Genomic DNA, 144,179 nt, shown 5'->3' with positions numbered 1-144,179 from the left:
GTTGGTAATTCAAATGTTCCCCTTCTACGTGTTCTTGAACGAAAAACCAGTCAAGAGCATATTCATCATTACAATATAAAGCATCTTCAGTATATTCCCGTAAACACTTCCTATTTGGAACTCTGTCAGTTAACACTATGAAGTGAATTTGGGGATCCCATAGCAGTTTCAAATGATTTGGATGTGATTGCATGCCATTTTTGCCCCATTGTTGAACAGCAAGATGTCTAATAGAAAATTGGTATTCACTTGTCTTGATATTGACTGCTATGTTAATACTCTTGGCCCAAAACAACAGGGCAATGGAATGGAATATTGCAAGGGTCGCTCGTTAATGTCTGGCTATGGTCTTGACAGCTGGTTTGCTCAGCTGTTTCGCTCTTCACTACCTTTGGCTAGAAAATATATTGTACCGGCTGCGACAGATTTCGCATCCTCTACACTATACGATTGGAGCTCTGGCAAGGATTAAAAAAAAAGTGCTTCGGAAAATCATATGTCCAGTGCGCGAACACTTGGCGAGAAATTAAAACAAGATGGAAAAGGTTTAAAAAGGTCAAGAAACAGTACATCACTCATCAGTCTCCACTCAGGTCGGAAACGAAAGACATCATCCCTCTTGTCAAAGAAAAGAAGGAAAAAGCCGATACGTACTGTAAACAGAAGGCCAAGGAAGAGAATTGTCAGATCGAAACTAGATTTCCTCTCTTAAGATGTCCTACTTGTCGCATAAGGATTCTCAACTTTCAATCACCACCTCATTGAAACTATTCAATACTGAAAATGTTGACTTGAGTGGCAAGCATGGATACTATGAACAATTTTATCCTCAACAACCCCTCTCCGATAATATCCACTTTCAAATTTATTCCAATGAAGACTACTTTATGAACATGTGTTCAACATTTATAGATTTACAAATGGAAGTCCGGAAATCCGATAATACAATGCCTGTTCGAGCCGATGGGATATCCTAAGAAAATTGTATACTCCTTAATTTATTTCGTCAAATTAGTGTCTACATCAACGGCACACTGGTTAGCACAAGCAACAATCTCTCAAACTATGCAAGCTATATGCAATTCATGTTGATGACACCCAAGTCATACAAGGAATTGAGAGGCGCCTCCAATGGATATGAATATATTTCTAATACTGATAGTACAGATGCACTTAAAAACGCTACAACAAGTGAATTACATCTAGTTGGAAAAATATATCATGAAATATTTAATATACCCCAATGGCTGCCGCCCAATATTAAAGTGGATATAAAATTGACGCTTGCACCATCCAATTTCATATTGAGAAAAGAACTTGCTGCCAATCCCGATGTAAGTCTCTCCCTCACCTCAGCAATACTTCATGTGCGCAAACAACAGGTTATGAGTTCTGTTGCTTTGGCCGTGGAAAAACTGAGAGCCAATGGAAATAATATTAAGCTGCTTGTTCCTCACACAATCACCAATCGATGTCATATTGCCATGGTCTCACGCACCTCCACCAATTCATGCTTATTCAATGGCGAAATCCTCTCAAAACTTGCATTGGCATTTCGGATAAGCGCCGATACAATAGAATCATGGACTAAATGCCAACATAAATTCTAGATGTTTGTGCATTAATATCAAGTGCGCACAGTAAATGGAATCCCACTCTAAAATCTATCTTTTGATAAATACTATAGAACATTGTATGAGTTGACCATGCAAACCCTAGATCATGATTCGCAACTATTTGAAAATGGTGTAACCGAAGAAATGTCTGCTATAACACATGGTATCATTGTATTGGATTTGTCTGGCACACAGGATATGAGTATAGTACGTATGGGGAGTGTACGTTTAGAGTGTACATTTGCCGACCCATTGGCTGAGAGTATTGCACTAATCTCACTAAATCAATATGAAACCTATTGGGAAATCACTCCCAAAGGCAGTGCTCTACTAGACTTGGTGCCATGAACACCAGTCACATAGTAAATGTATTTAATATGGACCCCTATATGTCCCAGTACAAATCTTATTGTCTACCCTCAGACTATCTTGGAAAAATTCAAAGTGCGAACAATACCTTGATGACTGTTAATAGCAGTCCATCGACTGTGCTGACGGGTCATTGGCTGTGCATCTTTCAAACAATGAAGACGATTGAATTTTTTGATCCTCTTGGTCTACCCTATACATTCTACATACCTCACATCAGCAACTATATTGAGAGCAGTGGAAAACTATTATTCAAAATTGAAAGAGGGTGCAGGATCTAACGACTAAAAGCTGTGGCTTCCATGCACTACTATATTTTGTGTTCCGATGCCGTGGCTATACTTACAAGCAGTTTCTCCACATTTATGGTGAAAATCCACGTCTGAACGACTTTCTAGTGGAAAATATACTTACAAGTGTATTTAATATTGATTTCAGTGCCCTAAGAGTAAAGTGCTTAAAAAATGTTTGTGGATTTGTTTATTAATAAAATGTATATATACAACAACTTCTTCAAATTTTCACTTTAGATTTCTTCATCGGTGTATAGGCAACTGTCATGAACCACTGATGCTGGTAAATCATTTGGATTCACTGTATATTCATCTTGATTGACGGCAAAGTCAGGGTCACATTTTCTGCAGTACAATGTAACTTCACTCTTGTCATATCTCTTTGCATAGTCAATGATACTATTTGCATTCATATTATGAAATTCACGAGTTTCAATCTGTCTATTTGAAGCAATATCACATACAGTGTTTTCAAGTGGTGAATCACATTCGATAACTGCCAAATAAAAATCACTTGGTTTATAGTCATAGTAGGCAGTGTCGTCACAGCGATGACGTAGAAACCAGATTGTCTTGTTACCCCAACAGTTGAATTGTAGACCAGAATCCTCTTCCCAGAATAATTTAAGTCCACGACGATACCAATAGCGTAGAAATAAACTAAAATCACGTTTAGGACTCTTTCCAATCATAGCGGGGTAAGTGTTCTCCCACTGATCACATTTATCATGGTGACAATTGGAGCACAGGTGCCCTCTAGGGTGAGAGTCACACACCTCCTCAAGATATGAATTACATCCTTTAATTTGTACTGCATAGCCCCAATATAATTTGCAAGGATTACATAATTTACACTTTTCAATATAGTCAGCAATAATTGTACAATTCTCAAATTGAGTCAAACTGCCAAGCTTGTACATGCACAATCGACATATATAGAACATTTTTTTTGGTTTCCGATGTCAACTCTCTCACAGCTAAAACGAAACTGATCGTCTTCGCTCGATAAATTCAAAGTGGAGGAAGGGGGAGAGGAGTAACTCTGTGACGTTACCTCTTTCGAAGGAGGAGCCATCTACATTGAATCCACTGTCAATGTTTTCAAAAGCATATTCACAATATGATCTTGCTTTGTTTCAATAATTACATCAATAAATTGACTATATGTATTGGAATCGCATTTCAAAAGTTTCATACAATAGTCCAATGGGGGAGAATCACTTTTCAATATAATTTCAAGTGTTTCCCGAGAGAACATCCTACGTTGCAGCGATAAATCGAGAAAATCATTTTCCAAAATCAAATGTTTTTCCATAAACACTAGATTTGATCTAATTCTCTCTTTCTCAAGTTTATTCATTTTTAAGTCATTTCACTCTGACTGCTGACTCTAGACTAACCCAGATTCATTAGTCCTAACCAGAAAAGAAAGGGAATATTTTCGATTTCGAAACAATTTTATTGAATAATTATAACAACAATAATACTAAGCATGTACAGTTAGTGATAGTGTTTATTGTCTTTGATATGTTTCACTAAAGCGCTTAAAGCACGTTGAAGTCTATTCACATGTGCTATATCAACTTTTGCAGTGAAACATAATTGATCTTCCATTTTAAATTTGGTCAAGGATATCACATATCTTGCATATACTGCATCCCATTCCAGACAAAGCCGTGATCCTTTCGTAATTTCCACCGCAATGTTTGGTGCTCTTGTATTATTACCATCAACTCCACTATCAACTTCTAAGAGGGTAAACATTCCACTCGACATCAACACAAATATATATCCAAATGAGTAAAGTCAAAACTGTTCTTCTCACTCCTTTGAATTCTATTCACAGACTAATAAAACTATAGCAAAAATCATTTCCTTATATTCCCTCCGGCGCTAAGATGTATCCGACTCGCTGACTTGCTGAGAAGAAAACACATGATTTAACTGTTTCCTGAAAACACGTAACATTTGCCTCGAGCAACAACAACAACATGAAGGAAGTGTCATTGACCTGTCCCCATTAGACTCAATAATCCATCGAAGTGAGAAAGTTCCTTTTTTTCCCTTCTCACTGACAAAAACTATAAAACATACATAAATGTGAGAAAGTTGCTGTTTTTTCATTCTCACTGACAAAAACCATAAAAACATCCATAAAAGTGAGAAAGTTCCTGTTTTTCAAATTCTCAATGACATAAACCATTAAAACATCCATAAATTACTGTTGACATCCATGAAAACATTAAATAAATTGACCTACACACATAACCATCCATAGAAACATCCATAAAAGTGACAAAATTCCTGTTTTTTCATTCTCACTGAAAACAAACAGACATAAATTATGTAAAAAAAAGTTATAGGTGGCAGCAGGGGTGAGTGATCGGAGTTATAGGGTCATCTCTACTGGTCGAAGTGAAAATCGATGTCATTGTAGGCTACTCTACATACAATTTACACTTTACTGAAGTCGAGCATATGTTGAGAAATATGAACTACAATTCCAGCTTTTTCTAAAATTAGGAATATGAGCTTCTGATCTAGCTGTTCCCCCAGTATTTTTTTTTTGTTTTAATTGCGTTGTACGTAATTCAGTAACAACCAGGCGTGTTCCATTACAAAGTTTGTTTCTCACAACTCTATTTTTAAAAACAATAAAAACGTTAGCGTAAAGAGCGAGGCGTTGAGGAGGGGGCAGTCCCTTTCATATACGCTTTTAATGTCACTCCTTACTTTCAGTTAAAAAAAATTGTTTTTTTTTATTTTTGAACGTTTTTGAATTAATGCAGGTTTTGATTTTGGCTCACCGTACATGAATAAATAAAAAAAATGCATATTAATTTTACCTTTATTTGGTTAAATGGCTTTCTCGAAAGTGATTTAATTTTATTTACGAACGTTTATATTAGTAATAAAAGTACGTAACTAACGAATTAACATACGTAACGAATTTCTATATTCATATATTTTTAATAAGTATATTAAGGGGTTCGCCCCCTAGTCAATACCTCGCTCTTTACACTAAAGTTCAGATTTTGTTCCAATTCTTTAAAAATAACCCCTTAACCACAAAGGCCGTTAATTAGAATAAATAGCTCTTATGTAAGTACTAAAAAAATCTTTTGCTTAAAGAGCGAGGTATTGAATAGGGGGCTAACCCAATCATTTACGTAATAATTTCTGTTCGTTTGAAGTTTTGATGTGACTCCTTACTTTCAGTTGAAAAACTTGTCTTTAAAATTTAATTTCTGATCGTTTTATAAAATAATCCTGGGAAATCCGGCGCCCCCTTCATAGCAATGACCCTTCCCCATGAAAACCTCCTCCATGGAAAGATCCTCCCAAATAACCACCGACACACCCCTCACTACCAGAAACCTCCCCCCCTGAAAACGTCTGTAAACTTCCCAATAACCAATACTATAGCTTATGTAAACATTGGGTAAAGTTCATAACTTTCAGCCCTCCATTCAGGGACTTTGAGGGATTAAGTTATCCTAAAAGACATTGTTATTATATTTTCGACCATGCTGAGCAAAATTCTATCTAAAAATTTTGATCCGGTGACTTTGGGAAAAAATCGAGCGTGGGAGGGGGCCTAGTTCCCCTCAATTTTTTGGTAACTTAAAGAGAGCACTAGAACTCTTAATTTCCGTTTGAATGAGCCCTCCCACGATATTCTAGGACCACTGGGTCGATACGATCAACCCTGGGGAAAAAAAACAACAAAAAAACAAATAAACACGCAACCGTTATCTTTCTTCTGTCAGAAAACACAACATTTCGAAGTTTTGCAGATAGGAGCTTGAAACCTCTACAGTAGGGTTCTCCGATACGCTGAATCTGATCATGTGATTTTCACATGTTCTATAACTTTTAGGGGATGTTTCCTCCTTTTTTCGAAAATCAAGCAAATTTTCTCAGGCGAGTAACTTTTGATGGGTGGGACTAAACTTGATGAAACTTATATATTTGAAATCAGCACTACAATTTGGTTCTTTTGATGTATCTATTGGTATCAAAATTCCGTTTTTTAGAGTTTCGGTTACTATTGAGCCGGGTCGCTCCTTACAGTTCGTTACTACGAACTGTTTGATAGAAATCAAATTTTGTTAGTGGCACAAATTCAAAAAAAGTAACTGAAATTTCTAGTTAACTTGAATCTTTTATCCTGATATAGTCAATTAAATTAATGAAATTTCTGAATAAGCCTACCATTTCTGTTGACATTGTCAAATCCAACTTTGGTATGTTTCAACCGATGTTCCGACAAACTCGACGAAATAACAGTAGCAAATCCTGCATCTAGAGTAACATCTTCGACGGGGTCACAGTAGGTCGAGTTGCAAACACAGACAAACGAGTTATAGCCGTAATATCGAGGAATACAAGGTTCTGCAAAAGTATATTTTTCAAAGATTGTTTGTGCCATACAACAAGACTACAAAATAATATGAAATGGCAAAAAAAGCAGAGAAGCGGAACTAACTAAAACAACAATTTATGGGAGGAGCATTAAGTCACTCCCATCCCCTAACCGTAAAAGTTCTAAAGCCTATTGCATCACTTCCTTTTTATTGAAAACTATACATATTTTGAACAGTGTGCTTTAGTTATGTTACCATGAATGTCCGAAATCCAGTTAACAATATTCACCGGTGAAGGTCCGAAATGCCTTTTTTTTTGTTGGATTTAGTCAGCATTGCCAGACAACTTTTTCAGTTTAATGAAGGTATGATGATGACACGTTAGGTTAGGTTGGGTTAGGTTGTTCTAAGTTAAATTAGGTTTTTAACCCATTTGATCCTGTAAGCTCAGCCAGAGACGACCCAGCTTTGAATGGGTACCTTTAGAACACGGGAAGCGTCGGATGATTTGCCCCCCAACCACACATTGCACACCCGGCCAAAGGCATCGAATCAGGAGATCGGTCCCTGTGCAACGCAGACCATTGGTCAGCTTGCGAAACAGTTTTTAAGTTTAATTAACCTAACTTTATCTTTTACTACCATAGCTTGTGTAAGACTGAAAAAGCTGACTCGCAAAGCTAATTGGATCAAAGCAGAGATAAAAGAATTTCGGACATTCATGGTAAAAGTTTCACAAAGTAGTGATAAAGAATAAAAATGGAACACTATAATCAAGATAACTGGAAAAACTAATGAAATTAAAATGGATGTCTAATATATAATAATATTAACTCTTGGATAACTCAACACTTCAATATTTCATTTAACTTTGTTATTTTTTTCATTGTTATAAATATAAGAAAAACGCGTATAATGTTTTTCCTTTTCGGTAAAGCGTAAATAACACAACAGGCTTTAGAACTTTTATGGCTAGGTAAGAGGGAAGCGGTAGTAGCCAAACTCTTATTTGATGTAATTTTTGTTCAGTTTAAGATTGGCTTGAATATTCAATCCAATTTTTACTTGTTTTAAGATTTATTTATTCATCTATACCAACATCTGTTATTTTTATGTCTGACATGATCATGTATCTGAATTCCTGTTTGTTTTGGGTTTCATTTATTCTTTAATGATAGTGTCTGGTCATTTTGAATTGGAATTATTATAGGAATTTCTTTCTGCTTATTTTAATTCTAATATTGCTCTTTACTTTTCTTTGTAAAATTTCTGTCAAAGTTATTATTGGTTAATATAATGAAAATTTCTCCGACTTTAACCTCTTAGGCTTAAGAATTAAATATCTGATTCTAAATTATTAGTTCTAAATAGCATGTTTTGACTTATTTCAATGTCCCCACAATTTTCTCTAAAAGTTTCAAATAAATGTCAATAACCGCTCCTGATATTTCGAAGACACCCTTTTTGACGACCGGGATACTTATAGAAACTTATCGTCAAGTACAACATCCCCTGAACATTCTCTGAAAGTGTCAACTTAAAGCCCTTAATTGTGTTGCGCAAACCATTTTAACAAGCTGAATGTACAAAGTATCTGTTGATTTAGTTCAATATCCCCTGAAGGTTTTAAATAAATACAATTATCTGATCCTGAGATATTGCAGCTGCAATATCTCACAATATCTTAAAACACAGAAGTGTTATTAAACATCCTCTTCAATATTCTCTGAAAGTTTCGACTTGACATCCTTTCCTAATTGCTCTTGAAATATTGAAGAAGTGCAGTTTTTGGTAGCCTGAACGCCAGTAGTGTCTTCAGTCTTTGTTTAACATCCCCCTTAGCACTCCATAAAAGCTTAAAGTTAATAACCTTAGCCATTGTGAGATACTGCAGATAATCCCTTTTAACCAACTGAATTCACTAGGCCATTTTAACGAACAGGATGCAGATAAATTCTTCTGGTATACTTCAGTAGTTCTAGTTGTTATAGTTGAAGTTGCAGTAGTATTTGCAGTAACAATAAGAGTAGTAATAGCGGTACTAATAGTAGTTGTCACAGTCGCATGTAGCACCCACTTCAGTCACGAGTGGTCGCATTTGTAGTCACAAGTTGTCGCGCTCACAGTCATCAAAGGATACGAGCCTGAGAAAATGTGCCTAATTACCCAAAAATATATTTATTGTTTTCTGTGTACTTTTCATATTCCCTTAATTTTCATGAAATTCATTTTAGAAATAAAGTTTCTGAGATTCCTGTTTTACTGAATTTAAAATATTGCGGAATTCTTTGATTTTTTTTAAAATTATCATCTGAATGATCCTTTAAATAATTCACATTCGACATTCAGGGGACATTAAATAATGCCCCCTGAAGAGGAAAACACCCCGTAGAAGTCAAAGAATCACACTTAACGAAAATCACATGATCAGATTCAGCGTATCAAAGCACCCTACTGTACCTGTTTCAAACTCCTATCTGTAAAAATGTGGATTTTTTTTTGCCTAAAGAAAGATTATGGATTCGTGCTTATTTGTTTGTTTTTCCCAGGGGTGATCGTATCGAACCTGTGGTCCTTGAAATTCGGGATACTGCTCATTCGAACGGGAATTAAAAGTTATAGTGTTATGTTTAATTGTCCAAAAGACTGGAGGGCAACTAGGTCCCCTCCCACTGCTCTTTTTTTCTAAAATCATCCAATCAAAATTTTAAGATAGGCATTTGGTTCTGCATAGTTGAAAGGCCCAGTTACTATACCTTTGGAGATAACAAATACCCCCATATCTTTTGGGGAAAGGTCTTCATGTTATTAAGTTTGCGCCTTGTTTATTTAAATGTGCATTAGCCCGCTCAAAAATAGTTATCCCATTAAGTGTTACTGGATATTTATCATTTAAACAATTAAAATCTACTATAGGAAAATTTGGACTCCCATTAACTGCATAATCGTCCAAGAGTGTCTTAGTAGCATTATCTTGCTAAGGCTTGTGAGCTGCCGAAAGAAATGCATTTTTGAAGCACTGAAGCCCTGTATCGAAACGAAATCGCTGTACACCTTGACACCCCTTTAAATCTTCATTATATTCTGCCCCCACAACCCCACTCCCGCGGCCTCCCCTTAAAATAAAGTTCTTTTTAAATTTACCCACATTAATATCCAAACTCCCAATAAATAAAACCACCGACCCACTACCCACCTCAGTATAGTGATCCAATTTTGTTATATTATCAACCCATTCCATAAAAACTTTCCATAGAGGGTGTTTTTATGGAATGGGTTGATAATATAACAAAATTGGATCACTATACTGAGGTGGGTAGTGGGTCGGTGGTTTTATTTATTGGGAGTTTGGATATTAATGTGGGTAAATTTAAATAGAACTTTATTTTAAGGGGAGGCCGCGGGAGTGGGGTTGTGGGGGCAGAATATAATGAAGATTTAAAGGGGTGTAAAGGTGTAAAGCGATTTCGTTTCGATACAGGGCTTCAATGCTTCAAATATGCATTTCTTGTGGCAGCTCACAAGCCTCTGCAAGATAATGCTACTAAAACACTCTTGGACGATTATGCAGTTAATGGGAGTCCAAATTTCCCTATAGTAGATTTTAATTGTTTAAATGATCAATATCCAGTAACACTTAATGGGATAACTATTTTTCAGCGGGCTAATGCACATTTAAAGATTGGTGTTACTGTTTTACAATATGAAACAGAGTTTGAGGGGGGTGAGCGCAAAAATGGGGTTATATTTCCAGTGAGTGCTCCGTCCATTGAATCATTGGAACATTGGGTTTGGCTTCTTTACAAGCCAGCCAGTGATCCCGATTCAATTGGAAATTTTTTTTCCAATACCAAACATTAGTCGGGTCCTGGGGGAGGGTAAATGGAACCAACGGGGGGAATGCCATTATTGTCCAACATGCCTTTCTAGATTCCGGTCAGAAATTAAGCTAATCAATCATATAAGGCATTGCAAGCGTCACGGATTTCAATCTGTGCGAACGGTTAGCGGTGACAGGGCTATCTAGAGATTCAAGAACTTTCAAAATTCACTCCAACAAAGTGACAAGGTGGCCTTTGCGAAGCCACTCTCATAGATGTGTATGATCCATTGAATTCAAATCTTGTTAAAAAACATGAGGTCATTGCAGTCTCTTATGCTCACGCACAAAGAGACTCGTGTAATTCCATGCAATTGGTAGAGGTAGTTGAGAGACTGAGTGGTGAGGATTGTATGTTCTCAGCTGTGACAGAAATCATTAAAACAGCAAATAAATCGATATCACGGCTGCGAAATACGTTCTATCCAATGACTGTATCACCAGAGGACGAGTTGGCCATTAAAACTGAAAAAATATGTTGGGTTTGTAAGGGGGAATTTATTGAGGGTAATGGGAAAGATGGAAAGGGAAAAGGGGGTAAACAGATGGTCCGTGACCACGACCATTTTTGCAACCCGATTGTATTGGGATTGAACAATTTTCGTAGAGTGGCCCATCAATCGTTTAATTTAAACGTTAGTCAACAATTGTTTCTACATGTTTATATACACAATTCCAGCTATGACCTGAAATTTATTGTACTGGCGTTGGCACGATTGCAACGTGGTGGATTTGTAGATGGCGCATGGGTAGATGATTCTTTTTCTTAGAATATCATACCCAAATCGTCTGAAAAGCTGCTGCTCTTAGAATTCAAATGGCAAATAATAGATAATAATAAATTGTGCATGAATAAGATCCGTTTTTTAGACTGCTTTAACTTCTTCCCCAAATCCCTAAGAAAACTCTTTGAATTACAGAAAAGCGTCGATTTTAATACTTTTCCCCTCCTTAAGAAGCACCTCCTTAAACAGCACTTTCTAGACGGTGAAATGTATAATTTATTAATGTGTAAGGGCATATATCCGTATGACTACTACAACTCCACCGCGAGGCTTCCTGAAGAACAATTGCCGCCCATCGCCTCATTCTACGATTCACTTTACGAGCGTCAATGCACCACTGTCGACTATGAATTTGCCAAGAGGTTTTGGGGTAAGAAAGGGTGTAAAATGGGTGGGATTATTGTATATTGGACCTGGAAAGTGATGTATTGACGTTGCTGGATGTTGTGTGTAAGAACACGGATAAAATCTATGGTGAATTTGGGTTGGATTTAGGTTATTATTTTTCCACTCCTCATTTGGTGATGGATTTAATTCTTAAAATCAGCAAAGACGAAATGGACTTGATCACCGACGTGGATCAGCATCTATTTGCAGAGAGATCAATGAGGGGAGGGTATGTTTTTCATGATGATCGTATCCTTGAAACTGATCCAACTGGACAAGACACCGGTGTAAAGTCAGATGCAGTTTTCTTGGATATGAAATCCCTTTATCCGCCGGGAATGTCTTACCACTCTTTGCCGTGTGGTAATTATAAATGGCTTAACGATCCTCGTGCTTAAAATTTCCCCGACATTGCCAATGTTGAGGAGAATGGACCACAAGGATGGTTTCTTTAAATCAATGGTGAAAAGCCGATGGAGCATCATGACTCAGTGAAGGATTTTGTTTCCCCGTGCATAAAAACAGCAGTGACTAGGGACTCTTTGAGTCCATACAATATTTCTAAGGTAGAGGATGATGGTGTACACTGGAAACCTTCAAAACAAAAACTTATCGCCGACCTTCATCCGAAAGAGAATATCGTTGTGCATCACGTTCTTTTGCGGTGGATGGTAGCCAACGATTTCAACGTCACAAGGATAAATAGAGCCCTCCTATTTAACCAGAAACCCTATTTGAAAACGTTTATTGACACTTCTGTTGGTAAACGTTCCGAAGCGAAAAAGAAGGTTGAAAAGAAAATCTTTAAACTCATTTTGAACTCAGCTTTCGGTAAAATGTGTGAGAGTGAACGTAATCGAAGTCGTTGTGACGTTGTGACTGACCCAAAAGAATGTGCTCGAATCGTTGCCGATCCCAACCTCACATCATTCACCATTATACACTCGAATATGTTCCTCTTGAATAGAAAAAAAAGAAATGTAATTCTAAATAAAAATATTGCAGGTGGCAGCGCAATAACCAAAATATCAAAAAAAATCAAGTTGTCATTCTTTTGCGATGTGTGTAGGCGCCAATGGCCGGGGAGAGAGAAGTTCAAGTATATTACGGGGATACCGATTCACTTCTGCTAAAAGTTAGAACCGCGAATTTATTAAAAGATTTCGAAAAAGACGCGCACATTAGCTCTCGAATGGACTTCACCAATTGGGACGAGTCCATTTACCCGGAGCTAGTGAAGCGCCAGGCCCCAAATCAGTTATTAATGTTAAAATCAGAGACAGGAAGTGACTTGATCTCCAGTGGTGTGCCTGCAGGTCGGAAGGTTTACTGTCTGCAAACACACAATGAGGTAATCAAAAAAGTCTGCAAGGGGTTGCCTAGACACTAAATGAATCTGAATTTTGAAATGAGTGTTTATAGAAACTGCGTGGAAAATAGTACAGTTCCAAGGGCGAAAGTCATGGGGTGGGGAACCCTTTTAATTGTGATAAGTGCTTTTTAGTGTCTTGTTATTGAATAAATAAAAAAAATTGTTTTAAATTTTATTATATGACAGTGCCTTTTACATGTTTTTATATATGTGTGTGTGTGTGTATTAATAAATCGTGTAATATTTTTGTAGTGATGTTTTTATTCTGTAAATAAAAAACATGTATCATTCTTAAAAAATGTTCTTCTTCTTCTCGAATCTGATTAGGGAAATTGCTATTATTATTTATTCAAGGGAACGATGCAATCTACAGTCAGTTGTGTTTTGACATCGATGCAAGTGGGGACTATGTATCAATTTAAAACTCTATTTACATCATTTCTTTGCGGACCATCAATGTCCGGCAAAACGAGACTTTTAAAAAAAATAATTCAAAATCGTGATAAACTGTTTTTTGAAAATCCAACAAAAATTTACTATTGCTACAGTGTTTGGCAAATATCCTATGATAGAATAAAACTATTGCCCCGGACACGAAATTCATACATGGACTTGACATTTTCAACAGTATTGAATCAAACTCTTGGTGGATTATTGACGATCTGGCTGAGTTCATTGAAGAATGGTCTCAGGAGATGATACAATTGTTCACTGTCCGATCTCATCATCAACGGATCTCCGTAACCTTAGTTCTAAACAATCTCTTTCAGCAGAGCAAGTGTATGAGAACACTTGCTTTGAATTGCACCTACTATATCATCTACAGAGTCGTTCGTGTTTCCCGTTCCCTCATAACCCTAAACAGACAGGTGTATCCAGGTGAACCCAAATTCCTACTCTCGGCCTACAATCAGGCTACCAACAAACCCTACAGATATATTCTATTGGACCTGAATCAGAACACACCCGAGGATCTGCGTGTAGTCACCGATATTTTTGATAATGAAATTACTGTATATCTGCCGGTGAATAGTAAAAAAAGGTCGTTAGTTGCAATCATGACACTGAAGAAACTACATGATCATCGACATTTATTCACCGTCCTAGGTAATTCAAAACCACGACTTAGGAAGGCCATACTCAAACATGGTGTCGACAGAGAATTCATTAATCTTGTATCTGAACTTTGTTTAAATCTAACTGAAGGCAATGTTCAACTTCCAGAAGGTGTTAAGCAACAGATAAAGCAACATCGTTCCCTTGTACGCTCCCTAGCATCAGCGGCAAGCAAAAATAAAGGAAACGATTTCTTCAAGCGGGTGGTAACTTCTTTACACTTTTACTGCCAATAATTGCAGGACTTGTAAACAGTTTTTTCTAGAGAGAGAATGGCCAAACCCTATAAATTGACTCCAATTGAACTCACCCTTTCTACAAAGGATCATTTCGAGGACAATATCAATAAATTCATTAACAATGAGACAATTGCCGACGATGAAAAATTAATTCTGCTTCAAAATGCACTTCGCCGAGTCGACAAACACAAACCCTATAGTGAGAGACCACTCAAAGTAAATGTCATTGATCACAATAAGGAAATGACTCCATCATCATCATCAACAACAATAATACCAAAAAAAAGATTTGTCTAAAGTTATGACAAGTGTTGCAGATCTAATGCCATATTCCTATCGTGAACACTGTAAAAGACTCTTGACATATCTCAATGACAGTGAACATGTTCAAATTGACGCTAATGGGAATCAAGTTGTAATCCATGGCAAGACCTAAATTCTACTTGATTTATTATCAGATTTGGTCACGAATCGTAAAAGACTTGTATCATTTGACAGTCATCTGCATACATTTTTAAACTCATCAAGCTTTCCCAAAAGCTTTATTGCCAATAAACTTGTTTTAAAACGATTAAAGGAATTTAGTCAAATATCAAAAGATATTTTTAAAACATTTTCGGAAAATACTAGCACGCCAAGTGGAAATAATTTCACAAGAGTTATGAGTGGAGTCAAGCGAAGACGTCTTAATATCACTGCATCTCCCTCACCATCACCTGTTAGTATGCAAATGGGCAGTAGACAATTCACTACGTGTTTACGTTCAAAATGGTTAAAGCATTGAAATATGTTTATGAGAATATTGGTGCAGTGGGAAGCTTAAGTTCACCCACCTCACTTGCTCAAGTCACTGGAATTGAAAAGAATCAGGTGGCAGAGTATCTACAGAATGAATCAAGTTACACTCTACATCGTAATCGTAGAGTTCGTGGTAATCACTATCGAAAAACTAAAGCCTTTTTCCCATTACAAATACTACAAGCAAATCTTTTGACTCTGGATGAGATTCAACGGCGTCACAATCACCCATACAAGTACATTCTACTTGCAATCAGTGTTTTTAGTCGCTATGCATATGCCATTCCACTGCGGTCAAAGAGCGGCGATGAAGTTGCTAAAGCTCTTGAAATCATCTTTGAACAGGATTGCTATAAGAAGATTCAAACGGATCGGGGTAGTGAATTTATCAATCCCCATGTAAAGAAGGCTCTACTGAAATATAATACAATGCTCTATCATCGTCATAGTCCAATAAAGGCAGCATTGGCCGAACGGCTGATAAGAACTATTCGACTTTTAATTTCTAGATATTGCACTTTGAGAAATACTGCTGCTTTTATTCATGATTTGGATAAAATCATGTTGATTTATAATCAACGTCCACATCGATCCCTGTTCAACTCAACCCCAACAGAAGTTCATCATGATGTCAATACATTTGACACTTTTCTTAAACAATATTCAAATGGTGGTGGTCGTGGTAATGAGATGAAAAAGAAGAAATTCAATGTTGGTGATACTGTTCAAATCAATCGAACTACTAATGTTTTTGAAAAGGGTAATTACTTATGGTCCTCTGAACTTTTTAAAGTCTCCAAACTCTTATACACTACACCCATAACTTATCGTCTACGTGACATGAAAAATGATGAGATTCTTGGCTGCTTTTATGATTATGAATTACAAAAAGTTAAAAACACCGGAATCTATCAGATTGAAAAGATATTAAAGATTCGTACTCAAAGGGGCATGTAACAGTTGCTTGTTCGTTGGCTTGGATGTAACTCTGATTTTGATTCCTGGATATCCGCCGAGGACATACACAATGCCCAATGATTTTTATGTAACATTTATGTCCAATGTCTCCAAGCCTCTCTACAATGATTTGAATAAAACAAGTGATTTTTGGACGAAATTCTCCCCCACCATCAAATTTGATGATGGAAAGTATGAAGTGGCTCTTGTCGACTGCATTCTCAAAAATACCTATGATATCATGAGAAAGGATCGTGTGTACGAGATAAAAGTTATACCATTCGATTGGTCACTCTTTGTCGAGTATGAATGGGTTGAAGCATTTAAATCTAGTGAATATCGCCATGTTACAATGAGATATAAAGAATATGGTACCATGACGGCTTTGCCTCGTACAGTCAATAGAAAAATCTCATCTCGTAGTAATGCTACATTTAATTTTGATTATTCAGTAGAACACGGTAGTATCTACATTACCTTATCCGTTGACACTAAAATAATTTATCTCAACGATAATCTGGGAACTTTTATTGGCTATCAAAATACTATAATTAATAGGAAAAACGCTAGCACTCTTAGCGGGATGGATCACGTTAGTTTGCTGATTATCCACCTGGTCTCGCCTCGGACTCTTGGATATTTCTTTATGCGTCCTTTGTGGAAACATCGAGAGTTGGTAATTCAATTGTCTCCCCCCTACGTGTTCTTGAACAAAAAACAACCCTTGAACATGTTCATCACTATAATATAAAGCATCTTCAGTATGTTTCTGTAAACACTTCGTATTTGGAACTCTTTCAGTTAACACCAAGAAGTGAATTAGGAGATCCTCTAGCAATAACAAAAGGTCTGGCCATGATTACATGTCATTTTCAACCCATTCAGCAACAATAAAATGGCTAATAGAAAAATATATTTGTATGTCCTGATATTGATTGCTATGTTACTGCTCTCCCACCACGACAATTGGGTCATGGAATGGACTATTATAAAGGCCGTTCGTCAATGTCGGGCTATGGTCTTGGCAGATGGTTTGCTAAGCTGTTTCGCTCTGCAATACCGCTGGCTAAAAAATATATTGCGCCGGTTGCCGCAAATTTTGCATCCTCTACTGTACACGATTGGGGGATGGTACGTATTTTATAGAAAGCGTTTCACAATATATCAGTCTCAGCTCACGATCCCTTGGCGAGCGATTGAAATTACATAAAATTGGAAAAGGTTTGTAAAAGAGGAAGAATATCTCATCCTTCATCAGTCTCTACTCAGGTAAGAAGCGACAGACACCATCATCATCACTCTTGTCAAAGAAAAGTAAGAATAAGAAAAAGAAACCAAGAAGAAAAATTTTTAGATCCAAAAAGGATTTCTTTTCCTAGATGGCATATCTACCCCACAAGGAGTCTCATCCCACTGTCACAACATCTCTAAATCTTTTCAATGCAGAATGTGTGGATGTGAGTGTAAAACACGGGTACTATGAACAATTCTATCCACAGCAACCCCTATCTGAAAACATTCATTTTCAAATTTATTCCAATGAAGACTACTTCATAGATTCATCATCCACATTTATCGATTTAAAAGTTGTGGTGAGGAAAAAGTCTGACAATTCACCTCCCTCCAACGTCGATGGACTGTCCTATGAAAATGGTATACTACACAATTTATTTAAACAAATATGTGTCTACATAAATGGAACATTGGTGAGCACTAGCAACAATTTATCGAACAATCTATAACATACAATTTATGTTGATGACTCCAATGGCCTATAAGAAATTGAGAGGTCTGCCAATTGGATATGACTATAGATCAAATATTGATACTGATGGTGAACTCACTTCGGCAGTGAGCAAGGAGTATCATTTAGTTGGTAGATTCAATCATGAAATATTCAATATATCCCAATGGATGCCCCCCAATGTTAAATTGACATAAAGTAACAACTTGCTCCGTCCAATTTCATCTTAAAAAAACACTTGATGCAACACCCTGCTAATGTCATTCTCATCTCGGCAATACTTCATGTGCGAAAACAATAGGTTATGAATACTGTTGCCTTGGCAATTGAAAAACTAAGAGCCTCTGGAAATAATATCAAACTGCTCGTTCCTCACACAATTGCCAATCAACGTCATATTGCCACTTGTTCATGTACCTACACCGATTCTTCATTTATCAATGGTGAAATTCCTTCAAAACTTGCCTTGGCTTTTATAAAAAATGTCTGTGCCATAGGATCGTGGACAAGCTCGCCACATGAATTTGAATTATTTGGAATTTCCTCTCTTTTATGTAAAGTAAATGGAAGTCCTCTCTACAATATATCCTTTGATAAATCCTATAGAACCCTATATGAATTGACAATGCAATCCCTAGATCAAGATTCTCAACTATATGAAATTGGTATTACCGATTCAATTTTCGCAAAAAGTCATGGTATCATAGTTTTGGACTTGTCTGGTACTCAAGATATGAGTATTGTCAGAACGGGTACTGTACGTTTAGAGTGTACCTTTGACAAACCCATGACAGAGAGTGTAACATTAATCTCACTCAATCAACTTGAAACCTATTGAGAAATTACCCCCGACAGTAGTGTTCTATTAGACTTGGCACCATGAACACCAGTCAAATAATCAATGTATTTAACATGGATCTTTTTATGTCCAAATACAAATCCTATTGTATACCCTCAAATTTCCTTGATTATATTCATACTGTTAACAAAACCATTATCATTGTTAATAGTAGTCCATCGACTGTGTAGACGGGTCATTGGCTATGCAACTATCAAACAGCAAAGAATATAGAATTTTTTGATCCTCTTGGTCTACCATATGTATTCTACACACCTCAAATCAAAAACTATCTTGAAACATGTTGGAAGACATTTATTCAAATTCAGATGCGAGTATAAAATTTATCGACAAAAATTTGTGATATTCATGCATTGCTATATTTAATTTTTCGATGTCGTGCCTATATTTTTGGTGAATTCCTCAACACATATGTACACAGTCCACGTTTGAATGACTTTCTAGTAGAAAATACCTTCTCAGACCTGTACAGTATTGATTTCAGTGCCCTAAGAATAAAGTGTTTTAAAAATGTATATGAATTTGTTTACTAATAAAATATATATGCACTATAATAAAAGTCTTTTGTATTCATTTGTTTAGATTTCTTCTTCTTCTTCATAGTCATTTAGATTGTCATCATCATCGTCGTCGTTATCGACAACGATTAGTGGTGGTAAATTATTGGGATTCAACTTTTATTGATCCTGGCGTGCAAAGTCAGGGTCACAGTTTCCCCGATATAATGTAACTTCATTTTTATTAAATCTTCTTGTGAAGTCAATGATACTATTACGATTCATATTGAAAAATGAATCTGATTTCTATCTGATTATTTGAAGTAATGTCGCACACAATATTCTCATATGAAGAATCACTTTCTGTCACAGCCAAATAAAAATCACTAGGTTTATAATCATTAGTAGCATTGTCCTCACAACGATGACACAGGAACCATACTCTCTTCATTTTTTTTACAATTGAAGCGTGCTCCAAATTCTTTTTTCCCAATACAATTTAAATCCACGACGATACCAATCCCGTAGAAATAAACTAAAGTCACGTTTAGGGTTTTTTCCAATCATACCAGGGTAAGTATTTTCCCACTGGTTACACTTATCATAATGGCAATTGGAGCACAGATACCCATTAGGATGAGAGTCACAAGTCTCTTCAAGACAAGTATTACAGTCCTTAATTTGTACAGCATATCCTTTATGCAATTTACACGGATTGCATAGTCTACACTTTTCATTATAGTCATCAACCGTAGTACAGTTCTCACATGATGACCAGCTGCCCAATGTATATAAACATAGTGAACATGTATGATACATTTTTTCGATGTTGTCCGTCTCACTGCCAAAAACAAACTGACTCAAAATCAATAAAAAAAAAAATGTCTTCTAGGAGGAGGAGGATGAGGAGTAATCGCGTATCGTCACAAAAACTTATATCCTACAATTTTAAAGAATGAATTTCTAGGTAGTGGTGAAAAGCAGAATCACAATGTCATTTTGTTTTGTTTCAATTAATTTATCAATAAATTGAGTAAAGGCATTTGATTCACAACGCATAACCTTCATACAATAGTCCAAAGATGGAAAATCAGTTCCCGTTATGCCGTTAAGCATATCTAGCGAAAATATATTCCGTTGAAGAGATAATTCCAAAAAGTCATCATCTAACACTAAACATTTTTCCAATTTGACTAGATTCCGTAAGATCTTCTGTTTCTCAAATCCAATCATTCTCGTTCTTGATACTCCCACTACCGACTATATACTAAAATAACAATTGCATGTTTCTACTTTGTGCACAATATCAATATTTTTTGGTCACCTCCCACCATCATAGAGAGAGAAAGTGGAGTAAACTATCATCTAGAGTGTCTAATAAAAAAAAGCATTATAAAAAAACATTTTTATTGACAGAAATGTAATAAAAGAACATATTTTCACTCTCTTAGCGTTAGGTGAGTCGATCCGATTTCCCTCAATGTGCTTCATAATAGCATTCAATCTATGCTGTAGTCGTGATAAATACATTATATTCACTTTTGCCGCAAGGCATAATTGTTCATCTGACTTAAATTTACTCAATGATATAACGTATCTGCCAAACATCTCATCCTACTTACATATTAGTCGACAGTCCCTTCCAATTACGGCTACTAAGTTGGGAGCCGTTGTCTTCACAACCCAACTGTCATCTCCTTTGAGCTGTTATAGTGTGCAACGGCTCATTTTCACAATATTTGAAAGTTTATTTTTCCAATTTGAAGTAATAAAAACTAATCAAATTCAACTTATTGACTGAGATACTAACTCGCTATCGGACTTTTTATATCCACGCTCAATGTCAGAGTAAAAGCGTCAAATCCTATAATCATGCTACAATGAAGAATAATGTCTAACATTAAAACATCCATAACAGCCTGAAAAACTATTAAAAACCATATATCCATACAAAAAAAACCATTAAATAAAACACCAACCACATAACAATACCATGGAAAAAAAACCATCAATGCATGACAACAGTCATGAATTTTAACAGGAAACATGGAATTTAATATCAAAAGCACTGTTTCGTTAACGACACAAATTTTCATGGTAGGCTGATTCTAGTTAGAACATAAAAAACCAACCACAGATATGACTTTTTAGACGTGGTGATTTTTTTTATGATACATGTTAATGACTGCCCCCGTTGTATGGTATGGGTACTACCCCCGTCGGAATTGTTATAGCTACACTACTTACTGGGAAGTGTGCACACGTTTTTCGGTAAGGGGAAACATTTTCTGCCGGGGCGGGGTCCACGGGGATTATTTTCCATGGGAAGGGACGTTTCCGGGGGTGAACTTTTCAGGGGAAATTGTGTACTGCAGGAATATGGCAGAACAGCTATACAAAATTCTTCTTATATATCTTGCTTTCTCGTTGCCGACTCAATTTTACGCGTGGAGATGTTAAGGGTATTTGTCTGGGGTAAATTCCTACTGAGATTGAATTGTCTAGAGGATATTTCCGTGGGGAAGGAGGATTTATTTCGTAAAGGTAGAGCCATATTTGCTGGCATTATTCGAAAAAAGATCAGAAATTAAAGAATAACCAAGCTTTTTCAACTGAAAGTAAGGACCAATATTAAAAGTTAAAACAAGTGGAAACTATTACGTATATGAGGGGGTTGCCCCCTCCTCAACACCTAGCTCTTTACGCTAAAGTTTGAATTTTGTCCCAATTCTTTCAGAACGACTCCTGAAACACAAGAGTCGTTTTATTAAAACAATAAGAAGCTTCTTTGAAAGTATTAAAAAACTTTAGTGTGAAGAGCGAGGTCTTGAGAAGAGGGCAACTCCCCTGATATACATAATAATTTCTGTTCGTTTTAAATTTTAGTAAAAATCCTTACTTTCAGTTGAAAAAAACTCGTCTTTTTAATTTAATTAGATGAAGAAATGAATCCTAAAAGGGACAGTTATTAAAATGAAAGTTCAGATAAAACATAAAACAAACATAAATTACCAAACATATGACCGGGCCATATCCCTCTGAGCCTTTTAAAGGCCAAAGCGTTATTTGTGGTCTTCTAGAATCTATTTGTATTTTGAGTTATTTGTATTCTTCTTTTAATAAATAAAATAAAGCTGAATCAATAAGATGAAAACAAACGAAATGAAAGGGTTTCGTTTTACCGTGAAATGAAAAATGAAAACCTAAAGAGTTTTGCAAATACGATGGATGAAACAAATTTCTCCCGTGTAATAGAAGAAAAGTGTCCAAATACAGCAGTGGACCTCTTCAGTGAGATAGCGACGAATGTAACGAATGAAACGTTTCCCTTGTGAAGAATAAATCCTAATAGAAATTTTCCTATAAAACCATGGATAACAAAAGCTATTCTAGTTTCAAAAAAGCAGAAAAACCAACTTTATGTGAATTATTTAAAGGCTGATTCAGATGATAATTTTAAAAAAATCAAAAAATTCCGCAATATTCCAAATTCAGTAAAATAGAAATCTCAGAAACTTTATTTCTAAAATGAATTTCATGAAAATTAAGGGAATATGAAAAATACATGGAAAACAATAAATAAATTTTTGGGTAATGTTCATAGTAAGGAGGATTTGAGAACCATGGAGAATACAGGAGGTCGTCTTATTGATTCTCAACACAGAACCGAATTTCTGTGTGATTAGTTTGCAAATGAAGCAAAAAGGCTTTACGATCAAGCGCGGGCTAACCTACGCACATCAGGAAGTTTTGGATCTGTCTTTGAAAGGCAGCCAGCAAGTGAGAATTCTTTTGAGTTTACAAAATATTCGGAACGAGAAGTGGCACGATTCCTGGATACAATGAAGTCAAGCTCTAGCGGAATGGATGAGTTTTCGCTTACCTGTCTTGAAGCAGTTCATCAACAATTCTCTGGATCTTGGATTCTTCCCGGAAGCACTAAAGATTAAAAGACCCGTTCCTCTTCATAAAGGAGGAAAAAAAGATGACCCATCGAATCGAATATCTATCTCTATTCTCCCATTTTTCTCTAAGTTATATTAGGAAGTGGTACATGCCCAGTTAAGGCATTATATTGAAAAGAATAACATCCTAATGGAAACCCAATTTGGGTTCAGAAAAGGGCTATTTACGGATATGGCAGTTCTGAAATTGATTTTTTTTTTTTTTTAATAATAAGGGTTTATTCATCAACCAAAAATAACAAAATCCAGAAGCTAAGCTTGTAAAGGAGATCACTACCCCAACTACCCCAACAAGGCCTAAAAAAAAAAGAACAAAAAAAAATAATGATGAAAAAAAAACAAAAACAAACCTATCACATAAAATAACTAATAAGCGACTATAACATCCCTACTCAATAAAATCTCTTCAATTCTCAATGTTCAACATATTAATCCTTGTCCTTCTCAATCCATCAACCAAACACAAAAATCAAAAAAACAAAAACATTAGCAAACTAAAGGCAAAATGATTGATTGGATTAGTGATGCATTTGAAGCTGGTCTTACACCCGCAGCTATGATTTCTGACATGAAAAAAGTGTTAAATACGGTGAACCAATCAGAGCTTACCCAGCTCTTGACTCGATTAGGGTGAAGTATTCGAGCCTAGAGTGGTTTTCGTCATTTCTACACAATCGGTAACAGATAGTTCAGAACGGACCATTTTTATTTCAACAAATAAAATAGAGTGCGGGGTCCAACGAGGGTCAATCCTGAGACCCCTCCTTTTCGTCATTTTTATTGATCGAGTGAAGCATTACCTGTCAGAGGCTGGTGTCATCCTGTTTGCATATGACACTTTGCTCTTTCTGGCAGCGCCTTCACTTGATGTTTTGTGTAATGAAATTCATAGGGCAGTTTCTGAACTTCCGATTTTTTCTCAACAAAATCTGTTAACCCTAAACTTTCTAAAACTATTTTCATGATATTTTCTAGAATTCCGTCAAGTGCTGAAAATGATCATGTTCCAGTTCGAGGAAATGTGAAAAAAAAAGAGTAGCAACAACGAAGAATTTGGGGTTTTTAATTGATGAAAACCTGTCGTGGATAAACCATTCAAGTACGATAGCTGAGAAATTAGGCAGAGGTCTTGGGGTGATGCAAAGAATTAAAGTCACAAAAAAAATTCTAAAAAGGATTTATTTTTCTATATTTTCTCCATATATTAGCTACGGATGTTCTATATGGGCAAGCAATTTTGTAACGTGTTCCAAAAAAATACAAAAACTTGAGAATAGAGCTGTAAAATTAATATCGGAATTTTATTATTCTGATGAGGTTCCTGCTCATGAGCATTTTAAACAGAATAAGTTATTGGATGTATCCCAAATTCGTGATTACCAAGTTGTGATTTTCTTGTTATAAATATTTGAATAAGCTGCTCACCGCTACTTTTGAAAATCTGTTTACTTTAAGTAGAGACAGTCATGATCATAATAGAAGAAAAGCTGATAACTTAACTCATGAGTTTAGGAGCACCACTCGGGCATCTTTTGTGATTTACCATTATGGTCCCCATGTTTGGAATATGTTGCCCGAGCGTGTGAAAAATACCCCTAGTCTTCCAACTTTCAAGTCACGGGTGAAGAAGTTCCATTTATCTCGTGGGTGAATTTGATGTGAAGACCACTCCAGGTTGTCATTCTATTCAAGATATGCCTCCGATTTTCTTTGCTGCTAATTTTCTTCATTTTCTATCTTCTTCTTGTCTTTTCCTCTTTTTGTTTATTCCTTTCTTCCTTCATCAGTTGAGTTTCTTGTGTGTCGATTAGCTCGGTATGAATGTGGTTTTAATTAGCACAGAGTGATAACCTGGCTTGCCTTTCCACTTCTATTGCCTTTGTTGGTAGGAGAATAGTTTTGTATTCTTTTTTAATAAATGTATATTACATATCTCTTATGTTTCATAGCATTAACAAAAACACAACAAAAAATATATAATCAAAAGACTAATTAAGATTACAAATGAGAGGGAGGCTAGGTTCCCTATCTCTCAAACTAATGAGTATCTTTTGTGCTGTTGTCGAAAACGATGCGAATTTTCAGAAAAAAAAATCACCATCGTAATCAAAATTAGTAGAGATTAGTAATGAAAGAACACTAATGTTCATCATAAAACAATCTTACTTCCCTGAGGTATCATTAAGTTTTATTTTCGAATGCTACAAATCTAAAATATAAAATGTTTAAAGTCTATTTGACTTGATTATTCGTATTAATTTCTGTTTGATTTATGATTTATTTATTCGTACGTAGCAGTATTCGTTATTTTTGTTTAATTTTGTGATTATTGATTCCAATTTCTGTTCATTTTGGCTCTTATTTATTTACTAACAAAAAATTCTGCTCGTTTGAAGTTTCGATAATCATATGAATTTATTTCTACACGTCATAAGCTCTTTATATTTATGGGTCTTTTCTTTTCCTTGAAAAAAAAAGTATTTTTTAATTAATTTTCTAATTTAATTAGTTTTCTTATTACTGGTTAAAGTTAGAAATAATCGTGAAGTTCTTTTAGTTTTTCTGTTTATGAATAAAAATTTTGATTTGTAATTTAAATTTTGGAGAATATTCCAAAATTTTAATTTCTTCTTTTTCAAGAAGATTCTACCAAAATTTTGATCCAACGGTAATTTTGCGAAATAAACTTTCTATAATAGGTTAGGCTAATCATATAATTTGAGTGGATTGGAGAGAGCTTTATTGTTCATATGGATGGGAAATCTGCTCCTTTATTGGTCTTCCATAGGATTGTAGTCTTATATTTAAAAAAGTTTTCTTTTTTTAAAGGGTGTCACAAATCAACACAACCACATTCGATTCCTGAATTTGTTGCCTTGACAGAGACTTCCTTAGTCTTGAAATATTTACTGTGATGTCTAAACGGCCGAGGGAAATAACTGAGCTGATCAAGAGTATTACGAGTCCTAGCTTTCAGAAATAAAAATTCTGGTCCATTTCCGGGACCGAATTTATACCGAGCATTCAACTAAGATTTTCCCGTGTTTTTAGGACAGGAATAAGGTATATATTTCAAAAAGTGCTAACTCGTGTTTTATAAGGAACAAGCTAATATCAACAATAACAACTTTAGGCGGATAAAAGTGACTTTGACAACACAGATATTAAAACATAACATATCTTAGTCTTTGAGGCTTTTGCTAGGGCGCAAATGGGCTTACCCTGAATACTTCATACAAACATGAACTATTTTCTTAAACGGCAAATGTATCCGATGGTTTTTTTTTCAAATGCATCCTAGAGATTCCGAGATGGCTATTTGTTGTCGTAGTAACTTCCAAAAGGGCTCATTCGATTGAAAATTGCATAGGCTAGTGCTCTTTTTAATAGTCAAAGTAATTGGAGGGTAACGACCCCCCTCCCCCAGCACCCGTCATTTCCCCAAACACATCTAAGTAAATTTTAAGATAGCCATTTTGTTGACCGTAGTTGAAGATTCTGGAAATTAGGTCTTTGAGGATGACATAAGTAGAAAGGCCCCTATTGATCCCACCCCTCACCCCTGCTGCCACCTACAACTTTTTTTTAACACCAAATATGGGCATAGAGTCCCTAGGGAGAACACGTGGTTAATGGGGTCAATGACCTAAATTTCCAAGGGTGTTGTTGTTTTGGGCAAGTGCATGCTCGAGGCGAATGTTATGAGTTTCCAGGAATTTGGAACACCTGTGCTGTCGACCTCAATTCCCCTTTCGTGAATCAATAATTCCCCTTAGAAACCACAAATTAATTCCCCTTTCTTGACGGTTCAATCAACCAATGACATCATCTGTCCGACCTTAAAAATTTTCGCCTAGAAACGATTCTCCAGGAATAGATCCAAGTCATTAATGTCTTTGCCTCGGAAACAGTTCTACTGGTCGAACTCCAAAAGATATTAATAACCAAACGCCATGGAAACAATTCTCAAAGAAACATCTTAGAGATGAATTGTTTTAGTGCGGGAATCAAGTTTCTAATTAATTTGTAATGTGACAGCGCAGAGATGCCAAAAACAAAAGGAACACGCTGAAATTACGTTTAGGGATTATTTGGGCGAAACCGTTTTATACATTTTATTGAATTATTTCGGCGAAACAGTTAGAGACATTTTAAAGATGATTTTAGAAGATGTTTTAGAAGAGGTTTTTGAGTGTGGTCGTTATAATACACAAGTTGTATTTGAACAGTGTTGTGAGGTCCCCTACCACAACCCCAAAGGGTTTCGATCCTCCTACCCGAACCCCGAAGGAAGCCACCGGTCCTCAAAGGTTCTCCGGATTCCCAAAGGGCCCCCGGCGCCCCAAAGGCTCCTGAGCCACCATTTTAATACTTTTTTAAGGCTTTATTATATCTTTTCAGAACAAATTATTATTTTAGGGAATTATTTCGGCGAAACAGTTAGAAACATTTTAAAAGATGATTTTTGAACAGATTTTAGAAGAGGATTTGAGGGTGAAACTCTGAGGTCGTTATAATACACAAGTTCCATTTGAACAGTGTCGTTAGGTCCTCTACCCCAACCCCAAAGGGTTCCGATCCCCCACCCCAACCCCGAAGGAAGCGCCCGGTCCTCAAAGGTCCCCCCAAGCTCCCAAAGGACCACCCCGCCCACAAGGGTCCCACAGACCCTCAAAGGCTTTCCCCGAGCCCCGTCTTTCGTTGATGAGTGTTGTCTGAAACTTATGATTTGGGATATGTAAATTACTATTTTGGACTTTTCTGAGCTAGATTTCATATTCTTTCGTTGGTGTGTGTTGTCTGACACCTATGATTTGGGATGGATGGTTTGCAATTTTTGACTTTTCTGAGCTGGATTTCTGAGCCGTTCATAGGTATGTGCTGTCAGAAAATTATGATTTGGGATGTGTAGTTTGCAAGTTGGACTTTTCAGAGCTATGATTCTTAGTCCCTCATAGGTGTTTGTTGTCTGAAGCCTATAGTTTGGGATGAGTAGTTTGTTATTTCAGGCTTTTCATAGCCAGATTTCTTAGTATTTCGTAGGTGTGTGTTATCTGAAACTTATGATTTGGGGTATATAAATTACTATTTCGGGCTTATCTGAGCCAGATTTCTTAGTCTTTCGTAGGTGTGTGTTGTCTGAAACCTATGATTTGGGATGTGTGGGTTGCTATTTTTTGACTTTTCTGAGCTGGATTTCATAGTCTTTCGTTGGTTTGTGTTGTCTGAAACCTATGATTTGGGACGGGTAATTTGTTATTTTTGACTTTTCTGAGCTAGGTGTCTTAGCCTTTCATATGTGTGTGCTGTCAAAAAATTATGATTTGGGATTTGTAGTTTGCTTTTTGGACTTTTCAGAGCTAGGATTATTAGTCCCTCATAGGTGTTTGTTGTCTGAAGCCTATAGTTTGGGATGAGGAATTTGCTATTTCAGGCATTTCATAGCCAGATTTCTTAGTATTTCGTAGGTGTGTGTTGTCTGAAACCTATGATTTGGATTGTGTGGGTTGCTATTTTTTGACTTTTCATAGCCAGATTTCTTAGTCTTTCGTAGGTGTGTGTTGTCTGAAACCTATAATTTGGAATGTGTGGATTGCTAGTTTTTGACTTTTCTGAGCTGGATTTCATAGCCTTTCGTAGGGATGTGTTGACTGAAAAATTTGTTTCTGGATGAGGTGTTTGCTTATTGGACTTGTCACAACTTGATTTCTTAGACGTTAATAGGTGACTGCTGTCTGACACCTATAATTTGGGATTGTTAATTTGCTATATTTTAATTTTCTGAGCTCGGTTTCATATCTTTTCATAGGTGTGTGTCGTCAGAAAATTATGCTTTGGGAATGTTTGGTTTGCTATTTCAGGCTTTTCTTGGCTAAAGTTTCCTAGTATTTCCTAGGTAAATGGTGTCTGAAATCAATAGTTTGGAATGAATAGTTTTCTATTTCAGGATTTTATCAACTAGGTTTTTTAGCCATTTATAGGTGTGTGTTGACTGAAACTTATGATTTGGGATATGTAATTTGCTATTTCCGACTTTTCATAACCAGATTTCTTAGTCTTTCGTAGGTGTGTGGTGTCTGAAACCTATGATTTGGGACGTTTGGGTTGCTATTTTTTGACTTTTCTGAGCTGGATTTATTAGCCTTTCGTAGGTGTGTCTTGTCTGAAACCTATGATTTGGGATGGTTAATTTGCTATTTTTGACTTTTCTGAGCAAGATTTCTTAGCCTTTCATAGGTGTGTGCTTTCAGAAAATTATGATTTGGGAGGTGTAGTTTGCTTTTTGGACTTTTCAGAGCTAGGATTCTTAGTCACGCATAGGTGTTTGTTGTCTGAAACTTCGAGTTTGGGATGAGTAGTTGGCTATTTCAGACTTTTCTGAGCTAAGGTTTCTTAGTATTTCGTAGGTGAATGTTGTCTGAAACTTTTGATTTGGGATATGTAAATTACTATTTCGGGCTTTTCTGAGTTGGATTTCTTAGTCTTTCATAGGTGTGTGGTGTCTGAAACCTATGATTTGGGATGAGTGGTTTGCTTTTTTGACTTTTCTGAGCTGAATTTCTTACCCTTTCGTAGGTGTGTGGTGACTGAAAACTATAATTTGGGATTTGTAGTTTGCTATTTTTGACTTTTCTGAGCTAGGTTTCTTAGCCTTTCATAGGTATGTGTTGTCAGAAAATTATGATTTGGGATGTGTAGTTTGCTATTTGAGGCTTTTCTGAGCTAAGGTTTTCTAGTATTTCGTAGGTAAATGTTGTCTGAAACCACTAGTTTGGGAATGATTAGTTTGCTATTTTTGACCTTTCTGAGCTAGGTTTCTTATTCTATAGTTGGTGTGTGTTGACTGAAACCCATGATTTGTGATATGTAGTTTTCTATTTTTTAATTTGATGAGATTTATTTATTAACATTTAATATTTCTTTGTTGACTGAAACCTATGATTGGGATGAGTGGTTTGCTATTTTTGACTTTTCTGAGCTAGATTTCTTAGCCTTTCGTAGGTATGTGTTGTCAGAAAATTAAGATTTTGGATGTGTAGTTTGCTATTTGGACTTTTCAGAGCTATGATTCTTAGTCCATCATAGGCGTTTGTTGTCTGAAAATTCTAGTTTGGGATGAGTAGTATGCTATTTCAGGCTTTTCTGAGCTAAGGTTTCTTAGTCTTTCATAGGTGAATGTTGTCTGAAACCTATGTTTTGGGATATGTAAATTACTATTTCGGGCATTTCTAAGCTTGATTTCTTAGTCTATCGTTGGTGTGTGTTGTCTGAAACCTATGATTTGGGATGGATGGATTGCTACTCTTGACTCTTCTGAGTTGAATTTCTTAGCCTTTCATAGGTTATTGGTATCTGAAACAAATAGTGTGGGGTGACTAGTTTGCTATTTTTGACTTTTCTGAGATAGGTTTCATAGTCATTCATAGATGATTTTTGTCTGAAACGTATGATTGGGATATATAAATTAATATTTTGGGCATTTCTGAGATGGATTTCTTAGTCTTTCATAGGTATGAGTTGTCTGAAACCTATGATTTGGGATGTGTGGGTTGCTATTTTTTGACTTTTCCAAGCTGGATTGATTAGACGCTCATAGGTGAGTGTGGTCTGAAACATCTAATTAGGGATTGTTAATTCTCCAGTTTTAGATTTCATTAGATATTTTTCTTAGCCTTTCAGAGATATATGTTGTCAACAAATTGTGCCTTGCGATGTAGGATTTGATATTCGGACTTTTAAGAACTAGGATTCTTAGTCCATCTTAGTTGTTTGTTGTCTGAAACCAATAGTTTGGGATGATTAGTTTGCTATTTCAGGCTTTTCTGAGCTAGATTTCGTAGCCTTTCATTGGTGTGTGCTTTTAGAAAATTATGATTTTGGATATGTAAATTACTATTTCGGGCTGTTCTGAGTTGGATACTTCTAAATTTTTCCGTAGAAGATAGGAAAAGTTATACTATGATTGTGATTATTTTCCATGAAGATAAAAAGTTTCACTTTAATTCTAAATTTTCTTAAATTCAATTCCTACCTTTCTCAAAGAGATGAAAAAAATTAAAGTTCTGTTCCAAATATTTTCCCGGAAGAAGAAAAGTTCAACTTCGATTCTGAATTTTCTCAATGAAAATAAAATAAGTTACTGATCAAATCTATTTTCCCAAAATAATATAAAAATTTCCACCTCAGTTCAGATTTTTTTTGTCAAAGAGATGAAGAAATTTAAAGTTCTGTTCCAAATTTTTCATAGAAGATAGGAAAAGTTATACTTTGATCGTGAAGTTTAGAAGTGTCCAACTCAGAAAAGCCCGAAATAGTAATTTACATATCCCAAATCATAATTTTCTGAAAGCACACACCAATGAAAGGCTAACAAATCTAGCTCAGAAAAGCCTGAAATAGCAAACTACTCATCCCAAAATATTGGTTTCAGACAACAAACACCTATGATGGACTAAGAATCCTAGCTCTGAAAAGTCCAAATAGCAAACTGCACATCCCAAATCATAATTTTCTGACAACACACACCTATGACAGGCTAAGAAACCTAGCTAATAAAAGCCGGAAATAGCAAATTAACCAACCCAAATCATAAGTTTCAGATAGCACTCACCTATGAACGGCTAAGAAATCTAGCTCGGAAAAGTAAAAAAGTAGCAACCCACAAATCCCAAATCACAGGTTTCAGACAACACATACCTATGAAAGACTAAGAAATCCAACTCAGAAAGGCCTGAAATAGTAATTTACATATCCCAAATCATAGGTTTCAGACAACAATCATCTATGAACGGCTAAGAAAACTAGCTCAGAAAAGTCAAAAATAGCAAATTAACCATTCCAAACTATAGGTTTCAGACAACAAACACCTATGAAAGGCTAAGAAATCCAGCTCAGAAAAGTCAAAAGTAGTAATCCACCCATCCCAAATCATAGGTTTCAGACAATACACACCAACGAAAGGCTAAGACATCTAGCTAAAAAAGGCCTAAAATAGTAATTTACATAACCCAAATCATAAGTTTCAAACAACATTCACCTATGAAAGACTAAGAAACCTTAGCTCAGAAAAGCCTGAAATAGCATACTACTCATCCCAAACTAGAATTTTCAGACAACAAACACCTATGATGGACTAAGAATCATAGCTCTGAAAAGTCCAAATAGCAAACTACACATCCCAAATCTTAATTTTCTGACAACACATACCTTTGAAAGGCTAAAAAATCTAGCTCAGAAAAGACAAAAATAGCAAACCACTCATCCAAATCATAGGTTTCAGTCAACACACACCTATGAAAGGCTAATAAATCCAGCTCAGAAAAGTCAAAAATAGCAAACTACATATCCCAAATCATAGGTTTCAGTCAACACACACCAACGAAAGACTAAGAAACCTAGGTCAGAAAAGTCAAAAATAGCAAACTACTCATCCCAAACTATTGGTTTCAGACAACATTCACCTACGAAATAATAGGAAACCTTAGCTCAGAAAAGCCTGAAATAGAAAACTACACATCCCAAATCATAATTTTCTGACAACACATACCTATGAAAGGCTAACAAACCTAGCTCATAAAAGTCAAAAATAGCAAACTACAAATCCCAAATCATAGGTTTCAGTCAACACACACCTACGAAAGGCTCAGAAATCCAGCTCAGAAAAGTCCAAAAAGCAAACCACTCATCCCAAATCATAGGTTTCAGACACCACACACCTATGAAGGACTAAGAAATCCAACTCAGTAAAGCCCGAAATAGTAATTTACATATCCCAAATCATAAGTTTCAGACAACATTCACCTACGAAATACTAAGAAACCTTAGCTCAGAAAAGTCTGAAATAGCCAACTACTCATCCCAAACTCGAAGTTTCAGACAACAAACACCTATGCGTGACTAAGAATCCTAGCTCTGAAAAGTCCAAAAAGCAAACTACACCTCCCAAATCATAATTTTCTGAAAGCACACACATATGAAAGGCTAAGAAATCTAGCTCAAAAAAGTCAAAAATAGCAAATTAACCATCCCAAATCATAGGTTTCAGTCAAGACACACCTACGAAAGGCTAAGAAATCCAGCTCAGAAAAGTAAAAAAATAGCAACCCACACATCCCAAATCATAGGTTTCAGACACCACACACCTACGAAAGACTAAGAAATCTGGTTATGAAAAGTCGGAAATAGCAAATTACATGTCCCAAATCATAAGTTTCGGTCAACACACACCTACGAAAGGCTAAGAAACCTAGCTCATAAAAGCCTGATATAGCAAACTACTCATCCCAAACTATTGGTTTCAGACAACATTCACCTACGAAATACTAGGAAACCTTAGCTCAGAAAACCCTGAAATAGCAAACTAAACATCTCAAATCATAATTATCTGACAACACACACCTATGAAAGGCTAAGAAACCTAGCTTATAAAAGTCAAAAATAGCAAATTAACCATCCAAAATCATAGGTTTCAGACAACACTCACCTATGAACGGCTAAGAAATCCAGCTCTTAAAAGTCCAAAAAGCAAACCACTCATCCCAAATCATAGGTTTCAGTCAACACATCCCAACGAAAGGCTATGAAATCCAGCTCAGAAAAGTCAAAAAATAGCAATCCACACAATCCAAATCATAGGTTTCAGACAACACACACCTACGAAAGACTAAGAAATCTGGTTATGAAAAGTCGGAAATAGCAAATTACATATCCCAAATCATAAGTTTCAGTCAACACACACCTACGAAAGGCTAAGAAACCTAGCTCATAAAAGCCTGAAATAGCAAACTACTCATCCCAAACTATTGGTTTCAGACAACATTCACCTACGAAATACTAGGAAGCCTTAGCTAAGAAGAGCCTGAAATAGCAAACTACACATCCCAAATCGTAATTTTCTGACAACACACACCTATGAAAGGCTAAGAAACCTAGCTCAGAAAAGTCAAAAATAGCAAATTAACCATCCCAAATCATAGGTTTCAGACAACACTCACCTATGAACGGCTAAAAAATCCAGCTCTGAAAAGTCCAAAAAGCAAACCGCTCATTCCGAATCATAGGTTTCAGTCAACACATCCCTACGAAAGGCTATGAAATCCAGCTCTGAAAAAGTCAAAAAATAGCAATCCACACAATCCGACTCATAGGTTTCAGAAAACACACACCTACGGAAGACTAAGAAATCTGGCTATGAAAAGTCAAAAAATAGTAACCCACACAACCCAAATCATAGGCTTCAGACAACACACACCTACGAAATACTAAGAAATCTGGCTATGAAAAGCCTGAAATAGCAAATTACTCATCCCAAACTATAGGCTTCAGACAACAAACACCTATGAGGGACTAAGAATCCTAGCTCTGAAAAGTCCAAAAAGCAAACTACAAATCCCAAATCATAATTTTCTGACAGCACACACATATGAAAGGCTAAGAAACCTAGCTCAGAAAAGTCAAAAATAGCAAATTAACCATCCCAAATCATAGGTTTCAGTCAACACAAACCTACGAAAGGCTATGAAATCCAGCTCAGAAAAGTAAAAATAAAGCAACCCACACATCCCAAATCATAGGTTTTAGACAACACACACCAACGAAAGACTAAGAAATCTAGCTTAGAAAAGCCCGAAATAGTAATTTACATACCCCAAATCATAGGTTTCAGACAACACACACCTACGAAATACTAAGAAATCTGGCTATGAAAAGCCTGAAATAACAAACTACTCATCCCAAACTATAGGCTTCAGACAACAAACACCTATGAGGGACTAAGAATCATAGCTCTGAAAAGTCCAACTTGCAAACTACACATCCCAAATCATAATTTTCTGACAGCACATACCTATGAACGGCTCAGAAATCCAGCTCAGAAAAGTCAAAAATTGCAATCCACCCATCCCAAATCATAGGTTTCAGACAACACACACCAACGAAAGACTAAGAAATCTAGCTCAGAAAAGTCCGAAATAGTAATTTACATATCCCAAATCATAAGTTTCAGACAACACACATCAATGAAAGACGGGGCTCGGGGAAAGCCTTTGAGGGTCTGTGGGACCCTTGAGGGCTGGGTGGTCTTTTGGGTGCTTGGGGGAACCTTTGAGGCCGGGGCTGTTCCTTGGGGTTGGGGGGGGGGGTATCAGAACCCTTGTGGGTTGGGGTAGAGGACCTCACGACACTGTTAAAATGGAACTTGTGTATTATAACGACCTCAGAGTTTCATCCTCAAATCCTCTTCTAAAATCTGTTCAAAACTCATCTTTTAAAATGTCTCTAACTGTTTTGCCGACATAATTCCCTAAAATAATAATTTGTTCTGAAAAGATATAATAAAGCCTTAAAAAAGTATTAAAATGGTGGCTCAGGAGCCTTTGGGGCGCCGGGGGGCCCTTTGGGAATCCGGAGAACCTTTGAAGACCGGGGGCTTCCTTCGGGGTTCGGGTAGGGGGATCGAAACCCTTTGGGGTTGTGGTAGGGGACCTCACAACACTGTTCAAATACAACTTGTGTATTATAACGACCACACTCAAAACCTCTTCTAAAATCATCTTCTAAAATCATCTTTAAAATGTCTCTAACTGTTTCGCCGAAATAATTCCATAAAATGTCTAAAACGGTTTCGCCCAAATAATCCCTAAACGTAATTTCAGCGTGTTCCTTTTTTTTTGGCATCTCTGCGCTGTCACATTATAAATTAATAAGAAACCTGATTCCCACGCTAAAACAATTCATCGCTAAGATGTTTCTTTGAGAATTGTTTCCATGGCGTTTGGTTATTAATATCTTTTGGAGTTCCTCCAGTAAATTTGTTTCCGAGGCAAAGACATTAATGACTTGGATCTATTCCTGGAGAATCGTTTCTAGGCGAAAATTTTTAAGGTCTGACAGATGATGTCATTGGTTGATTGATCTGTCAAGAAAGGGGAATTAACTTGTTGTTTCTAAGGGGAATTATTAGTTCACGATATGGAAATTGAGGTCGACAGCACAGGTGTTCCAAATTCCTGGAAACTCATAACATTTGCCTCGAGCATGCACTTGCCCAAAACAACAACACCCTTGGAAATTTAGGTCATTGACCCCATTAACCACGTGTTCTCCCTAGGGACTCTATGCCCATATTTGGTGTTAAAAAAAAGTTGTAGGTGGCAGCAGGGGTGAGGGGTGGGATCAATAGGGGCCTTTCTACTGACATATAATATAAATGGTATTTCATTTGACCATATAAATGGTCAAATGAAATAACTGAGCTGAGCAATAGTATCACGAGTCCTAGCTTTCAGAAATAAAACTTTTGGTCCACTTCCGGGACCGAATTTATATCGAATATTCAACTAGGTTTGTCTAGTGTTCTTTGTTGTCTAGGACGGGAATAAGGTATATATTTCAAAAAGTGCCTACTCGTGCTTTACTTTAGACAAGGAACAAGCTAATATCAACAATAACAACTTTAGCAGCCAAGAGCTGTTTTTTTGTTCTAAAAGAGTAAGAACAAAATAAGTCTTAACCGTGGTATCCATTGAAATTCTCCGATTAATTCGACCAACAAGCTTGGCGAACGATAATATCAGTTTTAGTTTGTTTTCAACCACAATGTTGACCAACAAAACCTTTGTTGGTCATCACACCACAATTACTCATCAACAGCGTCTCTCCGGGACAGATTGTTCATCAATGGTCCTGATCAACAAAGTCGCAAACAAATACCTTTATTTATTTTAGTTATGTATTGAACGAAATATTCACAGCATAATACATAACAACAAAATATTTTTCTGGGCTACCCAAGAGCCTGACACAAGGCTGTCCAAAGTGGCAGTCCAGTAAAAATGGAAAAACAAATATACCCTCATCCAAAATTTGATTCAATTTGAATTTCACTATCACATCAAACAGTTCGTGGTAACGAACTGTAAGTAAGGAGCGACCCGGCTCAATGGTAACCGAAAGTCTAAAAAACGGATACCAATAGATACATCAAAAGAATCAGATTTTAATTGTGATTTCAAATATATAAGTTTCGTCAAGTTTAATTTTACCATCAAAAGTTTAGCCTGAGAATATTTGGCTTATTTTCGAAAAAAGGGGAAAAGATCCCCTAAGAGTTATAAAACCTTAATGAAAATCACACCATCATATTCAGCGTATCGGAGAACCCCTACTGTAGAGGTTTCAAACTCCTATCTACAAAAATGTGAAATTTTACAATTTTTGCCAGAAGAAGGATCACGGATACGTGTTTAATTGTTTTTTTTTTTTTCCCCAGGGGTAATCTTATTTACCCAGTGGTCCTTGAATATCGTAGGAGGGCTCATTGGAACAAAAATTAAAAGTTCTAGTGCCCTTTTCAAGTGACCAAAAAATGGAGGGCAACTAGGCCCCCTCCCACGCTCATTTTTTTCCCAAAGTCACCTGATAAAAATTTTGAGATAGCCATTTCGTTCAGCATAGTCGAAAATTTAATAAATATGTCTTTTAGGATGACTTAATCCCCCACAGTTCCCAGGGGAAGAGCTGCAAGTTATGAACTTTGCCCATTGCTTACATATTGTATTGGTTATTGGGAAGTATACAGACATTTCCAGGAAAGATTTTTTTCTGGGGGAGGGGGCTGGAGGAGGAGGTTATTCGGGAGAATATTTCCGTGGAGGATGTTTCTTTGGGTTAAGGGACATTTCTATGAAGGGGGCGCCGGATTTCCCAGCATTATTTAAAAAACGATCAGAAATTAAATTAAAAAAAAAACAAGTTTTTTCAACTGAAAGTAAGAAGCAACATTAAAACTTAAAACCGAACAGAAATTATTACGTATATGAGGGGGTTCGCCCCCAAGTCAATACCTCGCTCTTTACGCTACAGTTTTTTTTAGTGCTTTCAAAAGAGCTATCTATTCTAATTAAGCGGCCTTTGTGATTCAGGGGTTTGTTAATTAAACAAAATTTTAAATTTTATCGTAAATAGCATGGTATTGACTAGGGGGAGAACCCCCTCATATACGTAATAACATATACGTAATAAAAAAAAACAATAAAAAAACAAGCGATATAGCTCAATAGTAATCGAAACTTTTAAATCGGAATTTTGATGTCAATAAATTTAGCAAAAGAATGGGCTTATGATGCTGTAACTAAATTTATAAATTTTATTAAGTTTAGTATTACTCATCAAAGGCTACGAGCCTGAGAAAATTTACCTGATTTTTTTAAAGAGGGGGGAAACATCCCTTAAAAGTGAAAGAATTTTAATGAAAATCACACCGTCAGATTCAGCGTATCAGAAAACCCTTTTTCATAGGTTTCAAGCTCATATCTGCAAAAATCTGCAACTTTGTATTTTTCGCCAGAAGAAAAATATACGAATATAGAAGTTGGTTACGTAAGTTAATTTGTAAATCACGTCAGAACCAAATTTAGAGACTTCCATTTAGCAAAAGAAAACTAAAATTTTTATGTAAATTTTGTTCACTTATTCAATGACGGTGAGCCAAAATAAAAGCTGTATTAACTAAAAAACGATCAGAAATTAAATGAAAAAAACAAGTTTTTTAAACTGAAAGTAAGGAGCGACATTAAAACTTAAAACGAACAGAAATTATTCCGTATATGAAAAGGGCTGTCCCCTCCTCAACGCCTCGCTCTTTTCGCTAAAGTTTGACTTTTTCACAGCTCTATTTTCGTTAAACAATAAAAAACTTTAGCATAAAGAGTGAGGCGTTGAGAAGGGGACAACCCCTTTCATATACGGAATAATTTCTGTTCGTTTTAAGTTCTAATATCGCTCCTTACTTTCAGTTAAAAAAACTTGTTTTTTTTTATTTTTGACTAACAGAGTCAAATAATCACTTACAACATAAACCATCAATCCATCATCGTCCTCCGATTCCCCAACTACAAAAGAAAAATAAATTAGATTTAAGAACTAGTCAATCACTTTAAATAAGGATTTCTTTAGAATTTAATTTCCTTTTTCAAATGTTCCCATTCATAGGAGAAAACCATCGTTTAAATTCTGTTTGATCACCCCCTTCTTAAACTACAAAATATCTGACTGGAATTAGCAAATGTAATTTCAAGCCATTTTTAAACAGTTTGACATCCAAAATTATGGATTCAAGAAAGTCTCTAATATTCTGACAAGCATCGGAGTTCGACGTTACCAACCGTCTTGTCGATGAAGTAAAAAGAGAAAGAACTCTACCGGTGGTATATAACACCAGCTCATAGTGACCCCCCCCCACTTGTCAATAAGAAAAAGGGAAAAGAACAACCAGTCAGTTAATCTCAATGAATATGAGGAGTGATAAGCAAAAAAAGCAGGTAATCTCGTCCAAAATGCTAGTTGTTCATCCGAGTTTAACGCACAATTTATTAATTGTCGATTAACCTATCTTTTAAAATGATAATAAGGTATGAAAAACTTACCAGCAGTCCCATAGTTTATCTTTAATAGATGAATGATAAAAAACAAAATCATTTTGAAATCTAATAAAGATTGAGAAGGAAAATAATTAAATTGTCAATATTTCTTATCGGAAAGTGATAGTAGAATTCTGTTTTCTAAGCAAACTAGGAGAAATAAAAATAGCACTGATAATTCATCCTTTTTTTCCTATTAAATCTCAACAAAGTATTTTCTTTCTGACATGAAAGTGAAGACCAACGATAGAACCTGAAACTGCCTTATTAACCTAAAATACGAAAAGTATAGGAGAATTTAAGTTAAAACTGCAAAAAATTCAACTTGTTTAAGTAGATTTAAAATAAAAGAGAGAGAACTGTAAGTAAGGAGCGACCCGGCTCAATGGTAACCGAAACTCTAAAAAACGGGATTTTGATACCAATAGATACATCAAAAGAATCAGATTTTAATTCTGATTTCAAATATATAAGTTTCATTAAGTTTAATCTTACCCATCAAAAGTTACGTGCCTAAGAAAATTTGGCTGATTTTCCAAAAAAAGGGGAAATACCCCCTAAAAGTTATAGAACCTTAATGAACATCACACCATCATATTCAGCGTATCGGAGAACCCTTCTGTAGAGTTGTTCAAGCTCCTATCTACAAAATTGTGGAATTTTTCATTTTTTGCCAGAAGAAAGATCACGGATGCGTGTTTATTTGTTTGTTTGTTTGTTTTTTGTTTTTTTCCCCAGGGGTGATCGTATCGACCCAATGGTCCTAGAATATCATGGGAGGTCTCATTCGAACGAAAATTAAAAGTTTTAGTGCCCTTTCTAAGTGACCAAAAAATGGAGGGCAACTCGGCCCCCTCCCACGCTCATTTTTTTCCCAAAGTCACCCGATCAAAATTTTGAGATAGCCATTTTGTTTAACATGGTCGAAAATATGATAAAAATGTCTTTTAGAATGACTTGATCCCCCAAAGTCCCCAGGGGGAGGGCTGAAAATTATGAGCTTTACTCAATGTTAACATATAGTATTGGTTATTGGGAAGTATACAGACTCTTTCAGAGGAGATTTTTTCAGGTAGGGGGGGGACGGAGCGGGGCGGGGGCTATATGGAAGGATCTTTACATGAAGGAAGTGGTCAGGGGGGACGGGACATTACTAGGACGGGGGCCCAGGATGTCCAATAATTATTAAAGAGAAAAATAAGGAATTAAATAAAAAAAAAAAAGTTTTTCAAAATAAAACAATATTTGTTTTAAGATGTAATTTTTAATGAACTGGAAAAAAAATTCGAACTATAGTTTAAATAGCATGGTATTGACTAGGGGGCGAACCCCCTAATATACGTGTTAAAAATTTATGAATATAGAAGTTCGTTACTTAAGTTAATTCTAAGTTACGTATATTTATTACTAATAAAAAAGTTCGTAAATAAAATTAAACAAGTTTCGAGAAAGCCATTTAACCAAATATAATATGCAAATTTTGTTTTAATTATTCATTTACGGTTAGCAAAAATCAAAACATGCATTAATTCAAAAACTTACAAAAATTAAATAAAAAAAACAATTTTTTTTAACTTAAATTAATTAACGACTTTAAAAATTACACATAAAATAAATATGGCCTTTAATTAAAGGGGCGGCCCAAGCCAAACTGCAACGATAATTCCTATATATTTTTAATTTAAAAAAAATATTTTTTTTTACAAATTAAAAAAACTTTATCTTTACGTGCGAGGCGTTGAGGAGGGGACAGCCCCCTTCATATACGGAATAATTTCTGTTCGTTTTAAGTTTTAACGTCGTTCCTTACTTTCAGTTAAAAAAACTTGTTTTTTTTATTTAATTTTTTATCTAAAGGGGTCGAATGGACTTGGAAATTTTGACTTATAGAAGTGCAGAGAAAAAAACGGACTAAAGTTTTATCGGATACACTCGAACGTTTCTGCGGCTATCAGACCTGTTTTTTTTTTTTTTTAGTTTTTTTTTTTTTTTTTTTTTTTTTTTACCACGGCGAAATAGAAAGGATAAATCAAAGCTATTTTGTGGTCCCTAGTAATAAAACCAGCGTTAATGCAATATTATGGGAACAGATTTGCGTATCTAGTTGTGCATTTCACAGCATTCGGGGAGGGGCTGAGTTTATTTAGAATCTTGACTTGGGGGATGGGGCACAGCAGAAGGTTAAAAAATTGTTCTCTGATCAGTTTCAGAAATTTACACTATAACTCTCTGTTAGACTAGAATGCAAACTATGAGCATTCAGGTTATAAAAAAAAGTGCTCCTGCATTATCTCAGGAATAACGTGGGGGGTCGAGATGAAATGTTTAGGGGAATTCTGTTATTTTTTGTTTGGAACGGGGGTCAATGATGTGACTCTGCCAGAGTCACTAAATCACTAAATGGGTACTTGGAAAAACCTGGGGGGGGACCCGGGAAGCTTCGGAAGATTTGTCTCAGCAACATATTTCACTCCCGGTCGAAGGCATTGAATCAGAAGATCGGCACTTGTGCATCGCAGACCATTGGTCAGCACGCGAAAAAGTTTTCTTTTCTTAAGAGGAGCAGAGGTAAATCGGAAGAAACGATGTATCCAGGTTATCAAAATGGTATATTTGCAAAATTTCAAAAACAAGTTGTGGGAATCAAGCTGAAACTGTCGGGGTGTTTCAATAAGGGGTAGGAGGCAAAGGAACTTCGGATTATGTGTTTAGAGGGAGGAAGTATAGGGGACAACAGGTGTGTGTCTCCAATTCACCTGAAGTTTTCGCACTCCTGACATTATTATTATTATGTCCTACGTAAAGTAAGATTACTTATTACGGGCATACAGACAGGATCAGGTAGACTTCAACAAAAACAAAATATTTTGATGATTATGTATATTGATCTGTTGCATCTGAAACTGTATCAACAAATTTTGTTTCTTCAATTTGGCTTTGTCTTAATTATATAACATTTATACTGAGAATCTTTTTAGTTAAGGCAAATGCACAACAAAAGTCTCTGTTTATCTTGTTTTCAGAATAGTTTCAAATTAGGTTTATTTCAGAACAGCTTCTTCTTGTTTTGATTTTTAATGGTACTCTTTACTTTGATTTGAAATAAAAAAACTTGTTTTTTTCCCTTAATTTCTGGTAGCTCTTAATACAATGCCCAAGGACATTGTAATCTAAAGGGCATCATCCCTTACCCCCATCCTTCAGCCCGACTCTTTGGATCAAATTTTTACTTTTGCCTTACAACACTTCGAAAAAAAGCCCCCCTCCCCCAAAACAAGAGAGAGTAATAAATGTACATAAAGGAAAAAAAAGACATGCTCCCATTTGAACTTCGGTAAAACGAAGCTAATGGAGGCATTCCTCCCCTAGGAAACTTCCTGGCGGTGCTCATAGTGCTAGCACATCTCCAAATTTTGTACGCATAAGCATTTTATATTATACAAAAAATTCTGCAATAAGAGGGGAGGGGGGGGCAATCATCTTACAGCACCCACATTGCAAGTAAAGTCTTAAAAAAACTCCTCGAATGAAGAAAAATTAAAGATAACTTTTCACCTACTCCCCCCCCCGAACCATTTTAATATATATATATATGTATATATATATATATATATATATATATATATATATATATATATATATATATATATATATATATATATATATATATATATATATATATATATATATATATATATATATATATATATATATATATATATATATATATATATATATATATATATATATATATATATATATATCTGAAGGCTCATAGAGTTAGAGAATAAGACATAAAAATACACTTTTTGAGAGTTCAGGCACATTTTCTATCTCCATTAACTTCTCCATACTCAAAGCCTCCATCTGAGCTGATGCTCGGTTGCATACCACTGTGCCTGTAGCTCGGTAACAGTGAGAGATAAAAGTTTACAGGATTACAACAAAAATTTGAGAAACAAGTAAAATTATTTGTTCTTTCCTTGCTGCATGGGATAAACAAGAAACAAAACTAGTTTTTCCTAAGCTTGAAAGTAAATTTCGAAGGGGTCAAGCAATATCGGGCTCGTGCATAACATTATTATTTATTATCTATTAGGGAATCTGACGTTAAAATTATGTATTTCTTCTAGGTTTCTGGGATATAATTCCGGGCAGGCTAGTCTCAAACTCCCAATTTCCATTATTTTAGTTAATATTCATCGAAGAGAAATGTTGGAGTTCTAACATTTCCACTTCTCAGCTAATTACAAGACAGGCTGGCGGAATTTATTTAATCTAAGATGTCCAATAGCCACCCCTATTGTTTAGATCTCCCTGCTTGACTGAACCTTTTTGAGGGAAGGGTTACATTTTTGCCATCTGTATCCATCAGGTTGACCATGTCCTATCCGCCATCTGTCCAATAGCTTAAAAAGTATTTTCTGTTGATGTGCCTGCCGTGTTGAGACTTTATAGAACGATTTACAACCCCAGGAAACCACTCAGGGCCGTCTGATGACTTACAGAGTGTTTGATCTTGAAAGTACATTCCATAGGAGCATTTAGGTACAGGTGCATTTTTAGTTGAGGTTCTGCTGCACACCCATAAATAAACACTCAGCAGAACGGTTGTAACCACAGGAAAACGCTCAGGTCCGTCAAAAAAAGCCATCAAAACACAAACTTTGTGAACACAGATATTCATAAAAAGCAGCTTTCAATGTATCCATTTTATTCTTGATTCTTCCGCATTTAATGTCTTTCTGGAGTTACCTATTTTAATGGCAAACGCCCATGCGAAACGGAACATTAAATTTTTCTAAACCCATGGTACTGGGTGGATTAACAACTCTAACCCATGGGTCACAGTTGCTGTAAGAACTTCAGTGTTATCGTCGGTCTTAGTTATACGCAAAAATTTGTCGAAAGTATGAGATGCAGGTTTTACCATTGGGCAGCTGAAGAATCCTCGTGTCTATGGCTTGTCCATTTCTTTTTTTTTTTTTTTTATTTAAATTTTCATTGCAACATTTTTAGGGTGACAGAAACGCTGTGTAATCAATGATCCTAAAATCCAGGTGTCGAAGAACTAGTAAGCTATCCTACCTTTACCAGGAAGTACTGACACGGAAAGATATATTTTACAGAATTTAAGGTGATGTTCCTTGTACAAGTTTTTCGTATGTTTAAGATTGTTCGTTTCTTTCTTTTTTATTAAAATTTTGTCAAAATTCTCAGAAATTAAAAACAGACGCAGTGTAGTTTTGCTGCAGTAACCTTATTTAGGATGATACAAATGCTGTGAAATCGTTGATCCTAGATTTTAGGTGTCCAAGAATTAATAACCTGTCCTAGCTTTAACAGGAACTGTTGACACCGAAAGAATTTGCAGAATTAATATATTTAAATATTTTAAAATTAAAAATTTTTAAAAAATTTAAGGCTGATATTCCTTTTGCAAGTTTTTGGTAAGTTATTTTTCCGTATTTCTTCGGTTTTGAAGTATCTATGGGATACAAAAATTTTGCAATTGTGAGATTCGACTTTACACATCTGCCAAACTACATTTTTGAAATCTGCTTCACGTTTTTCTTGCACTGACAAAGACGTTGAAAACATGCACAAATGTTTTAATTTTTAGGCGAGCTTAGAGTATTTTCTAATAAAAAGTCTGCGTAATATCCAAATTCAAGACAGTTGAAAGGATGGAGCTGAGCCAATCAAATCCACAACATATTATCCTGTCAGTGCAAGTTATAGCTGTAGGCGTGTCGCAGACTGTATCTTTCACAAAGGCTAACATAGGCCTAAGTGGCTATAAAAACAAAGGCTAGCATCGACTAAGAATTAACAAGTAATCATTAAGATAAAGGTTTACTTCAGTTACATTATAAAACAAGAGAAGACTATCAATTATTTAAGAACAAAAATCTAAATACTCAGAGTGATTGCGTTCACCTTCACCATCTTCATCATCAGAGTCGCTTAGCTCTTTACACATATTCTGAAATAAAAACATTTTGTAAATATTCCAAAAAACATCGGTTTTCCTTTCACTAAAAAATTACTCGAATGGAAAATCCGTTACAACAAAGAGTGGGGTTTCATTCACTTGTTCATTTCTATACTCGTATAAGAGCGTTATTTGAGAGGTGAATAGTGAAGCTGTCTTGCTTCCATTTGACATAAGTAAGTTTTATTACGCTAAAAGCCCTAGGGCCATGGCAATACAAAACAAAAAAGAAAATTCACTTTTAAATAATTGACATTACAGAAACATTACATAACGTAAACATACAAAACACAAATCGAAAAAATATATTTCTATATTCCACTGCTAGACGGGAGAATCGACCTAAATTTTTAATATTTGCAAAACATTCATCATTCATTACATTCACTAGCCTCATCAAGCCTAAACTCGCCACGCACTTCATTTCTCAACTCATTCAATCCTGCTCAATCCAAAAACACAAATCGCAAAAATGTATTTCTAGGAATAAAAAAACATCTAAGACGTCCTAGTAACCATAATTGGTTCATCCAAGTCAGATTCAGGAAACCTATATAACAGTTTTCTGATTTTCAATGGTTGCAATCTTATCTCATACAGCTGGTAAGTGTTTATAGCACTTAGCTAATTACTTATCTTAAAACATTGACGTGATGCACTATAGTGGGTAACAGTTTTTACAGAGTAATTATATTATTTCGGAGACCACACTGCCTTTCCATGCCTTACTATTACCATTACAAAAGCAGATAAGAGTAACACTTTAGTTAAAATAGTTAAAAAATTTAGTTAATTTGGTCAAAAATTAATTTAGTCCATCATAAGTATTTTTTATATGTATTTCAAAAATGTATTTCTAGGGAGAGGGGGGGGGGTAGGATTGTCGTTTTTGCAGGTTTTTTTTCAATGAAAATATCAAAAAAGGTATTATTTTTTTATGGGAATATCCCGAAAAGACACTTTCAATAAGAGGGGGGGGGGGTGGACCTGAGGATGGCGTGATTAATACTGAGGACTACGAATTAAAATCAAGAGGTTTACTAAATGATGAAAAAACATACAAGAAGCTATCGTATAATCAAACTTACTATTTTACAAATAATCTTAAGAACGATTTAAAGCGTCTAAAGGATTATAAAAAAACACAGTCTCCACTTGATTACAAACACCTGCTGCGCTATTCCTTGTGCCCTGAGTTATATGGACTTCCCGAAATTCATAGGCCTAACCTACCAATACGACAAATTGTGTCAAGTACAAGGTTGGCAACAAGTGTTTTGAGCAAGTGGTTAGTGTCAATCTGTAAAACACTTTTGTCTACACAGATTTCGTACATCAAGAATTCTTCGAATTTGGTTGAAAAAATGAAAAAAGCATAAATTTCTTCAAGTTCTTTGCTCTCAAGCTTTGAAATTATATCAGTGTACACAAATTTTGATGTAAAAGCAGCCAAAACTGTTTTAGAAGTGAAGTTGTTAAGAAATTAGGATTTGATTAGTGGCAAAACAGATATGGAAGTATCTGTAATTAAGTATTTAGTAAGGTTGTGCAATAAGTTCTCTTATTTTTTCAATTCAGAAGGGAGTTTTTCGAACAAGAAAATGGTTTACCTATGGGGGCCCCTTTATCTCCATTATTACCTAATATATTTGTGGAAAATATTGAAACAATTGCGCTAGATTCATATTTTTTTTTAAACATATTTTTTGGACATAATTTCAGTATGGGATTATGAGGAGGAATTAAAAGGATTTTTGGAAAATCTTATTTGTTGGGGGGGGGGGGGGATTTAAAGTTTACTGTTGAATTAGAAAAGAATGGGAAAAGTCCTTTTCTTGATGTTCTTATTTTAAAAAATGAAAATAGTCTGGATTTTGAAATGTACGGAAAACTGACAAATAACAATATATTTTTGTCTTATAATTCCGGTCACGCTCCCAAAGTAAACATTGTTTTGATCATTTCTTTAACTGACCGGATCTTTAGTATTTGCTCTCCAAATTTTTTTTAGGAGTTGTCTTTTCTAAGAAAAATACTAATAAGTAACATGGACCCAAAGGGATTAATTAACCAGACTTTTTCAAGAAGAAGAAAAAGGTTTCTAGAGATTTCTAAGGACGTCTTGGAGACAACTCGAGAGAAGGATGTTTTTTGTTCCTTACCACATGTACCCGGGCTAAGTGAAAAACTTAAAAGAATTTTACAGAGTAAAATGGTCTAAAGGTAGCTTTAAAGAGTAATAATACTTTGAGTAGTTTTCTAAATTCTGGGATGGATCTTACTTCATTGGGGCAACAAAGTCTATCAGATCCCATGTACTTGCGGCAGCTCATATGTGGGACGTACTAACCAGAGTTTGGAAATGAGATTATTACAACATAAAGATTCTATTTCTTCGGCTTTAAAGCAAGATTCTATGTCTAGAAACTTTAATTTAGACCTTTCGGGATATATATTTGACTGCTCTGACCATTTTAATCCGCTTAAAACAGTATCTTTGATTTCTAAGGATCAAAGTTGACAACAAAATTTCGTGAAACATTTGAAATAAAGAAAATACCATTAAAGTAATATTGCTTTGAATTGGGATATACGTAAGTATAGATTCAACTATTGCTATGATAATTTACTTAAATCTGACAGAGTAAAGTTCAAATCACTCAATGTAGTTGACCTTTGTCCAAAAGTTAAATCATTGAACGCTAATGAACCGAATCCAAGAAGGTCAAAGAGGGTAGCTTCCGCCTTTGCTTTGGAAAGAATTAGAGAACTGACGGTCGCTGCATATGTGACCGAAAAATCTGGTATTTTATGTGAATTTCTATCACTGTTTGTGAAAGACTGTCTATTAAAAGGATTTTATCCCTATTTGAACTTTTATTGTTCGTTACAGAGTAATTTTATAATTAGTCAGTTGGTTTTCGAATGCTTACAAGAGACTATGCGTTTTTTCTTTCTTTTTCATATCTGAAGCCTAGAGTCAAGCGAGTGTATTTCATTATAAAGATTTATACAGCCGAAAGGTTTCATGACAAGGTGACAAATTTAATACAAGGTCGGGTAAGTATAAGCTGTTCTCTCTCACGGCTAATGGATTGACCTTAAACTTCCAGGGTTATTTAAAGAGAGAAAAAGGGATAGAAGAACTTACGATTTTCTTCTTGGGGAAAGGGGGCAGACTATTCTTGCTCTAGTCCTCATGGACGAGCATATACCATTATTTTTTTTAGACCTGGAGATTCCTTAGCTAATTTTCATAATAAAAAAAAGAAGAAAACTTACCACACATTTAGCGAAGTTCTCAGGATTTAGGACCATATCAATTGGATAGCAGTTCAATCGATGACTAGTGCTCTGTATTCTTGCAGAATTCTTTAAATACCTAAATACTACAGAGCCATCTTCTCCATTAGTCCAGCAGAAACAATTCGCTACAACAGAGATATCTTGGGGGATGGCATCCAAATTTTCAGATTCTGATAGCTCTTCCCAAGTAAATAACAGACCTTCAGTTGTTATTCCAAATGGATTGAAGTCAACTATTTTGATTTTTTCCTTGTTATATCTGACAACATCGAAGACAACTAAAAACAAATATATCTCACGATAAATACAAAAAAGAATAAAGATCCTTCAGAGTCGTTGCCACAGTATATTATATATAAAAACAGTAGCGAAAAGTTTCTCCAAACATGACACACATTCATAGCGCGCGGTTTGGGACGCTACCAGGCCGTCAGAGCAATAATTTCTCGTCCTGATGCGCTAAACATTTGTCATTGCGCCTGCATGAAGGCGGGTCATGATGAGTGGTTTAGCTTGTGTGGCTTTAGCTGTATTTCGCTGATTTTTCGCTACTGTTCGTATATATTTATACTAAGGTTGTTGCTGGCGCATACAAACGCCAAATAAACGTTTCTGTTGCTGGGTCTTTTTTACATGGACAATTAGTGAGCTTGTCACCCAGCCTTGCTGTGGGGGTGATCGAACCCTGGTTCTCCTATTGCCAAGCAGAGAATCAATCCACTGTGCCACAACAGTAAGAATAAATGAAAAAGTGAATATAACAAAATAATTTTAAAATATTTTGTAATTTTATACGAAATTCTAGAAGGACATTTGTAATAAATAAATAAAACATTGAAACAGAATAATATTTCAAATAGAATGAATTAGCGTAAAATAAATAAATATAACAAAGGATTTGATTGTACAATCCGTGAATGAGCACGTCGAAAAGTCTCAGGGATGATTTAGTTTTATTTCTAGCTTTTTTTAAATTATTTAAAATTATTCAATAACATAATATTTAAACTTAGTCGTCAAATATTTACCCAGTAAAAATAGGCTAATAATAAAGGCTAGTGATCTCTAAAAGAGTTGGAGTTAGGAGTATAACCCATTACACTTAAGAGTTGAGTTGGTGGAATAATTAGAAAAAAATTAAAAGTAGTTTAATTTTGAAATGAATTATTTCAGTGCTCAAGATATAATTATACAAAGCGGTACTCTTTTTGTTGCTGCTTTATTTGATGAAGACTTTCTACCCTCCCCCTATCTTAATTAATGTTTAAAAAGTACTCAAATTCTGCTCAATTGAGTGCAATTGAATTCAAAATGTGAACCTTACCATCTCCCGAAATAGAACACTTGGTACGCATGGATAAGTAGTCGCTGTTATGCCTAGACGATGTAAATAGCAGTTTATGATCTATACAGGAGATCAGAAATGGGGTTATGACTTATAGCGAGTTTTTTTTAATTTTTTGAATTCCGTTGCATCCTTAATTTTTCACACTTCGATATACCTTGGCAAAATTATGTCTGCAAACAGCCCCGTAGAGTAATATTAAGGAGTGCCACCCTTCAGGGGGTTATAACCTGGCAAACGACAATGTATTGCACTGAGTATTTATTAATGGTTAATTCTTCTGGTTTTTGCTTCTTTTTTTATAGACTTTTCGGACTGAACAACGTTTTGCTAGCAGTGTTACGAGCTGCCTTCTCATTCCAGCATTATATCTGCAGACTTAAATATATAATAAGTTCAAAGTAATAGGCTTGATACTGCTTGGGCAGGACGTCAACTCTTGTTGATAAGACGGAATCACTAAGTACTGAAAACGCTCCAGCCAACTGGAAGTCGCAGGGACTACTTGCTGCCTGGTTCTAATCCGCTTTAGCAGCCTTAATGAGAACATTAAATAACCATTATTGTGGTGACGTTTTGACAGACAGATTAAGAGGTTATGAACCAGACTTGTTAGGGGTTTCAGAGTCTCTTGCATTAGGGTTTGAAAACATGAAAATAGGTGATACAGAATTTATTTATTCAGGTAGGAAGGATGAGGTACACAGGCAGGGGAATGAGCCATGACGAATAAGGAACCTTCGAAGTATTAGATGACCTAAAAGCTTAAGGTATCATTCATAGCTTATATGCCACAGTAGAACCGACTGGGGGACATAGTAGTGAATTTTACGGGAACAAACAGGAACAGTCACAGTTACAGTAGCAGACAGTTACAGGAACAACCAGACAAAATCCAAAGGGAGCATACGGTGCTTCAATAGGGACATAGGTATGCTAGCCTAGGTAAATTTGGTGTAGGAAAAGAAAATAGAGACGGTTGCATACGGTGTATGTATAACAATCTAGTTATAAAATACGGTATTTGCTCATAAAAAGGCCAAACTCAAATGATAGTAAGGCGGCCATACTTTTTGATCATATTATTGCAAACTGAATATTGGTAGGATTAAAACACGACACTAGAGAATATTGGAGGGGTCTTATAGATGGTAAAAGCAAAGATTGCCCTCTAGTGGTGTCTAAAGTTAATCTAAATTCAGTATTAAAGCTTAAAATATAAAGCTTAAATTCAGTGAATATAACTACCTTTTGAAAGTTATAACTAAAGGATAAGAGTTTGAGAAGAACTTTCCTGGAACAGTTGAGTATGAAACTGGGTAGTTTACAATTTTATAATACAGAAGATAAAATGAATAATTTTAAGAAAACTGTTTGCGAAGAAGCAGAAGGTGTATGAGGGAAGATAGTTAGAAATGCATCTAGAAATATTACCGATAACACTTTAAGCTTAGTAGAAAAGACAAGAGGTTTAAAGAAGAAGTTTTGAGTGATAGATCATATTGGGAGAAGAGGAAAGTAAGAAAATCAGAGAAGACCTTAAAGGATAAATTAAGGAGGTGCGCAATGGAGGTCATAGATAAAATTGTCGAAGATCTGGAAGATACAGCCAGAGGGCACAGTAGTGGAATATTGCTTTAAAATATTGTGTATTAAGTAATAAATTATTTAAATTATCATTTAAATTGTTGTATGTTCAATAAACTATGGAACTTTAATAAATAGAGAGAAAGTAATCATATTGGACACATTCCTCATAAAAATAAGAGCAAAAAAGAGTGCTGATCAGTGCTCAAGAAACACACCATTGCTGCCCATGCAGAAAAGTAAATTTCCTTGTTGTTCAAGGAGGGAGGGGGAGGTTGTAAGTTTCCTACAGAGGTTAGGAAGAATTGGAAGATAAGTAGGTGAACCAAAATGAAAATATTGGAAGCCACCGTTATGACAATGGTCAAGTATAGTTTTGAAGAGTGGGTTCTTGAAGTTCTTGATGAGGAAGAATCGCTAAACTTTTTCCAGAGGAATTATCTACGGATAAGTTGAAGCACTCCTTTGACTTACTGTATGTCAAACAATAAGCTGCTCGAAAAATGTAGTAGTATCACATTTTCTAGAGTTACAATGAAAGAAAGGTTGAGACGGCTAGGTCACGTTTTCCGGTTGAAGGATGACAGATTATCAAAGATTAAGAGAGAAATTTATTTTAACAAACAATCAACAAACAGACAAACAACCTCAAGAAGTAAGAACAACCTCAAGAACAACCAAACAAACAGCCTTGTTCGAGAGGATGACAAAAATACACAAAAACAAGAAAGAAACCTTGTTACACTGGTTTTTTACAACACACTTCCAACACAAATACAACACAATTCCTACTGGCACCATAAAGGAAGGATTCAAAGAAGACTTGAACTTCATGGTAGGGGGTAAAGTCTAAAATTTAGAAAAGATTGGGCTTGAGGACGAGCTTGCGCAGATGTATTAGCCTTAATTGGCTTGGCGCTACCGTGACTTTTTAGCAGTAGTAAAAGTAGTATAGTAAGTAAAATTAAGGCAGGCACTATTTGAGCAGAGGGTTCTTAAACATGGGTACTTAATAATGGCCACCCATTCCTGTCTTTGATGTAGTAAATATATTTCTGTCAGAGTGATCGGTGCATTACGGATGAACGATGACAGATTGTTAAAATTGTTCTTTTTTTCCCATCCATTTGGGTTAAAACGAAAAGCAGGTCGTTTCCGAGAGGGGTGGGAAAAGGTCCTAAGCGAAAGAGACATTTATTTTAAAAGCAAATAACAACTACAGTTTAACGGGCACCTCAAAAGGTAAAAACTCGTCCAAGAGGGTGGCATTAAACAAGAAAAAAAAAACAGGCCACAACACACTTCCCTGTTGAAACCAAAAAGAAAGGATTAAAAGAAAGTTTGAATTTCATGTTAGGGGGTAGTCTTTAGCTCTGAATAGATTGTGATGGAGGAGGAGCTTGCGTAGCTTTATTGCTGCAGTGAATTTTTAGGTGGCTTGGTGCGGCAGTGACTTTTTTATATAAGTAGTAAGAGCATAGTCAATAAGATTAAGGCATACAGTACTTGAGCAGAGGGTACATAAACACGTTTCTCCCTAATAATGACCCCTCATGCACTGATTGCACAATCAGTGCATTACGACCCATTAAGCCAATCTAAATTCGTGTGATAAGGCTCATTAGGATTCTACAACATAATAATAATAATGTATTATTAAAGCTTTTTTACAGCCATATACAAGGAAGCATTAGCACAAAGTGCTCAGTGCAGATTTTGCAATTTCTTAATCCATATCATATTTGGATCTAACATAAAAGAGGTCATTCCTATATTAAATTTATATATATAATATTTAAAAAAAATTAAAAAACTTGCAGATGATAATGCTTGCAAGAACGATATGACATAGAAAGAAAAAATTGTTCCGGAATGACATACTTACAGTTAGTCAAAGGGAAGAAATTTTGAACTTTTTCTCTGAAGAAACTAACAATACTCGAAACAATTACTGCTTCTTCTTCTCTCAAGTACGGCCAGCTAGCGGAAATATCCCGTTGACTAATTCCTATAAGGAAAAGTAGCACACTATTAGATTACGAGTAAAAGCTAAAAAACATGATTCACAAAAAATAATCCATATTGAAAATAAGTGCAAATTGTCTTTTATTTTTCGTAACGCCTAGTTTCCTTTAAACTGGATAGCATATCCCCCATTTGGATAACAAAAAAAAAGTGTTTTAATGAAAAACATGTTCTGCGTCAGTCATCCTTGTTTATAAAAAAAAAAAAAAAAAAAAAAAATGTTGTCTCCTGATAGTGAAGGGTAATATCTGAACAGTAGCCTAAAATAAAATGTATAAAATTAAAATGAATAAAAATAAAATGTATAAAAATGTATTTTTAATGTATAAAAATAAAATGAAATAAAATAAAATGTATAAAAATGTATAAAATGTATAAATAAAATGTATAAAACAGTAGCCTAAAATGTATGTATAAAATTTAGATTTAGTGGGTAAAATGCAACTTTCACAAGTACTGACGGCCAAATTTGCATGATCTATATAAAAATCCTGTAACGACACTTTTTGGATTTACATGAAAATGCTGCAACGACAGGCTAATACAAAGTTTTATTTACTGTACGGGGTGAGTTGAGGAGACAAGTATCCTCCTTGCATGGGGATTTCTAACAATTAAATTTTAGCTATTCATTATTTTTGAAAAAAATTTTGTCTTGTATTTAATCTCAGCTTGTTTCTTTTCTATATATGGACTATATTTCGAACCGGAAATAGCCAATGTGCCATAGGAAGTGGTCGAAATCCATAAGGTCGTACACACGACATTATGGCTGCTCTGATCGCATACCGAGTTCATTGAAATGTCTTATGTTACGTTTTTAGCACCTACGACATCACTTTGTAATACCTGTTTTGACATGTTTGGAGGAAACATCAGATTGGGGCGTACATTAGAAATATCCAAATCATCGATTCAGTGTCTTCTCTGGGTAATCGATTGTACCTGGATTTGCCGGGGGGGGGGGTCCATATACAGTTAAAGCTACTATTAGTAACTCATCACAGCAGAAAACATTAAAATTGGGATTGGGCTATCCAGGTGGTTAGCCGTAACCGAGGTAAGAACAGACGATAAGGAACTTCAGCAAACAGTCTGTGGTAGGGACATGTAAGTAAAGACCGTCAGCGCCGGTAAATAAACCAAAGGAAAATAAACTCGAAGCAAAGGAATTTTTACAACAACATATATATAACAGAATCTGCTACTTGAGGTGATCCTGATCGGTTCAAAAATCTGTCACAGGTAAAGAAAAAGCGAAAAAAAAGGGAAAAAAACTGTAAATTAGAAAAAAACAGGACTCAAAATATCCAAAATAGCGGAGCAATCTTGTAAAAATTACACTATCGAATTTAGCATGTCCAAGAACCCCATACCCGGGGTATTGAGCTTGTACACGAAATAACATGCAATTTAACATTTTAATTTGATTTTTGGTTAATTTGGTTAATTTGATTTTTTGTTCTTTTCCAGATAAATATGAAATTCGAACGGGCCGCGATCAATTTATTGCAGGTTTTCTTAGACAAAAAGACAAGAACAACTTTCAGATTGTGGCAATAGGAAAATGATAAAAACTTTTTTTCATATACGTGTAAATCCTCAAGGAGCTGTGGTGGTAGCCTCTCAAACGTCATTTTAGTTAAAAACACAGTATTATCAAAGAAAACATGTATGTGTCACTTCAGCTAAAAAAAAAAGCCAACAGAAAATTAAATTTAAGAGGTGGATCTTTGGCATTTAAGAAGGCGTACAATAGAAATAAAAGTACAAGCCACTGACAGCATAACGTTGAACAGCTAAATTAGATAATACAAACACCAGTATCAGAAGATCAACAAGCAGCACTAATGGCTGCTACAGCCAGGCACGTGGCCTGCATAAATAAAATACCACATGCACAGAATGGTTTACATTTTTGTTTTCTCAGCAGCATTATAGGGCGTTGTTTTTGTTCCTTGAAGACCAGCTTGAATTTCCATTCTAGTCTCAGTTACTCTTTAAGCCCAAATGCCTTTAAAAACTGGCTGCGACGAATCTCCGTGAGGTGACAAACCAAAGGAAGGGGGAGGGTTTCACATCTCTCCCTAACTTGGGTATAGTTTTTAATACGAGTTTTATTTTGTGAAGGTTTCAATTACGTTTATACAAACTTTTCGAGCCAAAAAAATACTATCAAACTTCTAGGCTCTTTCAAACGTCCCAAATTTGCCGTCCCAAATTTGGGATGCAGGCTACTTTTCTTGAACCCAATGGGTGTCGTTGGAAGAACTTGGTTATTACTAAAACGCAATTTGATTTTTTTTTTTATAGCTTTTTTAAGTAATTTTTCAATTAAATATTATGTTGTATATTTATAATCACGTGTTCACAGGCTTACCAATTAAATTACGATCCCTTACAAAGCATCGGAACTCCCAGCTACTGCATATATCTTCCCATTTTCTGAGAGCCAACACATACTCAACATCTGATGTACTAGCTGGCGATAAACAGTCCTAAAACAATGAAAACTAAATTAAGGCAATATTACCTTACCAGACTGAAAAACAGCTAAAATTCAGCTAAAACAGAAAAACAGCTAAAATTCCGACAGTTCATTCAATATAAAACTACCACCCTTAGCATAAAGACGTGCGTCATTATTGTTGGCTTTTAAATTTTCTAAGGATACAGTCGATGGTGTCATCAAAATACCGCATAATACCCAAAATACCCCAAAACTATAGTTTTTCAAAATGGGTTTTCCGGCTGAAAAGGGTATCACGGGGTTAATCAACCTTATTCCTGAAACATATCCTGCTTCCGAAAGCCTGAAATTACAAACAATCGACTAATTAAGAACTATCTAAGAATTAATTATTAGGGATTACTTTTGCATAAAATATTTCTAGAGGGTATCTCAAAGAGTATAGGGAATTGACAAGCAAGAGAGAGAGAAAGAGAGAGAGAGAGAGAGAGAGAGAGAGAGAGAGAGAGAGAGAGAGAGAGAGAGAGAGAGAGAGAGAGAGAGAGAGAGAGAGAGAGATAGGCTTATTTACGCAAACAATCGTAGCTCAATGGCTGAATTTATATTCTAATAACGAACAGTTTACTATACACTATAATGGAATGATGCAATAAAGGGCACGAAATAGTTCTAGCAGCGATTTGTTTGAGCAACAATAAGGACAAATTTTAGATTCAGTCTCGTCAGGCTGCTGTCTATCAGGGCTAATCTATCTTTAAGTCTAAAAATAACCCAATAAAATTTTCCAGGGGTAAAATCTTTGGCACGTTATCATCACATTTAGAGGATATGCGAACTGCTTACAACAATGGCAGTACCAAAGACAGTGCATCGTTACCAAGCAGAATTCCAAAATAACTTAATTTTAATTGGTTAAAGTCTAAATTTCACTTGAAGGTTTATGTTTATTTTTGATACAAATCCAAAAACTTTTGAAATCACTCAAATGTTTTATTTTATTATTATCTTATACGTTATATATATTTAAATATTATTGAAATAATGATGCCAAATAGTCAGAGCTATGTAAATAAAGCTTAGTTTTTGCTAAATTTTAATTTACACAAAGCTGTTTTTCATCACAAACTAATAGTCAAAATGAAAATAAATAGAAATATTCTGCCCTTTCGCTGAAGAGGTTCCATTATCTTCAGCCAACTACTGCTACTAACAACTCACTTCATCACCAAGGAGCCAGAGGCCAACATATCTGTACACCCTCCTCCTTCACCCCAATCTATTCAATGAAAGATATAGTAACTCTATTAGCTTCTGTGACCTACGTGGATTAGTTATGACAATTGTATTTTATTAATATTGGTGGTAGTTTTATTTGTTTTTAGTTTATTTTATTTTTTTTGTTTCTTCTATGCTAAAGACACATCGTTTAGGTAGAGGTGAAATATCCGCGTCGTTTTAGTTGACGCGTCTTCATCTTTTTCTCTCTACTGGCCGCAGTCTTGTTTAGTCGTTTTTCATTGAGGTTTTTTCTCTCTTTGTCGCTCTTCCCCAATCTGTTCAAAGCTTCACCGTTTACCCCATAACAAAATGTGTACCCAAAAATTTGATTATTCCAGTCCTCCTCCCCCCAAAAATCTTGCATTAATGCCTGATTCCCAATATCTCTGAATGTACTAACGAAGACTGAATATATAATAGTAACACACTATACACTATAACCACTAACACTATAATTCAGACACTAACTATAACACACTAACACACTATAACACACAAACACACTATAATCAGAGTATTAATATATGACAACCTGAAAATAGCAAAAAATGATATTCAAATACCTTAAAAGGTTGACTGAGGTCATGAGCAACCCTGTCAGATGACTTTAAGAGAAGATAAACATCTTCAACAGAAGTACATTGCATATTCTGATTCGGTAATAGCCATCTGGCATCCTGAAAAGTAGGGGAAAGTAAATCTTTTAACTAAATCCAGTATTGAATTCTTTCATTTCCAATTAAATTTCAGCACCAAGCTAATGGTGACCCCCAATTTTTCAACAACTAAACTTTGTGGCAACTCCCAGAAATTCCACCAAAATTATTTCGGCAAAGTTGCTGAAAAGATTCACGTAGCGAAATATGCTGCCAAAATTCCAACGGCAAAAAACGCATTGTAGTAAAAATTATTACTGGAAAGTACCGACAACATACAATTGTAATTATTCAAATTGGCTATCAATTAAATATAAATATTATATTAAATTACTTAGAAATTTATCAAGCCAAAGCCGATTGCATTGATTCAAAAAGCGTCAAGGTTTGAAATGTAGATTTCAAAAGACGGCAAAAATATTCGCCTCTTGAAAGATTTCAAACAGTGGCTGTTGGGCGCTTCGGATTAGATTGGTTCTGCCTATGTACGTAAAATGGTACAATGTCTTTAAAACATACCGGGAGAGAGAACGATAGAGAGACGGACAGGGAAAGAGAGAAAGAGAGTGGAAAATGAGAGAGAAGAAAATTTGAACATTTATCTCAAGAGATGTATGAAACGATCACAATTGAGCTACGCTAATTCAAAAGCGACCTAACAGGGGAGAGAAGGAGGCAAAGAGAGAGAGGAGACAATTTGAAAACTTATCTTAAAAGAAAACAGAGACAATCATACTCCGGCTGCGTTGATTCTGAAGAGGCTTTGTTACATGACAAAGATTCTTTTTACAGGTTTCTGAATATATAGGGGAGAGAGGAAAAGAGATACAGACAGATAGAAAGAGAGCTATGATTGCGATACTTCATTTTATGTTTATGTTAAGAGTTATGCTTCCTTTTATTTTTGTGATTTGAAACGAAATTTAGATTTTTTTAATTTATCAATTTTAGAAAAAAACTTTCAGAAAGACTAGTTTTTCATAGAGAAGTAAAGAGAAATATTAAAACTTGAGACGAGCAGAAGTCCCATAATATTTCAAACTTAGAATGATCAGGAATTACTGTCAATTAATAATTGAAACCCACAACGAACAGAAAACAAAATGTATAATCACATCAAACACAGCGGTAATAGGTACTGATATAGATGAACAATAAAATCCTAAAACGAGTAAAAGTGAAAACGAATAGTAATGCGGATAGTTTGAATAAAGGTCAAAATATTGAGCTGAAGAAATTAATTCAAGTAATTGGGGCCTTAATAGTAGTTGTAACAGAGGTTTATAGGCAAAATCCGGATCTACTCGGTTTGTCCGGTTACAATAAATGATAAAGCTACGTCCAGATGACCACTCGCTTGAAAAATAGGAGGAGGTCTCGCAATTTAAATCAATGAGAAAATTCCAGTTTTAAGATAGAGGTACCAGTACTTGATGATTATGACGAGATTCTTTGGGTGTTTGCAAAGCCCAAACGCCTGCCCTCCCATTACAACAGTATTGCTGTTTCTGTTTTTTTATTATTTGCCAGAACAAGATTTTCAGTTCTCAAAAAGCTTTCCGGGGAAAAATTCAATTAAGCGCTGATTACTTATACTGTAAATACCCCCACGGGTCGTATGTTCCTGCTTGATTACGCTAACGAACTACAGCTAGAGTCTTTGAAAGCAGGATAAGATCTAAAAAAGTCAATTTGATTGCTCGACAACAAAAGGTGGAACGGCCCTGAACCGGATAGCTACTAACATGTCTCAGTTCTATAGGAAACCCTCACCAGGCCCCCCCCCCCCAATAGGAGGAATCTACAACTTCACCCTTTAGCTGCGACCTACAAGCAAAGTCCAGGTCACGTACACTACAGAAAAATCTAAAAGTTGGCCAATTACAAATCGCGGATTGTTTAGCTTCGGCAATTGGCTCACGAATGAAAACTGGGACGGTATAAATTCTAAACTAATGCTGATGAAATGACCGCTGCTTTTCAAGAAAAACTTCTCGGCAAGTATTTCTATTTTCCTGGAAAAGTTAACAAAGATTTTTCAGCAGACCGTCTATACGTTACGAAAGAAATCAAAGCACTGAGCAGGAAAATGAGACTACGTTTCAGGGAAAAACAAACAAACAAAGAAGCGACTACCCCAAAGAATAAAATCAGAGAAAAGACCCACCAGGCAGCGACAAGGTATTATCAAAATTAAGTATTTCATTTATTAGATTTTAAGCCAAGACAGTGGTACAAAAAGATGAAGCAAATGACAGGTAAAACGCAGATTGGACTGGATTTCGGCTACGATGCAGTGTTGCCAGATGGTGCGCATTTGCGCCATTTGGGCGCTTTTTCGAGGCGGCTGCGCTTTAAATTTTTCAGGTGTGTGCATTGCGCCACATTTGCGCATTTTCGGAAATTTCAGCGCAAATTGGGCGATTTTTGGCCTCCGCATGAAAAAATCGGGATTTTTAGGTACCTCATAGTTATTTTATGTCGAGAAATATAGAGGGTGACGTTCGAAATCTTAATCGCGCGAAACTTCAAATTACAGTAGCTTGGGGTAGCGGATAGAGACCTGTAAAACCAAAAATGGGAAAGTGGGCAAATTTCCAGAAAACATACAGGAAAGAGTGGGAAAAGCAGGCTGAGCTGAAAGATTGGCTGAAGCCTGTAGACAGTGACCCAACTTCGGCATACTGCCCTGTCTGTAAGTCCACCCTGAGGGCTCACTTGGCTGATCTCAAGCGCCATGCAGAAGGGATGAAGCACAAAGCTGAAATGAGAAAATTGCTGCCACCTGATAGGACACCTACACTTGAGCGAGTTGGTAAGTACACTGTGGTTAGCAGCATTCTTAATTGTACAGTATAGAAGCCCCCTTTGAACAGGAAGTCATTTCTAAGGTTGATTTTTTTCATTCTTTAGGTCGGCGTGGTCTCTGTAATGCAGTGTTGATAGTGATGAAATCAATAGGAAGCCCCTTCCATTTCCCATGTGTTTTCCTCAGTCTAGCAGGCCAGCCCTTTTCCATGCACCCCAGATAAACCACACTGCACCATGAGAAAAATAGATGGGCTTTTTTATTTGTTCATAACTGTTTTTGCAAATAGAGTTTGTTTACATTGTATAAGGTCTCAAAAGAAATGCGAGGAGGAGGGGCACTTTTGGTTACAACTATCCACCATGCCAGCTAGTAAGTAAGTACTGTAGATATGAGAGTAGAGATAGAATGATGCGTGTACCCTACTCAGCTTTTACATATACCCTATATGAGAAAATGTATTAGTATGCTATGGGGTTTGAGCATGTACAGAGGTTTGTGCATGGTGCTTGGAAAAGGGCTAGTGTACTAGACTGGCAGTGCCCCTATCTTAATTTTTAAATGGAGTCAGTGACAGTGGTTCCCTATAGTAGATATTCAGCAACCATATTGATTTGTAAGGAGAAAAATAATGGTTCAGCATTTAGAAAAAAAGAAAAAATTGGGGTAAAATTTGATTATAGCAGCTACTCCAGTTCACCCATTTTAAGTCCAATTGCTATGCTTTTTTTGGCTGAGATGTTGCCAACACCTACTATAAAGGTTGTCCCCCTTTTTACTTTTTCGATTGCATAAAGTAGAGGAGTGTTTGAAGATTTTGAAGTTGACGAAGGAAAGGCAGGGTTGAACTATCAGAAGCAACATGTAATGCACATACACAGAAATGCTTAAATTACGACTTACCCATGATCTACTTCAAACCCTCCCGTACTTTATAGAAAAAAAGGAAAATCAAAAAAGTAAAGAGGGGGACAACCTTTACATAAGGTGTAGCTAACATCTCAGCAAAAATAATTATCAAAATCGGGATACAAATGCGTGAACTGGAGCGGCTGCTATAGTAAAATTTTACCAAAAGTGGACACTGCCAAATGGTTTTGGTGTAGTGAAATACTGAACCTAAAAAGGAATCATCAGAATTGACCTAGAAATTTGGACGGGCATCCATGCTACATAATTATTGCAGCATCTGGTGCTAGATCACATAGGGGTAGATTTGACAATGTTGTACAGGTATGCTCTAAACTGTCAGTCTAGTCACAGTGGACGTAGTGGACCTTATTCTAGTGCAATTAGTCATGCCATGCAAATATATTGGCTGGCTCTACATTTAACAGCTGTACTACAAATACCTAAAACTGGCAATGTTGATTTTCCTTCTTTAAGTCTGGCCTTAAAAACGCTTACAGTGCTTTCCACCCTAATATTTACATGCCATTTAGTAAACTTCTCCAAAACTAGCAGTCCCTAGTACTCATCCTTTCCCAGACAGACAATTACTGTCCAACCTAACAGTTGTATAATGTTTAGATATCGTGTTATAGTTGCTGAAATTTCTCTTTCCATGCAAAGCAAAATATGAGCTAGAATTTGCAATAAAATAGTACGGTTTGTAATTCGACAATGCAATGTACTATTACGTCTATGTTTGATGTTCAGAGGTAAAACTAATTGCTTAAAATGGTGAAATGACTCTACCTTATTGGTGCAATGATAAACCTTCCTGCAAAAGTTCTTATCATTCTACTTTAGTGGTAACTGATGTAGGTCCGTAAATGGTGAGGGGGGCCTGATTTTGATATTTTATTCATTTTTAACACAGTTTTTCGGTCACGATGGCAGGAATGGGTTCCTAGCCTGTTGGTCATGACAGAATTGTCAGGAGACTGGAAAAATTGCTAAGAAGGGCCAGAAATGCCTACAAAATCTGTTTTTGGCAAAAAAGGATCATTCACATGCTCATTTTAGTGCTAAAACAGCGGAAATCAGCAAAAAAAGCCAAAAATGTGTGGCCTTCAGCTGAGGTTTTTTTTAGTGTTGAAAACTACTGAACTAAAAGATATAGAAGTACAAAAAATTCGGCCTTTGGCCGAAAATGTGGTCAACGTGTCTTGACCCCCCCCCCACCAGGTTTTGGTGAAATGACGGGCCTGAACTTTTGTCATAGCCTACTAACTAATAAAATAAGATCAAAACCTCACAGCATTTTTTTTTCAGGTTTTGTTGCAAAAACGATTGCGTCCAAGAAGGCAGAGCTGGCAATAGCGTGTCATATCGCCTGTCATTTATCAACACGTAGTGTATACCACCTTACAGATTTGATGAAGCAGAAGTTGAAGGGCTGTGAGGAACTGCGTCTTCACATAACTAAATGCAGTATGCTCATTAAAAACGTGATAGCCCCAGAAATGCCGTCTGAAATAATAGCTGATGTTGGTGGAAACGAGTATTCGTTGATTCTGGACGAATCAACAGACGTGTCAGTCTCAAAATATATGGCTGTGTGCATTAGGTATCAGTCAGCGAAACTGAAAGTGATCAATACTGCTTTCCTGGGTCTCGTTCAGGTTGAGAGCACAACTGCTGTAGCTCTGGTAGATGCCCTGTGTGACTTTCTCGCCAAAATAGGGATCCAAATCAAGAAATGTACGGGACTAGGTAGTGACGGGGCAAGCAATATGGTGGGCGTTCATAATTCGGTGTACACGCGACTTCGTGAGAAATCGGGTAACCCAGACCTCGTACTATTCAAGTGTATCTGTCATTCTCTTCATCTTTGTACCTCGAAAGCTGGTTTAGAGCTACCTACATCAATCGATTACATGCTACAGCAAACCTATACATGGTTTTCAATGAGCCCAATACGAAGAACTGCATATCGGCAAGTTTATACCCTCCTAAATGACGGAGCTAAAGGCCGTGGTATGGTTCAGCTTGCGGCAACTCGATGGCTTTCACGATATGGGGCAGTGGAAACGGTGCTAAGTTCTTATCTAGAACTATCTTCACATTTTGAGTGAGCGAGCCTCACTGAACGGTGCTATGCGGCCGGAGTTCTAAACGACATGTATAAAGACGTACCAAGTAAATTGTACTTGCTGTTTTTGAAGCCGATTCTGAAAGAGTTTCAGAAGACCAACTTGCTATTCCAAAAGACTTCCGCTTACCATTTTTACCTTCTACAAGAGCTCGAGTCATTTGTGCTTACCTTACTAAGGCGATTTCTGCGCAGAAATAGTGTATCAATTGAAGTCAGTCTCGAATCTCGCCTCGAATTAATTTACCTGCCGGTTAGCGAAGTTGACTTCGGATAGGAATTCCAAACTGCCCTTGATAACTCGTCGAAGTTGATTTATGAAAAGGATGAAATCCTTCGGCGCTGCCATAACTTCCTGAAAGTAGTAGCTTCCGAGGCACTGAAAAGGTTGCCCCCTAATCTTGCCCTCTTAAAGAAAATCAAAGTCTTCTCTCCACAAATAAGTTCAACGGCATTACGAGGCCACACTTCCAAGAGCTGCCACTTTCTCTTCTTAAAGGGCGTGACTTGAGTCAACTAGAAAATCAGTGGCGAAATTTGCTTCAGGTTGACTGGGTCAAAATATTCAAAGGGGAATTGCCGGTGAGTGCGGAAGTGTTCTGGTTCGGTGTTGGTGACTACAAAGACATGTTGAATCGAAAGCCTTTCTTCGATATTGCCCAAGCAGCACTTTCAGTTCTTAGCATGCCAATCAGCAACGCCGTAGTCGAGTGAGTGTTTTCGGTCATGAATGTGGTAAAACACAAAATTCGAAACAGGATGCAGCTGAAGATGCTGAACTCTGTTGTGACCATTCGACTTTGGCTGAATTGCCAAAGCAAGTGCTGCAAGGATCTTGACCCCACGCCTGCTATGTTAAACCGATTCACAAGTGATATGTATAATGATATCCTAGAATCACCTGAAGAAGACGAAGATGAAGACGACAGTTATCAGGAAGTTCTGTGTGATATAGAGGAAGGGTTTGCTGTGTTCTAAAATGCTCACTTTCTTGTTTTCTTTTTGTGTTCTTGAAGTTGGTAGCTGATCTCGATGGCTAGTCCATAGCAAATAATGTTTAAATAAAAAATAGATGCAAAAACTCAGTTTACCGCACAATATATTAGTGGGAAAAGATCATTATAAGCTACTGGTGCTGCTAGAAGATGGGATTTGTTAAATAGACTATGGGTTCACGTGTGTACATTTAAATTTTCCTTTGAATCTCTCATTGGCTGTTGACCTTTCAGAACTAAAAATCGAGCTATAAGAAAGAGGCCTTCTCTGTCTCTACGGTTAGTATATACAAACGTGCAATGACGTCGTAGGTTTGCAGAAACCCCTAACAACTGTCCGGAGTGTGGTGTGCTCCCCCCGAAAAAATGTGCTGAAAAGCAGTAATAACGACGACCGTGTTTTTTTGTTTTTTTTTCTTTGACTCGGTTACTCGTATAGTCCGAAGTTACATTTTCGAAAGAGTTATCCCACGTCACATAATTTAAGAAGAAAAAGCAGCAGCGATTGGGAGCTTGGAGCTTTGGGAGAGTTGTTTTCATATGCAAAAAATAGCAGAAGACGCGAAAATGCGCCGAAGGCGCATTTTCACTTCTCTGGCTGCGCGATCTTGTGTCAAGCATCTGGCAACACTGCTACGATGAGCCGGATAAAGAAACTTTAGATCGCCTAAACACTCACCTGGTAGCAATTGTTAAGTCACTTCCACCACTAAACTCGGGGGATTTTCCGCATCGATCTACAGATTTTATGGATTGCCCCATCATCACGGAATCCCAAGTTCGCCTCAAATAGCAGAAACTAAAGAGGACCAATATTACACTACTTTATATTCTGGCTGACCTCATTAAGGCTTATCCGAAATTTTTTGGTGCTCCGTTAACTTCAATATTCAACAAAATTATGATATCAGGCCAGTAATCGCAAAGTTGGGAAAAGGGATTCATAACCCCTATCCCCAAAAAAGGGGCCCCTGTGATTTTACTGGTGTGCGTCTTATTACGATGATCCCTATTTTTAGCAAGATGTATGAAAGTTTCATGGATAAAATGGCTGGGTGGCTAAAAACTTTTATTCTGGATAAAATTCACCCTCAACCATTTGGGAATGTTCCCAGAAGCTCGACAAGCCATTATTTAGTAAGTTTGATTTGATCTGTCATTGTATCTTTATCCGCAAGCTGTTGAAAATTGTTAATGTTGATGCATATTTGGTAAGAATAGTTGCAAATTTTCTTTCAAGTAGAAGTAAAAAAATGCAAGTACAAATCAACCTAATTTGACCCTAAAAAAATCTATTGTGGAGTTCCCCAGGGTTTAACTTTAGGCCCTGTGCTTTTTTTGGTTATGGTAAATGAGTTGGCAAATGATGATTCGGATCGCTTAAGTTCGTTGATGATGTATCCGTACTGGAACTGGGTGAAAAGAGTGTTTCAAGCAAGGCATATAGAATAATGTCGGAGGGTAAAATGACCTTCAATCGCGAAAAATCGCTTGTATTAACTTTTTCTTTTCTAAGGGACAACTCAGCTCTGGCTTTACAGAATGTTTCAGGTTGCAGCATCAGGGATATCAAACTTTTAGGAATATATCTCACAGATAATCTGAAGTGGGAAAAAAAGACACAGGAGATGATCAAACGGATACACCTGAGTATTCTATCTATAAAACTCCTTGCACGTCATGGTGTCTCAACCCCCACTTAGTGCGTATTTTTGTGTCGTTTATCCGACCGCTGGTATAATATGCTTTTCTCGTTTGGCATTACGGCCTGCCTTCAGACTAGAAGGGTCGCATGGAAAGGATTCAATACTGAGCTCTTCTTTTAGTTTCTAAGCTCCCTTTTAAAATAATTTTTCTTTACAACTCTTTCTGCACGCCAAGATGAATTGTGTTTCAAGTTTGGTGTCGGTATTAGGGCAAATCTGCGGCTTCGTAGAATACTCCCGCCCTGAGCATCACCCTTCGCACCAACGGCACCCACGACATGAAGCTGAACCGGTACCTAAAATTCAGCCGGTAAAAGCACGATACATGCGTTACGCACATAGTTTCATTCCCTCGTTTGTCGAAATTGTTAGTACTACACTCACTCTTCAATAATTATACATATTTATTGTTTTAGTTCATCATTCGTTTTATTCGTTGTTGATTTTATAGGTTTGTTTCTTCAATATGAAATTGGAGCTATTTTATTTTAATTTTTTCAGATAGTTGATATTTAAATGTCTTAGGTTTTAGTTTAACTCTGTTTGTGATTTTTATAGGTTTAGTGCCTTATCTTTTATTATAACGAGAACTGCCACTGATCAGCCTGACCGTGTAAGGCCTTTGACAATAAAATCACTCGGGTTGAGTTGAATACTCATGTCAAACTTAAACGAACAAAAAATTACTACATCCAGGAGTTTGGCTACTGCCCTCTCCCCTCCTAGCCGTATACAGCACTACAGGGAGGCCTTGATAAATGGAATCCCTCGAGGATTTTATGGCGAAGTAAAGACACTGCATTGCACTTATTTTGATTATTTTATAATTCCTAGATTTATTTTGGTTACTTTTTTGGGATTAAAAACCACTTCCTGGCTAACTTTTCTATCATGGGCTGCTACCCCATTGTAGTATCATATTTATAGGCATGAGTATATAATTAATCGGTGGTAATGACCTTGTGAGTGCTTGTGCAGGACGTTGACTTCTTTTAATAAGAGACCATAGTTAGGTGTGGAAAACCATACAACGACCAAGATGGGCCCAGGATTGCACAAAGCCTCCATTCAAATGGAGATCCCAGAGAATTCTTGTTGTCTGGTTATAAGTCGGCTTAAACGCTTTGTGTATACTTAAGAAGCTGTATTAGTCCCTGATTTTCACTAGTTAGATCTAACGATTTTCATGAGACCATAAGAATTTCGATGATATAAGTTATATGATGATTCCAGCTTGGAACATTAAAAAAAGAAAAAGCAACTACCGTGTTGACACTTTGACTGCCAAATTCAGATGTTCTGAACTGGACTTGTTAGGAGTTTCAGATATTCCAGGGGAAGGAGATACAAAATTAGGTGATAGAGGGCCTAGAATTTATTTACTCACGTAGGATGGATCGGGTGCATAGGCAGGGAGTGGGGCTTTGATGAATAAATAAGCTTCCAATTTTGGCTTAGGTTGGAAAGGTATTCATAACAGAATTCTAGCTACTCATTTTACAACTAAAAAGTACAAGGCATCAGTCATAAAAGCGTATGCCCCTGTAGAACCGACCCATGGAGAAAGTAGTGACTCAAATGGATCTTACTTAAAGCTAGAGGAACATGTAGAGAGGATCCCGGTAGAGATATTGTATTCTTTCTAATGGGATATTAAAATCCAGTTTGGTAGAAAAAGAAACAGAGGGTGTTCTAGCCTAGGTAAATTTGGTGTAGGCAAGAAAAATACCAACGATTACAGACTATAACCAATACAGCATTTGGTTACAAAACGGCCCATAAGTTTAAATGGTATTTAAGGATGGCGGGAAAGTCAACCTTATTGGTTATGTTGTTGTAAATCGAAGACTGGTAGGATCGATACAAGATACTAGGGCATATAAGAGTGCTATTACTGATCGTCAAAAGCAAATAACACCATCTAGTAGTGTCTAGAGTTAAGTTAAAGTTGAACTTTAGGAAGGGTAACTACCATCCAGGGAGTTCTGATGTTGGTAAAGTCCAGGAGAGAATTTGAGAAACTTCCCAGGAACATTTGAATATGAAAGTGGAGAGTCTAAAATTAGGCAATGAAGAAGATGGATGGAGTAATTGTAAAAAAACAGTTTGTGAAGTAGCAGATGGTGTCTTAGGGAAGGAAGTTAGAAACGCAGCTAGAAATATTAGTGAAAACATTTCAGCTCGGTAGGAAAGAGTAGGGGTTTGTACAAAAAATATTTGAATGACGGATGATATAAGAATAAGAGGAATATATGGAAATTAGAGAAAGCATTAAAGTATGAATTAGGGCGTAAAAAGGAGACCAGGGATAAAATTACTGTAGATTTAGAAGATGCAGTAAGATGACAATAGTAAATATTGTACTGGCATGTTAAACTCGAAGAGGAAGGGGGGAGTCAATCTTTATATGGCCCAGTTAAGGATAGGAAGGAACGGGGTGAAACTGTGTTAAACCGTAATAAAAAAAAAGTTTGAGACAATATGGAAGTGAAGGAAGATTTATCTTGTGAGGGAGAGCAAGAGACAGTACTAAAAAGATTAAAAAATAATATGACCTAAGGTATTGATAGTGTGTTAACTGCCTAGCAATCTTAGGAAAACTTTAATTAAGACCCTCTATGAAAAAAGAGGTGATAAGAGTGAGTGTGGTAATTATAGAGCCATTAGCTTGTTTTTTGTACGAAGCAAATTAATGAGTATAATCGTAAAATTTTAGACTTAAAAGTGCTGTAGATATTGACGAAACTTTCCCTCTTAGATTAATATTTGGGAAGTACCTAAGTCATCCGAGCCCTTTAGACCTCAATTTCATAGATCATGAACAAGCGTATGATTCAGCCAATAGAAGAGCTTTAATGAATGTTCTATCCTTGTATGGTATACCAGACAAATACATTAGAGCGAATAGTGCTATGTACGAGGATATTATTGCTGCGGTTAAGGTACGAAATGAGGTTAGTAGCTAGTGTGGCAAAGAATCAGGAGTTAAGCAGGGTTGCGTTGAATCCTCATTCATATGGGAGAGCACGGAATCAAATGAGAAGATGAATCTCTCATAGATGAAGGTTATGACGTTGATTTGATTGTCGTAGATGATAATGTTAGCAAAATGAAAGGAGATTTTTGGAGATTCTGAGAACCCCCAATGGGAAGATAAAACTCTTCTAGACGGAAATTATAATAATAATTTGACCGTCCTACATGATAATGTTAGCAAATGGAAAGATGTTTTTGGAGATTCTAAGAGTACAGGGTAAAAGAATAGATTTGACAACCAATGCAAAGAAGGTCAGATCATTTAGATTTGACTTGACATGAAGAGGTGGCGCTTGAGAACGAGGAGATCAATCAAGTAAGTAGCTTCGTTTACCTGCACATAATTATTATAAAGCTGGTAGATGCAATACACATGTTATAGTGGCGACACTGGTCAAGTAGAGTTCTAAAACATGGGCGCTTTGAGAGAAGGATAAGGATTCATTAGATTTTATCTAGGGGCATTGTCCATGGATTGTTGTGGCACCCATTTGACTGACTGTATTTCAGATAGTAAAGTATTCGAAAGATTCGGTTCTATCCCGCTTTCTAGGGCTATAATGAGAGAAAGATTGAAATGGCTTGGACACGTTTTGCAGATGAAGGATGACAAATTAGTGTCAAAGATTTTCCTTTGTGGCCATCCATCAAGGGCCAAACACAGGCAGGCCACCCCCCATTGGGGTGGGAAGAGGTCATACAAAGGATATTGGGACATTTTGCAAAATTGTAAAGAGGGAAGCTTTAAATACACTGGGATAGAGGAGGAGCGTGCGCAGCTCTGATGGCCTCGCCGGCTTGGCACTGCAGTGAGTTGTTAGTAGTTGTATTTGCAGTTACAAGTAGTCAAAGTCATGGTCACAGGTAGTTTCAGTCACAGTCACAATTAGTCACAATCGTATCGGTTGTAGTCAAAATCACAGTAGTAGTAGTAGCAGTAGCCCTGAGAGTTTCAAGTTAACACCCTTAGGCGTTCCTATCGTACTACTAATAGCCTACAAACTTCTGATCACCTGGGTGCACACAGTGTCTTTTGATTCATTTCAATATTCCCTAAAGTTCCACCTTAATAAAATCAGCCTTTTTGGACGCACTCAGGATCAAACCATCCTCATTTCCGAATAACAAATCCAACAGTTACACAATGGGTATGAATAAATTGGATAAATTACAACCCTTGTACTGGGGGCTGTGGGGGTCATCTCATCCCCTATGACATAGTTATTGAACCTTTTGACTTTTCTGAACAAATTGGTTATCTTAAGATCTTGATTTGAGGGGGGAAGGCACCTTAAAAGAGCAAGAGGAATGGGTGCTGGTTGCCCTCCCATAACTTTTCAACTTCCCCCTCAATATATGCTGAAAGTTTCAATCTAATACTCTCAGCCTTGCTCTCAACCGCTAGATCATTTTTAATAAAATGACTATTTCAAAATTCAGTCGGATGTGTTTGGAGGGAGAGCAACTAAAAAAGGCACGCGAGGGGGGCTGGCTACCCTCTTACAACTTTAAAGTCTTAAAAAGGGCAATAGAGCTTTCAATTTTCCATCGAATAAGCCTCCTCTGAAGTTTAAAATAGCCACCCCTTCCATATAAAACAGCTTTGAGTAAGAAAAAAACAATAGATAATGCATTGAAGTCTTGTGGCCCTTTACTATTGGCAATGCTAGAGCATTGCCTCTGACTTCATGAAATGAAATAACTAATTTCAACACAATTATGCATTTGACTGATTTTCTATTCTTTCAAATTTTTTTTTTTTTTTTTTTTTAATCAATTTTTTTTCTTCAAATTTTTGGAAAATCGATTAGTACTAAAACGACGAAGTTAAATCTTGAGATATTTAAGAATTTACCATTAATCAGTAATTTTAATGATACTTTAAATTATAATTTTTTTCGACCTTAAAGGGAGCACATTTCTAGCATAAAGACAATCTGATATGCATTTGTATTAATGTTAATTATCATTTTAGTCAATGTGAAATAAGCCTAGTTGGAAGAATTATATTTTTTCCCCCTTCTTTCTTTATTAGCAGGAAATATTTATTTTATGGGGGTAAGAAGGGGGTAAGTCACTCCAGAGTCCTTCTCAAGGGGAATACTGAGCTTCTGGCTGATTTTCTATTATTTGCTCCCTCTTTTCTTTCAACGATTTGTACTATACGCAGAAGTTAAGTTTTGAAACTGTTAGAAATTTGTTATGAAAATTGTTAGAAATTTGTTATGAAAATTGTTAGAAATTATTCGAACATGAAATTGGATGGAAATGTGAGCTTGCTGAATAAAAGATGATTTATACGGGTGGTTTCTAAGGATGCTATAAGGCAATCTACTTAAAGACAAGAAACTTCGGCAGTACTTGGGGATATTGTAGGAGGCACAGGGAAAACAATCATTCATGTGTATATTGTTCATTGACCTACCATTTGCAAGAAATAAAATTCACACACAAGAGTACAGCAAGATTGATCTTATAGGCTAATTAACTTGTTCAAAGGGATTCAAAAAAGTGATAAGGGAAATTATTTCTAGATAGTCATTTCACTTTGTTTAAAGATGTCAATTAAATCATGTCATGCAGTTTGAAATTTATTTAAGAAAATAGGCCTTAAATTAGAAGCAGCCCCTTTGTAAAATAACAAATTTCTTCTCTTAGCGTTTTGGTTACTGTTGGCCTCTTAGCCTTAAATTATAAGTAACCCTTTTATAAAATGACAAGTTCCTTCTCTTAGTGTTTTGATTACTGTTGGCCTGATCTCTGCATCTTTTGGTGCCAGATGAGCTACATTTTGGGTGAGCTTCTCAGGGGTAGGATTAACTCATATATGGAAGACAAAGAAAAAGACAGTTTCTGTACAGTCTCTCAAGGGTCCTTCAAAGGGGGAATGCTGAGCTTCAGAAATTAGGCCATAAAAACGTTTCTTAGTGTAAGTAGAAGGGGGGGTACCAGCCCCATCACTCAACCCTGCTGCTACCGACAACTTTTTTGCACACCATATATGGGCATAGAAGCACGTGGTTTATGGTTTTTGTCAGTGAGAATGAAAAAACAGGAACTTTGTCAAATTTATGTCTGTTTTCTTGGATGGTTATGGGTGTTGGTCAATTTATTTGATGTTTTTCATGGATGGTTATGGATGATTTATGGTTTTTGTCAGTGAGAATGAAAAAACAGTATTTTTCTCACTTGAAAAACAGGAATTTTGTCACTTTTATGGATGTTTTTATGGTTTTTGTCTGTGAGAATGAAAAAACAGGAACTTTCTCACATTTATGTCTGTTTTATGGATTTTGTCAGTGAGAATGGAAAAACAGGAACTTTCTCACTTGCATGGATTATTGAGTCATTAATCAAATTGTTTCCGGGCAAGGTTAATTAATGTCTGACAGATGACGTCAAGTTAATTAATGTCTTTGATGTATTTCCAAAGAGAATGTTTCCGAGGCAAAGTTTAGATCACACATGACAGATGATGTCATGATTGATTGATTGACATGAAAGGGGAGTTAATTTGTTGTTTCTAAAGAGAATTGATTTGACACGAAAGGGAATTAATTTGTTGTTTCTAAGGAGAACTGTCTCCAAGCGAATGTTTAGATCTTAGCGATGAAGAGATTGATTCACGAAAGGGTTTCCAAATAATTTGAAATGTATCAGCGCAGAGATGCCAAACAAAAGGAACACGCTGAAATTACGTTTAGGGATTATTTGGGCGAAACCGTTTCAGTCATTTTATGGAATTATTTTGGCGAAACAGTTAGAGACATTTTAAAAGATGATTTTTGAAGAGATTTTAGAAGAGGATTTGAGGGTGAAACTCTGTGGTCGTTATAATACACAAGTTCCATTTGAACAGTGTCGTGAGGTCCTCTACCCCAACCCTAAAGAGTTCCGATCCCCCCACCCCAACCCCGAAGGAAGCGCCCGGTCCTCAAAGGTCCACCGGGCTCCCAAAGGACCACCCGGCTCCCAAGGGTCCCAAAGACCCACAAAGGCCCTCCACCGAACCCCAAAGGTCCACCGGGCTCCCAAAGGACCAATCGGCCCTCAAGTGCCCCCCAGACCCCCAAAGGCCCTCCCCACCCCCCCCAAGTTCCCATCCTTTTCACCCACAACGTTACTTTACAGGTTTGTTAATGCTCAACACCAATCAATACTTTTCAAAAGGCATTTCAGAACAAGTTCTTTTCTTATTGACCTTCCTAAACCCATTTTACAAATTGAAGTACCCATCCTTTTCACCCACAACTTAGTTATAGGTAAGAGTTTGAAGTTTTACCTTAGAGACTTAGCTTAGAGTTTTAGTTTGGTTTAGTTTTAGTTAAAAGTTCAGAAGTTTTTTTTTTTAGCTTAGACTCTTAGCTTAGAGTTTTTGTTAGAGTTCTAGTTTAGTTTAGTTTTAGTTAAGAGTTTAGAGTTTTTAGCTTAGAGTCTTAGCTTAAAGTTTTAGTTTGGTTTAGTTCTAGTTTAGTTTAGTTTTAGTTAAGAGTTTAGAGTTTTTAGCTTAGAGTCATATCTTAAAGTTTTAGTTTGGTTTAGTTTTAGTTAAAAGTTTAGAGTTTTTTTTAGCTTAGAGTCTTAGCTTAGAGTTTTTGTTAGAGTCCTAGTTTAGTTTAGTTTTAGTTAAGAGTTTAGTGTTTTTAGCTTAGAGTCTTAGTTTAGAGTTTTTGTTGAAGTTTTTGTAAGGTTTCTCCACGTTTAAGTTAGGTTAGATTAGGTTAGCTTATCATGAGCGCTCATGATAAGCTAACCTAATCTAACCTAACTTAAACGTGGAGAAACCTAACCTCTATACTAACCTAACCTAATCTAACCTATGGTTTTGGTATTTCTATGCAATATTGTGTAATTTTGTGGTTATGCTAGTTTGAACTAAACTTCAACTCTAAATAAATCTCTAAGCTAAGATTTTAGACTAAACCTCTAAGCTATAACTCTTATGTAAAACTAAAATAAAAAATAACTCTAACTAAAACTCTAAGATAAGACTCTAAGCTAAAACTATAAACTCTTAACTATAACTAAACTAAACGAAACTTCAACCCTAACTAAAATTCTAATCTAAGACTTTAAGGTAAAACTCAAAACTTTTAACTAAAACTAAACTAAAATTCTAATCTAATACTATAATATAAAAATATAAGCTCTTAACTAAAACTAAACTAAACTAGATCTTCGACAAAAACTATAAGCTAATAATCTAAGCTAAAAACTCTAAACTCTTAACTAAAACTAAGCTAAACTAGAACTCTAACACAAACTCTAACCTAATACTCTAAGCTAAAATTCTAAACTCTTAACTAAAACTAAACTAAACTAGAACTCTAACTAAAACTCGAAGCTATAACACTAAGGTAAAACACCAAACTCTTAACTAAAACTAAACTAAACTAGAACTCTAACAAAAACTCTAGGCTAGGACTCTAAGCTAAAAAACTCTAAACTCTTAACTAAAACTAAACTAAACTAAAACTTCGACAAAAACTCTAAGCTATGATTCTATGATAAAACTCTAAACTCTTAAGTAAACTAAACTAGAACTCTAACAAAAACTATAAACTACGACTCTAAGCTAGAAACTCTAAACTCTTAACTATAACTAAACTAAACTTCAACTCTATCTATAACTCTAAGCTAAGACTCTAAGCTACAACTCTAAACTCTTAACTAAAACTACACTAGACTAAAACTCTAAGATAAGTTTCGAAGTAAAAAATCAAGACGCTTAACTATATCTAAACTAAACTATAACTCCATCAAAAACTCTAAGCTACGACTCTAAGATAGAACTATAAACTATTAACAAAACCTAAACTAAACTATAACTTCATCAAAAACTCTAAGCAAAAGACTCTAAGCCAAAAACTCTAAAATCTTAACTAAAACTAAAATAAACCAGAACTCTAACAAAAACTCTAAGCTAAGACTCTAAGCTAAAATTCTAAACTCTTAACTAAAACTAAACTAAACGAGAACTAACTAAAACTCTAAGCTAAGACTCTAAGGTAAAACACTAAACTCTTAACTAAAAGTAAACTAAACTAGAACTCTAACTTAAACTCAAATTTAAAACACAAAATTATTAACTAAATTTAAACTAAACTATAACTATAACAAAAACTCTAATCCAATACTATAAGATAAAATTAAACAATTAACTAAGACTGACAACAACTATAGCAGCAAATAACAATATCATATAGTACTATCAGTTAAAAAAATAAACTAATGAATAGAGATAAACTAAACTAGAACTATAAACGATACCCAAAGGTGAAACATCAAATTCTCAACAAAAATTAAACTAAACTGGAACTGTAACAAAAACTCTAAGCTAAGACTCTAAGGTAAAACTTTAACTCTTAAGTAAAACTAAGCTAAACTAGAACCTAACAAAAACTGTAAGCTAAGACTCAACTAAAAACTCGAAACTCTTAACTAAATCTTAACCAAGCTATAACTTTAAGTAAAACTCTAAGCTATGACTCTAAGCTAAAAATCTAAATTCTTAACTGTAACTAAACTAAACTTTAACTCTAAGTAAAACTGTAAGCTTAGACAATGGTAAAACTATAAACTAATAACTAAAACTAAACTAGACTAGAACTCTAAATAAAACTAAACTATTACTCTAAGCTAAAAACTCCAAACTAAAACTAAACTAAACTATAACTCTAATTAAAACTCTAAGTCTAAGCTAAAACTCTAAAATGAAACTAAACTAAAATATAAATTCAAAAAAAATTCTAAGCTAATAATCTAAGCTAAAAAAACTAAACTCTTAACTAAAACTAAACTAAACTAGAACTCTAACAAAAACTCTAAGCTGAGACTCTAATCTAAAATTTTATACTCTTAACTAAAACTAAACTTAACTAAAACTCTAAGCTAAGTCTCTATGGTAAAACTCCAAACTCTTAACTATAACTAAACTTAACTATGACTCTAACAAAAAATCTAAGCCAAAACTCTAAGCTAAAACTCTAAACTCTTAACTAAAACTAAACTAAACTAGAACTCTAACAAAAACTCTAAGCTAAGACTCTAAGCTAAAACTCTAAACTCTTAACTAAAACTTAACTAGAACTCTAATTAAAACTCCAAGTCTAAACTAAAACTCTAAACTAAACTAGAACTGCAACAAAAAAACTCTAAACTAAGACTCTAAGCTAAAAACTCTAAACTCTTAACTAAAACTAAACTAAACTAGAACTATAAAAAAACCCTAATATAAGACTCTATGGTAAAACTCTAAACTCTTAAATAAAATTAAACTAAACTAAAACTCTAAGCTAAGAATCTAAGCTAAAAACTCTAAACTCTTAACTATAACTAAACTAAACTAGAACTCTAACAAAAACTCTAAGATAAGACTATATGATAAAAAACTATAAACTCTTAACTAAAAGTAAACTAAACTATAACTCTAAGATAAAACTCTAATATAAAGCTGTAAACTATTAACTATTACTAAACTAAACTTCAACTTTAACAAAAACTCTAGGATAAGACTCTAAGCTAAAACTCTAAACTCTTAACTATTACTAAACTAAACTAAAACTTCGACAAAAACTATGCTAAGACTCTAGTCTAAAAACTCTAAACTCTTAATTAAAACTAAACTAAACTAGAACTCTAACAAAAACTCTAAGCTAAAACTCTAGGCTAAAATTCTAAACTTATAACTAAAAATAAACTAAACTAGAACTCTAGCTAAATGTCTAAGCTATGACTCTAATGTAAAACACCAAACTCTTAACTAAAAATAAACTAGAAATCTAACGAAAACTCTAATTTAAGACTCTTTGCTAAAAACTCAAGACTCTTAACTAAAACTAAACTAAACTAAAACTCTAAGATAAGACTCTAATGTAAAACTCTAAACTTTTAACTATATCTAAACTAAACTAGAACTCTAACAAAAACTTTAAGCTAAGACTCTAAGCTAAAACTCTAAACTCCTAACTATTACTAAACTAAAATTCAACTCTAATAAAAACTCTAATCTAAGACTCTAAGCCAAAACTCTAAACTCTTAATTAAAACTAAACTAAACTAGAACGACAACAACAACTCTGACCTAAGACTCTAAGCTAAAAACTCTAAACTCTTAACTAAAACTAAAATAAACTATAATTCTAACTAACACTCTAAGATAAAAATCTAAGCTAAAAAACTCTAAGCTCTTAACTAAAACTAAACTAAACTAACACTCTATGCTAAGTCTCTAAAGTAAAACTCCAAACTCTTAACTATATGTAAACTAAACTAGAACTCAAAACTAAAATAAACTAGAACTCTAACAAAAACTCTAAGATAAGACTCTAAGCTAAAATTCTAAGCTCTTAACTAAAACTAAACTAAACTAGAACTCCAACTAAAACTCTAAGCTAAGACTCTAAGCTAAAAAACTCTAAACTCTAAACTAAAAGTAAACTAAACTAGAACTCTAACTGAAACTTAAAGGTAAAACACCAAATTCTTAACTAAAATTAAACTAAACTTCAACTCTAACAAAAACTCTAAGCTAAGACTCTAAGCTAAAACTCTAAACTATTAACTAAAACTAAACTAAACTAGAACTTCAACCAAAACTCTAAGCTAAAAACTCTACACTCTTAACTAAAACTTAAGCAAACTATAACTTTAAGTAAAACTCTAAGCTATGACTCTAAGCTAAAACTCTAAATTCTGAACTGTAACTGTAACTAAAACTAAACTAAACTATAACTCTAAGTAAAACTCTAAGCTAAGAATCTATGTTAAACTCTAAACTCTTAACTAAAACTAAACTAAACTAGAACTCTAACTGAAACTCAAAGGTAAAAAATCAAACTCTTAACTAAAATTAAACTAAACTAGAACTCTAACAAAAAAAAACTCTAAACTCTTAACTAAAACTAAACTTAAACTCTAACAAAAACTATAATATAATAATCTAATATAAAAATATAAACTAAAACTAAACTATACTATAAATTCAAAATAAAATCTAAGCTAAGACTCTAAGCTAAAAACACTAAACTCTTAACTAAAACTAAAATAGTCTAGAACTTTAACAAAACCTCTAAGCTTAGACTCAAAGCAAACACACTGAACTCTTAAGTAAAACTAAACTAAACTAGAACTCTAAGCTAAGAATCTCTGGTAAAACACCAAACTCTTAACTAAAACTAAACTAAACTAGAACTCTAACTGAAACTCAAAGGTAAAAACATCAAACTCTTAACTAAAATTAAACTAAACGAGAACTCTAACAAAAAAACTCTAAGCTAAAACTCGAAACTCTTAACTAAAACTTAGCCAAACTAAAACTTTAAGTAAAACTCTAAGCTATGAATCTAAGCTAAAACTCTAAATTCTTAACTCTAACTAAACTAAACTTCAACTCTAACTAAAACTCTAAGCTAAGACTCTAAGGTAAAACTCTAAACTCTTAACTAAAACTAAACTAGAACTCTAACAAAACTCTGAGCTAAGACTCTACGCTAAAACTCGAAACTCTTAACTAAAACTTAACGAAACTACAACTTTAAGTAAAATTATAAGCTATGACTCTAAGCTAAAACTCTAAATTCTGAACTGTAACTAAACTAAACTAGAACTCTGAATAAAACTGTTAGCTAAGACTCTAAGCTAAAAACTCTAAACTCTTAACTAAAACTAAACTAGAACTCTAACAAAAACTCTAAGCTAAGACTATAAGATAAAAAAAAAACTCTAAAATCTTAAGTAAAAATAAACCAAACGAAAACTTTAAGCTAATACTATAATATAAAAACTCTAAACTCTTAACTAAAACTAAACCAAACTAAAACTGTAACTGAAACTCAGAGGTAAAAAATCAAATTAATAACTAAAATTAAACTAAACTTTAGCTCTAACAGAAACTATAAGCTAAGACTCTAAGCTAAAACTAGAAACTCTTAAATAAAACTTAACCAAACTACAACTTTAAGTAAAATTATTAGCTATTACTATAATATAAAACTCTAAATTCTTAACTGTAACTAAACTAAATTAGAACTCTTAATAAAACTCTAAGCTAAGACTCTAAGCTAAAAACTCTAAACTCTTAACTAAAACTAAACTAAACTAGAACTCTAACAAAAACTCTAAGCTAAGACTCTAAGCTAAAAAAACTCTAAACTTTTAACTAAAACTAAACCAAACTAAAACTTTAAGCTAAGACTCTAAGCTAAAAACTCTAAACTCTTAACTAAAACTAAACTATAACTAAACCAAACTAAAAATTTAAGATAATAATCTAATATAAAAAATATAAACTATTAAATAAAATTAAACTAAACTATAAATCTAAAAAAAACCCTAAGATAAGATTATAAGCTAAAAAAAAAACCTCTAAACTTTTATCTAAAAATAAACCAAACTAAAACTATAAGCTAATTCTCCAAGGTGAAACTTCAAACTCTTAACTATAACTAAGTTGTGGGTGAAAAGGATGGGTACTTCAATTTGTAAAATGGGTTTAGGACGGTCACTAAGAAAAGAACTTGTTCTGACATGCCTTTTGAAAAGTATTGCTTGGTGTTGAGCATTCAAAAAGCTGTAAAGTAACGTTGTGGGTGAAAAGGATGGGAACTTTGGGGGTCTGGGGAGGGCCTTTGGGGGTCGGGGGGGCACTTGAGGGCCGATTGGTCCTTTGGGAGCCCGGTGGACCTTTGGGGTCCGGTGGAGGGCCTTTGAGGGTCTGTGGGACCCTTGGGAGCCGGGTGGTCCTTTGGGAGCCCGGTGGACCTTTGAGGACGGGCGCTTCCTTCGGGGTTGGGGGTGGGGGAGCGGAACCCTTTGGGGTTGGGGTAGAGGACCTCACGACACTGTTCAAATGGAAATTGTGTATTATAACGACCACAGAGTTTCACCCTCAAATCCTCTTCTAAAATCTCTTCTAAAATCATCTTTTAAAATGTCTCTAACTGTTTCGCCGAAATAATTCCATAAAATGACTGAAACGGTTTCGCCCAAATAATCCCTAAACGTAATTTCAGCGTGTTCCTTTTGTTTGGCATCTCTGCGCTGATACATTTCAAATTACTTGGAAACCCTTTCGTGAATCAATCTCTTCATCGCTAAGATCTAAACATTCGCTTGGAGACAGTTCTCCTTAGAAACAACAAATTAATTCCCTTTCGTGTCAAATCAATTCTCTTTAGAAACAACAAATTAATTCCCCTTTCATGTCAATCAATCAATCATGACATCATCTGTCATGTGTGATCTAAAATTTTGCCTCGGAAACATTCTCTTTGGAAATACATCAAAGACATTAATTAACTTGACGTCATCTGTCAGACATTCATTAACCTTGCCCGGAAACAATTTGATTAATGACTCAATAATCCATGAAAGTGAGAAAGTTCCTGTTTTTCTATTCTCACTGACAAAAACCATAAAACATCCATAAATGTGACAAAATTCCTGTTTTTTCAAATTCTCACTGACAAAAACCATAAAAATATCCATAAAAGTGACAAAATTCCTGTTTTTCAAGTGAGAAAAATACTGTTTTTTCATTCTCACTGACAAAAACCATAAATCATCCATAACCAGCTATGAAAAACATCAAATAAATCGACCAACACACATAACCATCCAAGAAAACAGACATAAATGTGACAAAGTTCCTGTTTTTTCATTCTCACTGACAAAATCCATAAACCACGTGGTTCTATGCCCATATATGGTGTGCAAAAAAGTTGTAGGTGGCAGCAGGGGTGCGTGATCGCGCTGGTACCCCCCCTTCTACTAGTGTATTTGGATCCATCCATCACACATAACAAAAAATCTTATACTTCAATCTACTCTAATTAGGGTTGTTTGTACCCATAGCTTACTATAGATGTATGAACATTGAAGAGGGCAAACACTGAATATCTAAACTTACTGTGGGTGCACTCCAGTTCAATTTAATAAAAGAGACATTGCACAGTTTTCTCAAACCTTCTTTTATTTCCAGATACATTCTTTGATGGAATAAAGGGAGAGATGCTGCCTCTTCAAAATCTGGTATTAGAACGCAGTCCTCATTTAAGTAATCAATGAAATCTGGGCATAAGTCTACAAAATATGTTTGGAATGTATTTTTCTTGAACTGTTTGTACCATTTGGAAATTGAACACATTAGAACATCCTCGGCTTTCATTGTTATGCTAAAAATAGGACACATTATTAAAACACTGAACTGAATAACAACACAAGGGGAGACAAGCCTAAGAGTGGGCACAACTAAATACTTTGATAACTCAGTCACTTCTCAGTTATTAAAAAAGAGTAAAAATTTGGTTGACACATGATCTACCCTTTCTAAAACCGCACTGTTCTTCTCTAAATCTTTGTCTACAGCATCTCTCAGTATAAAAAGAATTGTGTTACTAAGTAAGTTGCTACATACAGAGATCAGGCTAATTCCTCAATACTGACCACTCTCCCTCTATTACCTTTCTTATACAGTGGTTTAATTAAGGATTTCCTAAAATCGCTAGGTACTTCCCCTTTTTCAAAAATCACATTTATAATCTTCAGTGACTTATTTCTAACCTCACAGCCACCATATATAAAAAAAAACTCAGTTACTACACTATCAGCACCTGAGGCCTTATCATTTTTAATCATGTTGGTACTGTCAATAATTCATCCTTACAAAACAATTAAAGTTGAAAAGAGAAAACCTCTAAAAAGTGGTTTGTGTGCTGAAATGTAGCACAATGCATTGTGCCCGCATTACTCTTATTATTTCATATACATATTTGCAGACAAGATCAAGTCTTGGGTGGTGGTGGAGGGGGAGTAGTAAGGCCATAGGCACTTGAAAACCTACACGCAAACCTACGCCTGAGGCATAGATATGTGTGTAGGTTTTCAAGTAATTGGGTTACCAGGGTCATTTACAAAGAGGTACCATTTCTATAGAAGGTATAGTAATTTGAAATATCATATGGAATTTGCTTGAAGCTATATAATTTGCGTACGCGCCCGTAGCAAACAGGTTGGTTATAATCTGTTCTGTTTCAAGTTTTTTTCTGACACAATTAACTGAATTTCTATTTCATGATATACAAGTTTTTTTTTAGGTTAAATCCGTCTCGGAAAAACCGGTGTATCTTTTTAGATGCCAATTATTTTTTGTATATATTCAAGTTTCAAAAGGAATAGTTTTCTTTACAATTCATATTAGTAAGATAATTGAATTCAAAGAGAATATTTTTTATTTGCAATGATATTAGTAAAGGAAAAAAATTAGTAGTGCATTTACATTATTGGAGATTAATGATGGATCTATGAACAGTGATGTAATTACTTCTTTAGTTTACGAGATTTGCGAATTTTTTGCGAAGAAGTATTAGCTTAATGGTATTGCGATGGTTAAGAATGCCTCACGGGTAATTACAGAATGGTGTGCTTGCATCAACAATACAAAGAACATGCTCAGATACTTAATAGATTTGACGCTTACAAGAGACATTGCTAGAAGGTATTCAATAGCTTAATTGAAAAGTAACGAAAGAATGACATTGTGACTTGACCTAGCTTTACCTCGCCGATGTGGTCTGTATAATACATAAGTAACGTTTGAAAAGTATTGTCAATTTAAAAAGAAATGGCTGAAGTGTTTCGAGGGGGATGAGTTGCATGGGGGTTTGAGTTGCACGAGGGTTCAGTTAACGGGGCTACAGTTACACGGGGGTTTCGGTTATACAGGGGTTCAGTGACACGGGGGGTTCAGTTGCACGGGGGTTAAGTTAAATGAGAATTGAGTTCCACAAGAGTGATAGTTTTCTTTACAATTCATATTAGTAAGAGAATTGAATTCAAAGAGAATAGTTTTTATTTGCAAGGATATTAGTAGAGGAAAAAAATGAGTGGTGCATTTACATTATTGGAGATTAATGATGGAGCTAACAACAGTGATGTAATTACTTCTTTAGTTTACGAGATTTGCGAATTTTTTGCTAAGAGGTATTAGCGTAAAGGTATTGCGATGGTTAAGAATGCCTCACGGGTAATTAAAGAACGGGGTGCTTGCATCAACAATACAAAGAACATGCTCAGATACTTAATAGATTTGACGCTTACAAGAGACATTGCTAGAAGGTATTCAATAGCTTAATTGAAAAGTAACGATAGAATGACATTGGGACTTGACCTAGCTTTAGCTCGCCGATGTGGTCTGTATAAGACATAAGTAACGTTTGAAAAGTATTGTCAATTTAAAAAGAAATGGCTGAAGTGTTTTGAGGGGGATGAGTTGCATGGGGGGTTGAGTTGCACGAGGGTTCAGTTAAAGGGGCTACAGTTACACGGGGGTTTCGGTTATACAGGGGTTCAGTAACAAGGGGGGTTCAGTTGCACGGGGGTTGAGTTAAATGAGGATTGAGTTCCAAAAGAGTAATAGTTTTCTTTACAATTCATATTAGTAAGAGAATTGAATTCAAAGAGAATAGTTTTTATTTGCAAGGATATTAGTAGAGGAAAAAAATGAGTGGTGCATTTACATTATTGGAGATTAATGATGGAGCTAACAACAGTGATGTAATTACTTCTGTAGTTTACGATATTTGCGAATTTTTTTGCGAAGAGGTATTAGCTTAAAGGTATTGCGATGATTAAGAATGCCTAACGGTTATTTAGCGTGTTTATTTGTTTTTTTTTCAGGTGTGACTGTATCGACCCAGAGGTCCTAGAATATTTAGAGAGGCCTCATTCAAATAGAAATTAAAAATTATCATGTCCTTTTCAAGTGACCTAATGATTTTGAGGGCAACTAAGCCCCCCCTAGGATCATTTTTTCCCAAAGTCACCGAATTAAAAGTTTGAAATTGCCATATTTATTCAAAAAAATCTAATAACTATGTCTTTGAGGATGATTTAATCCCTCACATGCCCGGGAGGACTGCAAGTTATGAGCTTTGCCCATTGTTTGCATATAGCATTGGTTATTGGGAAGTATACAGACGTGTTCAGTTTTTTTTGTGGTCGTTGGGGGGGTGGGGGGGGGGAGTGAAATGGGATGCGAGCTCCATGGAGGAATTTGTAATGGGGAAGAGAAATTGTGGATGTGGGTGATATAAGATTTCCCTGCACTATTTAAAAACGATAAGAAACTAGATTTTAAACTAAATTTAAACTAGAAACTCGTCTAAATAATTTAAGCTTTCAGTTGATAGTTCTTCAGATGAAATTAAGGAGCAACTTTAATACTTAAAAAGAACCGAAATTCTTTCGTCTCTGAGGGGGTTCGCCACTTCATCAATACCTCACTCTTTAGGCTAAAGTTTGTTTATTGCTTTCAAAAGAGCTATTTATTCTAATTAAGCGACCTTTTTGATTCAGAGGTCATTTTTAAAGAATTGGAACAAAATTTGAACTTAGCGTGAAAGGCGAGGTGTTGAGGAGGAGGGAACCCCCCTCATATACGTAATAATTTTGGTTCATTTTAAGTTTTAGTGTTTCTCCTTACTTTCAGTTGAAAATTTTTTTTGAATATTTCTAATGCACTAAAACATAGAGCGCTACAAACATCAGAATCAACTTTAGTGGTACAATTTATCTGTAAAAGTGGGCTTATTATTTCCTTACTAAATTTTTCTCCTTTTTTTTTAAGGAGGAAGTGGATTCATGCAATTACTCTCCCCCTGAAAAGCGACCAAGATGGAACGATACCACATCGATGCAAGCTACCAAAATACACGGTGAAAATATCCCTTTACACATTGACAACGATTCGAGTGAAACAAGAAAACAGTTAAGGACACTTGTAAAAACACAGAAAAAGGACAAACATAGCCTTCTGTATAATGGTAGAGATGTGAGACGCTTTATTCTATTAAATCACGCAATGAAATACCCTGTGATATCATTATACCCCGTGATATCGTTATGCTAAGCATTCCAAAACACGTAAATGCTTCAGCGACCAAAGCGATTTTTTTTTTTTAATTTTTTTGTACATTGTGATCTAGAAATTAAAGGCTATTAAATGTTTCACAAGTTCAAAACGGTTAATAGGCGACTCGAATTTCACTTTAAGCAATTGTAACAATAGTAGATTTTCAACGGATGATAAATCTTCCATCAAATCATGAGAAGAAAATACACTTTCAGATCCAGCATGCCAGGGAACACACTTTCATATTCAGCATTTAGGAGAACCCTAAATGGTCACACCCTAAAAAGGTAAGTTAACCCTAAATGGTTATTGGTTAGTGAACTGTAATCTGTTTGAGTATGATAAAAGCTTGTGGAGTACTACATTACGTTATATAAACAGACTGGGATTCTATGATAGAGTGATTACACCACTTAATAATACTGGACAGGAACTGAGAAATGTCCAGGCGGAAGTCAGTGGAATTTGCAGCTTTTTCGGAGTTTAAGCACTCTACGTAAAGGGCAATGTACCTACAGATAAAGTTTTAATTCAAAAGTGTGACCCTAGGATTCCACCTTTCAATCTAGAAGAGTTTAAGTGTCCTAAATTTGAGGGGGGTTATCACCGTCCTGAAGACGAGGTTAGGTTCTTCGCACAGTGGATACCTAAGAACATACCTTATCGTGATAAATCCATAAGACATGTTAAAAACTATTCTATATCATGGGACCATCGTTTGTGGATGTTTAAGAGTGAACTCTAAGTAATATTTTTATGTAAACATTTGTTTTTTTTTTTTTCTTTCTCATACAAGTTCTTTATTACAAGTAACAAGCTCTTTATTGATTTCACCTCTTGAATATACAGTACAGATACTTCATTCAAGAAACGTGATTAAACACGTTTTGAAACTACATGCTATTTGTATGCCTTTCCTTGGCACCTTTCCAAACGAGCGGGGATTCCCCACTGCTTCCAATACATTGCAAAAAAGGGAGCAGTACAAAAACGCCACGTTTTCTACCAGACTGGTTTTTTAGGGACCAATCGGGGGATATATACACAGTCAACATAGCTTTATTTCATTTTTTTTTAAGTTTCAGTTAGACGAGGTTACGTGCGCGCCCGTAACCTCGTCTAAATGAACCTTAAAAAAATGAAATACTTACAAATATTTTTTATAATTTCTTGAATGAAATTTCCGTATTGTGTGTATCCAAGAGTTGACTTCAAGAAAGAAATTGTTACTTACTGAGAATTTTTTCATAATTTCTTGAATTAAATTTCTACATCGCGTAGCTAAGTGAAAATTGTTTGTGATAAAGAGAAAAAAAAGCTACTTACTTGCTATTTTTTCATAATTTCTTGAATTTAATTTCTACGTCGTATATCTAACTCGTGAAAACAATAAAGTTTGTTACTTACTTAGAATTTTGTAATAATTTCTTGAACGAAATGTTTTTTTGTTTATACAACAGGTGAATTCAAGAAAGGATTTGCTACTTAGACTGAGAATTTTTTCATAATTTCTTGAATTTAATTTCCACGTCGTATATCTAACTCGTGAAAATAATAAAGAGTTTGTTACTTACTTAGAAATTTGTCATAATTTCTTGAACGAAATGTCTTTTTTGTTTGTCCAACAGGTAAATTCAAGAAAGAATTTGCTTCTTAGTTACAATTTTTTCATAATTTCTTGAATGAAATTTCCGTATTTGCCTATCCAAGAATTGACTTCAAGAAAGAAATTGTTACTTACTGAGAATTTTTCAATAATTTCTTGAATTAAATTTCTACATCATTTAGCTAAGTGAAAAATGTTTTTTGTTTATCCAACAGGTGAATTCAAGAAAGAATTTGCTACTTAGACTGATAATTTTTTAATAATTTCTTTAATTTAATTTCTACGTCTTATATCTAACTTGTGAAAAAAATAAAGAGTTTGTTAATTGCTTATAATTTTTTCATAATTTATTGAACGATATGACTTTTTTGTTTATCCAAGAGTTAGACTCCATAAGGAATTTTCTACTTAATTGCAATTTTTCAATAATTTCTTGAATTAATTATTTGCAGTACAAATCCAAGAGTTGACTTCAAGAAAGAGATTGTTACTTACTCAGCATGTTACAATAGTTGAGTGAGTTAAATTTCTAAATCATTTAGCTAAGTGACAATCTTGTGTGATAAAGATAAAAAAAAGTTACTTACTTGCTATTTTTTCATAATTTATTGAATGAAAAATCTGTACTGTACATCCAAGAGGTGAAATCAATAAAGAGTTTGTTACTTACTTACAAATATTTTCATAATTTCTTGAATGAAATTTCCGTATTGTGTATCCAAGAGATGACTTCAAGAAAGAAATTGCTACTTAGACTGATAATTTTTCCATAATTTCTTGAATTTAATTTCTACGTCATTTATATAACTTGTGAAAACAATAAAGAGTTTGTTACTTACTTAGAATTTTGTCATAATTTCTTGAACGAAATGTCTTTTTTGTTTGTCTAACAGGTGAATTCATGAAAGAATTTGCTACTTAGTTACAATTTTTTCATAATTTCTTGAACGAAATTTCCGTATTGCGTATCCAAGAGTTCACTTCAAGAAAGAAATTGTTACTTACTGAGAATTTTTCAATAATTTCTTGAATTAAATTTCTGCATCATGTAGCTAAGTGAAAATTGTTTGTGATAAAGAAAAAAAAAATTTACTTACTTGCGTTTTTTTCATAATTTATTGAATGAAAAATCTGTACTGTATATCCAAGAGGTGAAATCAATAAAGAGTTTGTTACTTACTTACAAATATTTTCTTAATTTCTTTAATGAAATTTCCGCATTGTGTATCCAAGAGATGACTTCAAGAAAGAAATTGTTACTTACTGAGAATTTTTTAATAATTTCTTGAATAAAATTTATAAATAGTATATCTAATTCATTAAATTATATAATGAAATTTAATTATTGTTTATAAATGAGTATAATTAGATAAATAAAATTTTAATTACTTAGAATTTTTTACTAATTTCGTTAATTAAATTTCTACATCGTATAGCTAAGTAAAAATTGTTTTTTATATAGAGAAAAAAAAAAGTTAACTACTAGCGGTATTTTCATAATTAATTGAATGGAGTATCTGTACTGTATATCCAAGAGTGGAAAACAAAAAGAGATTGTTACTTACTTACAAATATTTTCATAATTTCTTGAATAAAATTTCCGTATTGTGTATCCAAGAGTAGACTTCAAGAAAGAAATTTCTACTTACTGAGAATTTTTTCATAATTTCCCGAATTAAATTTCTACATCTTATATCTAAGTCGTGAAAACAATAAAGAGTTTGTTACTTACTTGGAATTTTTTCATAATTTCTCGAACGAAATGTCTTTTTTTTGTTTATCCAGCAGGTGAATTCAAGAAAGAATTTGCTACTTACTTACAATTTTTTCATAATTTCTTTAATGAACTGTCTTTTTTATTTACCCAGGAGGCGAATTCAAGAAAGAATTTGCTACTTACTTAAAATTTTTGATAATTTCTTAAATGAAATTTCTGCATTGTGTATCCATGAGGTAACATGAGTGTGTTACCTATATACAATTCCTTCATAATTTCTTGAATGAAATTTCAGTATTGCGTATCCAAGAGGTGAAAACAATAAAGACTTTATTTCTTACTTGCGATTTTATTATGATTTCTTGAATTAAATATCTGTATTGTGTCCAGGAAGCGAATTCAAGAAAGCTATTCTTACTTACCTACAATTTCTTCATAATTTAATGAAATACATAAAACTATTCTAAAGAATAAAGACGAGTTAAGCTTCAAGATATTGATTGATTAAACGTATTAACATATTTTTGAAAGAATTTGCTACTTACTTACAATTTTTGATAATTTCTTGAATAAAATTTCTGCATTGTGTATCCCTGAGGTAACTTCAAGAAAGAGTTTGTTGCTTACTTAGAGTTTCGTCATAAATTTCTTGAATGAAATGTCTTTTTTTATTTATCCAAGAGGCGAATTAAAGAAAGAATTTGTCCCCATGTGTCTGACAATAGATGTATGAAAATTCCTTTTCTTACATCTCCAACGTTTTATTAGATATTCTAAACGTTTGACATGCTAGCTTACTCTAAAAATAATGAACACATAACAATGTAATGCATAATATATTTTTAATGAAATAATGCTATGTAGAATATTAATACAAAAAATATATTACGATACATTATTAATATCAATGATTAACTTTGGACATTTTGAATCTGTTCCATAAAATAGTTCACCATGTTCTCTCTTGATATTATAGCTAGTGTCTTCTCTTAGTTCGTAATCAGTAGAATAATCGTTATTCCATTTAGAGTCAAACACAATTTTTACTGGTGTCTCATCAAAATGTTCAATATACGTTTAGTCCCTGGTTATATTTGTATCAATGAGTGTTTGAGAAAATGCAATAACATTTGTTGGTGCTTTGTTTTTTACAGATTGAACTTTATTCTCCCTCGTGATATTTTATGAAAAGGACCTTTTTATTTTTATGGCAATTTCACTGTCTATTAACACATTATTTTTACACAGGTAACAGTTTCGGCACGTAGACAAGATATGGTTTACGATATTAGTAGAAGAGTAGGCCTTTCTTTTATTGATCTTCCGTTGAATGCTAATACACGAAAGGTGACGATTTGATGTATCAGTAGTTAATGTGTTACCTGCAACAGTACCAAGGAGTTGTACTCTATCATCAATTATTATTTTTATGTTGGCATTCTCTTTGAGTGCAATCATCTCTGGAGATCTCAATCTCTCATAACCACCAACATAAGAGTTGAATTTTTTCGGTATTCCAAAGAAATTTAATTCCTTACTGTCATGACAATGCATGCATACATTTCCAATAGTGCTACCACCTGTACTTGTTTCAAAGTTTAAATACTTCTCTTTGTCAGCATTAAGTGCTACAATAACCTTTTTATGTAAACACACTTTATTAAAAAGCTCAATCTTCACTTTTTTTTTTAAAGATATGACCTATGTTTTTATAATTCCAATGCGTAAAAAATACTGATTTAATACATGCAATAGATTAGGTAGTGTCAATAACCGGTCATAGAATACCGGTGGGGAAGTCTCATTGTGTCTCTGACCAATCACAGAGCGCAATTGTTATAACTTGAATAATATTTTTAAATTTTAATTTATTTAAAAAAATAATAAAAATAAAAAATTTTAAAAATTTATGATTTTTAAAAAAGATTTTTTTTTTTTTTTAGAAAGAAAAAAAAACAACAACAAATGTTTAAATAACAATAGTAATTATATTTAAAGATTAAAAATACCAAAAAGCTGGTCCCGTGATATATAATATTTTTTAACATGTCTTATGGATTTATCACGATCAGGTATGTTCTTAGGTATCCACTGTGCGAAGAACCTAACCTCGTCTTCAGGACGGTGATAACCCCCTCAAATTTAGGACACTTAAACTCATCTAGATTGAAAAGTGGAATCCTAGGCTCAAACCTTTGAATTAAAACTTTATCTGTAGGTACATTGCCCTTTACGTAGAGTGCTTCAACTCCGAAAAAGCTGCAAATTCCACTGACTTCCTCCTGGACATTTCTCAGTTCCTGACCAGTATTATTTAGTGGTGTAATCACTCTATCATAGAATCCCAGTCTGTTTATATAACGTAATGTAGTACATCACAAGCTTTGATCCGACTCAAACAGATGACATTTCACAAAACCCTAAACGCTTAGGTCCAAAATAACTATTTGGGGTGTGACCAGTTATGGTTTTTTTACATACCCGCGATGAAAGTGTGTTCACTGTTTTTCTGGATCTTATAGTATCTTTTATAATCATGATTTGATAGAAGATTTATCATCCGTTGAAAATCTACTATTGTTACAATTGCTTAAAATGAAATTCGAGTCGTCTATAAATCGTTTTGAACTTGTGAAACATTTAATAGCCTTTAATTTCTAGATCACAATGTACATAAACATTAAAAAAAAAAATATCTTTGGTCGCTAAAGAATGTTTGTGTGTTGGAATGCTTAGCATAACGATATCAGGGGGTATAACGATATCACAGGGTATTTCATTGCGTGATTTAATAGACTAAAGCGTCTCACATCTCTACCATTATACAGAGGGCTATGTTTGTCCTTTTTCTGTGTTTTTACAAGTGTCCTTAACTGTTTTCTTGTTTCACTCGAATCGTTGTCAATGTTTAGAGGTATTTTTTCACCGATTTTTTTTGTATATTGAATCTTTGTTGTATATGTGCATCTCGGTCCTTTCTAGGGGGGTTTTTAATTTCATTAATACACTTCAAACTTAAAAAAAAAAAGAAGAAAAATTTAGGAATGAAAAAAAAAACCCAATTTTACAGAAAAATTGGACAAAAAACTATTAGTATTAGGTTTTTAGTGCTCTATTTTATAGTGCATTATAAATATTCAAAAAAAAATTTCAACTGAAAGTAAGGAGAAACACTAAAACTTAAAATGAACCAAAATTAATACGTATATGAGGGGGGGTCCCTCCTCCTCAACACCTCGCCTTTCACGCTAAGTTCAAATTTTGTTCCAATTCAATAAAAATTGGCCCTGAATCAAGAATGTTATATATTTATAATAAATAGCTCTTTTGAAAGAACTAAGTACAACGTAGTCTCACGAATGAGGTATTGAAGCAGGGGTGAACCCCTTCATATTCAATCTCAGGTATTTTAGTTTGAAGTGTTATTGTAGCTCCTTAATTTCAACTGAAAAAATTTCAACTGAAATTTTTATTTATTTAAACTAGTTTCTAGTTTAAATTTTAGTTAAAAATTTAGTTTCTTATCGTTTTTAAGTAGTGCTGGGAAATCTGACACCACCTACATAGAAAATTTCTCTCCCCCAATTAAAAATTCCTCCTTGTAGATATCCTACCACTTAACGCCCTGCCCCCCCCCCTCCAACGACCCAAAAAAAAAAAATAAAAAGGCAGTATAAACACCAATAACCAAAGCTATATTCAAACAAAGGGCAAAGCTCACAACATTCAGTCCTCCTCCCGGGCATGTGAGGGATTAAATCATCCTCAAAGACATAGTTATTAGATTTTTTTGAATAAATATGGCAATTTCAAACTTTTAATCCGGTGACTTTGGGAAAAAATGATCCTAGGAGGGGGCTTAGTTGCCGTCCAAATCCTTAGGTCACTTTAAAAGGACACTAGAACTTTTAATTTCTATTTGAATGAGGCCTCTCTCAATATTCTAGGACCTCTGGGTCGATAAAGTCACCCCTGAAAAAAAAAAAATAAACACGCTAATTAGCCGTGAGGCATTCTTAACCATCGCAATACCTTTACGCTAATACCTCTTCGCAAAAAAATTCGCAAATATCGTATACTAAAGAAGTAATTACATCAATGTTGTTAGCTCCATCATTAATCTCCAATAATATAAATGCACCACTCATTTTTTTCCTCTACTAATATCCTTGCAAATAAAAACTATTCTCTTTGAATTCAATTCTCTTACTAATATGAATTGTAAAGAAAACTATTACTCTTGTGGAACTCAATCCTCATTTAACTCAACCCCCGTGCAACTGAACCTCCCTTGTAACTGAACCCCTGTATAACCGAAACCCCCGTGTAACTGTAGCCCCTTTAACTGAACCCTCGTGCAACTCAACCCCCCATGCAACTCATCCCCCGCAAAACACTTCAGCCCTTTCTTTTTAAATTGACAATACTTTTCAAACGTTTCTTATGTATTATACAGACCACATCGGCAAGGTAAAGCTAGGTCAAGTCACAATGTCATTCTATTGTTAATTTTCAATTAAGCTATTGAATACCTTCTAGCAATGTCTCTTGTAAGCGTCAAATCTATTAAGTATCTGAGCATGTTCTTTGTATTGTTGATGCAAGCACCCCGTTCTTTAATTACCCGTGAGGCATTCTTAACCATCGCAATACCTTTACGCTAATACCTCTTCGCAAAAAATTCGCAAATCTCGTAAACTAAAGAAGTAATTACATCTCTGTTGTTAGCTCCATCATTAATCTCCAATAATGTAAATGCACCACTCATTTTTTTCCTCTACTCATATCCTTGCAAATAAAAACTATTCTCTTTTAATTCAAGTCTCTTACTAATATGAATTGTAAAGAAATCTATTACTCTTGTGGAACTCAATCCTCATTTAACTCAACCACCTTGCAAGTGAACCCCCCCTTGGTACAGAACCCCGGGATAACCGATACCCCCGTGTAACTGTAGCCCCTTTAACTGAACCCACGTGCAACTCAACCCCCCATGCAACTCATTCCCCTCAAAACACTTCAGCCATTTCTTTTTAAATTGACAATACTTTTCAAACGTTACTTATGTATTATACAGACCACATCGGCGAGGTAAAGCTAGGTCAAGTCACAATGCCATTCTATCGTTACTTTTCAATTAAGCTATTGAATACCTTCAAGCAATGTCTCTTGTAAGCGTCAAATCTATTAAGTATCTGAGCATGTTCTTTGTATTGTTGATGCAAGCACCCCGTTCTTTAATTACCTGTGAGGCATTCTTAACCATCGCAATACCTTTACGCTAATACCTCTTCGCAAAAAATCCGCAAATCTCGTAAACTAAAGAAGTAATTACATCACTGTTGTTAGCTCCATCATTAATCTCCAATAATGTAAATGCACCACTCATTCTTTTCCTCTACTAATATCCTTGCAAAAAAAAACTATTCTCTTTGAATTCAATTCTCTTACTAATATGAATTGTAAAGAAAACTATTCCTTTTGAAACTTGAATATATACAAAAAATAATTGGCATCTAAAAAGATACACCGGTTTTTCCGACACGGATTTAACCTAAAAAAAACCAACTTGTATATCATGAAATAGAAATTCAGTTAATTGTGTCAGAAAAAAACTTGAACCAAAACAGATTATACCCAACCTGTTTGGTACGGGCGCGTACGCAAAGTATATACCTTCAAGCAAATTCCATATTATATTTCAAATTACTATAGCTTCTATAGAAATGGTACCTCTTTGCAAATGACCCTGGTAACACAATTACTTGAAACCCTACACACATATCTATGCCTCAGGCGTAGGTTTGCGTTTAGGTTTTCAAGTGCCTATGGCCTTACTACTAGGGGGGTCATAAAGAGGAAACTTTCCTTTTCGGGAATCTGACAAGAGATAAGAATGTGTAGCATTAGTAGAGAATAGTTGAAAGCAGATTAGCATTAGTACAACCTTTTCAAACCAATTTCTTGTCATTTTAATTTTCCATTCTGGAAATATAAGTGGCTCTTTTAATTCAAGATAAACCGCATATCATTCATTAAAATTGGCTTATTTTTGTTGACAGATGTGACTTTAATATAGCTTGGCGATCTTGCATTCCATCAAAGCGCCTACTCATGTTAGTTGCAAAATTGTAGCATTGAAAGGCCCATTTTTCAAAGCCTTTTGCAAAACTCATAGAATTTCTTCTGCTCCTTTCTTTGATTCAGAATCTACAATGAGGAGTGAACACTCTTTAACAGCTCTCTCTCTATCGATTTACAGTACACCTACAGCAAAACACTCTTCATGGCTGGCAGCAGGTGTTTTGTCTGTGAAGATGCCAAATAAGTCAGCTTCATTGACTTCCGCTAGAATTTTTGAACTAGCTCTGTTTGAACAATCGCAATTAATTTACTCTGACAATTACCCACCAGATAGCTGACATTTGGCTTCATCTGGTTTTTCATTTGATGGTCCATTTTGATGTTGTGTCTTGAAAGAAGATTGGCTAGCTCAACATGATTTTTCCCTGTCATGATTCTTCCCATGAAATTCCAGCCCTTGTTTACCTAGAGTGGTGGTAACATCTAGCAGCATGTATATAATGCAACACCCCCTCTTTCCCTTTATTTTTCTGATTCTTTATCTTTCATTAGTTTCTTCTTGTTAACTAAGCTTGGCAGCAATTTATCTCTCTCTTTAAAACAAATTAACTAAAAAAAACAAGTTTTTTTTTTAACTGTTAGTAAGGAGTGACATTAAACTTAAAACGAACAGATATTATTCCGTATATGAAAGGGGCTGTCCCCTCCTCATCGCCTCACTCTTTCCGCTAAAGTTTGACTCTGTCTTACAACTTTATTTTTTAAGACAATAAGAGACTTTAGCGTAAAGAGCGAGGCGTTGAGGAGAGTTTTTTTTAGTTAATTTTTGAACTTTTTTGAATTAATGCAGCTTTGATTTTCGCTAACCGTACATGAATAATTAAAAAGAAATTTGCTTATTAATTTTCCTTTTTTTTGGCTAATTGACTTTCTCGAAATTTTGTTCTGACGTAACTCACGAATTAACTTACGCAACGAATATATATATTCGTATGTTTTTATTACGTATATTAGGGAGTTCGCTCCCTAGTCAATACCTCGCTCTTTACACTAAAGTTCGAATTTTGTTCGAATCACAAACCCTGAATCACAAAGGCCGGTTAATTAGAATAGATAGCTCTTTTGAAAGTACTAAAAACAACTTTAGCGTAAAAAGGGAGATATTGAATTGGGGGCGAACGCCCTCATATACAAAATCATTTCTGTTCGTTTTAAGTTTTAAGGTTGCTCCTTAGTTTCAGTTGAAAAAAACTTTTTTTTTATTTAATTTCTGATCGTTTTTTTAATAATGCTGTGAAATCTGGCACCCCCTTCATGGAAATGTCCCTTCCCCCAATAAAATATCCTCCATGGAAAGACCCTCTCCCGTAAACCCTACTCCAACCCCCCACTGGAAAAATTCCCTCCTGAAAACTCCTGAATACGTCCTAATAACCAATACTATTTGTAAACAACGGGCAAAGTTTATAACTAGCAGCCATTCCCCCGGAAACTCTGGGGGATTAAGTCACCATCAAAGACATATTTTTTTTAGATTTTTGACTATGCTGAAAAAAATGGCTATCTCAAAATTTTGATTGGGTGACTTCGGGAATAAAATGGAAGTGGGAGGGGGCCAAGTTGCCCTCCATTTTTTTTGGTCACTTAAAAAGGGCGCTAAAACTTTTAATTTCCGTTCGAATGAGCCCTCGCACGATATTCTAGGACCACTGGATCAATACGATCACCCCTGGGGAAATAAAAAAAAAATAATAAATAATAAAGTGTATCAGGTTCTCTGATACACTGAATCTGATAGTGTGATTTTCATTAAAGTTCTATGACTTTTAGAGGTTGTTTCCCCCTTTTTTCGATTATAAGGCAACTTTTCTCAGGCGCGTAACTTTTGATGGGTAGGACTAAACTTGATGAAACTTGTATATTTGAAATTAGCATAAAGATCTGATTCTTCTGATATATCTATTGGTACCAAAATTCCTTTTTTTAGAGTTTCGGTTACTATTGAGCCAGGTTGCTCCTTATTCTGTATATGAAAGGGGCTGTCCCCTCCTCAACGCCTCGCTCTTTACGCTAAAGTTTGACTCTGTCTTACAACTTAATTTTTTAAAACAATAAGAAACTTTAGCGCAGAGAGCGAGGCGTTGAGGAGGGGACAGCCCGTTTCATATACATAATAATTTCTGTTCGTTTTAAGTTTTAATGTCCCTCGTTACTTTCAGTTGAAAAAAACTTGTTTTTTTATTTAATTTCTGATCGTTTTTTAAAAAATGCTGTAAAATCTGGCACCCCCTTCATGGAAATGTCCCTACCCCTATGAAATGTAAGTAGTAAGCGCCCAATTAGTTAAAAACTTACATTCAAACTTACGCCTGAGGCATGGATATGTGTGTAAGTTTTCAAGTAATTGGGTTACCAGGGCCATTTAATACCGGTCCTATTAAGGACAAGTTTTTCTGACGTAGATTTCTAGTTCATGATATACAAGTTGTTTTTTTTTAGGTTAAATCCGTGGTCATTCATCTGTAAGTTGATTAGCATGTTTTTTTTTTTAACTTGGCGATTCGTTTAATGGGTTTAATTAATAGAACGAGTATTATTTTTGAAAAGGGTAATTACTTCTTTAGTTTACGAGATTTGAGAATTTCTTGCGAAAAGGTATTTGCGTAAAGGTATTGCGATGGTTAAGAATGCCTCACGGGTGAAACTCCCTTTTTAGAAAATCAGCCTCCCTGTTTTGGAAACCTCTTTTTCTTCCGAGGCTTGAAGTATTTGGCGGCTAGATATTAAACTTAATGAAATTTATATACTTGCAATCTGCATAAAAATCCAATTCCTGTCAATTGTTATCGAAATTCTATTTTTGAAGTTTCTCTTACTATTGAGTCGTATCCCCCAACGCCACCTATGAAAAGATTCTTTTAAAAGAAACACTTCGAATTGAAAAAAAAGAAACCCTAAGCAAATAATCTTAACAAAGTTTAATCTCTTCCAAAAGAAACTTAAAAAAGTAAACAAAGTCAACCCATTTCTCACTGGCAAATTCCTACGATATTTTGAGTATATAAAATATATAATTTCCCATTCATGTTAAACTTTGATTGAACAAATATTAGACAAATCTACTTCACTTATACAAGTAGAACTATCAGGCAAGATTTCTGTCTCAAGAGGTTTATCCGATATTGGAATACGGTTTTTTAGAATGTGCCATTGAAGATGTATCGCTTCTGGAACTTATTTTTAGTCTCAGGTTCTTTACAGGGCTTCTTTCTTCTTCATTAGCATCTATCTTTCTTTTTTCAACCGACCTCGTCCTTTCTATAGCCTCAGAGTTTCTAAGTTTTCTTTTCAGCTTTTGCTGGGTTTTCCGGGTTTTCTTTTCTACTTTTCCTATAAGTGCTTCATCTTTCATATCACGTGAAATTTCCTTCCTTGGTTCGCTTATTTCGCACTTGGAATGAAAGTCCACTTCGTCATAACGAGGATGTAAAGATCCTGATGCCAGCAGAGCAGAGGACTTTAACTCACTTTCTGTTAGTTTGTTTATCACTATTGTAGAGGACTTCAATTGTCTCCGAATTCCAGGTATTTCAGCGAGCCTAATGAAACATCTTTCTGTCATTTTTTTATTTCCTGAAATGGAAACAGAGATCATTGAAATATTGATCTTTTTTCTGCATTGGCAAAAAATATTACATTCAAAATTCTTTACAGTCTCATGAAATGTAATTAAACAAATATAAAAGATTTTTCAACTAAAGTAAGGAGCAAGTTTAAAACTCATAACAGATTGAAGCTATTTTGTACATAAGGGAGGGACACCCAATTTTCTTTAAAAAATTTGGAAAAAAGCCAACTTCACAATAAAGAGTAAGGAGTTAAGGATGAGACAGACTTTTGATCTTTTACATAATTAAATAAATAAATAAATAAAAAAAAACTTGCGAATATTTTCATTCTAACTTAACTTGTAGGAAATAATCGAAGCAAACTCAAAACGCGCAAATCCCCTACGTCTTCCCAATTTAATTTTCTTTCATATGAATACTTTTCATTTTAAACTTAAAATATGCTAAATTCTTGATTTTCATTCTAACTTAAACTTCACAATAAAGAGTAAGGGGTTAAGGATGAGACAGACTTTTGATCTTTTACATAATTAAATAAATAAATAAATAAAAAAAACTTGCGAATATTTTCATTCTAACTTAACTTGTAGGAAATAATCGAAGCACTCAAAACGAGCAAATCCCCTATGTCTTCCCAATTTAATTTTCTTTCATATGAATACTTGTCATAATTTGGAAAAAAACAATTAGCTGGGATGCCAAATGGACACTTTTAGTGGCTTTTGGATACTTTTTTTTACTTTGAAGGAAAAAGGGACAATATTGAGTCAAAAAAGGCAAATTTTTGAAAAAAAGGACACTTTTTGGACATTTTCCAAAATTGAAACCAACTGGCTTTATTTTCTTCTTTTTTTGACTGCTTTTAATTTGTACTTTACTTTTAGGCTTTGGTAACGGCTTACACACTCTTTCTGTCATTTTTTTTATTTCCTGAAATGGAAACAGAGATCATTGAAATATTGATCTTTTTTCTGCATTGGCAAAAAATATTGCATTCAAAATTCTTTACAGTCTCATGAAATGTAATTAAACAAATATAAAAGATTTTTCAAGTAAAGTAAGGAGCAAGTTTAAAACTCATAACAGATTGAAGCTACTTTGTATATAAGGGAAGGACCCCCAATTTTCTTTAAAAAATTTGGAAAAAAGTCAACTTCACAATAAAGAGTAAGGAGTTATGGATAAGACAGACTTTTGATCTTTTACATAATTAAATAAATAAATAAAAAAAAAAAAACTTGCGAATATTTTCATTCTAACTTAACTTGTAGGAAATAATCGAAGCAAACTCAAAACGAGCAAATCCCCTATGTCTTCCCAATTTAATTTTCTTTCATATGAATACTTTTCATTTTAAACTTAAAATATACTAAATTCTCGATTTTCATTCTAACTTAAACTTCACAATAAAGAGTAATGGGGTTAAGGATGAGACAGACTTTTGATCTTTTACATAATTAAATAAATATATAAATAAAAAAAACTTGCGAATATTTTCATTCTAACTTAACTTGTAGGAAATAATCGAAGCAAACTCAAAACGAGCAAATCCCCTATGTCTTCCCAATTTAATTTTCTTTCATATGAATACTTGTCATAATTTGGAAAAACAAATTAGCTGGGATGCCAAATGGACACTTTTAGTGGGTTTTGGATACTTTTTTTACTTTGAAGGACACAGGGACACTATTGAGTCAAAAACTGCAACTTTTTGAAAAAAAGGACACTTTTTGGACATTTTCCAAAATCAAAACCAAATGGCTTTATTTTCTTCTTTTTTTTGACTGATTTTAATTTGTACTTTACTTTTAGGCTTTGGTAACGGCTTACACACACACACACACACACACACACACACACACACACACACACACACACACAGACACACACACACAAAGACTCACTCACACACTCACAAACAAACACACACAAAAAAACACACTCACACACACACACAAACACAAAGACACACACAAACAGAGACTAACAGAGAGACACAGAGACAGACAGAGACACACAGACACACACACACACACACGAGACACACACACACACACACACACACACAGACACACACACACACACACACACACACACACACACACACACACACACACACACACACACACACACACACACACACACACACACACACACACACACACACACACACACACACACTGTGTATCCTAGATATCCTATCTAACGCTATCTAACGATATCCTAGATAACGCTAGGAATAGATATCTTAGCGTTTTAAAGATGAAATTTGAGTTGTATATGCCTGAGTGGATCGCATATGCTTGAGATATAAAGCGTTTTGAATCCGATAAGAGTAAATTCTTGTTTTAGATGTTAATGTATTCAGTTTCTTTAGTATATAATGTAATTACAATTTGGATTTTTAAACAGTTTTGAATATCCATTCTATCAATATAAGTTCAAAAATGTATGACGTTTTTGATTGTGAGTACATTGGGGTGAAGAAATCAGCGTGTGGTGTGATTTTTGAATGCTCATTTCTACTGATGACTACTGATCTTGAGGAGGTCTCTTGTTATCACTGGTTCATAAACTATAATATGTATGCGTACAGTGAAGAGAGCTGGCGGAGTACACTTTACTTTATAAACAAAATGGGTTTGTATAATAGAACGATTCATCCATCATATACCAACGGGGAGGATTTATCCCATGTTCAGGATGAAGTTAGAGAGATATGCTGTTTTTTTGGCGTAACTGCACTGTATACAATAGAAAATGTACCCTCTGATAGACTTTTAATTGAGAAATGTAAGTCAGATATACCAATATTCAACCTGGAGGATTTTGGTTGTGAAAAATTTCCGGGTAAGATACACAACCCCGAGGATGAAGTTCGATTTCTTAGTAAATGGGTACCAATACATAATCCTTCTCGGAAAATGTGTGTCAGATATTCTAAGAAGAAGAAGAAGCAAGTCCCTAATATAGATTGGAATCATACTGAGTGGACGACAAACAATGATGAATTATTACAATAGTCATCACACTCATGACAAACCAACGGTCTTTTTAAAGACCACCAATTCTATAAACACTTCGTAACTATGGTAATATAAATCTTTTAGGTTCAATGTTTGAAGCTAGCTTCAGCTGAAGCTTAAGATAGTAGCGGACATCCTACTGTAGGGCTCATTTGAATGACAATTAAAAGTTCTAGTGCTCTGTTTAAGAGACCAAAAAAAAAACTGAAAGGGCAACTATGCTCCATTCAATGTTCAATTTCCCCAAAGTTACACAATACAAATTTTTAGAAAGCCATTTTGTTCAGCATAGTCGAAATATCTAATAACTATGTCAGACATGCGTGTGTGTGTGTGTGTGTGCGTGTGCTGTGTGTCGTGTGTGTGTGTGTGTGTGTGTGTGTGTGTGTGTGTGTGTGTGTGTGTGTGTGTGTGTGCGTGCGTGTGTGCGTGTGTGCTGTGCGTGTGTGTCGTGTGCGTGTGCGTGTGTGTCGTGTGCGTGTGTGTGTGTGCGTGTGCGTGTGCGTGTGCGTGCGTGTGCGTGTGGGTGTGCGTGTGTGCGTGTGTGTGTGTGAGTGAGTGTGTGTGTGTGTGTGTGTGTGTGTGTGTGTGTGTGTGTGTGTGTGTGTGTGTGTGAGTGTGTGAGTGTGTGTCTGTGTGTGTCTGTGTGTGTGTGTGTGTGTGTGTGTGTGTGTGTGTGTGTGTGTGTGTGTGTGTGTGTGTGTGTGTGTGTGTGTGTGTGTGTGTGTGTGTGTGTGTGTGTGTGTGTGTGTGTGTGTGTGTGTGTGTGTGTGTGTGTGTGTGTGTGTGTGTGTGTGTGTGTGTGTGTGTGTGTGTGTGTGTGTGTGTGTGTGTGTGTGTGTGTGTGTGTGTGTGTGTGTGTGTGTGTGTGTGTGTGTGTGTGTGTGTGTGTGTGTGTGTGTGTGTGTGTGTGTGTGTGTGTGTGTGTGTGTGTGTGTGTGTGTGTGTGTGTGTGTGTGTGTGTGTGTGTGTGTGTGTGTGTGTGTGTGTGTGTGTGTGTGTGTGTGTGTGTGTGTGTGTGTGTGTGTGTGTGTGTGTGTGTGTGTGTGTGTGTGTGTGTGTGTGTGTGTGTGTGTGTGTGTGTGTGTGTGTGTGTGTGTGTGTGTGTGTGTGTGTGTGTGTGTGTGTGTGTGTGTGTGTAAGCCGTTACCAAAGCCTAAAAGTAAAGTACAAATTAAAAGCAGTCAAAAAAAAAGAAGAAAATAAAGCCATTTGGTTTCGATTTTGGAAAATGTCCAAAAAGTGTCCTTTTTTTCAAAAAGTTGCCTTTTTTGACTCAATAGTGTCCCTGTGTCCTTCAAAGTAAAAAAAGTATCCAAAACCCACTAAAAGTGTCCATTTGGCATCCCAGCTAATTGGTTTTTTTCCAAATTATGACAAGTATTCATATGAAAGAAAATTAAATTGGGAAAACATAGGGGATTTGCTCGTTTTGAGTTTGCTTCGATTATTTCCTACAAGTTAAGTTAGAATGAAAATATTCGCAAGTTTTTTTTTATTTATATATTTATTTAATTATGTAAAAGATCAAAAGTCTGGTTCATCCTTAACCCCATTACCCTTTATTGTGAAGTTTAAGTTAGAATGAAAATCAAGAATTTAGCATATTTTAAGTTTAAAATGAAAAGTATTCATAAGAAAGAAAATTAAATTGGGAAGACATAGGGGATTTGCTCGTTTTGAGTTTGCTTCAATTATTTCCTACAAGTTAAGTTAGAATGAAAATATTCGCAAGTTTTTTTTTATTTATTTATTTATTTAATTATGTAAAAGATCAAAAGTCTGTCTTATCCTTAACTCCGTACTCTTTATTGTGAAGTTGACTTTTTTCCAAATTTTTTAAAGAAAATTGGGGGTCCTTCCCTTATATACAAAGTAGCTTCAATCTGTTATGAGTTTTAAACTTGCTCCTTACTTTACTTGAAAAATCTTTTATATTTGTTTAATTACATTTCATGAGACTGTAAAGAATTTTGAATGCAATATTTTTTGCCAATGCAGAAAAAATATCAATATTTCAATGATCTCTGTTTCCATTTCAGGAAATAAAAAAATGACAGAAAGAGTGTGTAAGCCGTTACCAAAGCCTAAGAGTAAACTACAAATTAAAAGCAGTCAAAAAAAGAAGAAAATAAAGCCATTTGGTTTTGATTTTGGAAAATGTCCAAAAAGTGTTCTTTTTTTCAAAAAGTTGCCTTTTTTTACTCAATAGTGTCCCTGTGTCCTTCAAAGTAAAAAAAGTATCCAAAACCCACTAAAAGTGTCCATTTGGCATCCCAGCTAATTGGTTTTTTCCAAATTATGACAAGTATTCATATGAAAGAAAATTAAATTGGGAAGACATAGGGGATTTGCTCGTTTTGAGTTTGCTTCGATTATTTCCTACAAGTTAAGTTAGAATGAAAATATTCACAAGTTTTTTATTTATTTATTTATTTATTTAATTATGTAAAATATCAAAAGTCTGTCTCATCCTTAACCCCATTACTCTTTATTGTGAAGTTTAAGTTAGAATGAAAATCAAGAATTTAGCATATTTTAAGTTTAAAATGAAAAGTATTCATATAAAAGAAAATTAAATTGGGAAGACGTAGGGGATTTGCTCGTTTTGAGTTTGCTTCGATTATTTCCTACAAGTTAAGTTAGAATGAAAATATTCGCAAGTTTTTTTTTATTTATTTATTTATTTAATTATGTAAAAGATCAAAAGTCTGTCTCATCCTTAACTCCTTACTCTTTATTGTGAAGTTGGCTTTTTTCCAAATTTTTTAAAGAAAATTGGGTGTCCCTCCCTTATATACAAAGTAGCTTCAATCTGTTATGAGTTTTAAACTTGCTCCTTACTTTAGTTGAAAAATCTTTTATATTTGTTTAATTACATTTCATGAGACTGTAAAGAATTTTGAATGCAATATTTTTTGCCAATGCAGAAAAAAGATCAATATTTCAATGATCTCTGTTTCCATTTCAGGAAATAAAAAAATGACAGAAAGATGTTTCATTAGGATCGCTGAAATACCTGGAATTCGGAGACAATTGAAGTCCTCTACAATAGTGATAAACAAACTAACAGAAAGTGAGTTAAAGTCCTATGCTCTGCTGGCATCAGGATCTTTATATCCTCGTTATGACGAATTGGACTTTCATTCCTAGTGCGAAATAAGCGAACCAAAGAAGGAAATTCCAGTTGATATGAAAGATGAAGCACTTATAGGAAAAGTAGAAAAGAAAACTCGGAAAACCCAGCAAAAGCTGAAAAGAAAACTTAGAAACTCTGAGGCTACGGAAACGAAGTGGTCAGTTGAAAAAGGAAAGATAGATGCTAATGAAGAAGACAGAAGCCCTGTAAAGAACCTGAGGCTAAAAATAAGTTCCAGAAGCGATACATCTTCAATGGCACATTCTAAAAAACCGTATTCTAATATCGGATAAACCTCTTGAGACAGAAATCTTGCCTGATAATTCTACTTGTATAAGTGAAGTAGATGTATCTAATATTTGTTCAATTAAAGTTTAACATGAATGGGAAATTATATTTTTTATATACTCAAAAATATCGTAGGAATTTGCCAGTGAGAAATGGGTTGACTATGTTTACTTTTTAAGTTTCTTTTGGAAGAGATTAAAATTTGTTAAGATTATTTGCTTATGGTTTCTTTTTTCAATTTGAAGTGTTTCTTTTAAAAGAATCTTTTCATAGGTGGTGTTGGGGGATACGACTCAATAGTAAGCGAAAATTCAAAAATGGAATTTTGATAACAATTGACGGGAATTAGGTTTTTATGCAGATTACAATTATATAAATTTCATTACGTTTAATATCTAGCCACCAAATGCTCCAAGCCTCAGAAGAAAAAGTGGTTTTGAAAACAGGGAGCCCGATTTTAGAAAGAGGGTGGTTTCACCCGTGAGGCATTCTTAACCATCGCAATACCTTTACGCAAATACCTTTTCGCAAAAAATTCGCAAATCTCGTAAACTAAAGAAGTAATTACCCTTTTAAAAAAAATTACTCTTTCTATTAATTAAACCAATCAAACGATTAGCCAATTTTAAAAAAAAAAAACCCTAATAATCAACTTACAGATGAATGACCACGTATTTAACCTAAAAAAAACAACTTGTATATCATGAACTAGAAATCTACGTCAGAAAAACTTGTCCTTAATAGGACCGGTATTAAATGGCCCCTGGTAACCCAATTACTTGAAAACTTACACACATATCTATGCCTCAGGCGTAAGTTTGAATGTAAGTTTTTAACTAATTGGGCGCTTACTACTAATGTACTCCATGGAAAGATCCTCCCCCGGAACCCCGACTCCCACCCCGACCCCCCACTGGAAAAAAATTCCTCCTGAAAACTCCTGTATACTCCCCAATAACCAATACGATATATAAACAATGGGCAAAGTTTATAACTTGCAGCCCTTCCCCCGGGAACTGTGGGGGATTAAATCATCCTCAAAGACATATTTTTTAGATTTTTGACTATGCTGAAGAAAATGGCTATCTCAAAATTTTGATTGGGTGACTTCGGGAAAATATGAGCGTGGGAGGGGGCCAAGTTGCCCTCCAATTTTTTTGGTCACTTAAAAAGAAAACTAAAACTTTTAATTTCCGTTCGAATGAGCCCTCGCACGATATTCTAGGACTACTGGATCAATACGATCACCCCTGGGGAAATAAAAAAAAATAATAAATAAATAAAAAATAAACACGCATCCTTGATCTTTCTTCTGGCAAAAAATTACAAAATTCCACATTTGTGCAGATAGGAGCTTGAAACCTCTATAGTAGGGTTCTCTGATACGCTGAATCTGATGGTGTAATTTTTTAAAGTTCTATGACTTTTAGAGGTGGTTTCCCCCTTTTTTCGAAAAAAATAAGGCAAATTTTCTCAGGCGCGTAACTTTTGATGGGTAAGACTAAACTTGATGAAACTTGTATATTTGAAATTAGCATAAAAAGCTGATTCTTCTGATATATCTATTGGTATCAAAATTCCTTTTTTTAGAGTTTCGGTTACTATGGAGCCGGGTCGCTCCTTATTCTGTATATGAAAGGGGCTGTCCCCTCCTCAACGCCTCGCTCTTTACGCTAAAGTTTGACTCTGTCTTACAACTTAATTGTTTTAAACAATAAGAAATTTTAGCACAGAGAGCGAGGCGTTGAGGAGGGGACAGCCCGTTTCATATACAGAACAATTTCTGTTCGTTTTAAGTTTTAATGTCCCTCCTTACTTTCAGTTAAAAAAAACTTGTTTTTTTTTTAGTTAATTTCTGAACGTTTTTGAATTAATGCAGCTTTGATTTTAGCTAACCGTACATGAATAATTAAAACAAAATTTGCTTATTAAATTTTCTTTTTTTGGCTAATTGGCTTTCTCGAAATTTTGTTCTGACGTAACTTACGAATTAACTTACTTAACGAATATCTATATTCGTATGTTTTTATTATGTATATTAGGGACTTCACTCCCTAGTCAATACCACGCTCTTTACACCAAAGTTCGAATTTTGTCTGAATCACAAACACCTGAATCACAAAGGCCGGTTAATTAGAATAAATAGCTTTTTGAAAGTACTAAAAAACTTTAGTGTAAAGAGCGAGGTATTGACTAGGGGGCAAACCCTCTCATGTACGTAATAATTTCTGTTCGTTTTAAGTTTTAATATTGCTCCTTACTTTCAGTTGAAAAAAACTTGTTTTTTTATTTAATTTCTGATCGTTTGTTAAAAAATGCTGTGAAATCTGGCACCCCCTTCATGGAAATGTCCCTACCCCTATGAAATGTCTTCCATGGAAAGATCCTCCCCCGGAACCCCTACTCCAACCCCGACCCCCCACTGGAAAAAAAATCCTCCTGAAAACTCCTGTATACTTCCCAATAACCAATACTATATATAAACAATGGGCAAAGTTTATAACTTGCAGCCCTTCCCCCGGGAACTGTGGGGGATTAAGTCAACCTCAAAGACATATTTTTAAGATTTTTGACTATGCTGAAGAAAATGGCTATCTCAAAATTTTGATTGGGTGACCTCGGGAAAAAATGAGCGTGGGAGGGGCCAAGTTGCCCTCCAATTTTTTTTGTCACTTAAAAGAGCACTAGAACTTTTAATTTCCGTTCGAAAGAGCCCTCTCACGATATTCTAAGACTACTGGATCGATACGATCACCCCTGGAGAAAAAAAAAAAAAGAAATAAAGATGCTTTCTTCTGGCAAAAAAATACAAAATTCCACATTTTTGCAGACAGGAGCTTGAGAACCTCTATAGTAGGGTTCTCTGATACACTGAATCTGACGGTGTGATTTTCATTATAGTTCTATGACTTTTAGGGGTTGTTACCCCCTTTTTTCAAAAATAAGGCACATTTTTTTAGGCACGTAACTTTTGATGGGTAACTTGACTAACCTTGATGAAACTTATATATTTGAGATTTGCATAAAAATCTGATTCTTTTGATGTATCTATTGGTATCAAAATTCCATTTTTTAGAGTTTCTGTTACTATTGAGCCGGGTCGCTCCTTACTTACAGTTCGTTACCACGAACTGTTTGATAAGACGACCTACAGAAGCTTGGTGACCATTTGATTGGAAGTGAGTGAAAAGCATTTCAGGCTTGGCATCCTCGCTTTGCATTTAACGCTAGTTTCTAGTTTCTGTTACAAATGAAGAATCTTTGTTTCTGTATTCACAGCCAGGTCCAGTTGGAAACAACAAACAGGCAAAGCAGAAGGTTAAATCTTTCTCAACACTATACTCTAGGTGTGGGTACTCATTGTACCAGTTTTTAACAAACCACGAATGGTGTTTGGAAGCCTGGGATTGGATTTCCTTGTTTTTGGAAAATTGGTTTTTGGGTGAAATGGTTCCAGTTTGATAAGCTTCAGCTTTTTTAAGTTTTTTTTTTTTTGAGCCTGGGACTGTGCTCAACTTTTATGATTCCAGCTTGCTGTAAAATTCTGGCTTCAGATTCTACTCCTTCCATTCTTGACACTTTCTGAGAAATTAATTTCTCTGACTGACTAATAGCCTAGTTCTATATTTGCTGATTGATTGCCCAAAGTCTAGCACTTGTATTGCAGGATCTAAATAGTTAGTGAAAAAATCCAACTTAATTTCAAGTGTCAGGTTTCTTTTTTGTAGCTCCCTTGCAACAGTCAATAATGCAAGACAGAATAGAAAAGATATTGCTGATTCCTACCATTTCTTCATGATCAATTTCTGAATAGAGAATTTCTTCTAATGTTGTTCTTCTTTCACCAGATTCCACAGTGTCAGACCTGAGAGGATAAGTAACTCTGATTTTTTTCAGCCACATCTTCTTCTATTCAGACTCCAATATTTGTCAAGTATGAACCAGGACAAACTTCCTCAAATAATGTAAGAAATGTTACTTCAATTTCACAACAGTTGTTTGTCTGTATTTTTTTCACTCTTTTAAAAAACTTGAACAGCTCAAAACAAATGCAAAAGCCTTTATAAGGAAACCTGGCCATAACCTATTAAACTTGAAAGGCAATTTCAAAACTATATTCTTCTTTGCTTCTTGCAGGCAATTTGGTACACTTTAGCTCAGTTCAGTTCCATTTTAAAGTATAGCTCAAAAGAAAAGAGAGTAATAACCCCAAAAGCAGAAAGCAAGCTATATATATATATATATATATATATATATATATATATATATATATATATATATATATATATATATATATATATATATATATATATATATATATATAATCTAATTCTGTACAAAAGACACACACCAGGACTGTCTTCTAACTAACAAAAACAAAATTAAACTAGGTAAAAAATACAAAAAGTTTGCAAATTAAAAGGGCATGTTCACCACCCTTTGGGATAACTCATCTTTTTATCATATATAATTAAAGATTAAGGATAGGTTTTTTTTTATTATTCTTAATCTTATTATCATTTCCTTGTTATCAATTATAAATTACTGAGTGTTTTAATCAAATTTTTTAAAGTTTACTACCTTTTAACAAACTGATGCTTATTGATCAAATTTTCCCCTTAAAAGTAAGATTCTGCTCAGACTTTGGGAGTCTATCCTATCAAATCATGTACTTACAACTAGGAAAGCTGCTGAAATTATGTGATACACTTCTTTAGCAGTGTCAGAATGCAAGACATAAGGTGGCTGCAACTGCAAAGCACTAAGACAAGAGGCGCCACTGAAGACAGACTCTAAGCTTTTTGTAGGCTCCAATTGCACTCAGCTATCTTGCTGTTTGAGATGAAATTTGGTTGTGACAGGGCTTTCTACAATTTTCTTTGAACCTTTGGCTGTAATCACTTTGGAATATCAAATAGAGAGGTCTTTTGCACAATCTTTAGCCTAACCTTGGCTTTGGTACAGTTTTTCAATTCCTCACTATGATGTTTTAGAATGTGAATAGCTGAATAGTCAGAATCAAATTTGTAATACATTTCATCTTTCTTTCTTTGAAACGAACTTCAAACACAAGTATTATTCTAGTTCTGGATCTTTTCCTTTGTTCTGCAAACATTTTCATGTACTGATGATCAGTGTTGTTACAAGCCATTTTTTGGGGGGGGGGGCACGAGATTTACGGACTGGGTGGTCATTTTTACTGACTTTTTTTTTGTCAATAATTAGCATAATGTCCATTTCAAATACAATACATAAAATCACTGCACAAGTTGGTAAAACTGCTGCATTTACCAACTAAGATTTAGATTTTACTACATATCATGTCACTATTTTAATGCTGTTTATTTAACCAAATGTAAAGTTGTGGCACCATCTATAAAATCACAGCAGGAGTTGGTAAAACTGCTGAGTGTACTGACCAAGTTTGAAATTTCTGTAGATGACATGTCAGTATTTTTGTAGTCTTTATTGAACCAAAAAAAGAATATTGACAGCGTTGGGAAAATCATGATGCAAAGCACCACAATTTTACCAAATTATATTTTTTACTGAGTAACCAAAAACATTGGGGGAAGGCATCCCCCCTTCCCCCCCCCATACGTGACGGCCCTGCTGATGATCTAAACAAATAAAATAGTGATCCAAGCATCCTTGAAGGTTCAAATGCAGAATTGCATGCAGCAGTCTATGTTAATTCTGGCAGATTAAAGTCACCCACAATGTACACTGCTTCTTACTCTTATTATGCTTATAATTGTTCTGCTCTTATTTTCTCAATGGCAAGTTTCTTTCTGTCAGCCCCTCCAGACGGCGAGTGGTAAACACAACACATTGTGAAACTGTCACTTCCTGTTGCTATATTTATAGTAACAAATTCAGCACCAGATATGGTTTGATGGTGTACTAAGCATGATTCCACTAAGAGATATTTGGCTGTGTATATGGCAACACCCCTGCCAGTTGCTTTGGGATTACTTATCAGGTTGTAGCTGTCTATCTGGATCTCACATTGTTCAAATGGTTTGCCATTTTTGGGGTTTACTTCAGTAATACAAATTACATCAGGACACAAACTTGCTACAGTTAGCTTAAGCTCTGTCATTTTAGGAAGCAACTGGTCAGCATTACAATAATACAGCTTGAGGTTACTACTATTTACATGCAGCCTTGAGGCTTTGTCTGTTAAATTTTTCAAAGCAGAATTTTTCCGCACCTTCTCAATATCTCTAGGAAGGGAATATTCAAGTTTCTTGTTTGCTCCTGCTTGGGCTTGCTCTCAGGAATTGTCTGTTTTTTGCTTGGTTGCTGTTTTATACCCTGCCAGAGCCTATATAGTTTCTAGTTGTTTCTAAAGTGTCTCTGCTGCTTGATTTTCTTAGCTTTTGGGGAATGTTGTTTCTAAAGTATACTTTGATCTGCTCATGCTTTTTGTATGATTTCTGAACTATCTGTTTTTTTAGTGAAAGTTAGGAACTATCAACCTGGATGAGACGAGGGGTCTGGCATGTGGTTGTGCTGGGTTTGTGTTGCCTGGTGGTCTTTAGCCTAACAGCCTTTACAATCTTTGGTTAGGGCAATCCAAGATCATTCACAATAATACTTTCTACATTTTTGATGTCAAGTGCAATTTTTTCTTTAGTAGACTGCAATGCAGGTTCCTCCAAGTTTCAAACTACAATGTTAAATTTTCTTTTCTCTTTTTCAGTATCAATGAACAGGTGCTCACTTATGACAGATTCAATTTGTTGCTGTTGGTTGGTTTAAACAGTTCCAGTTCCAGAATAAACAGCATAAAAATACCAAGATTTGCAAGTCTCCACACAACCAGTTGTTTTCTAGGTGGCAGATTGGTTTCTGTCAACTTTGTGCAGTTGGAGCAGTCAGTTCTGTCATCTTTGCCCAATGTTAATCTTTAATGACATAGTAAAGGACCAACAAAAAATTAAGTTTACATTGGCTTTGTGCAGATGAAGCAGTAAATTTTATAGTCCTTTGCCTAATGGAAGTCTTTAATGACATTAGATTGGACCAAAGTATAATCATCTACTGAACAAGTACTGACAAAACTCTCCAAAAGTGACCCCGCATACCTCAGCGCCTCTAGATGCAAAATGTTGTACTACTTAATTGCTCAGAGCCAAAGTACTGTGCTCCCAGCCAATAGAGCATGATTCAGGTGACGAGTTACCCGGAAATTTGTATTGAATTGTGTAACTAAAATAACCTAAGGGTCTGTGTAAATTGTGTAACAAAGGGTCACTTTTTTTGTGTGGAGAGGATAGGTTTTGTCAGTGATTGTTCAGTAGATGATTATACTTTGGATTGGACCAACTAAATATCAAGTTTTGCAGGGTTTGGCTCAACAAGTTGTTTTCAAGGGGGGGGCAATTGGTTTTTGTTGATCTGCACAGATGAAGCAGTAAATTTTGTTGTTCTTTGCCCAACAAAAGCCTTTTATGACATTACATTGGACTGACAAAATACCAAGTTTTTTATAGCTCTGCTTGAATAATCCTTTTTTAGGGGGCCAATAGGTTTCTGTTAACTTCCTGCACATGAAGTAGTAAGTTATGTTGGGCTTCACACAACAAAATCCTTTCCAGAAGCTTCACTTTGCACCAAAAGAGAGCTACTTTTGTCAGCCTTAACCCAACAAAATTCCATTCTGAGGACCTTTAGGGAAGAATCTAAACCATTAGTGGCACCCCTGACTGCTTTTCTTTAGCTCTACATTTTAATTGGCAAATATATATCTTAAAATAGGGGTAAATATTTGCCAAATCAAATTATTGAGTTACAACTAAAGTGAATATACCACTCAATGCCTTTTTTTATGCTCTTTTCAAATATAACAATAATTTTTGTTGGAAATAAATTCTAGCCCCCACCCATATATTTACCAATTCAGGGTATAGGCAATATTTGCATATTAGGGGGTGGGGGAAAAGTTTAAACTTACCTCTCATTTACATCAGAAATAAAATTACCTCCACCCCCCTAATGTGCAAATATACACCCTGAATTTGCATATATAGGGGTGGGGGCTAATGATTAATATATTTGTAAAGAGCATAAAAAAGGGCATCAAGTGAGCATAAAAGTTATTTCCTTGACTTTAAAGCATTTCCATCTGAAGAGAGGAAGTACTAAATTAATACTATACCACTTTTGGTATTTTTTTTTGTTATTCATAGGCTATTATTGACTTACAAATAAAGTAAACATACCAATTGATGCCTTTTTTTATGCTCTTTCCAAATATAATAGTCATTTTTGTTGGAAATTAATTTCACCCCCACCCCTATATACACCAATTCAGGGCATATATTTGCACATTAGGGTGCTGGGGGTAAATTTTATTTCTGATGTAAATGAGAGGTAAGTTTAAACTTTCCTCTATCCCCCTAATGTGCACATATATACCCTGAATTTGTATATATAGGGGTGGGGATAAAATTTATTTCCAACAAAAATGATTATTATATTTGGAAAGAGCATAAAAAAAGGCATTGAGTGGAATGTTTACTTTATTTGTAAGTCAATAATATGAATAACGAAAAATTTACCCTACTTTTACTTGTTAGCATGTTTTTTTCAGAAGCAGGCAACCACTATATAACCTACTTACCATTCAGGCAAGGCTATTCTAGTCAGTTACTTAGGCTACTTCAAAAACTCAGATGGATCTAGGCTAATGCGTTAGCCTTTCTCAACAACTTTCAAAAAAGCAAATTGCCTATCATCTAGAATTTTACAATGAATTCACTAAAAACAAGTTTTACATGAGTGCTTAGCAACTTAACGGCTAATATATTGCCAACTTTGTTTTGATGATGATGAACGAATTAAAGACCCCTCTTGACTGCTTGGTCACTTGGGTCTTCTTTCAATAAATCTGGATCCCACTTTAGTTAGTCAATCATCAATAATCTCTTCTATCACATTAATTAATCATAACTATTCTTCCCACCAAATCGTCCTATCTCTCCCAATTATACTAATAAATTGTGCGACCAACTTTAGTACCTGTATATTATCAGTATTATTTGCAAATCCCTCCAAAATCATATTTAAAGTCAACTATTTTCTTCTTTCATGAAAAAAGGGCCTTGATATGCTGTCTTTGAAGAGTGTACTTATCAAAATCTATAAGAAGATGTACCAGACTTATTTCTCTGTCACAAAACTCACAGTTACTTGACTCTCCTTAAAACTTTGCACTGTATAATTGTGTACCTGCATGGCCTGATCTAAGACGAAACGCAAATCTTCCCTCTTTCCTACTTAATCCTTGGTACACAGGTCTCTCAAACTTTCTTGCCACTTTTCGGGTAACAAGACAATTTCCGGATTGATTTCTGCTGTCCTCAAAATCATACGTTCTAACTGATTGCATCAATTGATCTAGTTGCATTGCAGATCTAGGAGTTGAACTACTAGTAAATACATTTATTGTGTGGCATGCCATTTTAGCAGCTGTGTCGGCACTCTCATTCCCCAAAATCTCAATATGGGCTGGGATCCACTGAAGACACATGTTTGGTGTTGACATAAATGATACTATTTCTGTGTGGCACAATACAACTACTCTTGAAAATTTCTCATCGTGATCAAAATTAACGAGTGCCTCCATTATACTTTTTGAATCAGACAACAATACAGTGATTCGTTGGTTACTAAGTTCCTCTTTGGCAAATACAACTGCTTCTTCTATGGCTATTATTTCAGCCTGGAAGAATGTTGCCCTTGAATGCAGTTTAAATGTCTTTGACACTTGTATCAATGGAATGACAAAGGCGGCAGAAATTGGGTTACTTTTCTTAGATCCGTATGTATATATATCAAGGAATCCCCTGTATTTCTCTGCCATCATTAATTTAAAGTTTATCCTGGAATCATGGTATCCATTCGTTTCAAACTTAAGATTGCAATGTAGCTTAATTGTCTCCCGAGGAGCAGGTCATGCACTTTCTGGAACTTTTAACATATCTGTCATTTTTAGTGTCACTCCGAACTGTTCACTGATACGAGAAGACATTTCAAATATATTTTCCTGGTTTCTCTTTTTAAACTTATTTGATGTAACAATTTTTCCTGGTTTAACTATTCTTGATCTAATTAGGTTTGTATTATCTGCTTTCCACAATTTTTTGATATATTTCAGGACATTTACCTTTCTCCTGGTTTCCAGGCTTTCAAGTCCTGACTCTGACATTAAAAACACAATAGGGGTAGTCTTTCTAGCTGCAAAGCTGCATTCTGTACGGAATTAAACTTTGCTAGGGTTGTGTCACTGCCTGAGGAATAAATCACGGAAGCATGTTCCATCTTAGACCTAATATATTTTATATAAAACTCCATCATAAAACTGGGTTTTTTTCGCCAGCTAACAGTTGTAAGCATCTTCATAAGATTCAGCCTTTTAAAGCAAGTAGCCATGGTCATTTCAATATATGGTTTCCAATTCAAATTTGGCTCTACATTCAAACTCAAGAACTTTGTTTCACTCACAAACTCAATATGCTGGCCATAAAATCTAATTATTGGGGTAACTTTCGTTTTCATCCAAGTTATTACCATGGCTTTTGTTTTACGTGTTGAAAATTTGAGATCAATATCAGTTGTCTAGTTTTCAAATTGCACTAATACTTCTGAAATACCTTTGATTCCCTCTTCTAATGTCTTTGCCATAACCCACAAAGTGTTATCATCAGCGAACATTCCCGCATTTGAATCCCCTTCTCTAATAGGGATATTACATTGCCCCATATTATAAAAAACAGGTCCTAGGCTAACCCTTGAGGAACTCCATTTCTTCCTCCTACTAGGACTGTTGACATTGTATTTCCTACTCTCACTATAACTGATCAGTCTTCAAGATAATTTTTACTTAACAGCAACATTCTACCTCTAATTCCAACCTCAATTATTCCTGACAATATTTGTTCATGTACAATGCTATCGAACGCGCCCTTGACGTCGAGGAAAACTTTAATCATTAAAAGTCTATTCTAGAGAGCATATAAAGCATCCTGTTTAAAGAAAAGCAAATTTTCTAGGATACTTTTATTTTTCCTGAATCCCCGTTGTATATCTTTAAGGCCACGCCTTTTTTCTACTTCATAGTTAAGTCTTTACTTAACAAGTCGTTCATATACTTCAGCTAAAAATGGGAGCAAAGTTATGAACCGCTGGTCTTCCAGTTTTGAGTTGTCCTTTCCTGGTTTTGGGATCATGATTGCCTGGCTCCTTTCCTATGCACTTGGAAAATATCCATCAGTTCAAGCAAAATTGATAATGGCAAGTAATACTATAATAAACTGCTTTGGCAAAGCTTGAACAAACTGTAGAAAAACCATACTTCCTCTGGTGAGTTAATAGGAAGATTTAGTATCACACTGTCAATTTCAGCATTAGAAAATGGTTGATTATAGGGGCTCTGCAAATCCTGATTTGCCATTCTTTTAACTTTAGCTATCATTCTGGCCACTGTAGCATTTGGATCAGTATTTCTTATTGTCTTATTAAGATAATTGGCTCCTTCAATTGCTTTATTTTGATCTGTAAATAGTATCTGATTTTTGTACACTACAGGGGGGTTGGAGTTCCCGGGGGGGGGATTGTTTAGCATTTGTTTGATGAAAACACAGACCTTACTTACTGGTTTATGGAAATCCAATTTTCAATAAACTCGTCCCAGCTCCTTTTCTTGGCTTGTGAAATCGCTCTCTTAAATGCTGCATAAGCTCTTTTCTCCTCGATGTATTTGTATATTGTTGTTATTTTTTCATACTCATTTTTTATTCTTAAATATTTCTTTTTAGTTGCGTCGCAATCTTTGTTCCACCATATACATGAATTTTTTTGTCCCTTATATTTAGCCTTCAGTGGAACAGCTTTTGTTGCTGCGTCAATTATGCTGTCCTTGAAAACCTTCACTTTGCCATCAAGACGTTGCTGCCTCTCGACTACAGCCAAAGTGTTTTTTTGTTCAAGAAGTTCCTTAAACTTTCTCCAATCTGCCTCCTTGATTTGAAACTTAGTAATCTTCTTTGTCTCAAATTTATCAGAAACCTCAAACCGACCATCACAAACATTTAATAAAATTGGGGCATGGTCACTAAACAAAGATGTATTTACTAAGGTTAACACAGTTGCTGATGCCACTAGATCTGGGCTAGTGAAAGTCAAGTCTATAGTGGTGGAAACTCCTGTGATAGGATTTTTACGAGTTGGAAGCCCTTTTGGTGTAATTAAGCATATATTATTTTCCAGTAACATATCTTCAAGGCTTTTACCTGAAGCATTAATAAAATCACAATTACACCAGACTTAACTATGGGTATTAAAATCCCCTATTAAAACCACCTGTTCTGCATTTGGTATTTTTTCAAGTAGTTCATTTATTATGCCACCAATGTCTTTTGTTGTCCCATTCGAGTTGTTAACATTTATAACACTTAGGATTTTACCATTTTCCAAATGGTGCTTGCATCCAACTATTTCGACATACTCTTCATAACTGTCACCTACTTCAGTATGCACGTCGGTGTAATGGTATTGTTTGCTAATACCTATCAACACCCTGCCTCTTCCCGTTTCAATTCTGTCTTTCCTCAAAATATTGTAGCCCTGGAAACTCATATTTATATAGGATTTTAGCCAGGTTTCATGGAGACATAAAATATCTATACTGTTTATATGGCAAAATTCAACAACAATATCTTTTTTGTCATTCCTCACTGATTGTGAGTTCCATGATAATATTTTAAGGTCCATATTGTTGGGCTGCTGTCTCATTAATTAAACAAACACTTCTAATTTCATCTTTGTTTAGCTGTCCAAGCTGCAATTCATGCACAAGGGTACACAATTTATTTATACATTCTATTAATGATAGTTCACTTAATTAAAGCATTTCCGGTCTTAGAAGTAATCCAATTATTAGGGATTTTGCTGCATTCTGTTCAAATTCTTACTTCATATTTATTGTAATTGCATTATGACGCTGATTGAAATAAGGGGTACCCACAGTAAGTTTTTTGTTTTTCACATCTGCATAGCTTCTATAGTTTACATGGGCTCTCTTAAAACCCATGTGATTTTTCTCTGCCGCTTGTAGGATTTCTCTATTCTGGATTTTAACGGGGCAAGCAAATGATGATGTAGAAGAATGATTGCCTTTGCAATCAGCACATATATATGATTTGGGCCTTGAGGTACTATCAGTATTTTTGAGATGGCACATATCAGATGAGTGATTTCCTGAGCATCTTAGGCGTGTATGAGCTTGAGCTCAACCAATATCCTGTTTATGGTCATATTTTTGACACTTATGGCACTGGAATAATCTCTTGTTTTACACCTGGACTTCTCTTTTTCTTCCACAAAACAACACACTTGGGGGAAGACAATTACTTTCAAAAACCACCATTATTGCGTAACTGTCAGCTAGCTTTTTTGTTTCTTTGTTGCACCATTTTTGCCGGTGAACTTTTTTTACTTTAATTGGTGACTCCATACACTCTAGAATCTCTTCATCTGTCATGCTCAGTTGGACTCCTTTTATGATCCCTCGGCTAAATCTCTGCTTAACACTTCCAGCAACATTCAGTCCTGCAACAATGTTTATTTGTTGGAAAATTTTTGATGATTCTTCATCCATGAGGTATACTGTCATTTTGTCTCTTTCTCTGTTTACTTCAAATTCAAATTTTCTAGATTTCAGTACTTCTTTCGGAAATTTCACTATTTGGTAGTCATCAGGCAATTGTTTATGATCATCACTTCGTGTAAAATCAATCATTAAAGATAATAATTTGTTCTGTGGTATCTCAATAGTTTGACTTTTAAAGGACACTTTCTGAGATGGTATTGATTGGTTTTGGTGTGCATTTTGCCTCTTAGCTTGTTGTGGGGCAATTTCACTATTTGGAGAAATGTCTCTCCTTTTACGTCCTAGGCTGGGGTTCAATCCCAGTTTTGGCATTTGCAGGTCTTCTTGAATCAACCCTTCAGTTAAATTCTACTTTAGTTACTTTTGGCTATCTTGGAAAGGGGTTGGGTTAGGAAAATGAAACTTTCAGGGATGGATGTACATGCTAAGGTTTGTCCCGGGAAGGTACTTTGAAGTACCTACCTCCACTCATCCCCCCCCCTCTATATAATGGTAAATTACTGCACATTACTAGTTGTTTTTAACTCATATTTCATCCTATATTACTATCATAAATATGAATCACAGCTTACCTTACACAACTTCTGCTTTTAACCTTGTTCATTAAAATATATTCCAAAATCCTATTTAAATCCTAAGCCATTTAATTTTCAACCCATTCTGACTTTCTTTATGGTATATGAAACCAGGTTTGTTGTGATGTCACACTTGTCTTATCAGAAACCCTTACCCTTAAGGGTAGCAGGCACATGCTAAACAACTCTGTTGATAAGACCATTTAAACTTTATTAATTAGGGAAAGGATTTGACAAGAGAGACCAGTAAAAATAACCCAATCCTTTTTAGAGGACAAATTATGTCATGGGAAGATGTTTTTGAAATTCCCCTTCCATCCAAACCTAAAATTCTACTTTAGAAGCTTTTAAAATATTTCTAAAGTACTAAAAGATAGAGTGCTAAAAACATAAGAATCGACTTCAGAGGACACGTTATATCACGGGAAGAGGTTTTTGAAATCACCCTTCCCCCAAACTCAAAATTTTTTAAAATTCTACTTTAGAAGCTTTTAAAATATTTCTAAAGTACTAAAAGATACAGTGCTAAAAACATCCGAATCGACTTCAGAGGACACGTTATATCACGGGAAGAGGTTTTTAAAATCCCCATCCACCCAAAACAAAAAATTTACTAAAATTATAATTAAGTATGATTTTTAAATATTTCTAAAGCGCTAAGACAAAGAGTGCTAAAAACATCAGAATCGACTTCAGAGGACACGTTATATCACGGGAAGAGGATTTTAAAATCCCCCTTCCCCCCAAACTCAAAATTTTCTAAAATTCTACTTTAGGAACTTTTTAAACATTTCTAAAGAGCTAAAACATAGAGTGCTAAAAACATCAGAATCAACTTCAGAGAACACTTTATATCACTGGAAGAGGTTTTTAAAATCCGCCTTCCCGCCAAACTCAAAATTTTCTAAAATTCTACTTTAGAAGTTTTTAAAATATTTCTAAAGCGCTAAAACATAAAGTGCTACAAATAACGTACTCGACTGCAAAGGACAAATTATCTTATAGGAGGCGATTTTATAAATTACCCTTCCCCCAAACTAGAAATTTTCTAAAATTCTACTTTAGGAGCTTTTTTAAATATTTCTAAAGAACTACGAACTAGACCGCTCCAAACAACAGAATAAACTTCAGAGGACACGGTATATAACGGGAAGAGGTTTTTAAAATCCCCCTTCCCCCCAAACTCAAAATTTTCCAAATTTTTACTTTAGAAGCTTTTTTAAAGACTTCTAAAGCGCTAAGACATAGAGCGCTACAAACATCAGAATCATCTTTAGAGGACAAATTATATTATGGGAAGATGCTTTTGAAATCCCCCTTCCCCCCAAACTCAAAATTTTCCAAAATTCTACTTTAGAAGTTTTTAAAATATTTCTAAAGCACTAATAGATAGAGTGTTAAAAACATCAGAATCGACTTCAGAGGACACGGTATATCACGGGAAAAGGTTTTGAAAATCCCCCTTCCCCCCAAACTCAAAATTTTCTAAAATTCTACTTTAGAAGCTTTTTAAATATTTCCAAAGCACTAATACATAGAGCTCTACAAATATCGGAATCGACTTCAGGGGACAAATTATGTTATGGGAAGATGTTTTTGAAATTCCCCTTCCCCCAAACTCAAAATTTTCCAAAATTTTAATTTCGAAGTTTTTTTAAATATTTCTAAAGCGCTAAGACATAGAGCGCGAAAAACATCTGAATCAAATGCAGAGGACAAATTCTATTACGTTGCTATGTTTTTGAAATCCCCCTTCCCCCAAACTCAAAATTTACTAAAATTCTAATTTAGAATCTTTTAAAATATATCTAAACAGCTCAGAATGATTTTTATAAATTAAACCAAAATGAATTCAGGGAAAATTATATCAAGGGTCGTTGAATTGAAAATCCCCTTTCCCCCCAAACTCATAATTTTAAAAAATTCTACATTAGAAAATTTTTTAAATATGTCTAAAGCGCTAAGACATAGAGCTATACAGACACCACAACTCGCTAGAGAATACACTTTATACTAGGTGACTATGGTTTTGAAATCAAACTTCCCCCCAAACTAACTAAGTAACACTAGTACACTTTAGAATAAAATTCGAAATTTATAAGGAAATATGATATAGATCTTTAAAAAAATAATAATTAAATTATGAGGACATGGTCTATATAAAAAAGAGGTTTTTAAAATCACACTTCCCCCACAACTCACATTTATTTTAAATTCTGCTGTAGGAGATTTTTAAATATTTCCAAAGCACTAATAGATAGAGAGGTAAAAATATCGGAAACGACTTCAGGGGAAAAATTTTGTTATGGGAAGATGTTTTTGAAATCCCCCTTCCCCCAAACTCAAAATTTTAAAAAATTTTACTTTAGAAGTTTTTTTAAATATTTCTAAAGCACTACGACATAGAGCGCCAAAAACATCAGAATCAACTGGAGAGGATAAATTATGTTATGGGAAGATGTTTTTGAAATCCCCCTTCCCCCCAAACTCAAAATTTTCTAAAATTCTACTTTAGGAGCTTTTTAAATATTTCTAAAGCACTAAGACACAGAGCGCTAAAAACATCAGAATCAAAATGGGGTTATCTAACCCCATTTGTTCTTAAAGCAATTCAAATTTTTTTGTCCAAATAGTTTAGTGTAGCAATCTTCATTCTTGAAGCTACAAGACGTTATTAAAGTGTAAATAGGGAGGGGGAGAGAGGGGGCAGAAGTAAATATTTGACTATAGATTATTTGGTACTTGTGTATTATAAATAACCCACCACTATACATAAAAGAATTTAAGTTTGGTTACTGCTAATGAAATGAAATCAAATAGTATTAATATACTCGAGTTTAGAATAAAAGTTTTTCTATATCTGGGCACATGAGGTAATGGGGGGTAAATCGGAGCATATATTAAATATATAGACTAACCCAGGTGCCTTTTCATATCACTTAACCCAAAAAAACCACAGTTTTAATATTGTAAATGCGCTAAAAAATCACGCTTTGCGATCCATTTGTCTAAAAAATACCCGTTTGTCTGGTTTCCTTGTACAGTCTATAGCGGTGGGTTATTTATAATGCACAAGTACCGAATAATCTATATTCGTTTTGATTAATTTTTTTGGAAACCCCTTAACATTTTGAGTTGGGTAACCACATACAACATTCAAATAGCTTAATCCTATAATGTTGAAAAATTTTGCTTTTCTTTTTTACATCCGTGATTTAAAATATGTAAAAAATGTTGGAACTTATATAAAAATTTTCTTTCGAGGGTGCAAAGGTTAGTTGAAAGATTTGATAGCGGGGGAGGGGGTGGGCGGGGCGGTGGTCAGCAACCTGCTTGCAGTGCCCCTGCTTATACTAATCTAAGCTGACCATTTTGTTGCAATGTGTTGTACCGGAATAATGCTCTAAAATCTGGTTGATAAATGGCCTGTCTAACAAATTTGTCTGAGTTTTGTAAACGGGGGAAACAACCCCTAAAAGTAAAAGATTTTAATAAAACTCATACCATCAAATTTGTGGTTCTTGGCGAATACCCGCTGGAAAATCCCCCGGAAAATACCTCCCTGCAGAAAATACCCCCCCCCCCACGGGAAATACCCTCATGGAAAATCTTTCCCCCTCCCCCCAAAACAATACCCCCGTGGAAAATAAGGCTTTTCAAATTTCAAATTATTAACCAGATTTTAGAGTATGAAGGGGGAATGGGATGAATGGTAAGGGGGATTTCTAAAACTTTGAATAACCTTTAAAAATTTGTGAGTTATAGCAATGGATCCTTGCAAAATAGATCTTCTGTTTAAAAGTACAACAAATTTGTTTTCAGCTTCAAAACTTTGCTCAATCCCAACTTATAAGGTTTTAAATGTATGCAAATACATTTCCTAAATTTTGGAAATAAAACATTCATATGGCTAAAAATTCTGCTCAAATAACTGAAAATGCATTTTCAGAACTAAAGCCAGAGAAAAAGAAACTGATAACTGAAAATTAAGGTAAAATGTTGTTTTGTCGAAATTTCATTGGGTAATGGGTATTTCAAAAACATCTTCCCATGACATAAAAAACATCTTCCTGTAACATAAATTATCCTCTAAAGTTGATTCTGATGTTTGTAGCGCTCTATGTCTTAGCACTTTACAAATATTTAGAAAGCTCCTAAAGTAGAATTTTAGAAAATTTTGAGTTTGGGGGGACGGGGGATTTTCAAAGCCTCTTCCCGTGATATAACCTGTCCTCTGAAGTCGATTCTGATGTTTGTAGCGCTCTATGTCTTAGTGCTTTATAAATATTTAAAAAGCTCCTAAAGTAGAATTTTAGAAAATTTTGAGTTTGGGGGGAAGGGGGATTTCAAAAACATCTTCCCATAACAAAATTTATCCTCTAAAGTGGATTCTGATGTTTGTAGCGCTCTATTTCTTGGCGCTTCAGAAATATTAAAAAAAACTTCGAAAGTAAAATTTTGGAAAATTTTGAGTTTGGGGGAAGGGGGATTTCAAAAACATCTTCCCGTAACATAATTTGTCCCCTGAAGTCGATTCCGATATTTGTAGAGCTCTATCTTTTAGCGCTTTAGAAATATTTAAAAAGCTCCTAAAGTAGAATTTTAGAAAATTTTGAGTTTGGGGGGAAGGGGGATTTTAAAAGCCTCTTCCCGTGATATAACGTGTCCTCTGAAGTTAATTCTGATGTTTTTATCACTCTATCTATTAGTGCATTAGAAATATTTTAAAAGCTTCTAAACTAGAATTTTGGAAAATTTTGAATTTGGGGGGAAGGGGGATTTAAAAACCATCGTCCCAAACCATAATTTGTCTTCTCCCGCTGTGTTTGGGGATTGTATCGAAATATAAATAACTTATAAAGCTTATCATTTATAATTTTGTTCTATTATGTGGGGTGGGGTTCAGTGTATTTATAAAACATCGTACCTATATATAACGTGTCCTGAAGTCAAGTCTGATGTATGTAGAGCTATCTGTATTAGTGCTTTAGAAATATTTAAAAAGCTCCTACAGTAGAATTTTAGAAAATTTTGAGTTTGGGGGAAGGGGGATTTCAAAAACATCTTCCCATAACATAATTTATCCTCTACAGTTGATTCTGATGTTTGTAGCGATATATGTCTTAGCGCTATAGAAATATTTAAAAAATCTTTTAAATTAAATCTTTGTGTTTGGGGGAAGGGGGATTTCAAACACATCTTCCCGTAACATAATTTGTCCCCTGAAGTTGATTCCGATATTTGTAGCGCTCTATCCATTAGTGCTTTGGAAATATTTAAAAAGCTTCTAAAGTAGAATTTTAGAAAATTTTGAGTTTGGGGGGAAGGGGGATTTTAAAAGCCTCTTCCCATGATATACCATGTCTTCTGAAGTCAATTCTGATGTTTTTAACACTCTATCTATTAGTGCTTTAGAAATATTTTAAAAGCTTCTAAATTAGAATTTTGGAAAATTTTGAGTTTGGGGGGAAGGGGGATTTCAAAAAACATCTTCCCATAATATAATTTTTCCTCTCAAGATGATTGTGATGTTTGTAGAGCTCTATGTCTTAGCGCTTTAGAAATATTTAAAAAAAGCTTCTAAAGTAGAATTTTGGAAAATTTTGAGTTTGGGGGGAAAGGGGATTTTAAATATCTCTTCCCTTGATATAATGTGTCCTCTGAAGTCGATTCTGATGTTTTAGCGCTCTATGTCTTAGTGCTTTAGAAATATTTAAAAAGCTCCTAAAGTAGAATTTTAGAAAGTTTTGAGTTTGGGGGGAAGGGGGATTTCAAAAACATCTTCCCATAACATAATTTATCCTCTACAGTTGATTCTGATGTTTGTAGCGCTCTATGTCGTAGTGCTTTAGAAATATTTAAAAAACTTCAAAAGTAAAATTTTGGAAAATTGTGAGTTTGGGGGAAGGGGGATTTCAAAAACATCTTCCCATAACATAATTTGTCCCCTGAAGTCGATTCCGATATTTGTAGCGCTCTATCTATTAGTGCTTTGGAAATATTTAAAAAGCTTCTAAAGTAGAATTTTAGAAAATTTTGAGTTGGGGGGAAGGGGGATTTTCAAAGCCTCTTCCCGTGATATACCGTGTCCTCTGAAGTCAATTCTGATGTTTTTAGCACTCTATCTATTAGTGCTTTAGAAATATTTTAAAAACTTCAAAAGTAGAATTTTGGAAAATTTTGAGTTTGGGGGGAAGGGGGATTTCAAAAACATCTTCCCCTAATATAATTTGTCCTCTAAAGATGATTCTGATGTTTGTAGTGCTCTATGTCTTAGCGCTTTAGAAATCTTTAAAAAAGCTTCTAAAGTAAAAATTTGGAGAATTTTGAGTTTGGGGGGAAGGGCCATTTTAAAAACCTCTTCCCGTGATATAACGTGTCCTCTGAAGTCGATTCTGATGTTTTTAGTGCTCTATGTCTTAGTGCTTTAGAAATATTTAAAAAGCTCCTAAAGTAGAATTTTAGAAAATTTTGAGTTTCGGGGGAAGGGGGATTTCAAAAACAGCTTCCCGTAACATAATTTGTCCTCTGAAGTTGATTCTGATGTTTTTAGCATTCTATCTATTAGTGCTTTAGAAATATTTTAAAAGCTTCTAAAGTAGAATTTTGGAAAATTTTGAGTTTGGGGGGAAGGGGGATTTTAAAAACCTCTTCCCGTGATATAACGTGTCCTCTGAAGTCGATTCTTATGTTTTTAGCACTCTATCTTTTAGTACTTTAGAAATATTTTAAAAGCTTCTAAAGTAGAATTTTAGGTTTGGATGGAAGGGGAATTTCAAAAACATCTTCCCATGACATAATTTGTCCTCTAAAAAGGATTGGGTTATTTTTACTGGTCCCTCTTGTCAAATCCTTTCCCTAATTAATAAAGTTTAAATGGTTTTATCAACAGAGTCGTTTGGCATGTGCCTGCTACCCTTAAGGGTAAGGGTTTCTGATAAGACAAGTGTGACATCACAACAAACCTGGTTTCATATACCATAAAGAAAGTCGGAATGGGTTGAAAATTAAATGGCTTAGGATTTAAATAGGATTTTGTAATATATTTTAATGAACAAGGTTAAAAGCAGAAGTTGTGTAAGGTAAGCAGTGATTTATATTTATGATAGTAATATAGGATGAAATATGAGTTAAAAACAACTAGTAATGTGCAGTAATTTACCATTATATACAGGGGGGGGGATGAGTGGAGGTAGGTACTTCAAAGTACCTTCCCGGGACAAACCTTAGCATGTACATCCATCCCTGAAAGTTTCATTTTCCTAACCCAACCCCTTTCCAAGATAGCCAAAAGTAACTAAAGTAGAATTTTACCAACCCTTCTACTACACAAGGGTTGACAGGTCTCATATCTTCATCACTCTCAGATGGTAATGGTGGGTAACTTCCTTCCTCACTTAACACAGAGTACCTATTAGCTAAAGGAATGGGCTGTATCCCTGGCACATTGTAACTTGGTGGATAAAAACCACTTCCCACTAACTGAACTGGTGCTCTTTGCACCTGCTGGACAATTTGTTGTTGACCATAAAATGCATTTGGGTTGTATGAACCTGGCTGCCAGCTTACTGGCACATCATGGGACCATGGAACTATCATTTGGTTCTGACTTGCATTATTATTAGCTCCATAAAACTGTGGGGTCATTTGCAAAAATGATTGTCCTTGACCTGTACCACTTCCACCTGCACCATCACCCCCTTGGGGGCCAGGTTGAATGTTCATTTCTTCTAGAGCACAAAATCGATTTTCAAAATTTATCCTTCAAAATTTATGAAATGTCATTCTAGTCACCTACCTCACAGAAACATTTAAAGCTTGAAGCAAAATATTTTATATCCTACAGTTAATCGTTTCTTCCCTTTTTTCCCAACTTTGTTTTTCAAGCACATTTACCAAATTTAAACTTGCTTCCAACTTCGCAGCGTTTCTAGTACCTAATAATAATAATAGCCTTTTCCGCCACCTAATTTTTAACTTCTTTTCGTCAGTGGTGGCTCGAAGCACCCATGCAAAGGAGGGGGAGGGCAAAGTCCCCGTTTGAACGGTTCTAGACCACATCACACGACTCTAAGAACCTTAACCCATTATCATGTATACTTAACTATGAAGATAAACTACTACTACTAAACTTTCCAAATCATTTCCCGTTTCCCTTAAATTATTCTTTGCAACATCCTTCTATCACGACCTGTTTTCCATTCACCCCTATATAATTGGCTAAAAAGAGCTTCCTTTAGAAATATATCTTCCTTCATCCATAGAACATGTCTTAGCTATCTCAACCTTTTTCTAATTATAGCCCTGGAAAGCCGGATTGAGAAACATTTTTCGTTCAGTTTACTGTTTGACATGTGGTCAGTCAGTCGGGTACCCAAAAAAAAAAAAAATACGCAGGAAATTTCTCTGGAAAAAAAAATCTAGCAAATATTCTTCCGTCTTTGGAACACTCATGCTTCAGAACTAAGCAGGGCACTGTTTCTGTTTTCTGTTTCTGCTCTGTTTTTAAAGTACCTGTTTCTGTTCTGTTCATACAAAAAAAACAGGACAGAAACAGATGACCTGTTTTTTTTATTTGCCTGTTCTGTTCTGTTGCTATTTTCATGATAACTATTTACCTGTCCTGTTTCTGTTTTTTTTTCTACCTGTTTTTCTTCTGTTCTCGATTTTATTTTATTGATTCGAGAATGAAATATTAAGAAATTTTGAACTTAAAAAATAGTGTTTTAAATCATAATTTTAAATATTAAAGAAGTGTGGTTACGCCCTATACACCTTTGGAATTAGAGCGTCAATATAAAGTAGAAGTAAGTAAAATGATGACAATCAGTGCGTCTAACATATCAAATGAGCTGCTAGATTGTTTCAGCTAGGCAAAATTAGCGCTTAGGAGTCAAATGAGAGTAGGTAGGTGTGTAAATGGAATAATGGTAAGGTTGCATTTTTGTTCCACTAAAACAACTTATTTTTTGTGTATGTTATTCAGTCAATTGAGCAGCATATTTGCACAGATAATGTCTAGGTGAAGCAGAATTCAAACAAATCACACGGTAATTTTTGCCATATAACACAATTAATAAAAAAAAATTGTCACTAAGCAGTAAATTATTTTTTGTATCTATCATAGGCAGCGCGCTAGCGCTGCCTAAGTAAAGAACAATGTAGGCACAATGTGTTTTTTTTCTTCTTCTTCAGTCAGGCACTTCTTATCGAAGGAGTTGTCGTAGAAACTTCGAAAAGGGCTTATTTGATTGGAAATTGGAGTGACTAGTGTCCTTTTTAATAGTCAAAAGGGATTGGAGGACAACTAGCCTTCCCCCCCCCCACGCCCATCCTTCCCCCAAACACATCCGATCAACATTTTGAGAGATCCATTTTGTTCAGCGCAGTTGATTTGCAGATAGAAAATATGTTTTTGAGGAGGAAACTCCCCCACAACCCTCGGGGAAAGGATTTTAAGTTATGCCCTAAGGGCATATAAAGACGATGTGGGCACAATGTACTATGTATCATTTTTTTCCTTTAGAGCAGGGCACTTCATATGGAAGGGGTCGTCGTAGAAACTTCAAAAGGGGCTCATTCGATTGGTAATTAAGAGTTCTAGTGCCCTTTTTAATAGTCGAAAGTGATTGGAGGGCAACTATCCCCCACGCCCATCATTCCCCCAAACACATCCAATCAAAATTTTGAAATAGCCATTTTGTTCAGCGTAGTTGATTTCCAGAAAGAAAATATATTTTTGAGGAGGGCACTCCCCCACAACCCTTGGGGCAAGGGTTTTAAGTTATGCCCTGAGGGGATATATGAACGATGTTGGCACAATGTACAATTTATTATTTTTTGCTTTAGAGCTGGGCACTTCATATGGAGGGGGTCGTCGTAGAAACTTCAAAAGAGGCTCACTTGATTGGAAATTGAGAGTTCTAGTGCCCATTTTAATAGTCGAAAGTGATTGGAAGGCAACTAGCCCCCCCCCCCACGACCATCATTCCCCAAAACACACCAAATCAAAATTTTGAGATAGTCATTTTGTTCAGCGTAGTCGATTTCTAGATAGAAAATATGTTTTTGAGGAGGAAACTCCCCGACAACCCTCAGGGCAGGGGTTTTAAGTTATGCCCTGGGGGCAGTTCAAAGTACAGGAAATTATACCTTTGTGCAGGACACTCCCCCCATAGTCTTCAGGGTAAGGGCTATAAGTTTTGCCCTGGGGTTATATAATATTTTTATTGAAATCTTTGTCGTAGAAACTTGAAAAAGTGCTCATTCGATTGGAAATTCAAAGCGGTAGTGCCGTTTTTAATAGTCGAAAGTGATTTGAAGGCAAGTAACCCCCCTCTCACGCCCATCTTTTCTCCAAACACATCCAATCAATAGTTTAGATAGCCATTTTGTTCAGTGTAGTTGATTTCTAGATAGAAAATATGTTTTTTTAGGAAGACACTCCCCCACAACCCTCAGGGCAAGGGTTTTAAGTTATGCCCTGGGGGAATATAAGGTTTTTATAGAAGGTGCTGTCGTAGAGACTTCAAAACAGGCTCATTCTATTGAAAATTCAAAGGGCTAGGGCCCTTTTTAATAGTCGAAAGTGATTTGAAGGCAACTAGCCCCCCTCTCACGCCCATATTTTCTCCAAATACATCCAATCATTATTTTAGGCAGCGGGCTAGCGCTGCTTAACTAATGAACGATGTGGCACGATGTGTTTTTTTCTCCATACCCAGGCACTTCGTATCGAAGGAGTTGTCGTGGAAACTTCAAAAAGGGATCATTCGATTGGAAATTGGAGTGGCTAGTGCCCTTTTTAATAGTCGAAAGTGATTGGAGGGCAACTAGCCCCCCCCACACCCATCATTCCCCCAAACACATCCAAGCAAAATTTTGAGATAACCCTTTTGTTCAGCGTAGTTGATTTCCAGATCGAAAATATGTTTTTGAGGAGGACACTCCCCCACAACCCTCAGGGCAAAGGTTTTAAGTTATGCATTCAGGTTATATAAGAACGATTTTGGCAAAATGTACTATGTATTATTTTTTTTTCGAAGGGCTAGTACCCTTTCGAAGGGCTAATACCCTATTTAATAGTCGAAAGTGATTGGAGGGAAACTAGCCGCCCCCCCCCAAACGCCCATCAAGAACGATGTGGGCAAAATGTGTTTTTTTTGTTTTGTTTTTTCTCCATACCCTGGTACTTCATATCGAAGGAGTTGTCGTAGAAACTTCGGAAATGTCTCATTCGATTTGAAATTGGAGTGGCTAGTGCCCTTTTTAATAGTCGAAAGTGATTGAAGGGCAACTAGCCCCCCAAAACGCCCATCATTCCCCCAAACACATCCAATCAAAATTTTGAGATAGCCCTTTCATTCAGCGTAGTTGATTTTCAGATAAAAATATATTTTTGAGGAGGACACTCCCCCATAACTCTCAGGGCAAGGGTTTTAAGTTATGCCCTGGGAGCATATAAGGTTTTTATAGAAGGCGTTGTCGTAGAAACTTCAAAACCGGCTCATTCGGTTGGAAATTCAAAGGGCTAGTACCCTTTTTAATAGTCGGAAGTGATTGGAGGGCAACTAGCCCCCCCCCCGACGCCCATCCTTACCCCAAATACATCCAAACAAAATTTTGAGATAGCCATTTTGTTCAGCGAAGCTGATTTCCAGATAGAAAATATGTTTCCGAGGAGGGCACTCCCCAAAACCCTCAGGGCAAGGGATTTAAGTTATGCCCTTTGGGCATATAAGGTTTTTAAAGAAGGTGTTGTCGTAGAAACTTCAAAAAAGCTCATTCGTATGGAAATTCAAAGTGCTAGTGCCCTTTTTAACCCTTTCAGTCACGAATTTTAGCCTGGAAGGTCAAAATTATGAGAGTAGCGAAAGTCAACCATGTGATTGATAATTACTTACCATGAATTTTTTCAGATTTTTTTCTGAACGTCTTCTTTCTTTTCCACCATGTACTTGAGCAAGGACAGTGTGACCAAATTTATTCAAATACAGTATAAAACCAATGAAAAACTGAGACTTCAAATATAGTACAAAAAACGAGAAACTGAATTGACAATGATCCTTTTACGTTTCTTTAGGTTTGTGAAACTGTGCGAAACAGTTTCGCGATTCTTCCAGGCAAAGTGGGACGTTGCACTTGGTACACATGAACCTAGTCTTCATGATACAGGGGGCATTTTTACACCTGTTTTGGGCGGCAAATTTTTCTGGCCAATGAGCAAAGGAATCTTTCTTCACGGCGGAGCAGGGCCTACGAAATTTGAGTTTTCGTTTCCTACGATTTTCGGCAACCGAGTCTTCTTCATCACTCTCCTCCTCTTCGCTTGAAGGAAGAGATCTGGGTCGGCCTCTTCTTCTAGGAGTGTCTTCAGACATAATGAGAGTCTCTGCTATGTCGAGTCGGAAGGTGAACGAATCGACAATGTTCTTTTGTCTCATATTCTGTGCCTTGCAAATCTCGACATATTCAAGCCAACTGTTGACTACAGCAAGATCGATCAAATGGAATACGAGTCTCAAAGTCCATTTTTTTGATCGAATGAGGGTCCTATAGTAGGATACCATCTGGTCAAGCTTATCAACCCCACCCATACTCAGGTTATAAGCCGCAATAGCTTCCGGCTGCGTCACTTGTACCTCTGTCTTCGTTTTCTTACACCACTTCATCACGTTTTTTACGTTGCCGCTTCCAATCATGTTAGAAGCGACTATCACCGATCTACAGTCCATCCACTTGATCAGACATACTTCTCCACTCACTAGCTCGTGGAACGCCCCCTTCCTTTCTTTTTCAGAGACGTATCAGATTCCAACTTTGCGCCAAGAACTCTATTCGCTCTGATCGTGCCGGTGCCATACATACTTTTCCGTTCAAGCTCTTCAAGGAGCGGAATACTCGTAAAAAAGTTGTCAAAGAATATTTTCGTATGCGGGCGAAGCTGGACGTGACCAGCAAGAGCTAGTACCATTCCAGGTCCCAGTCCGAACTGCTTCTGCTCTTCCGTCAGGATAGTTTTCTTACCCTGGTAAACATCAAAAGTGAGTATGATGCCGTTACTGTTACAAAGCATAAAGATTTTTATGCCCCACGGTGTTGGCTTCCCCTGATATACTGTTTTATGTCCAATGCACCGGTGTACGGCACCATTTGCTCGTCGACTGATACATACTCAGAAGGTACGATGCTTTCTGTCTTTTTCAGGACCCGGTCTATAACCGGACGAACCTTCCATACGCGATCGGTGTTCTCCGGGTCTTTAGAGAGGATATCTACCAGATGAAACAAATTTCGGAGACGCGAAAACCTATTGAAGTTCATGGCGTCTGCTATTAGAGGTATCCGAGTCCGACTACCCCAGTACATGCGATACCTTGGGAATTTAAAAGCACTCATCGCTATATGAATACCTATGAACCTTCTTATTTCAGAGGCTGTTGTACCCAAACTTGAGCCGGTTTTCTGTACAGAATAAAGATTGGTCATCTCGGCGGCTAACTCATAAAATTCACTATCAAAATATTCTTTGAAGTAGTCTATAGGCTCCTCGGGACCAAGTGGCGGCGGCGCCGGGTCGGCATTGTTGATAACTTTCGAGAAGATCGCATTCTTCCATACGAGTCTGCGTTTTCGATTTTTCGGAGGCGGGGGGAGGAGCGGCTCATCATCCTCAACTTCCGATAATGAATCTTCATCCGTATCGTGTGGCTGCGATAGATTTACTGACGCCCAATCTTCACCTTCGTCATCTGAGTTTGGTAGGTCCGATAACTCTGAAAGGTCTGAGTCGATCGCGTCCAAGACATTCAGTATGTCAGCGTGACGAACTCGACGTGGTCGATCATTGGATGGACCTGGAAAAGAAGATAGTGAGTCGCTTTTACAGAATAGCGACGTGACAGGAAAAAGTTATCACTGATGTTTTCAAATAATACTAACCAAAGTATGTTACTCTGACTGTACCATATATGCTGCTATTGAACTAGAAAAGTTAGTATCAAGTCACACTGTCCTTACCCAAGAACACGCTACTTCGAAAAAATCTGCGGCATCTATCCAACGCACTAGCGAGGTAAACTTTTTAATAGATGGGGTAACTAACTGAAAAGGACAAATGAACCCCTTTTTTCGCGTATTTTCATGGTAAATCTGGTAAAAAAATGCATGAAAACATACCTGGTAGATCCATTCTTTCGAGTACGGATGTGCAACAACTTCAAAATACTGCTAAAAATCAGAATTTAGCATCATCGGTTTGAAACTTCGCCAGTGTCTTTTCGCATTACTTATTATTATGGAGCGCATACTCGAGTATCGCTGCCACCTACAGGGTCCAAGAAGACCAAGCGAAGCTGTGATGTTCTCATGTGAGAACATGGTGACTGAAAGGGTTAATATTCGAAAGTAATTGGAGGCCAACTAGCCCCCCCCCCTCACACCCATCATTCCTCCAAATACATCCAAAAAAAAATTTGGGATAGCCATTTTGTTCAGCGTAGTTGATTTCCAGATAGAAAACATATTTATGACGAGGACACTCCCCCACAACCCTCAGGGCAAGGATTATAAGTTATGCCCTGTGGGCATATAAGTTTTTCAATGAAATCTTTGTCGTAGAAACTTGAAAAATGGCTCATTCGATTTGAAATTCAAAGTGATAGTACACTTTTTAATAGTCAAAAGTGATTTGAGGGCACCTAACCCCCCCTCTCACGCCCACCTTTTCCCAAAACACATCCAATCAAAATTTTTTAGACAGTCATTGTATTCAACGTAGTTGAAAGTTTTGGAAATTAGGTCTTTAAGGATGACAACCCCTCCTCCTACAGCCCTCAGGGCAAGGGTTGTAAGTCATGCCCTCGGGGCATATAAAGTTTTTATTGAAAGCGTTGTCGCAGAAACTTCAAAAGGGTTCATTCAATTGGAAATTGAAAGAGGTAATGCCTTTTTTTATAGCTGAAAGTGATTGGGTAGCGGCTAACGCCCCTCTCACGCCCAACATATTCCCAATCACATCGAATTAAAATTTTAAGATATCCATTTTGTTCAACGTAGTTGAAAATTCTGGAAAATAGATCTTTTAGGATGATAACCCCCTCAGAGACCTCAGTGCAAGGGTTGTGAGTTATGCCCTGGGGCATATGAAGTTTTTATTGAAAGCGCTATCGTAGAAAGTTCAAAAGAGCTCATTCAATTGGAAATTCAAAAGGCTAGTGCATTTTTTAATAGTTGAAAGTGATTGAATAGCGACTAACGCCCCTCTCACGCCTACCATATTCCAAAACACATCCAATCAAAATTTTGAGACATCCATTTTGTTCAACGTAGTTGAACGTTCTGGAAATTAGGACTTTAGGATTATAAGCCCCTCAGAGCCCTCAGTGCAAGGGTTGTAAGCTATGCCCTGGGGGCATATAAGGTTTATATAGAAAGTTGTTGCATAAATGATAGGCAGCGCGATCGCACTGCCTAAGGAAAGAACGGGGATACTCGAGAACCAGACAAGAAACGGGGACTAAGTAAAGAGGAGGACACTCCCCCACAGTCCTCAGGGCAAGGATTTTAAGTTATGCCCTGGGGGCCTATAAGAACGATGTTGGCACGATAAATTATTTATTAATTTTTTCCTTTAGAGCAGGGCACTTCGTATCGAAGAAGTTATCGTAGAAACTTCGAAAAGCGTTCATTTAATTGGAAATTGGAGTGGCTTGTGCCCTTTTTAATAGTCAAAAGTGATTGGAAGTTGACTAACACCCCTTCCACGCCCACTATTTCCCGAAAAACATCCAATCAAAATTTTGAGATAGCCATTTTGTTCTGTGTAGTTGATTTCCAGATAAAAATTATGTTTTTGAGGACAGTCCCCCTTAGGGCAAGCCTTTAGGGCAAGGGCTGTAAGTTATTTCCTGGGGGCATATAAGGTTTTTTATTGAAGGCGTGGTCGTAGAAACTTCAAAACAGGCTCATTCGATTGGAAATTCAAAGGTCTAGTGCCCTTTTAAATAGTAGAAAGTGATTAGAGGGCAACTAACCCGCCTCTCATGCACACCTTTTCCCCAAACACATCTAATCAAAATTTTGAGATAACCATTTTATTCAACGTAGTTTTAAGTTCTAGACATTAGGTCTTTGAGGATGTCAACCCCCCCCCCCCAGTCCTCAGAGCAAGGGTTGTAAATTATGCCCAGAGGCATATAAGGTTTGTATATAACGCGTTGTCGTAGAAACTTCTAAAAGGGCTCATTCGATTGGAAATTGAAATGGCTAGTGCCCGTTTTAATAGTCGAAATTGATTGGAAAGCAACTAACACACCTTCCTCGCCCACTATTTCCCCAAACACATCCAATAAAGATTTCGAGATAGCCATCTTGTTCCACGCAGTTCAAAGTTCAGGAAATTATACCTTCGAGCAGGACACTCCTCCCACAGTCTTCAAGGTAAGGGTTATAAGTTATGACCTGAGGTTATATAAGGGTTTTATTGAAATCTTTGTCACAGACACTTGAAAAAGGGTTCATTCGATTGGAAATTCAAAGGGCTAGTGCCCTTTTTAATAGTCGCAAGTGATTTGAAGGCAACTAACCCCCCTCTCACGGCCATATTTTCTCCAAACACATCCAATCAATATTTTAGATAGCCATTTTGTTCAGCGTAGTTGATTTTCAGATAGAAAATATGTTTTTTAGGAGGAAACTCCCCCACAACCCTCAGGGCAAGAGTTTTAAGTTATGCCCTGGGGCATATAGGGTTTTTATAGAAGGCGTTACTAGGGATCTAGGTATTACTCTGAACAGGACATAATTTATGCATGTTTTTGTTCTGTTTGTTGATAGTTATTTGATGGTTTTGTTCTGTTTGATGGTTATTTGGTGTTTTTCATGGTTATTTGATGTTGTTTTGTTCTGCTTGTTGATGGTTGTTTGATGATTGTGAGTGTTGGTCAATTTATTTGTTGTTTTCTTGGACGTAGACATAAGTCCAACAACATTTGCTGGATGTTTCTCGGATGTAGACATAAGTTCAACAACAATTTCTGGATGTTTCTTGGATGTAGAAATAAGTCCAACAACAATTGCTGGATGTTTCTTGGATGTAGACATAAGTTCAACAACAATTGATGGATGTTTCTTGGATGTAGACACAAGTTCAACAACAATTGCTGGATAATCGATTCTAACGGGACAAGATCACGTGTCTTTTTGGAGATCAATCAGGGGATGTTTCTAAGTGTATTGATCCATTAACGGAGCAAGATCGCATTGAATATAAGGAAGTATTTTTGCTATAGTTGCTATTAGTTTGAGAATAGAATTCAAGGAGTGAGAACAGTTTGACTTTACTCATTAAGATATATTTGTAATAATGAGTGGAATGTTTACAATATTAGAAGTTGATAGTGGAGTGTGTAGCAATGATACAAGAGCACCAAACATTGCGGTGGAAATCACGAGAGGATCAGGGCTTTGTCTGGAATGGGATGAAGTATATGCAAGATATGTGATATCTTTGAGCAAATTTCAAATGGAGGATCAATTATGCTTCGCTGCAAAAGTTGATAAAACACATGTGAATAGACTTCAAAGTGCTTCAAATGCAATAGTGAAGCATATCGAAGACCATAAGCTGTATTGCTAATTGTGCATGTGTAATATATATTATTGTTGTAATTATAGAATAAAATTGTTTCGAAATAGAAAATGTCACCCTTTTGTTAGAATGTTAGATTAAGTAGAACGATTCATGGTCAGTCTAGAATCGGTAGTGTGAATTCTAGGATTAAGAGATGTATACGTTTGAAACAGAGATAATTACGTTAAATCTGATGGCTATAGAAAAATATTTTATTCGGGATGACGATTTCCTCGAGTTATCCCTTTAACGGAAGATGTTCCCAAAGGGAATACTTTACAATATAATGAAAAGTGATTATCCCCCATTTGACTATTGTATGAAGCTTTTACAATGTGACTCAAATGCTTATACTCAATTTATTGATATATTAATCGGAACAAAGCAGAATAATATCGTGGATATGCTTTTGAAAACATTGCGATAAATTCAATGTAGATGGATTCCCCTTCGAAAGAGGTAGCGTCATAGAGTTACTCCTCTCCCATTCCCTTCTGAATTTATCGAACGAGGATCAATTTGTTTTAGCTAAAAGAGAGTTGACATCGGAAACCAAAAAATGTTCTATACATGTCCACTATGCATGTACACTCTTGGCAATCGGTCATCATGTGAGAATCCTACAATTATTGATGACTATAATGAAAAGTGCAAATTATGCAATCCCTGTAAATTATATAAACGATATGCAGCACAAATTAAAGGATGCAATTCATGTCTTGAAGAGATTTGTGACTCTCACCCTAGAGGACATCTATTATCCAATTGCCCCTATGACAAATGTGATCAGTGGGAGAATACTTACCCCGGTATGATTGGAAAGAACCCCAAACGTGATTTTAGCTTATTTCTACAAGATTGGTACCGTCGTGGATTTAAATTATTTTGGGAGGAAGAATCTGGTCTACAATTCAACTGTTGGGGTAACAAGACAATTTGGTTTCTACGTCATCGTTGTGAAGACATTGCCTATTATGACTATAAACCTAGTGATTTTTATTTGGCAGTTACCGAATGTGATTCACCATTTGAAAACACTGTATGTGATATTGCTTCAAATAGACAGATTGAAACACGTGAATTTCATAATATGAATGCAAATAGTATCATTGACTATAGAAAGAGATATGACAAGAGTGAAATTACATAATACTGTAGAAAATGTGACCATGACTTTGCATCCAATCAAGATCAATATACAGTGAATTCAAATGATCTACCAGCATTAGTGGTTCACGAAAGTTGCCAATACACCGAAGAAGAAATCTAAAGTGAAGAATCAAGACATTGTTGTGTATATCAATTTCTTTATTAATAAACAAATTCACATAAATTTTTAAGCACTTTACTCGTAGGACACTAAAATCAATATTATACAGGTCTGAGAGGATATTTTCCACCATAAAGTCGTTCAGACGTGGATTGTCTACATAAATGTTGAGAAACTGCTTGTGCATATAGCCGCGACATCTGAACACGAAATTTTGTGGCGCATGGAAACCACAGCTTTTAGTCGTCAGATCCTGCATTCTCTTCTGATTTTGAATAATAGTTTTCCCACTGCTCACAATATAGTTGCTGATGTGTGGAGTGTAGAATGTATAGGGTAGGCCAAGAGGATCAAAAATTCAATCGTCTTCATAGATTGAAAGATGCACAACCAATGGCCAGTATTCACAGTCGACGCACTGCTATTAATAAGGATTAGGGTATTGTTGGTACTTTGAATTTTTCCAAGAAAGTCCGAGGGCAGACAATATGATCTGTATTTGGACGTGTACGGGTCCATATGACTGGTGTTCATGATGCAAGGTCTAGTAGAACACTGCCTTCGGGAGTGATTTCCCAACAGGTTTCATATTGATTTAGCGAAATTAGTAAAATACTCTCAGCTAATGTTTCGGCACACTCTAAACCCACACTCCTCGTTCGTACTATACTCATATCCTGGGTGCCAGAAAAATCCAATACAATGATACCATGTGTTTTAGCGAACATGTTTTCGGTTATACCATTTTCAAATAGTTGTGAATCATGATCTAGGGTTTTTATGGTCAACTCATACAATGTCATATAGGATTTATAAAAAGATAGATTGTAGAGTGGGATTCCATTTACTTTGCAGACAAGAGGTGAAAGCCCAGACATTTATAATTTTATATGGGCATCCAGTCAACGATCCTATTGCACTGGCGCGTTTTACAAATGCCAAGGCTAATTTTGACGGAATTTCGCCATTGATAAAGGATAAGTCGGTGAAGGTGCGTGAGCCTGTGGCAATATGACGTTGATTGGTGATTGTATGAGGAACAAGTAGTTTAATATTATTTCCACTGGCTCTCAATTTTTAGACTGCCAAAGCAACAGAACTCATAACCTGCTGTTTGCGTACATGTAGTATTTCCGAGTTGAAGGAGAGATATACATCACGATTGGCAGAAAGTTCTTTACGTAAAGTTAAATTGAACGGAGCAAGCGTCAATTTTAGATCCCCTTTAATATTGAGTGGTAACCATTGGGGTATATTAAATTTTTCATGATATATTTTATAACTAGATGTAATTCACTAGTTGCAGCATTTTAAGTGCATCTGTACTATCAATATTAGTAATATATTCATATCCATTGGAGGTGCCTCTCAACTCCTTATATGACTTGGGTGTAATTAGCATGAATTGCATATAGCTTGTATAATTTGAGAGATTTTTGCTTGTGCTCACCAGTGTGCCATTTATGTAGACACTGATTTGACGAAATAAATTATGTAATATACAATTTTCATAGGATATTTCATCAGCATGAATTGGCAATGTATTATCGGATTTACGGACTTTTATTCGTAAATCTATAAATTTCGAAGACATGTCCATAAAGTAGTCTTAATTAGAATAAATTTGAAAGCGGATATTATCGGAGAGGGGTTGTTGTGGGTAAAATTGTTCATAGTATCCATGTTTCATACTCACATCAACATATTCTGCATTGAATAGATTTAAAGATGAATTGATTGAAGGTAGGGAATCCTTATACGATAGATATACCATCTATGAAAATAAATCTAGTTTCGATCTAACAATTCTCTTCCTGGGGTTCTTCTTCTGCTGTTTTTTGTGCGTCTCATCTATTTCCTTCTTTTCTTTGACAGGGGTCATTTCTTTCTTTTCTCACCTGAGTAGAGACTGATGAGTGGTACACTGTTTCTCGACCTTTTTAAACCTTTTCCATTCTGATGAGATTTCAATTGTTCGCCAAGGGCTCGCGCAATGGACCTAAGATTTTCCCGAAGCACTTTTTTTAAATCCTTGCCAGAGCTTCAATCGTATAATGTAGAGGATGCAAAATCTGTCGCAGCCGGTACAATATATTTTATAGCCAGACGTAGTGCCGAGCAAAACAGCTTAGCAAACCAACTACCAAGACCATAGCCTGATATTGATAAGCGACCTTTGTAATGGTCCATTCCATTGCCCAGTTGTCTTGGGCCAAGAGTATTAACATAGCAGGTAATATCAGGACAAATGAATACCACTTTTCTATTAGACATCTTGTTTGTTTTTGAACACCGACAACGATGGCTCTAAAATGGAATGTAATCACAGCCAAACCTTTTGATATTGCTAGAGGATCACCTAATTCAGTTCTTAGTGTTAACTGACAGAGTTCCAAATAGGAAGTGTTTACGGGGATATACTGAAGATGCTTTATATTGTAATGGTGAATATGTTCTTGATTGGTTTTTCGTTCAAGAACTCGTAGGAGGGGAACATTGCTATTGCCTAGTCTGGATGTTTCAACAAATGAAGCGCAGAGAAATATACAAGTGTCCATGGAGAAGGCAGGCGGGTAGTCAGCAAAAATAAAATTAGGGTTTCCAGCACTTTTACTATTGATTATATTGAGCTTAAAGCCAAGAACATCTTTTAGATTAACATTGAGAATAACCTTTTCATCGGCAATGGGTGAACTAATGTAGATCTAGTAATGTAGATCCCTCCTCCTTTGAATAGTTGAAATTAAAGGCTCCTTTCTTACAAGTGGAAATTCTTTTATCGGTAGAACGACATAAATCATTCATACAGGTGAGTTCTTCGTATGGTAATTCAATATATGGATAATTCATCCGATTGATTTTTTGAATTTGTTCTTGATCACCTGAGGGTGCCGGCAAATCATAGGGTCTAATTTTTATTTCATATTTTGCGATCTTTTCTCAGGATTTCATATGTATTTTTGAAAATACAGTCGACAAGAGCCACTTCATACGCGCCGTCGAATTTGATGGTGGGAGAGAGTTTCGTCCAAAAATCACTTGTTCTATTCAAATCATTGTTGAGAGGATCGGAAACATTGGACATGAATGTCACATAGAAATCATTGGGCATTGTTAATGTCTTCAACTGCAACCCAAGAATCAAATTCACAGTTGTATCCTAGCCAGCAAACAAGCAACTGTCTCTTGCTTCTGCGAGTACGACTCTTTAATATCTTTTCAATTTGATAAATTTCACTAGTGTTTCCGACTTTTTGTAGTTTGTATTCATAAAAACCGTCGAGAATCTCATCATCTTTGGTGTCTCGCAGTCGATATGTCGTGGGTGTAGTGTCTAGGATTTTGGACACTTTAAAAAGTTCTGTGCTCCATAAATAATTCCCCTTTTTAAAAACATTGGTGGTTCTATTAATTCGAACAGTATCACCCACATTGAACTTCTTCTTCACAATTTTTCTTTTTTACTGGAAAATTGCTTTAGAAAAGCATCAAATGTACTTTCACTGCAATGAACTTCCTGAGGGCTAATATTGGACAGGGATCGATGTGGTCATTGGTTGTATATTTGCATGATTTTATCTAAATCATGAATAAAAGCAGCAGTATGTTTCAGTGTGCAATATCTTAAAATTAATAGACGAATCGTTCTTATCAATCGTTCAGCCAATGCTGCCTTTATCGGACTGTGACTATGATAGAGCGTTGTATTGCATTTCAGTAGAACCTTTTGCACATGAGGATTAACAAATTCGCTACCGCGATCCGATTGAATTTTTTTTATAGCAATCCTGTTCAAGAATAATTTCTAAAGCATGACCAACTTCAACACCTCTCTTTAATAACAATAGAATGGCATAGGCATAGCGACTAAAGACACTAATTGCCACTAGAATATATTTGTAGGGTGTATTGTGACGCTACTGAATCACGTCTAGAGTTAAAAGATCAGTTTGCATTATATGCAGAGGGGAAAGGGCCTTAGTTTGTCAATATTGTTTGTCACAAAGCCTACGATTCCGATACAGTGCGTAACTCGGTTCATTTTCTTGATACTCTTATTATTTTTTAATGTGCTGCCATCTATGTCAGAGGCAACTTTAGAAAGCGTTGTGGGGGAACTTAGACTTCCCACTTCACCAATATTTTCATAGACATGTTTTAAAACTTCATCCATTTTGAACGCAAATACGTAGTGTAATATCCACTCCCCTTTTACACACTGGAGGGTGAATCAATACGTCTTCGCTTTTGTCTAGCAGCCACCGTCGTTGGTGTTATAAAATCATTGCTTCTGCTGCTGCTAGTATTTTCCAAGATTGAATTCAAATCTTCATCTTCTTCCTTTTTAAATGGTGTTGTTGGCGTTGTTAGAGGACTATATTCTCTTAATCTCTATAGAATTTGCTTATTACCCATAAGACTTTTGGGGAAGTTTGATGTATTTAGAAAGGTGTATAGATTATTGTCAAATGATAAAAGTCCTTTACGATTCGTCACCATATCGCAAATTAAAACAACTAGATTATAACTTTTTCCCTGAATTATAATTCGTTTCCCTGTGCTATCGACTTGAACTTGATAATCACCATCACTTTCCAACATGAGATATGTTAATACTCTTTTACTTTGTTCTCGATAGGTCATTGGCAAAAGGTTTCCAAATGATGTCACTATGGAATTCAATTCCTTCTCCTTTGATTGCAATGCAGAATCTAGAGCAGATGTTTCCTGTTTAAGGGGATCTGTGACTGTGACGGCGGGTCACTCACGGTAAGGTCTTTGTTTGTCCACACGTCGCAATGCATCTTGAATTAAAACTATCTTTTTATCATCGGAAATATTCTCATCATTAATAAATTTGCTTAGATTGTCTTCAAAATGTTCCACGGGTGAGAGGACAAGTTCAAATGGCGTCAATTAATAGGGTTTAGCCATCTAGAGAAAACTGTTTACAAGTCCTGCAATTATTCGCAGTAAAAGTGTAAAAAACCTACCGGCCGCTTGAAGGAGACGTTTTATTTTAAATTTTTTCCTTTGTTTTTGCAAGCCAAGGCACGTACAGTGGAACGATGTTGCTTTGTCTGTTGTCTAACACCTTCTGGCAGTGTACATTGCCCTCAGTTTAATTTAAACAAAGTTCTGATATTAGATTAATGAAATCATTGTCAACACCACGTTTGAAAATGGCCTTCCTGAGTGGAGCTTTTGAAGTGCCTAAAGCGAAAAATAAATGCCGTTGTTTGTGTAGTTTCTTTAGTGTCATGATGCCAACTAATAGCCTTTTCTACTGTTCACTGGAAGATATACAGTAGTTTTTTTGTCGAAAATATCAGTGACTACACGTAGATCCTCGGGTGTATTCTGATTAAGATTTAGCAAAATATATCTGTAGGGCTTATTTGTTACCTGAGTATACACTGAAAGTAGAAATTTGGGAGCGCCGGGGTATATTTGCTTATTGAGAGCTGCCAGAGAACTAGGATCACTAACAACTCGATAAGTAATATAGATGGTGCAATTCAAAGCAAGGATTCTCAAAAATTTGGTCTGATGAAACAGATTATCTAGAACTAGGGCTATGGAAGTGTATTCATAATGAAAACGGATGGTAAGAAGCTGTAGCATTTCCGATGATAGTTCAGAGATTGATTCAGCCAGACTGTCAGTAATCAGCCAAGAGCCTTATTCAAAGCTATTGAGAACATCAAGTTCCTTTTT

General features: G+C 35.4%; 2 protein-coding genes across 6 annotated transcripts in view; both read right to left on the bottom strand.

Moving 5' to 3' along the window:
- The window catches only part of LOC148943393 (lysosomal acid glucosylceramidase-like), a 117,033-nt gene extending 77,302 nt beyond the window's left edge, over positions 1-39,731 (bottom strand). Inside the window, exons 1-2 of the mRNA XM_089101121.1 lie at positions 39,669-39,731; positions 6,494-6,673 (exon numbers count right to left, since the gene is read on the bottom strand). Coding sequence (XP_088957247.1) covers positions 6,494-6,673; positions 39,669-39,720 — 232 coding nt within the window. The 5' untranslated portion in view covers positions 39,721-39,731. The remainder of the gene's footprint in view (positions 1-6,493; positions 6,674-39,668) is intronic.
- Positions 39,732-45,502: 5,771 nt separating this feature from the next.
- On the bottom strand, positions 45,503-127,470 carry LOC148943392 (translation initiation factor eIF2 assembly protein-like). 5 transcript variants are annotated; one of them, XM_089101350.1, is made up of 7 exons: positions 127,404-127,470; positions 81,816-82,080; positions 58,232-58,345; positions 56,301-56,418; positions 53,781-53,903; positions 48,940-49,241; positions 45,503-45,648 (listed from the first exon to the last, which is right to left on the bottom strand). In XM_089101350.1, exons 2-7 carry the CDS (start codon positions 82,071-82,073, stop codon positions 45,562-45,564), a joined length of 1,002 nt encoding a protein of 333 aa, XP_088957476.1. In that variant the 5' UTR covers positions 82,074-82,080; positions 127,404-127,470; the 3' UTR covers positions 45,503-45,561. The 5 variants fall into 5 exon arrangements, with proteins under 5 accessions (XP_088957476.1, XP_088957472.1, XP_088957474.1 ...); XM_089101346.1 differs by having other exon boundaries at positions 127,358-127,457; XM_089101348.1 differs by lacking the exon at positions 127,404-127,470 and adding an exon at positions 114,090-114,202.
- Positions 127,471-144,179: the final 16,709 nt, after the last annotated feature.

This window comes from Artemia sp. Qi Xiang Cuo, chromosome 15, assembly GCF_049724085.1.
Source record: "Artemia sp. Qi Xiang Cuo chromosome 15, ASM4972408v1, whole genome shotgun sequence".
NCBI classification, from domain to species: Eukaryota; Metazoa; Arthropoda; class Branchiopoda; order Anostraca; family Artemiidae; genus Artemia; species Artemia sp. Qi Xiang Cuo.
Note: the sequence above shows the minus strand (reverse complement) of the source record. Positions and strands in the feature narration are given on the sequence as shown.

What these genes read in the sequence shown, in the direction of transcription:
- LOC148943392 (XM_089101350.1), bottom strand. Translation starts at nt 82,073, where the DNA reads ATGAAAGCCGAGGATGTTCTAATGTGTTCAATTTCCAAATGGTACAAA. An exon ending in ACCTCAGTCAACCTTTTAAG is followed by an intron (nt 56,419 to 58,231) that starts GTATTTGAATAT and finishes TCATTGTTTTAG; the next exon opens with GACTGTTTATCGCCAGCTAG. An exon ending in AAGGGATCGTAATTTAATTG is followed by an intron (nt 53,904 to 56,300) that starts GTAAGCCTGTGA and finishes TTTTCCTTATAG; the next exon opens with GAATTAGTCAACGGGATATT.